This window comes from Lytechinus pictus, chromosome 16 (assembly GCF_037042905.1).
Source record: "Lytechinus pictus isolate F3 Inbred chromosome 16, Lp3.0, whole genome shotgun sequence".
NCBI classification, from domain to species: domain Eukaryota; kingdom Metazoa; phylum Echinodermata; class Echinoidea; order Temnopleuroida; family Toxopneustidae; genus Lytechinus; species Lytechinus pictus.
Window position 1 is genome coordinate 22,328,819 of NC_087260.1, and position 121,896 is coordinate 22,450,714.

Here is a 121,896-nt window from a genome sequence, read left to right on the forward strand (position 1 = left end):
CGTCGTCCTTTTACTCGGTCATAGTTACATCAGCCGTCTTAATCAGTACATCGCGCGCGATCCCAAGAGGGATAATCTCGGTCTAGAGAAATCTTCCGTTCTCACTTTCATGCACGATGTCGGCCACGATCAACCGGGCAGTGTATTTTCCGCGGCAGCGCAGCTCGATCTCGTCTGGAATCTCTCTCCAGATGCCGTGGTGCTCGATCTCGGGTCCAACGACCAGTGTGACGGGCGCGCGACTACCGATTCCACGGTGCTTTCAATTGTCGACCTGGCGCTTCGTATTTCGCGCATACCTGGCATTCGCCATGTACTCGTATGTGGTATTATCCCTCGTCTGTTCGTGCCGAATTGGAAGCCGAATTTCAACTCGAACGTGCAGGACACCAACCGGCTGCTTGCAAAGTTTCTCGAAAGTTTGCCCAATGTGCATTTTTGGCGCCATCGTTCTTTTGCACTCAATCACGGCAGACTTTTCTCGTCGGATGGGTTCCACTTTAACGACGCTGGTATGTTGAGGTATTACCGTAGCATTCGCGGCGCAGTCATGAAGGCTTATAAGATGGATTGAGGCTAAAGTGATCTTTTTTTAAATACTATTTTTAATCGCGATTAGCAATCATTTGACTCGATGCTAACGGCGGAGAGAAAAAGTTTGCGGGGTAGCTTGTTGCTGCTCGATCGTATTTAATCAGGCGCTGTGCGCTTAATCCTATTTCATTTCTTGCAACAAGTTTTTTTTTTAGAAAATCTTATATCTTTATGATGTTATGCTATCGAAGATGATAACAGAAAGCCTACACAATTATAAGCGTGTGCTTTGGTAGCCTGCCGGAATTATGCAGAGCAGAATTCATTCTTGCAGAGATTCACAATCTCAACGCATTACAAATTGTTATTCAAATCTAAATCAAAATCAGAAAGTTCAAATTTCTTGGCTAAAAGAAAATATTAAGATGCAATTTCGTTTTAATTGACACAAATCCTTTAGGTTATAATGAAAAATGTATATTCGTTGTTAACAGGTGACTCATGAAAAAAAATATTATTTTTGATAGGAGAAATCTATTTTGTCATTGGTGAAAACCGAATAATAATTTGAAAAGCAAAAACGGTAGATCAATTTTTGAAACGAGAAATGTCAAAGGCAAATATTAAACAAACAGACAGAAAAAAATGTTTATGATAAAATTGCAACATGACTTGAGTTTGGGGATTTGGAATTGCCTTCAAGTTGGAGATGGAGATTTCATTCAAACAAGAATTAGAAAGATGAATAAATGTATCGAAAATAAATGAGAGGTAATAAACAACAAGATGCCTGAATCGTAATTGATGAATTAATTAGTTTGGGGGTATTTCAACGAAGAAAATGCAAGCAATGGACAACTCATTTTTTAATGGTATGAATAGATTACGGGCCTTTCTGCAAACTTTTTCATTCAAATTAGTGCAAAAGCATAGTTTGGATGAATGGATTTACATAACATCGTGCTATTTTAACTTTCAATAAAAGTTCTACTCGTTTCAACAGAGATGAGTTGATTGTCGTTTGTAATTCAGTAACAACTTCTTGAAAAAAATGTGTTTGGTCCTTGCATTCGAATCACGTGCATGCAATACATTCATTCATCTTTATTTAAGAAAGACATTGTTGGTGCCAGGAATGTATCGAATTAAGCTACAGAATAATACTGATACATTAAAATTCTAATATAGCCGAGCAATGTGATTGGCCGAGACGTTTGACCAAATTATGAAAGATTTCCAATTAATTTTGAATAACAAGCCCAGAACTATGGGGGCGAAGGTGTGAGAGTTACGTAACATGAGGTCCACCTGCTATTGTCCTATTGTCTTTATGGGTGCAATTAGCTGGTCTTCGCGCCATTATGCCCCGGCGTTAAAGGATCGCTAATTGGTCAACTTCTATTGTACTGGCAGTGGAGCTTTCTCATTGGTCAAAAGTCTTGGCTAATCCCGTCGCAATGCAATTAAGGGGCAAACTCTGCAGCGTATTCAATGAGGATGGCATGGATAAATACTGCAATTTCCCTCTCCAAATTCAGTCTACTTCTAGACCTTCTTGAGCTTGCCAACACGCAGTGCCATTTTCGTTCTTGAATTACCCGTACTTGGTTTCTTGAGTTACTCGCTCGCTTCATATTTCGCTCGCACTTGTGGTCGCAGTTTTTCGAATTGATTATGTCTACCTCAAGCATGTCATGCAGCTCTCCTGAATTTTGCGATGATCGTGAATCGCCCGTCGTCCTTTTACTCGGTCATAGTTACATCAGCCGTCTTAATCAGTACATCGCGCGCGATCCCAAGAGGGATAATCTCGGTCTAGAGAAATCTTCCGTTCTCACTTTCATGCACGATGTCGGCCACGATCAACCGGGCAGTGTATTTTCCGCGGCAGCGCAGCTCGATCTCGTCTGGAATCTCTCTCCAGATGCCGTGGTGCTCGATCTCGGGTCCAACGACCTGTGTGACGGGCGCGCGACTACCGATTCCACGGTGCTTTCAATTGTCGACCTGGCGCTTCGTATTTCGCGCATACCTGGCATTCGCCATGTACTCGTATGTGGTATTATCCCTCGTTTGTTCGTGCCGAATTGGAAGCCGAATTTCAACTCGAACGTGCAGGACACCAACCGGCTGCTTGCAAAGTTTCTCGAAAGTTTGCCTAATGTGCATTTTTGGCGCCATCGTTCTTTTGCACTCAATCACGGCAGACTTTTCTCGTCGGATGGGTTCCACTTTAACGGCGCTGGTATGTTGAGGTATTACCGTAGCATTCGCGGCGCAGTCATGAAGGCTTATAAGATGGATTGAGGCTAAAGTGATCTTTTTTTAAATACTATTTTTAATCGCGATTAGCAATCATTTGACTCGATGCTAACGGCGGAGAGAAAATGTTTGCGGGGTAGCTTGTTGCTGCTCGATCGTATTTTATCAGGCGCTGTGCGCTTATTCCTATTTCATTTCTTGCAACAAGTTTTTTTTTTAGAAAATCTTATATTTTTATGATGTTATGCTATCGAAGATGATAACAGAAAGCCTACACAATTATAAGCGTGTGCTTTGGTAGCCTGCCGGAATTATGCAGAGCAGAATTCATTCTTGCAGAGATTCACAATCTCAACGCATTAGATATTGTTATTCAAATCTAAATCAAAATCAGAAAGTTCAAATTTCTTGGCTTAAAGAAAATATTAAGATGCAATTTCGTTTTAATTGACACAAATCCTTTAGGTTATAGTGAAAAATGTATATTCGTTGTTAACAGGTGACTCATGAAAAAAAAATATTATTTTTGATAGGAGAAATCTATTTTGTCATTGGTGAAAACCTAATAATAATTTGAAAAGCAAAAACGGTAGATCAATTTTTGAAACGAGAAATGTCAAAGGCAAATATTAAACAAACAGACAGAAAAAAATGTTTATGATAAAATTGCAACATGACTTGAGTTTGGGGATTTGGAATTGCCTTCAAGTTGTGAGTTCTTGTTCAGATAAAACGAACAAAAGAGAATTCATGGATATTTATCCCAATACCTTTTCATGAGTCCAGTCTCCGACATAAGAGATGATCAACAGAAGTTGAAGTAGCAGTCAGTTAACTTTCGGTAAACTTGAGATAAAAGAAATGATTATAGTCCCAAGGAATGCATATTTTAACCTTTACCAAAGCTTAATGATTTCTAATAAAATTAGCCCTCGCATGGAATGTTAAAATATCTGTACTTTCAATTCAATTCAATTCAAACGAACAATTATTTTCTTCCGTTTTATTGCATTTTTCGTAAACATTAATTCATGCAAAAATCAATTCATTATGAAGAATATAAATAGGTACATGTTGGGTTTAAAGAAGAAGGCGTATATCCTAAAAGCTGAGGCTTTTGGTGTGATACACCTATAGATAAAAATACAATACAATGGAAAAATATATCGAATTGTCAAGGATGTGTATTTTTTAGACATAACATTCTGCAGTATTAAGTTTCTTGAGAGCAAATAGCTTGGGGGAAGAATTGAAAAATGGAGATTTCATTCAAACAAGAATAAAAAGATGAATAAATGTATCGAAAATAAATGAGAGGTAATAAACAACAAGATGCCTGAATCGTAATTGATGAATTAATTAGTTTGGGGGTATTTCAACGAAGAAAATGCAAGCAATGGACAACTCATTTTTTAATGGTATGAATAGATTACGGGCCTTTCTGCAAACTTTTTCATTCAAATTAGTGCAAAAGCATAGTTTGGATGAATGGATTTACATAACATCTGGCTATTTTAACTTTCAATAAAAGTTCTACTCGTTTCAACAGAGATGAGTTGATTGTCGTTTGTAATTCAGTAACAACTTCTTGAAAAAAATGTGTTTGTTCCTTGCATTCGAATCACGTGCATGCAATACATTCATTCATCTTTATTTAAGAAAGACATTGTTGGTGCCAGGAATGTATCGAATTAAGCTACAGAATAATACTGATACATTAAAATTCTAATATAGCCGAGCAATGTGATTGGCCGAGACGTTTGACCAAATTATGAAAGATTTCCAATTAATTTTGAATAACAAGCCCAGCACTATGGGGGCGAAGGTGTGAGAGTTACGTAACATGAGGTCCACCTGCTATTGTCCTATTGTCTTTATGGGTGCAATTAGCTGGTCTTCGCGCCATTATGCCCCGGCGTTAAAGGATCGCTAATTGGTCAACTTCTATTGTACTGGCAGTGGAGCTTTCTCATTGGTCAAAAGTCTTGGCTAATCCCGTCGCAATGCAATTAAGGGGCAAACTCTGCAGCGTATTCAATGAGGATGGCATGGATAAATACTGCAATTTCCCTCTCCAAATTCAGTCTACTTCTAGACCTTCTTGAGCTTGCCAACACGCTGTGCCATTTTCGTTCTTGAATTACCCGTACTTGGTTTCTTGAGTTACTCGCTCGCTTCATATTTCGCTCGCACTTGTGGTCGCAGTTTTTCGAATTGATAATGTCTACCTCAAGCATGTCATGCAGCTCTCCTAAAATTTGCGATGATCGTGAATCGCCCGTCGTCCTTTTACTCGGTCATAGTTACATCAGCCGTCTTAATCAGTACATCGCGCGCGATCCCAAGAGGGATAATCTCGGTCTAGAGAAATCTTCCGTTCTCACTTTCATGCACGATGTCGGCCACGATCAACCGGGCAGTGTATTTTCCGCGGCAGCGCAGCTCGATCTCGTCTGGAATCTCTCTCCAGATGCCGTGGTGCTCGATCTCGGGTCCAACGACCAGTGTGACGGGCGCGCGACTACCGATTCCACGGTGCTTTCAATTGTCGACCTGGCGCTTCGTATTTCGCGCATACCTGGCATTCGCCATGTACTCGTATGTGGTATTATCCCTCGTCTGTTCGTGCCGAATTGGAAGCCGAATTTCAACTCGAACGTGCAGGACACCAACCGGCTGCTTGCAAAGTTTCTCGAAAGTTTGCCCAATGTGCATTTTTGGCGCCATCGTTCTTTTGCACTCAATCACGGCAGACTTTTCTCGTCGGATGGGTTCCACTTTAACGACGCTGGTATGTTGAGGTATTACCGTAGCATTCGCGGCGCAGTCATGAAGGCTTATAAGATGGATTGAGGCTAAAGTGATCTTTTTTTAAATACTATTTTTAATCGCGATTAGCAATCATTTGACTCGATGCTAACGGCGGAGAGAAAAAGTTTGCGGGGTAGCTTGTTGCTGCTCGATCGTATTTAATCAGGCGCTGTGCGCTTAATCCTATTTCATTTCTTGCAACAAGTTTTTTTTTTAGAAAATCTTATATCTTTATGATGTTATGCTATCGAAGATGATAACAGAAAGCCTACACAATTATAAGCGTGTGCTTTGGTAGCCTGCCGGAATTATGCAGAGCAGAATTCATTCTTGCAGAGATTCACAATCTCAACGCATTACAAATTGTTATTCAAATCTAAATCAAAATCAGAAAGTTCAAATTTCTTGGCTAAAAGAAAATATTAAGATGCAATTTCGTTTTAATTGACACAAATCCTTTAGGTTATAATGAAAAATGTATATTCGTTGTTAACAGGTGACTCATGAAAAAAAATATTATTTTTGATAGGAGAAATCTATTTTGTCATTGGTGAAAACCGAATAATAATTTGAAAAGCAAAAACGGTAGATCAATTTTTGAAACGAGAAATGTCAAAGGCAAATATTAAACAAACAGACAGAAAAAAATGTTTATGATAAAATTGCAACATGACTTGAGTTTGGGGATTTGGAATTGCCTTCAAGTTGGAGATGGAGATTTCATTCAAACAAGAATTAGAAAGATGAATAAATGTATCGAAAATAAATGAGAGGTAATAAACAACAAGATGCCTGAATCGTAATTGATGAATTAATTAGTTTGGGGGTATTTCAACGAAGAAAATGCAAGCAATGGACAACTCATTTTTTAATGGTATGAATAGATTACGGGCCTTTCTGCAAACTTTTTCATTCAAATTAGTGCAAAAGCATAGTTTGGATGAATGGATTTACATAACATCTGGCTATTTTAACTTTCAATAAAAGTTCTACTCGTTTCAACAGAGATGAGTTGATTGTCGTTTGTAATTCAGTAACAACTTCTTGAAAAAAATGTGTTTGGTCCTTGCATTCGAATCACGTGCATGCAATACATTCATTCATCTTTATTTAAGAAAGACATTGTTGGTGCCAGGAATGTATCGAATTAAGCTACAGAATAATACTGATACATTAAAATTCTAATATAGCCGAGCAATGTGATTGGCCGAGACGTTTGACCAAATTATGAAAGATTTCCAATTAATTTTGAATAACAAGCCCAGAACTATGGGGGCGAAGGTGTGAGAGTTACGTAACATGAGGTCCACCTGCTATTGTCCTATTGTCTTTATGGGTGCAATTAGCTGGTCTTCGCGCCATTATGCCCCGGCGTTAAAGGATCGCTAATTGGTCAACTTCTATTGTACTGGCAGTGGAGCTTTCTCATTGGTCAAAAGTCTTGGCTAATCCCGTCGCAATGCAATTAAGGGGCAAACTCTGCAGCGTATTCAATGAGGATGGCATGGATAAATACTGCAATTTCCCTCTCCAAATTCAGTCTACTTCTAGACCTTCTTGAGCTTGCCAACACGCAGTGCCATTTTCGTTCTTGAATTACCCGTACTTGGTTTCTTGAGTTACTCGCTCGCTTCATATTTCGCTCGCACTTGTGGTCGCAGTTTTTCGAATTGATTATGTCTACCTCAAGCATGTCATGCAGCTCTCCTGAAATTTGCGATGATCGTGAATCGCCCGTCGTCCTTGTACTCGGTCATAGTTACATCAGCCGTCTTAATCAGTACATCGCGCGCGATCCCAAGAGGGATAATCTCGGTCTAGAGAAATCTTCCGTTCTCACTTTCATGCACGATGTCGGCCACGATCAACCGGGCAGTGTATTTTCCGCGGCAGCGCAGCTCGATCTCGTCTGGAATCTCTCTCCAGATGCCGTGGTGCTCGATCTCGGGTCCAACGACCTGTGTGACGGGCGCGCGACTACCGATTCCACGGTGCTTTCAATTGTCGACCTGGCGCTTCGTATTTCGCGCATACCTGGCATTCGCCATGTACTCGTATGTGGTATTATCCCTCGTCTGTTCGTGCCGAATTGGAAGCCGAATTTCAACTCGAACGTGCAGGACACCAACCGGCTGCTTGCAAAGTTTCTCGAAAGTTTGCCTAATGTGCATTTTTGGCGCCATCGTTCTTTTGCACTCAATCACGGCAGACTTTTCTCGTCGGATGGGTTCCACTTTAACGACGCTGGTATGTTGAGGTATTACCGTAGCATTCGCGGCGCAGTCATGAAGGCTTATAAGATGGATTGAGGCTAAAGTGATCTTTTTTTAAATACTATTTTTAATCGCGATTAGCAATCATTTGACTCGATGCTAACGGCGGAGAGAAAATGTTTGCGGGGTAGCTTGTTGCTGCTCGATCGTATTTTATCAGGCGCTGTGCGCTTAATCCTATTTCATTTCTTGCAACAAGTTTTTTTTTTAGAAAATCTTATATTTTTATGATGTTATGCTATCGAAGATGATAACAGAAAGCCTACACAATTATAAGCGTGTGCTTTGGTAGCCTGCCGGAATTATGCAGAGCAGAATTCATTCTTGCAGAGATTCACAATCTCAACGCATTAGAAATTGTTATTCAAATCAAAATCAAAATCAGAAAGTTCAAATTTCTTGGCTAAAAGAAAATATTAAGATGCAATTTCGTTTTAATTGACACAAATCCTTTAGGTTATAGTGAAAAATGTATATTCGTTGTTAACAGGTGACTCATGAAAAAAAATATTATTTTTGATAGGAGAAATCTATTTTGTCATTGGTGAAAACCTAATAATAATTTGAAAAGCAAAAACGGTAGATCAATTTTTGAAACGAGAAATGTCAAAGGCAAATATTAAACAAACAGACAGAAAAAAATGTTTATGATAAAATTGCAACATGACTTGAGTTTGGGGATTTGGAATTGCCTTCAAGTTGTGAGTTCTTGTTCAGATAAAACGAACAAAAGAGAATTCATGGATATTTATCCCAATACCTTTTCATGAGTCCAGTCTCCGACATAAGAGATGATCAACAGAAGTTGAAGTAGCAGTCAGTTAACTTTCGGTAAACTTGAGATAAAAGAAATGATTATAGTCCCAAGGAATGCATATTTTAACCTTTACCAAAGCTTAATGATTTCTAATAAAATTAGCCCTCGCATGGAATGTTAAAATATCTGTACTTTCAATTCAATTCAATTCAAACGAACAATTATTTTCTTCCGTTTTATTGCATTTTTCGTAAACATTAATTCATGCAAAAATCAATTCATTATGAAGAATATAAATAGGTACATGTTGGGTTTAAAGAAGAAGGCGTATATCCTAAAAGCTGAGGCTTTTGGTGTGATACACCTATAGATAAAAATACAATACAATGGAAAAATATATCGAATTGTCAAGGATGTGTATTTTTTAGACATAACATTCTGCAGTATTAAGTTTCTTGAGAGCAAATAGCTTGGGGGAAGAATTGAAAAATGGAGATTTCATTCAAACAAGAATAAAAAGATGAATAAATGTATCGAAAATAAATGAGAGGTAATAAACAACAAGATGCCTGAATCGTAATTGATGAATTAATTAGTTTGGGGGTATTTCAACGAAGAAAATGCAAGCAATGGACAACTCATTTTTTAATGGTATGAATAGATTACGGGCCTTTCTGCAAACTTTTTCATTCAAATTAGTGCAAAAGCATAGTTTGGATGAATGGATTTACATAACATCTGGCTATTTTAACTTTCAATAAAAGTTCTACTCGTTTCAACAGAGATGAGTTGATTGTCGTTTGTAATTCAGTAACAACTTCTTGAAAAAAATGTGTTTGGTCCTTGCATTCGAATCACGTGCATGCAATACATTCATTCATCTTTATTTAAGAAAGACATTGTTGGTGCCAGGAATGTATCGAATTAAGCTACAGAATAATACTGATACATTAAAATTCTAATATAGCCGAGCAATGTGATTGGCCGAGACGTTTGACCAAATTATGAAAGATTTCCAATTAATTTTGAATAACAAGCCCAGCACTATGGGGGCGAAGGTGTGAGAGTTACGTAACATGAGGTCCACCTGCTATTGTCCTATTGTCTTTATGGGTGCAATTAGCTGGTCTTCGCGCCATTATGCCCCGGCGTTAAAGGATCGCTAATTGGTCAACTTCTATTGTACTGGCAGTGGAGCTTTCTCATTGGTCAAAAGTCTTGGCTAATCCCGTCGCAATGCAATTAAGGGGCAAACTCTGCAGCGTATTCAATGAGGATGGCATGGATAAATACTGCAATTTCCCTCTCCAAATTCAGTCTACTTCTAGACCTTCTTGAGCTTGCCAACACGCTGTGCCATTTTCGTTCTTGAATTACCCGTACTTGGTTTCTTGAGTTACTCGCTCGCTTCATATTTCGCTCGCACTTGTGGTCGCAGTTTTTCGAATTGATTATGTCTACCTCAAGCATGTCATGCAGCTCTCCTGAAATTTGCGATGATCGTGAATCGCCCGTCGTCCTTTTACTCGGTCATAGTTACATCAGCCGTCTTAATCAGTACATCGCGCGCGATCCCAAGAGGGATAATCTCGGTCTAGAGAAATCTTCCGTTCTCACTTTCATGCACGATGTCGGCCACGATCAACCGGGCAGTGTATTTTCCGCGGCAGCGCAGCTCGATCTCGTCTGGAATCTCTCTCCAGATGCCGTGGTGCTCGATCTCGGGTCCAACGACCTGTGTGACGGGCGCGCGACTACCGATTCCACGGTGCTTTCAATTGTCGACCTGGCGCTTCGTATTTCGCGCATACCTGGCATTCGCCATGTACTCGTATGTGGTATTATCCCTCGTCTGTTCGTGCCGAATTGGAAGCCGAATTTCAACTCGAACGTGCAGGACACCAACCGGCTGCTTGCAAAGTTTCTCGAAAGTTTGCCTAATGTGCATTTTTGGCGCCATCGTTCTTTTGCACTCAATCACGGCAGACTTTTCTCGTCGGATGGGTTCCACTTTAACGACGCTGGTATGTTGAGGTATTACCGTAGCATTCGCGGCGCAGTCATGAAGGCTTATAAGATGGATTGAGGCTAAAGTGATCTTTTTTTAAATACTATTTTTAATCGCGATTAGCAATCATTTGACTCGATGCTAACGGCGGAGAGAAAATGTTTGCGGGGTAGCTTGTTGCTGCTCGATCGTATTTTATCAGGCGCTGTGCGCTTAATCCTATTTCATTTCTTGCAACAAGTTTTTTTTATAGAAAATCTTATATTTTTATGATGTTATGCTATCGAAGATGATAAGAGAAAGCCTACACAATTATAAGCGTGTGCTTTGGTAGCCTGCCGGAATTATGCAGAGCAGAATTCATTCTTGCAGAGATTCACAATCTCAACGCATTAGAAATTGTTATTCAAATCTAAATCAAAATCAGAAAGTTCAAATTTCTTGGCTAAAAGAAAATATTAAGATGCAATTTCGTTTTAATTGACACAAATCCTTTAGGTTATAGTGAAAAATGTATATTCGTTGTTAACAGGTGACTCATGAAAAAAAATATTATTTTTGATAGGAGAAATCTATTTTGTCATTGGTGAAAACCTAATAATAATTTGAAAAGCAAAAACGGTAGATCAATTTTTGAAACGAGAAATGTCAAAGGCAAATATTAAACAAACAGACAGAAAAAAATGTTTATGATAAAATTGCAACATGACTTGAGTTTGGGGATTTGGAATTGCCTTCAAGTTGTGAGTTCTTGTTCAGATAAAACGAACAAAAGAGAATTCATGGATATTTATCCCAATACCTTTTCATGAGTCCAGTCTCCGACATAAGAGATGATCAACAGAAGTTGAAGTAGCAGTCAGTTAACTTTCGGTAAACTTGAGATAAAAGAAATGATTATAGTCCCAAGGAATGCATATTTTAACCTTTACCAAAGCTTAATGATTTCTAATAAAATTAGCCCTCGCATGGAATGTTAAAATATCTGTACTTTCAATTCAATTCAATTCAAACGAACAATTATTTTCTTCCGTTTTATTGCATTTTTCGTAAACATTAATTCATGCAAAAATCAATTCATTATGAAGAATATAAATAGGTACATGTTGGGTTTAAAGAAGAAGGCGTATATCCTAAAAGCTGAGGCTTTTGGTGTGATACACCTATAGATAAAAATACAATACAATGGAAAAATATATCGAATTGTCAAGGATGTGTATTTTTTAGACATAACATTCTGCAGTATTAAGTTTCTTGAGAGCAAATAGCTTGGGGGAAGAATTGAAAAATTGAGATTTCATTCAAACAAGAATAAAAAGATGAATAAATGTATCGAAAATAAATGAGAGGTAATAAACAACAAGATGCCTGAATCGTAATTGATGAATTAATTAGTTTGGGGGTATTTCAACGAAGAAAATGCAAGCAATGGACAACTCATTTTTTAATGGTATGAATAGATTACGGGCCTTTCTGCAAACTTTTTCATTCAAATTAGTGCAAAAGCATAGTTTGGATGAATGGATTTACATAACATCTGGCTATTTTAACTTTCAATAAAAGTTCTACTCGTTTCAACAGAGATGAGTTGATTGTCGTTTGTAATTCAGTAACAACTTCTTGAAAAAAATGTGTTTGGTCCTTGCATTCGAATCACGTGCATGCAATACATTCATTCATCTTTATTTAAGAAAGACATTGTTGGTGCCAGGAATGTATCGAATTAAGCTACAGAATAATACTGATACATTAAAATTCTAATATAGCCGAGCAATGTGATTGGCCGAGACGTTTGACCAAATTATGAAAGATTTCCAATTAATTTTGAATAACAAGCCCAGCACTATGGGGGCGAAGGTGTGAGAGTTACGTAACATGAGGTCCACCTGCTATTGTCCTATTGTCTTTATGGGTGCAATTAGCTGGTCTTCGCGCCATTATGCCCCGGCGTTAAAGGATCGCTAATTGGTCAACTTCTATTGTACTGGCAGTGGAGCTTTCTCATTGGTCAAAAGTCTTGGCTAATCCCGTCGCAATGCAATTAAGGGGCAAACTCTGCAGCGTATTCAATGAGGATGGCATGGATAAATACTGCAATTTCCCTCTCCAAATTCAGTCTACTTCTAGACCTTCTTGAGCTTGCCAACACGCTGTGCCATTTTCGTTCTTGAATTACCCGTACTTGGTTTCTTGAGTTACTCGCTCGCTTCATATTTCGCTCGCACTTGTGGTCGCAGTTTTTCGAATTGATTATGTCTACCTCAAGCATGTCATGCAGCTCTCCTGAAATTTGCGATGATCGTGAATCGCCCGTCGTCCTTTTACTCGGTCATAGTTACATCAGCCGTCTTAATCAGTACATCGCGCGCGATCCCAAGAGGGATAATCTCGGTCTAGAGAAATCTTCCGTTCTCACTTTCATGCACGATGTCGGCCACGATCAACCGGGCAGTGTATTTTCCGCGGCAGCGCAGCTCGATCTCGTCTGGAATCTCTCTCCAGATGCCGTGGTGCTCGATCTCGGGTCCAACGACCTGTGTGACGGGCGCGCGACTACCGATTCCACGGTGCTTTCAATTGTCGACCTGGCGCTTCGTATTTCGCGCATACCTGGCATTCGCCATGTACTCGTATGTGGTATTATCCCTCGTCTGTTCGTGCCGAATTGGAAGCCGAATTTCAACTCGAACGTGCAGGACACCAACCGGCTGCTTGCAAAGTTTCTCGAAAGTTTGCCTAATGTGCATTTTTGGCGCCATCGTTCTTTTGCACTCAATCACGGCAGACTTTTCTCGTCGGATGGGTTCCACTTTAACGACGCTGGTATGTTGAGGTATTACCGTAGCATTCGCGGCGCAGTCATGAAGGCTTATAAGATGGATTGAGGCTAAAGTGATCTTTTTTTAAATACTATTTTTAATCGCGATTAGCAATCATTTGACTCGATGCTAACGGCGGAGAGAAAATGTTTGCGGGGTAGCTTGTTGCTGCTCGATCGTATTTTATCAGGCGCTGTGCGCTTAATCCTATTTCATTTCTTGCAACAAGTTTTTTTTTTAGAAAATCTTATATTTTTATGATGTTATGCTATCGAAGATGATAACAGAAAGCCTACACAATTATAAGCGTGTGCTTTGGTAGCCTGCCGGAATTATGCAGAGCAGAATTCATTCTTGCAGAGATTCACAATCTCAACGCATTAGAAATTGTTATTCAAATCAAAATCAGAAAGTTCAAATTTCTTGGCTAAAAGAAAATATTAAGATGCAATTTCGTTTTAATTGACACAAATCCTTTAGGTTATTGTGAAAAATGTATATTCGTTGTTAACAGGTGACTCATGAAAAAAAATATTATTTTTGATAGGAGAAATCTATTTTGTCATTGGTGAAAACCTAATAATAATTTGAAAAGCAAAAACGGTAGATCAATTTTTGAAACGAGAAATGTCAAAGGCAAATATTAAACAAACAGACAGAAAAAAATGTTTATGATAAAATTGCAACATGACTTGAGTTTGGGGATTTGGAATTGCCTTCAAGTTGTGAGTTCTTGTTCAGATAAAACGAACAAAAGAGAATTCATGGATATTTATCCCAATACCTTTTCATGAGTCCAGTCTCCGACATAAGAGATGATCAACAGAAGTTGAAGTAGCAGTCAGTTAACTTTCGGTAAACTTGAGATAAAAGAAATGATTATAGTCCCAAGGAATGCATATTTTAACCTTTACCAAAGCTTAATGATTTCTAATAAAATTAGCCCTCGCATGGAATGTTAAAATATCTGTACTTTCAATTCAATTCAATTCAAACGAACAAATATTTTCTTCCGTTTTATTGCATTTTTCGTAAACATTAATTCATGCAAAAATCAATTCATTATGAAGAATATAAATAGGTACATGTTGGGTTTAAAGAAGAAGGCGTATATCCTAAAAGCTGAGGCTTTTGGTGTGATACACCTATAGATAAAAATACAATACAATGGAAAAATATATCGAATTGTCAAGGATGTGTATTTTTTTAGACATAACATTCTGCAGTATTAAGTTTCTTGAGAGCAAATAGCTTGGGGGAAGAATTGAAAAATGGAGATTTCATTCAAACAAGAATTAGAAAGATGAATAAATGTATCGAAAATAAATGAGAGGTAATAAACAACAAGATGCCTGAATCGTAATTGAGGAATTAATTAGTTTGGGGGTATTTCAACGAATAAAATGCAAGCAATGGACAACTCATTTTTTAATGGTATGAATAGATTACGGGCCTTTCTGCAAACTTTTTCATTCAAATTAGTGCAAAAGCATAGTTTGGATGAATGGATTTACATAACATCTGGCTATTTTAACTTTCAATAAAAGTTCTACTCGTTTCAACAGAGATGAGTTGATTGTCGTTTGTAATTCAGTAACAACTTCTTGAAAAAAAAATGTGTTTGGTCCTTGCATTCGAATCACGTGCATGCAATACATTCATTCATCTTTATTTAAGAAAGACATTGTTGGTGCCAGGAATGTATCGAATTAAGCTACAGAATAATACTGATACATTAAAATTCTAATATAGCCGAGCAATGTGATTGGCCGAGACGTTTGACCAAATTATGAAAGATTTCCAATTAATTTTGAATAACAAGCCCAGAACTATGGGGGCGAAGGTGTGAGAGTTACGTAACATGAGGTCCACCTGCTATTGTCCTTTTGTCTTTATGGGTGCAATTAGCTGGTCTTCGCGCCATTATGCCCCGGCGTTAAAGGATCGCTAATTGGTCAACTTCTATTGTACTGGCAGTGGAGCTTTCTCATTGGTCAAAAGTCTTGGCTAATCCCGTCGCAATGCAATTAAGGGGCAAACTCTGCAGCGTATTCAATGAGGATGGCATGGATAAATACTGCAATTTCCCTCTCCAAATTCAGTCTACTTCTAGACCTTCTTGAGCTTGCCAACACGCTGTGCCATTTTCGTTCTTGAATTACTCGTACTTGGTTTCTTGAGTTACTCGCTCGCTTCATATTTCGCTCGCACTTGTGGTCGCAGTTTTTCGAATTGATTATGTCTACCTCAAGCATGTCATGCAGCTCTCCTGAAATTTGCGATGATCGTGAATCGCCCGTCGTCCTTGTACTCGGTCATAGTTACATCAGCCGTCTTAATCAGTACATCGCGCGCGATCCCAAGAGGGATAATCTCGGTCTAGAGAAATCTTCCGTTCTCACTTTCATGCACGATGTCGGCCACGATCAACCGGGCAGTGTATTTTCCGCGGCAGCGCAGCTCGATCTCGTCTGGAATCTCTCTCCAGATGCCGTGGTGCTCGATCTCGGGTCCAACGACCTGTGTGACGGGCGCGCGACTACCGATTCCACGGTGCTTTCAATTGTCGACCTGGCGCTTCGTATTTCGCGCATACCTGGCATTCGCCATGTACTCGTATGTGGTATTATCCCTCGTCTGTTCGTGCCGAATTGGAAGCCGAATTTCAACTCGAACGTGCAGGACACCAACCGGCTGCTTGCAAAGTTTCTCGAAAGTTTGCCTAATGTGCATTTTTGGCGCCATCGTTCTTTTGCACTCAATCACGGCAGACTTTTCTCGTCGGATGGGTTCCACTTTAACGACGCTGGTATGTTGAGGTATTACCGTAGCATTCGCGGCGCAGTCATGAAGGCTTATAAGATGGATTGAGGCTAAAGTGATCTTTTTTTAAATACTATTTTTAATCGCGATTAGCAATCATTTGACTCGATGCTAACGACGGAGAGAAAATGTTTGCGGGGTAGCTTGTTGCTGCTCGATCGTATTTTATCAGGCGCTGTGCGCTTAATCCTATTTCATTTCTTGCAACAAGTTTTTTTTTTAGAAAATCTTATATTTTTATGATGTTATGCTATCGAAGATGATAACAGAAAGCCTACACAATTATAAGCGTGTGCTTTGGTAGCCTGCCGGAATTATGCAGAGCAGAATTCATTCTTGCAGAGATTCACAATCTCAACGCATTAGAAATTGTTATTCAAATCTAAATCAAAATCAGAAAGTTCAAATTTCTTGGCTAAAAGAAAATATTAAGATGCAATTTCGTTTTAATTGACACAAATCCTTTAGGTTATAGTGAAAAATGTATATTCGTTGTTAACAGGTGACTCATGAAAAAAAATATTATTTTTGATAGGAGAAATCTATTTTGTCATTGGTGAAAACCTAATAATAATTTGAAAAGCAAAAACGGTAGATCAATTTTTGAAACGAGAAATGTCAAAGGCAAATATTAAACAAACAGACAGAAAAAAATGTTTATGATAAAATTGCAACATGACTTGAGTTTGGGGATTTGGAATTGCCTTCAAGTTGTGAGTTCTTGTTCAGATAAAACGAACAAAAGAGAATTCATGGATATTTATCCCAATACCTTTTCATGAGTCCAGTCTCCGACATAAGAGATGATCAACAGAAGTTGAAGTAGCAGTCAGTTAACTTTCGGTAAACTTGAGATAAAAGAAATGATTATAGTCCCAAGGAATGCATATTTTAACCTTTACCAAAGCTTAATGATTTCTAATAAAATTAGCCCTCGCATGGAATGTTAAAATAACTGTACTTTCAATTCAATTCAATTCAAACGAACAATTATTTTCTTCCGTTTTATTGCATTTTTCGTAAACATTAATTCATGCAAAAATCAATTCATTATGAAGAATATAAATAGGTACATGTTGGGTTTAAAGAAGAAGGCGTATATCCAAAAAGCTGAGGCTTTTGGTGTGATACACCTATAGATAAAAATACAATACAATGGAAAAATATATCGAATTGTCAAGGATGTGTATTTTTTAGACATAACATTCTGCAGTATTAAGTTTCTTGAGAGCAAATAGCTTGGGGGAAGAATTGAAAAATGGAGATTTCATTCAAACAAGAATTAGAAAGATGAATAAATGTATCGAAAATAAATGAGAGGTAATAAACAACAAGATGCCTGAATCGTAATTGAGGAATTAATTAGTTTGGGGGTATTTCAACGAAGAAAATGCAAGCAATGGACAACTCATTTTTTAATGGTATGAATAGATTACGGGCCTTTCTGCAAACTTTTTCATTCAAATTAGTGCAAAAGCATAGTTTGGATGAATGGATTTACATAACATCTGGCTATTTTAACTTTCAATAAAAGTTCTACTCGTTTCAACAGAGATGAGTTGATTGTCGTTTGTAATTCAGTAACAACTTCTTGAAAAAAAAATGTGTTTGGTCCTTGCATTCGAATCACGTGCATGCAATACATTCATTCATCTTTATTTAAGAAAGACATTGTTGGTGCCAGGAATGTATCGAATTAAGCTACAGAATAATACTGATACATTAAAATTCTAATATAGCCGAGCAATGTGATTGGCCGAGACGTTTGATCAAATTATGAAAGATTTCCAATTAATTTTGAATAACAAGCCCAGAACTATGGGGGCGAAGGTGTGAGAGTTACGTAACATGAGGTCCACCTGCTATTGTCCTATTGTCTTTATGGGTGCAATTAGCTGGTCTTCGCGCCATTATGCCCCGGCGTTAAAGGATCGCTAATTGGTCAACTTCTATTGTACTGGCAGTGGAGCTTTCTCATTGGTCAAAAGTCTTGGCTAATCCCGTCGCAATGCAATTAAGGGGCAAACTCTGCAGCGTATTCAATGAGGATGGCATGGATAAATACTGCAATTTCCCTCTCCAAATTCAGTCTACTTCTAGACCTTCTTGAGCTTGCCAACACGCTGTGCCATTTTCGTTCTTGAATTACTCGTACTTGGTTTCTTGAGTTACTCGCTCGCTTCATATTTCGCTCGCACTTGTGGTCGCAGTTTTTCGAATTGATTATGTCTACCTCAAGCATGTCATGCAGCTCTCCTGAAATTTGCGATGATCGTGAATCGCCCGTCGTCCTTGTACTCGGTCATAGTTACATCAGCCGTCTTAATCAGTACATCGCGCGCGATCCCAAGAGGGATAATCTCGGTCTAGAGAAATCTTCCGTTCTCACTTTCATGCACGATGTCGGCCACGATCAACCGGGCAGTGTATTTTCCGCGGCAGCGCAGCTCGATCTCGTCTGGAATCTCTCTCCAGATGCCGTGGTGCTCGATCTCGGGTCCAACGACCTGTGTGACGGGCGCGCGACTACCGATTCCACGGTGCTTTCAATTGTCGACCTGGCGCTTCGTATTTCGCGCATACCTGGCATTCGCCATGTACTCGTATGTGGTATTATCCCTCGTCTGTTCGTGCCGAATTGGAAGCCGAATTTCAACTCGAACGTGCAGGACACCAACCGGCTGCTTGCAAAGTTTCTCGAAAGTTTGCCTAATGTGCATTTTTGGCGCCATCGTTCTTTTGCACTCAATCACGGCAGACTTTTCTCGTCGGATGGGTTCCACTTTAACGACGCTGGTATGTTGAGGTATTACCGTAGCATTCGCGGCGCAGTCATGAAGGCTTATAAGATGGATTGAGGCTAAAGTGATCTTTTTTTAAATACTATTTTTAATCGCGATTAGCAATCATTTGACTCGATGCTAACGGCGGAGAGAAAATGTTTGCGGGGTAGCTTGTTGCTGCTCGATCGTATTTTATCAGGCGCTGTGCGCTTAATCCTATTTCATTTCTTGCAACAAGTTTTTTTTTTAGAAAATCTTATATTTTTATGATGTTATGCTATCGAAGATGATAACAGAAAGCCTACACAATTATAAGCGTGTGCTTTGGTAGCCTGCCGGAATTATGCAGAGCAGAATTCATTCTTGCAGAGATTCACAATCTCAACGCATTAGAAATTGTTATTCAAATCTAAATCAAAATCAGAAAGTTCAAATTTCTTGGCTAAAAGAAAATATTAAGATGCAATTTCGTTTTAATTGACACAAATCCTTTAGGTTATAGTGAAAAATGTATATTCGTTGTTAACAGGTGACTCATGAAAAAAAATATTATTTTTGATAGGAGAAATCTATTTTGTCATTGGTGAAAACCTAATAATAATTTGAAAAGCAAAAACGGTAGATCAATTTTTGAAACGAGAAATGTCAAAGGCAAATATTAAACAAACAGACAGAAAAAAATGTTTATGATAAAATTGCAACATGACTTGAGTTTGGGGATTTGGAATTGCCTTCAAGTTGTGAGTTCTTGTTCAGATAAAACGAACAAAAGAGAATTCATGGATATTTATCCCAATACCTTTTCATGAGTCCAGTCTCCGACATAAGAGATGATCAACAGAAGTTGAAGTAGCAGTCAGTTAACTTTCGGTAAACTTGAGATAAAAGAAATGATTATAGTCCCAAGGAATGCATATTTTAACCTTTACCAAAGCTTAATGATTTCTAATAAAATTAGCCCTCGCATGGAATGTTAAAATAACTGTACTTTCAATTCAATTCAATTCAAACGAACAATTATTTTCTTCCGTTTTATTGCATTTTTCGTAAACATTAATTCATGCAAAAATCAATTCATTATGAAGAATATAAATAGGTACATGTTGGGTTTAAAGAAGAAGGCGTATATCCAAAAAGCTGAGGCTTTTGGTGTGATACACCTATAGATAAAAATACAATACAATGGAAAAATATATCGAATTGTCAAGGATGTGTATTTTTTAGACATAACATTCTGCAGTATTAAGTTTCTTGAGAGCAAATAGCTTGGGGGAAGAATTGAAAAATGGAGATTTCATTCAAACAAGAATTAGAAAGATGAATAAATGTATCGAAAATAAATGAGAGGTAATAAACAACAAGATGCCTGAATCGTAATTGAGGAATTAATTAGTTTGGGGGTATTTCAACGAAGAAAATGCAAGCAATGGACAACTCATTTTTTAATGGTATGAATAGATTACGGGCCTTTCTGCAAACTTTTTCATTCAAATTAGTGCAAAAGCATAGTTTGGATGAATGGATTTACATAACATCTGGCTATTTTAACTTTCAATAAAAGTTCTACTCGTTTCAATAGAGATGAGTTGATTGTCGTTTGTAATTCAGTAACAACTTCTTGAAAAAAATGTGTTTGGTCCTTGCATTCGAATCACGTGCGTGCAATACATTCATTCATCTTTATTTAAGAAAGACATTGTTGGTGCCAGGAATGTATCGAATTAAGCTACAGAATAATACTGATACATTAAAATTGTAATATATCCGAGCAATGTGATTGGCCGAGACGTTTGACCAAATTATGAAAGATTTCCAATTAATTTTGAATAACAAGCCCAGCACTATGGGGGCGAAGGTGTGAGAGTTACGTAACATGAGGTCCACCTGCTATTGTCCTATTGTCTTTATGGGTGCAATTAGCTGGTCTTCGCGCCATTATGCCCCGGCGTTAAAGGATCGCTAATTGGTCAACTTCTATTGTACTGGCAGTGGAGCTTTCTCATTGGTCAAAAGTCTTGGCTAATCCCGTCGCAATGCAATTAAGGGGCAAACTCTGCAGCGTATTCAATGAGGATGGCATGGATAAATACTGCAATTTCCCTCTCCAAATTCAGTCTACTTCTAGACCTTCTTGAGCTTGCCAACACGCTGTGCCATTTTCGTTCTTGAATTACTCGTACTTGGTTTCTTGAGTTACTCGCTCGCTTCATATTTCGCTCGCACTTGTGGTCGCAGTTTTTCGAATTGATTATGTCTACCTCAAGCATGTCATGCAGCTCTCCTGAAATTTGCGATGATCGTGAATCGCCCGTCGTCCTTGTACTCGGTCATAGTTACATCAGCCGTCTTAATCAGTACATCGCGCGCGATCCCAAGAGGGATAATCTCGGTCTAGAGAAATCTTCCGTTCTCACTTTCATGCACGATGTCGGCCACGATCAACCGGGCAGTGTATTTTCCGCGGCAGCGCAGCTCGATCTCGTCTGGAATCTCTCTCCAGATGCCGTGGTGCTCGATCTCGGGTCCAACGACCTGTGTGACGGGCGCGCGACTACCGATTCCACGGTGCTTTCAATTGTCGACCTGGCGCTTCGTATTTCGCGCATACCTGGCATTCGCCATGTACTCGTATGTGGTATTATCCCTCGTCTGTTCGTGCCGAATTGGAAGCCGAATTTCAACTCGAACGTGCAGGACACCAACCGGCTGCTTGCAAAGTTTCTCGAAAGTTTGCCTAATGTGCATTTTTGGCGCCATCGTTCTTTTGCACTCAATCACGGCAGACTTTTCTCGTCGGATGGGTTCCACTTTAACGACGCTGGTATGTTGAGGTATTACCGTAGCATTCGCGGCGCAGTCATGAAGGCTTATAAGATGGATTGAGGCTAAAGTGATCTTTTTTTAAATACTATTTTTAATCGCGATTAGCAATCATTTGACTCGATGCTAACGGCGGAGAGAAAATGTTTGCGGGGTAGCTTGTTGCTGCTCGATCGTATTTTATCAGGCGCTGTGCGCTTAATCCTATTTCATTTCTTGCAACAAGTTTTTTTTTTAGAAAATCTTATATTTTTATGATGTTATGCTATCGAAGATGATAACAGAAAGCCTACACAATTATAAGCGTGTGCTTTGGTAGCCTGCCGGAATTATGCAGAGCAGAATTCATTCTTGCAGAGATTCACAATCTCAACGCATTAGAAATTGTTATTCAAATCTAAATCAAAATCAGAAAGTTCAAATTTCTTGGCTAAAAGAAAATATTAAGATGCAATTTCGTTTTAATTGACACAAATCCTTTAGGTTATAGTGAAAAATGTATATTCGTTGTTAACAGGTGACTCATGAAAAAAAATATTATTTTTGATAGGAGAAATCTATTTTGTCATTGGTGAAAACCTAATAATAATTTGAAAAGCAAAAACGGTAGATCAATTTTTGAAACGAGAAATGTCAAAGGCAAATATTAAACAAACAGACAGAAAAAAATGTTTATGATAAAATTGCAACATGACTTGAGTTTGGGGATTTGGAATTGCCTTCAAGTTGTGAGTTCTTGTTCAGATAAAACGAACAAAAGAGAATTCATGGATATTTATCCCAATACCTTTTCATGAGTCCAGTCTCCGACATAAGAGATGATCAACAGAAGTTGAAGTAGCAGTCAGTTAACTTTCGGTAAACTTGAGATAAAAGAAATGATTATAGTCCCAAGGAATGCATATTTTAACCTTTACCAAAGCTTAATGATTTCTAATAAAATTAGCCCTCGCATGGAATGTTAAAATAACTGTACTTTCAATTCAATTCAATTCAAACGAACAATTATTTTCTTCCGTTTTATTGCATTTTTCGTAAACATTAATTCATGCAAAAATCAATTCAGTATGAAGAATATAAATAGGTACATGTTGGGTTTAAAGAAGAAGGCGTATATCCAAAAAGCTGAGGCTTTTGGTGTGATACACCTATAGATAAAAATACAATACAATGGAAAAATATATCGAATTGTCAAGGATGTGTATTTTTTAGACATAACATTCTGCAGTATTAAGTTTCTTGAGAGCAAATAGCTTGGGGGAAGAATTGAAAAATGGAGATTTCATTCAAACAAGAATTAGAAAGATGAATAAATGTATCGAAAATAAATGAGAGGTAATAAACAACAAGATGCCTGAATCGTAATTGAGGAATTAATTAGTTTGGGGGTATTTCAACGAAGAAAATGCAAGCAATGGACAACTCATTTTTTAATGGTATGAATAGATTACGGGCCTTTCTGCAAACTTTTTCATTCAAATTAGTGCAAAAGCATAGTTTGGATGAATGGATTTACATAACATCTGGCTATTTTAACTTTCAATAAAAGTTCTACTCGTTTCAATAGAGATGAGTTGATTGTCGTTTGTAATTCAGTAACAACTTCTTGAAAAAAATGTGTTTGGTCCTTGCATTCGAATCACGTGCGTGCAATACATTCATTCATCTTTATTTAAGAAAGACATTGTTGGTGCCAGGAATGTATCGAATTAAGCTACAGAATAATACTGATACATTAAAATTCTAATATATCCGAGCAATGTGATTGGCCGAGACGTTTGACCAAATTATGAAAGATTTCCAATTAATTTTGAATAACAAGCCCAGCACTATGGGGGCGAAGGTGTGAGAGTTACGTAACATGAGGTCTACCTGCTATTGTCCTATTGTCTTTATGGGTGCAATTAGCTGGTCTTCGCGCCATTATGCCCCGGCGTTAAAGGATCGCTAATTGGTCAACTTCTATTGTACTGGCAGTGGAGCTTTCTCATTGGTCAAAAGTCTTGGCTAATCCCGTCGCAATGCAATTAAGGGGCAAACTCTGCAGCGTATTCAATGAGGATGGCATGGATAAATACTGCAATTTCCCTCTCCAAATTCAGTCTACTTCTAGACCTTCTTGAGCTTGCCAACACGCTGTGCCATTTTCGTTCTTGAATTACCCGTACTTGGTTTCTTGAGTTACTCGCTCGCTTCATATTTCGCTCGCACTTGTGGTCGCAGTTTTTCGAATTGATTATGTCTACCTCAAGCATGTCATGCAGCTCTCCTGAAATTTGCGATGATCGTGAATCGCCCGTCGTCCTTGTACTCGGTCATAGTTACATCAGCCGTCTTAATCAGTACATCGCGCGCGATCCCAAGAGGGATAATCTCGGTCTAGAGAAATCTTCCGTTCTCACTTTCATGCACGATGTCGGCCACGATCAACCGGGCAGTGTATTTTCCGCGGCAGCGCAGCTCGATCTCGTCTGGAATCTCTCTCTAGATGCCGTGGTGCTCGATCTCGGGTCCAACGACCTGTGTGACGGGCGCGCGACTACCGACTCCACGGTGCTTTCAATTGTCGACCTGGCGCTTCGTATTTCGCGCATACCTGGCATTCGCCATGTACTCGTATGTGGTATTATCCCTCGTCTGTTCGTGCCGAATTGGAAGCCGAATTTCAACTCGAACGTGCAGGACACCAACCGGCTGCTCGCAAAGTTTCTCGAAAGTTTGCCTAATGTGCATTTTTGGCGCCATCGTTCTTTTGCACTCAATCACGGCAGACTTTTCTCGTCGGATGGGTTCCACTTTAACGACGCTGGTATGTTGAGGTATTACCGTAGCATTCGCGGCGCAGTCATGAAGGCTTATAAGATGGATTGAGGCTAAAGTGATCTTTTTTAAAATACTATTTTTAATCGCGATTAGCAATCATTTGACTCGATGCTAACGGCGGAGAAAAAATGTTTGCAGGGTAGCTTGTTGCTGCTCGATCGTATTTTATCAGGCGCTGTGCGCTTAATCCTATTTCATTTCTTGCAACAAGTTTTTTTTTTAGAAAATCTTATATTTTTATGATGTTATGCTATCGAAGATGATAACAGAAAGCCTACACAATTATAAGCGTGTGCTTTGGTAGCCTGCCGGAATTATGCAGAGCAGAATTCATTCTTGCAGAGATTCACAATCTCAACGCATTAGAAATTGTTATTCAAATCTAAATCAAAATCAGAAAGTTCAAATTTCTTGGCTAAAAGAAAATATTAAGATGCAATTTCGTTTTAATTGACACAAATCCTTTAGGTTATAGTGAAAAATGTATATTCGTTGTTAACAGGTGACTCATGAAAAAAAATATTATTTTTGATAGGAGAAATCTATTTTGTCATTGGTGAAAACCTAATAATAATTTGAAAAGCAAAAACGGTAGATCAATTTTTGAAACGAGAAATGTCAAAGGCAAATATTAAACAAACAGACAGAAAAAAATGTTTATGATAAAATTGCAACATGACTTGAGTTTGGGGATTTGGAATTGCCTTCAAGTTGTGAGTTCTTGTTCAGATAAAACGAACAAAAGAGAATTCATGGATATTTATCCCAATACCTTTTCATGAGTCCAGTCTCCGACATAAGAGATGATCAACAGAAGTTGAAGTAGCAGTCAGTTAACTTTCGGTAAACTTGAGATAAAAGAAATGATTATAGTCCCAAGGAATGCATATTTTAACCTTTACCAAAGCTTAATGATTTCTAATAAAATTAGCCCTCGCATGGAATGTTAAAATAACTGTACTTTCAATTCAATTCAATTCAAACGAACAATTATTTTCTTCCGTTTTATTGCATTTTTCGTAAACATTAATTCATGCAAAAATCAATTCAGTATGAAGAATATAAATAGGTACATGTTGGGTTTAAAGAAGAAGGCGTATATCCAAAAAGCTGAGGCTTTTGGTGTGATACACCTATAGATAAAAATACAATACAATGGAAAAATATATCGAATTGTCAAGGATGTGTATTTTTTAGACATAACATTCTGCAGTATTAAGTTTCTTGAGAGCAAATAGCTTGGGGGAAGAATTGAAAAATGGAGATTTCATTCAAACAAGAATTAGAAAGATGAATAAATGTATCGAAAATAAATGAGAGGTAATAAACAACAAGATGCCTGAATCGTAATTGAGGAATTAATTAGTTTGGGGGTATTTCAACGAAGAAAATGCAAGCAATGGACAACTCATTTTTTAATGGTATGAATAGATTACGGGCCTTTCTGCAAACTTTTTCATTCAAATTAGTGCAAAAGCATAGTTTGGATGAATGGATTTACATAACATCTGGCTATTTTAACTTTCAATAAAAGTTCTACTCGTTTCAATAGAGATGAGTTGATTGTCGTTTGTAATTCAGTAACAACTTCTTGAAAAAAATGTGTTTGGTCCTTGCATTCGAATCACGTGCGTGCAATACATTCATTCATCTTTATTTAAGAAAGACATTGTTGGTGCCAGGAATGTATCGAATTAAGCTACAGAATAATACTGATACATTAAAATTCTAATATATCCGAGCAATGTGATTGGCCGAGACGTTTGACCAAATTATGAAAGATTTCCAATTAATTTTGAATAACAAGCCCAGCACTATGGGGGCGAAGGTGTGAGAGTTACGTAACATGAGGTCTACCTGCTATTGTCCTATTGTCTTTATGGGTGCAATTAGCTGGTCTTCGCGCCATTATGCCCCGGCGTTAAAGGATCGCTAATTGGTCAACTTCTATTGTACTGGCAGTGGAGCTTTCTCATTGGTCAAAAGTCTTGGCTAATCCCGTCGCAATGCAATTAAGGGGCAAACTCTGCAGCGTATTCAATGAGGATGGCATGGATAAATACTGCAATTTCCCTCTCCAAATTCAGTCTACTTCTAGACCTTCTTGAGCTTGCCAACACGCTGTGCCATTTTCGTTCTTGAATTACCCGTACTTGGTTTCTTGAGTTACTCGCTCGCTTCATATTTCGCTCGCACTTGTGGTCGCAGTTTTTCGAATTGATTATGTCTACCTCAAGCATGTCATGCAGCTCTCCTGAAATTTGCGATGATCGTGAATCGCCCGTCGTCCTTGTACTCGGTCATAGTTACATCAGCCGTCTTAATCAGTACATCGCGCGCGATCCCAAGAGGGATAATCTCGGTCTAGAGAAATCTTCCGTTCTCACTTTCATGCACGATGTCGGCCACGATCAACCGGGCAGTGTATTTTCCGCGGCAGCGCAGCTCGATCTCGTCTGGAATCTCTCTCTAGATGCCGTGGTGCTCGATCTCGGGTCCAACGACCTGTGTGACGGGCGCGCGACTACCGACTCCACGGTGCTTTCAATTGTCGACCTGGCGCTTCGTATTTCGCGCATACCTGGCATTCGCCATGTACTCGTATGTGGTATTATCCCTCGTCTGTTCGTGCCGAATTGGAAGCCGAATTTCAACTCGAACGTGCAGGACACCAACCGGCTGCTCGCAAAGTTTCTCGAAAGTTTGCCTAATGTGCATTTTTGGCGCCATCGTTCTTTTGCACTCAATCACGGCAGACTTTTCTCGTCGGATGGGTTCCACTTTAACGACGCTGGTATGTTGAGGTATTACCGTAGCATTCGCGGCGCAGTCATGAAGGCTTATAAGATGGATTGAGGCTAAAGTGATCTTTTTTAAAATACTATTTTTAATCGCGATTAGCAATCATTTGACTCGATGCTAACGGCGGAGAAAAAATGTTTGCAGGGTAGCTTGTTGCTGCTCGATCGTATTTTATCAGGCGCTGTGCGCTTAATCCTATTTCATTTCTTGCAACAAGTTTTTTTTTTAGAAAATCTTATATTTTTATGATGTTATGCTATCGAAGATGATAACAGAAAGCCTACACAATTATAAGCGTGTGCTTTGGTAGCCTGCCGGAATTATGCAGAGCAGAATTCATTCTTGCAGAGATTCACAATCTCAACGCATTAGAAATTGTTATTCAAATCTAAATCAAAATCAGAAAGTTCAAATTTCTTGGCTAAAAGAAAATATTAAGATGCAATTTCGTTTTAATTGACACAAATCCTTTAGGTTATAGTGAAAAATGTATATTCGTTGTTAACAGGTGACTCATGAAAAAAAATATTATTTTTGATAGGAGAAATCTATTTTGTCATTGGTGAAAACCTAATAATAATTTGAAAAGCAAAAACGGTAGATCAATTTTTGAAACGAGAAATGTCAAAGGCAAATATTAAACAAACAGACAGAAAAAAATGTTTATGATAAAATTGCAACATGACTTGAGTTTGGGGATTTGGAATTGCCTTCAAGTTGTGAGTTCTTGTTCAGATAAAACGAACAAAAGAGAATTCATGGATATTTATCCCAATACCTTTTCATGAGTCCAGTCTCCGACATAAGAGATGATCAACAGAAGTTGAAGTAGCAGTCAGTTAACTTTCGGTAAACTTGAGATAAAAGAAATGATTATAGTCCCAAGGAATGCATATTTTAACCTTTACCAAAGCTTAATGATTTCTAATAAAATTAGCCCTCGCATGGAATGTTAAAATAACTGTAAATTCAATTCAATTCAAACGAACAATTATTTTCTTCCGTTTTATTGCATTTTTCGTAAACATTAATTCATGCAAAAATCAATTCATTATGAAGAATATAAATAGGTACATGTTGGGTTTAAAGAAGAAGGCGTATATCCAAAAAGCTGAGGCTTTTGGTGTGATACACCTATAGATAAAAATACAATACAATGGAAAAATATATCGAATTGTCAAGGATGTGTATTTTTTAGACATAACATTCTGCAGTATTAAGTTTCTTGAGAGCAAATAGCTTGGGGGAAGAATTGAAAAATGGAGATTTCATTCAAACAAGAATTAGAAAGATGAATAAATGTATCGAAAATAAATGAGAGGTAATAAACAACAAGATGCCTGAATCGTAATTGAGGAATTAATTAGTTTGGGGGTATTTCAACGAAGAAAATGCAAGCAATGGACAACTCATTTTTTAATGGTATGAATAGATTACGGGCCTTTCTGCAAACTTTTTCATTCAAATTAGTGCAAAAGCATAGTTTGGATGAATGGATTTACATAACATCTGGCTATTTTAACTTTCAATAAAAGTTCTACTCGTTTCAATAGAGATGAGTTGATTGTCGTTTGTAATTCAGTAACAACTTCTTGAAAAAAATGTGTTTGGTCCTTGCATTCGAATCACGTGCGTGCAATACATTCATTCATCTTTATTTAAGAAAGACATTGTTGGTGCCAGGAATGTATCGAATTAAGCTACAGAATAATACTGATACATTAAAATTCTAATATATCCGAGCAATGTGATTGGCCGAGACGTTTGACCAAATTATGAAAGATTTCCAATTAATTTTGAATAACAAGCCCAGCACTATGGGGGCGAAGGTGTGAGAGTTACGTAACATGAGGTCCACCTGCTATTGTCCTATTGTCTTTATGGGTGCAATTAGCTGGTCTTCGCGCCATTATGCCCCGGCGTTAAAGGATCGCTAATTGGTCAACTTCTATTGTACTGGCAGTGGAGCTTTCTCATTGGTCAAAAGTCTTGGCTAATCCCGTCGCAATGCAATTAAGGGGCAAACTCTGCAGCGTATTCAATGAGGATGGCATGGATAAATACTGCAATTTCCCTCTCCAAATTCAGTCTACTTCTAGACCTTCTTGAGCTTGCCAACACGCTGTGCCATTTTCGTTCTTGAATTACTCGTACTTGGTTTCTTGAGTTACTCGCTCGCTTCATATTTCGCTCGCACTTGTGGTCGCAGTTTTTCGAATTGATTATGTCTACCTCAAGCATGTCATGCAGCTCTCCTGAAATTTGCGATGATCGTGAATCGCCCGTCGTCCTTGTACTCGGTCATAGTTACATCAGCCGTCTTAATCAGTACATCGCGCGCGATCCCAAGAGGGATAATCTCGGTCTAGAGAAATCTTCCGTTCTCACTTTCATGCACGATGTCGGCCACGATCAACCGGGCAGTGTATTTTCCGCGGCAGCGCAGCTCGATCTCGTCTGGAATCTCTCTCTAGATGCCGTGGTGCTCGATCTCGGGTCCAACGACCTGTGTGACGGGCGCGCGACTACCGACTCCACGGTGCTTTCAATTGTCGACCTGGCGCTTCGTATTTCGCGCATACCTGGCATTCGCCATGTACTCGTATGTGGTATTATCCCTCGTCTGTTCGTGCCGAATTGGAAGCCGAATTTCAACTCGAACGTGCAGGACACCAACCGGCTGCTCGCAAAGTTTCTCGAAAGTTTGCCTAATGTGCATTTTTGGCGCCATCGTTCTTTTGCACTCAATCACGGCAGACTTTTCTCGTCGGATGGGTTCCACTTTAACGACGCTGGTATGTTGAGGTATTACCGTAGCATTCGCGGCGCAGTCATGAAGGCTTATAAGATGGATTGAGGCTAAAGTGATCTTTTTTAAAATACTATTTTTAATCGCGATTAGCAATCATTTGACTCGATGCTAACGGCGGAGAAAAAATGTTTGCAGGGTAGCTTGTTGCTGCTCGATCGTATTTTATCAGGCGCTATGCGCTTAATCCTATTTCATTTCTTGCAACAAGTTTTTTTTTATAGAAATCTTATATTTTTATGATGTTATGCTATCGAAGATGATAACAGAAAGCCTACACAATTATAAGCGTGTGCTTTGGTAGCCTGCCGGAATTATGCAGAGCAGAGTTCATTCTTGCAGAGATTCACAATCTCAACGCATTAGAAATTGTTATTCAAATCTATATCAAAATCAGAAAGTGCAAATTTCTTGGCTAAAATGAAATATTAAGATGCAATTTCGTTTTACTTGACACAAATCCTTTAGGTTATAGTGAAAAATGTATATTCGTTGTTAACAGGTGACTCGTGAAAAAATATATTATTTTTGATAGGAGAAATCTATTTTGTCATTGGTGAAAACCTAATAATAATTTGAAAAGCAAAAACGGTAGATCAATTTTTGAAACGAGAAATGTCAAAAGCAAATATTAAACAAACAGACAGAAAAAAATGTTTATGATAAAATTGCAACATGACTTGAGTTTGGGGATTTGGAATTGCCTTCAAGTTGTGAGTTCTTGTTCAGATAAAACGAACAAAAGAGAATTCATGGATATTTATCCCAATACCTTTTCATGAGTCCAGTCTCCGACATAATAGATTCCCCTCCCTGTTGGTATGAATTCAGTTCTCAAAGATCGGAATAGAGGAAGATAAACATTCGATCGCTTTTGGATACGGCTAAACCCACCATGCTATATCATAAGGTCTTGTTTTTATTATTGTAATTGCCAAGAGAGGGCTCAACTGGATCATAAGTACAATTATTTTCTTCTCGTCAAAGAGATGATCAACAGAAGTTGAAGTAGCAGTCAGTTAACTTTCGGTAAACTTGAGATAAAAGAATTGATTATTAGTCAAAAGGAATGAATATTTTAACCTTTACCAAAGCTTAATGATTTCTAATAAAATTAGCCCTCGCATGGAATGTTAAAATATCTGTACTTTCAATTCAATTCAATTCAAACGAACAATTATTTTCTTCCGTTTTATTGCATTTTTCGTAAACATTAATTCATGCAAAAATCAATTCATTATGAAGAATATAAATAGGTACATGTTGGGTTTAAAGAAGAAGGCGTATATCCAAAAAGCTGAGGCTTTTGGTGTGATACACCTATAGATAAAAATACAATACAATGGAAAAATATATCGAATTGTCAAGGATGTGTATTTTTTAGACATAACATTCTGCAGTATTAAGTTTCTTGAGAGCCAACATCTAACGACACCAACTACAGACTCACCGAGACTATATATGAAGATACAACACTAGCATCGAGCGTACTTGCGATACAAAACCCACTCTCCAAATATCATTGTGTTTATAAATGCACAGCTGTATCAAAATACGGCTCGAGAAGTGCAGAATTCAATTCCCTTTATTTGTGTAAGCTGACTATTAATAATAATAATAATAATACAGGTATATTTACCCAGGGAAGCCGCTTCAGTTCCGAAAACTGTTCTCCCAGCGGGCCCTGCTATTATTATTACCCCGGCTTTAGCTGGGCTGCCTAGGCGCTCTTATCATTTACTTTTGAAATAATAACAAATAAAGTGATGTGATCAAAATAATTCTAAATACTTTGTGTGGTTTTACATACATATATTTGATGTTTTTGGTCTTCTACCAAACAAAAAGAAAACATTGTTAGACATGTGGCTTTTAATGGACCCTCCATATCGTAAAATAGGTGAATTTGATATGTTGTATTTCAAATCGAATAAAGAAAAAGAATAAATAAATTAATACATTTTGTTTCAAAATCAAATAATCATTTAATCCTACCAATATCGTCTTAGCACAGAAATGTTGATGTATATTGATTTAATATTTCATCTTTGTTATTAACGTATCCCGTTATGTTTTTTTTAAACCATATTTCTTCTGTTTTACAGATTTTATCCCGAATCCACCATCTGGGTTCATCATGCACCGAAATCAGACGAGATCTTCATCTCTTTTCGTTGCCTGGCAACCAGGATCAACATTAGGGTATGAGAACATCGCTATATTCGCCATATGCACGTTGTCGTTAAAACAGATCCTCATACATGATTAAACTTCTGTAAATAGTTCCAAGAACCAAACAGAGATTGTTTAAAATTAGAACGAACTGAAACGATCACTTTGACAAGAATATAACTGCAAGAACCGGAGCAGTGTGAAAGATAGCTAGGAGTATCAATTTCCACACTTCAATCATGAAAATCGCTCTCCCCTACTTTTTTATCGCGTTTGAGCTTAGTTTTACTTAAAAAAAAACTACATTCGTTACAACATAAAATACTTTTATTTTGCTCGTTGTTTGAATGTGAGTTCAATGAAAAACTGGCTTGTTTATTTTGGTATTCAATTTCATATATACTGCATACTATTTTGATACCATTGCATAATGATATTCAAATTATACTCAGGCCCACTGACGAAAGAGCGCCCGCTTTCGATCTAACACTTTTGTTACATGTTATATTGGTGACTATTTAAGACAGTTTGCGAAACCGAATCCAAGTAAGAAGGAAGGAATGTAAGTAAGTGCCATTGTTAATTGTCTAAACATTTCATGTCTTTTTGTTAGAATCTTCTGTCGTTTGCACCCGAGCAATATCTATAGGGACAGCGGCATTGAGATCCCTGGTGAATGGTTACCGGCCATCTGACGGCATACTGCATCCACCGTTCACAGCGCGCGGCGCCCGCACCAGCGGGTGCCCGACACCAGCGCGGATGCTGATTGGCCGGCCGCATCGGCCAATCACAGCGCGCAGTGCACGCTCCAGCGGGCACCAAGCACCAGTGCGGACCCTGATTGGCCAGTGCACAGTGGGCCAGGAGAGAGCAAAAGTGCGCCAAAACTGGTTTTTGGTCATGAAACAAATTTTGTTTTTTTCATGTTCTAAGCAAAGATAAGAACCTGTAGAATGCCTCCATACAATATTTCTCCATTAAATTGATTATTAGTTGCCCATTTTTATTCAATATTACCGGAAAATGACTCTTTACGGCTACCGCATGTGTAAATGACACGTTTTAGATATTTCACTGTTTTAACAAAACGGATTGCTTAATTTATTTCTTATTCACGGTGCTCATTGATGAATGATTGTTTTAAGTGATCAGAGATTTTCAAGATAAAATAATAATCCCATCAGAGGCAATTTTGGACGAAACCATTTGACAATGGGGGGTTTTAGCAATTTTTTTTTTCATGAGCATTTCTTTTACAAATTCCTGCCGATTGCTGCGCTGTAAATACCATGACGGTCTTTGTTATAGTTCATGCTTTACACTGATACCAAATTTAGCTGCATATACGTGCATTTTCTGGAGATATAACCAATTTTCCAACCACATGTTCGCCGTATTTATCACAAAAATCGTTCCAAGTTAGCGTCCCATTATGCGCGTGCCGAACGTTGCGGGTGACATTAAACAAACTCCCCGTCGCGTGCGTGGAGAGAGAGAGAGAGAGAGGGGGGGGGGGGGATGTCTGGCTCAAGTGTTTGGCTCTTGTGACTGGTGTCTGCCTTTAAAATATTTTCGTTAAACATACGTAAAGGCAAGCTTTCATTTCCGATTCCACTAACCAGGGAAGTGTTATAACACTTCCCTGCACTAACTATATAATAATACATGTAACACAACTTCATTTTGATGCCAAACTGTTCCATCCCGTGTTCCATATCTGACATCCTGAGAAGATTAATTCTTAAAGGGGAATCCAGCCTTGGCCATAGAATGTTGTGTTGGGAAGGAGAAAAATAAATTAAACAGAATGGTGAAAGTTTGAAAGAAATCGGACAAGCAATAAGAAAGTTATAGCTGCTTTAAAATTGAGATCACTAATACTATGTAGATTTCAAATTGGCAACTGGGTAAGTAAATTATGACAAGGGGCAAGGACAACTTTCCCATAGGCCATGTACTTTATTATCAGGGATTTGTGGTTTTCTCCTAAGTACCCATTCCCCTGGGGCAGTAATCTAAATATAACCCAGGTAGTATATTGTTTTATGTCCTCATGAAAGAAAATTATAATTTGAAATAAAACTTTTGGGAAAATGACATTTTAGCCATAATATGTATTGGAGTACATGGAAGAGTAGTCCTTGCCTTACATCACTATGACATCATATATGCGGCCAATTTGAAGTGTCCATGGGTATAGTGATTACCAATATTTACAACTTTTGAAAATTCATAACTTTCTTGTTGTTTGTCCAATATTGTTCAAACTTTCACCTATCAACTTGTCTGATTTTTCTTTTCCTTATAAAAACACGTTTTCATTTGGGTTGGATTCCCCTTTAAGGTAAGATTCCCGGGTAAGATTATATATTAGTTTTGTTGTTCATAAACCAAGTTAGGGACTACTGTATATCACTATAACACACATGACTAGGGATGTGATAGGTCTCACGCAGTTTTCTGACAAAATATGAAAATGTGTATAGGACAGAGATGGGATATACGTGGGCTCTATTACATGTATAAGTTGCATTATCATTAATACTAAATAGGTTCATTATTGCGGAATGAAATAATCGCTAGAGGGTATTCATTTGTCTCGCAATCATTATTATTATTAGTATTTATCGCCCCCAAAAGGGTTTGTAACTTCACATACACGTATGAATTCGTTTGATTGATTGATTGATTGATTGATTTTATTCGTATTCGTCAAGAATATCACAGGAGATTACAATGAAATTGAGGAAATACCTTGACAGAATAGCCCATGAAAGCCGAAAGGCTTATTTCCAATGGGGTCCTATAGTTAGTATAAAACATTAACATATTGTAACAAAAAAATATAAACTACGACAAGTACTGGAATATTGGGGGAAAAAAATACATACAAACATATCCATCAGTCATATAATTTGCAAACATCTGAAGCAAACAATAATCTTCCTAATATGTGAAACAAGATTATATTTTAACATACCCTAATGTATACATTATCTACAATACTAGAAACCAACTGTACAAAATGTGTTATTTTACTGGTAATGCTGTTCTCGGGCAGCTTCCAGTTTTAGGTGATTTTTTAATGCACTCTTAAATTGACAAAAAAATTTAACGGCTTTTATTTTATCAGGAAGAGCATTCCACGATTGGATGCCATTAAAATAAAAAGTGTTTCCAATATGTCCTTCACGTTTTATCTATTGGCTCATTCTAAATTTGCTATAATTGTTACTATCGATCAAGAAGGAAGTGTATATTATCATTTCAAGGATTGTTTGGTTTATATGTATTCCACAGACTAATGGTAACAGGTGACATTGTGATTAGTAGCAAGTTTTTAAGAGTACAACAATCACAGCCTCTTCCCCCTGATGTTCAAAGTATGCTAAAAGATCCTCTCACCAAAGACATAATAGTTGGTGAGATAGAAGAGAGACTCTGATTCGGAATAACTTTGTATACGCCGTTCTTGGTGAAATAGATAGGCCTTGTAGGGCCTTGTACTGATTAACCTGCAGAGGACCCGGCCTCTATTATTTATCACTGGAATCATTATTTTAAAGATTTCACTGTCCACTTCTGGTATCAATCCATTTTAATTCATGTAGGTGTGGTTAATCATTGTACCCAGGGAATGAAAATACTTTTTTTTTACAATTTCACTTTGAATTTTACAATTCCGGATTCATGGTAGGGCGCCCTCTTTAAGCGATACTCAAGTCACCAATTGAATTATTGTACCCCGAGCACAGACTTTTCTTGTGTGTTTGCTGTTTGCTAATATGCTTAATTATTGCTGAAATTTCTCTAAAAATAGTTTCTGAAAATTTGAAACTTATTGTAGAATTAGAAACATGTAATTTCTTCTCAAATGTTAACAGCCAATCAGAAAACAGCATTTTAACGACGTCATCAATATTTGAAAATACTTTTATTGAATTCTACGGGTGAAATTACCCCTTTCTACCAAATTCAATCGTACAAATGTGTGAATAATGGGTTTTGGCGCACTTTGGGTTCATTCTGGCCCACTGTGCAGCGGCTTCGGCCAATCACAGCGCGGCTCACGCCCGAGTGGAGCCAGACAATAGCTCCCGACGCTATATAACCCGTGCGCAGCAGCGTTTTTGCTCACGTTTGCTACATCGTGAGACAACTGGTTATTTCTTCTACTCAATCTTCTGTCTGTCGGAATATACAGAACGTCTTCGCATTGCCTATGATCACTGAACATGCTGAATGATGACGTCCATTTCAATGCAAGTAGTTCTCAGTCTTTGCCTTGGAATTATCATCTCACAAAGCTGTAAGTATGATGTGTATTGTAATTTCCTTCATGAAAATAGTTTGTACGAAGCAAATAAGCACTGTTCATATGAGTATGCATGGGTTAGCATCGATGCGTGAATATGGCCCCTAAATTATTCGTAGGCCACATGAGGGATGATAGTTACTTTAACCAACCGCGTAGCCACAATTTCATTTTGGAGGGGGCGGTAAATGCACGCGAAGCGTGCCAACACTTACAGAGCGCGCGAAGCGCGCTCCCTAAGGGGTGGGTGCAGGGAGGGGGAGTTTCCCCCTCCCGCGCGAAGCGCGGAGCTTTTGGTGTTTCATAAATTAAAATGAAAAGGAGCCGTCTCTCTTGTCTCTAGTACCTATATCAGCTCCAATTCAGTTGACTATATTGTGATTTTTGAACCTTGTTTTCATGAACCTTGCTTTCAAAAGTGATTGTGAACGCACAAAAAAGGTAATGGAGGAAATAAAAATAATAATAACCCCGCGCAAAGCGCGGAAGCTAAAGCGTTTTATCAATTTTTTTGCCATGAAAAGGGTCCCGAGAAACGGGTATTCTCAAAAATATATTGAATACTTCCCTTGGAAAGATCAGATTTGATTACAAACAGTTTAGCGACAGTGCATATCTTTAACTCGCAAAACAGAGGAGAAGAAGTGTATATACCAGGTGGAAGATATTCCTCCCCGCGCAGAGCAATGAAACTCTGAAATTTCAAAGGGCGGACGTTTCATCAAATGCAGATAGGCCTATGTCTATTACCCCATCGGCTCTAATTCAATTGATTTTCTAAGATTATTGAACTTCATTACAAAGAAAATAATGCTCAAAAAGTTGAAACTTCTGTGATTTATTGAAATTATATAAAAAAGGATGCCTAATTTCTTTGACTAGTCCTGAAGCGCTTCATTTTGAATTATAAAGAAACTTAGGTGTCATTCAAAATTTCAAACTGAGGGCGCAAAACATGACAGGATATGAATGTGCAAGGAAATGACATGAAGTTTAATAGAATTTGATAAAAAATATTGTACTTTTTTATTTAGTATATACGACACGAATTTTATACCTTCCCCTTTTTAAATCAGGAAACCGTTTGCCCCAAAATTATGGTTGTTTAGTAATGAGCTGAAAAGCGGGAGAAGTTGACTTTATGGAGGTGACGGCAGAAATTGATATAAAGATTTTACCCGCCCGGAACCGACCCGGCCAGAAGTTGCGCGATCAATCAAAAAAAGATAACTTCATATAATTCGGTATAACTTTACTCTAATTCCATGCCCTAATGTATACATTTGAACTTTAACTGGCAAGAAACACATATAGCTGAGGTGGAAAAACAGGGTTAGAGAAAGGGTGGGGGAAACAAAGGAGAACGTCAATATTGTCATTTAACCGCGCGCAGCGCGGAAGCAAAACTCATATTTAGAGCAAGAGTGAAGGAGTTTAATTCTCTTTTGAGAAAAAAAAAAGAATAAAAAGAAAAAAAAAACACAAAGCTACCTTTCTTCCCTTTCCTCCCTTCCCTTTTCCTTTTCTCCTCTCTTTTTTCCCTTCTTTTTTTATTTTTGGGGACGTTTTGGGGGGGGGCGACCGCCCCCACCGCCCCCCCCCTGGCTACGCGCCTGACTTTAACGGAACTCCGAATATTCTACTAGGGCATCTAATTTCATAATTCTATATCTAAGAAATGTATGCTTTCACGTAAAATGATTTAGACAAATGAGGAATGATGCCTCTAATACTTGAATGTATTGTGTTTTTCATCGCAAGCTCCACCCACTTTGCTCTATGTCATTGATGGAGAGGGCAACATTTACTACTCAAGCAACATCTCTCTAACCGTAATAGCTGACCAACAACAAAAGATCATATGTGAAGCATATGGAGCAAGGTCCACTGCAGTATTGGAATGGCGTTTACCTGATGATATGGCAGTTGTTCATTATGATCAGTCTGATTATATTCAAGAGGGCTTTTACATCTCTCAGAAAGCCGTGACAATAACACCCTCAAGGGATAACCACGGAAAGATTCTTAGCTGCATCGCATCACATCAAGAACTATCAGAAAACCTTCAATGCACAGTAAATATGAATGTACATGGTAGGTATTTTGTATAAATATATCTGTCTCTAGGTTATGTATACCGATGGCTGCCTCATTTACCAGCTTGTCATCATCCATTTTACACAAACCTCTGTACATTGAGCAATATTACTCTTAGACCAATCGATTACTTTTTCTTGCAAATATATTTATTTATCACCCGATGATAATATTCTACGTATACCCAAAAATGTAAGCAAACGGCGTGTCTCTTTTAAAATTCATCAAATTCTTCATGCCATTTAGCATCTTTTAATGATATTCATTACAATTTTTAATGTCATTCCTTCCCTTTTCCCCTGTCTTTATCTCTCTTTATCCCTCGCTCTTTCCCTTTTCCTTTGAAGTTCTTCCTATGAGTGTGCTGCTCTTTTCAACTGGAGGTAGCCAGTCCCAGTCAAGACTCATATACGTTCAAGAAGATTCACCGACTTCAATCACTTGTAAAAGTATTGGGTCATTCCCAGCGACTGAACTATCCTTTCAGTTAGAAAGTGGCAATGGTCTCGGCGAAAGAATTCTTCCAAATATCTCAAGCGAAAGAAGCATTTTGGACGATGCTCTGTTTGACACCGAAGGGACTGTAATCTTACACTTAAATATTGTGCATCATGGACAGTACATTAAATGCTTCGCATCGCTTGAAGAATCTGTAGTGGGATTGGTGTATGCCGAAGTAATCGTTAACGGTGAGTTCTTCTTCACCCCTTTAGGTTTGCAATTTTTGAAACTGCATTCCTTATTCATACACAATGTTGATGAAATATTTTCCCCTTTTAGGTGTTATCCGATGTTAACCATGATCATTTGCATGCTGAAAAAATATTCTAAATAGTATTGTTTAGGATTTCATACAATTTTCATTGCTAAAAAGGGCCACGTCGTCATCGCTGGCATTGAGGATTTCACATAAAGAAAATGAACGTTTGCAAGATGTGTTTTCGACCCCTTCTATTACTTACAAAATACATTAAGTGGGTTCATATTGAACACGAACTTATTTAAAGGCATGTTTATCGTTGTTTACGTTTCGTTCAAAGGCCCGCCAGGAGGCATCAAAATGACTTTCCTTGGGGATCTGTACGACGACATAGAAATAAATATATCCTGCAATGCTGTTAATGGATACCCCGCACCGTTAATTCATTGGTACATTGGATCAACAAATCTTACAGAGGATTCATCTTTAAACACAAGTGAAAATACAGCTGGTCGATATGATGCTGAAAGCACGCTTACTCTAATACCGACGAGATTTGACAATGGGAAACAACTTCTCTGCCGGGCACTTCAACCTACAACACTCAAAGCTCGTTCGGTGAATCAAAGCTTGGTTCTGAACGTAACGTGTAAGTTCTGATTCTGGTAATCATATAGCTTCGATAAGACTGCTTGGCTGGTCGGATGGATAGGAAACTTTTTTTTTAATACAATCGACCTTAATCATATTTTCCTAGTTGACCCATTGGCTTTTAAAGTATTTTTTTCTCTGCTCTTCCTGCTCGCATGTTTAGTAGTTGTTTTAAAAATTGTAAATAAAACTATAAACGTCACCACGAGACAAAGTAATTAGACAACGTTTTGTTTTCCGTCTTGCCTCTTTCTAAGAAAAAAAAAATCTCTATCGATTTCTGTCCTTTTCGTTTGATCCGTATGCTTCTTTTATTTTATATTCATTACTAGCAAATTGCATTTTGTCTCTTTGATCTAGATGCTCCCGTTGTGTCAATTACTGTCCGACGTCGTACATCGAGCAAAGCAAGTGGGACTACTGAGCTCGTGTTGATATGTAAAGTGGACGCTAATCCTCTTGTCACTACCTTCGTTTGGCTTTGCAACGAAACTGTAGTGTCCAAGGACACCAATAACTACAGATTCATCGATACAATATCGGAAAACGCAACACTAACGTCCAGTGTACTTGTGATTCAAAACCCACTCTCCAAGTATTATTCTGTTTATAAATGCACCGCTGTATCAGAATATGGCTCGGGAAGTGCGGTATTCGATTCCCTTTATCTGTGTAAGCTTATTTCCCCCCATTTTCTAATAATCGAACAACAAATTAAAAATATTTAAATATTTCTAAATACTTTGTGTAATCTTTATTACATAATAGATGTCGGTTTGACTTGCATACTGGGAGAGTCATCATTTTTAAGGCCTGTGGCTTATAATGTCTCGCAAACATTGCAAACTAGTTGAATTTGATATGTTTCACTTTAAACTGAATAGATAATAAGGAATAAATGAATTAACAAAATTTGTTTAAATGAGAAATACACACAAATAACTGAGGTGCTAAATGTTCGGTGCTGAGTGAGATTCTACACTTGAAGTGCCAAAATCAGCACTTGAAGGGTTAACTTTTACAAGGAAACCGAAACGTGCTGAATATTTGAGTGCTGAAAACGAGTGCTAGACGAGAAAAAATGAATGACCTATTCTCCGCGATTTTGAAAAACAACGTGCATAACATCACAATTATTATGATGGTCATTTCAAAAGGTTCCTTGGTTGTATACCGGTATACAGATCGGCACGTGAGACTAGCGCAGAGGCGATGGATATGAATATTCATGAGGAGGTATTGACGTCATTTGGTCTCAAGATGGCGCTCTTTATTTTTGATGTCAATTCTAAATAATGCATCAAAAGAAAGCTCACATGGCAAAATTTCTCTTCTTTATATATTTTTTGAGTTCTTTCAGTTCTTTCTGACCAATGCAATACATTGTATGGACTCAGAACTTGTTTATGAGTATTGTGAAAAGCGAAGAGTGAAATCTAAAAGAAAGTTTTGAAAAAAACCAATGTCACAATTTACCTTTAAGTGCCCCCTTAACATCTGTAATGTGATGAAATTTAAAAATATTTTTGAGGAACAGATTTTCATAAAAAAACGTTTTTCCTTTCTTCAAAATACACTTATTATTAAAGAAAATTTCATTTCTTTTACCATTTGTATCTTTTTTGATAAAAATATTCATATCAGACCAAATACATAACATTTCTCGGTAATATTTTGGTAATCTAACATCGACCATATCAGGGGAAAAATTGCAGTAAAATATTAAAAGACCACCAAATGTTCTCAGGAGAAATTAAAAATATCTTTTCCACTTTGCTCTCTGGTCACCAATAACTAAATAGCTGTATCAGAGGCGCTTCTTCAATATATAACAAGATATGCAAATCAGCCGCAACCTCTTATCAACTACAATCTATAACTGACCTAGTTTCTTTTGTTATTTATCAACGAATGTAGTATTAGAATTACACAAATCTGTCTTTAATTGCTGATAAATACCATGCAGTTTGATATCAATGACTATTCGCTGCAATTAAAAAGAGCAATTAAGATTCCTCTTAAGTTGTATCATCTATTTTTCCTATGGCCTATAGAATTCATTCTTTTGAACTGGGTGTGTCCATATATACGCTTCATTTGAAACATGTAAATGTGATGAGGTCATTGATATCAAACTACATGGCATTAACCTACAAATAGGTTATTGCTGTATCAGAGGCGCTTCTTCAATAAATAACAAGATATGCAAATCACCCGCAACCTCTTATCAACTACAATCTATAAGTGACCTAGTTTCTTTTGTTATATCAACGAATGTAGTATTAGAATTACACTAATCTGTCTTTAATTGCTGATAATTTACATGCAGTTTGATTGCCAACATAAATAACATAAATCATATTCCATCAAACTAGATAATGTGTAACAGAATTAATATATTTCATATTTTACACGAAAGTGTCGTCTCTCGTCTCAGGTGTGACATGATGAGCGGAAAAGACCCCCACAAATTTTGGGAATGAGTTTTTCTTCATTTCCCTCCTTCATTTTCTACATGTACTTCCTATTACCTTTTTCTTTTTCTAAAAATCATGAGTCAATATTTCATAAAAGTATCAAAAATCGAAATAGTCATCAATGGCATTTTTTTCCCATTCCTCTCATCCTTTATTTCCATTATACACGTAGTATTATGATCAAATAAACTTTAGATGAAGGTTTTCTATTCATTATTTTTCAACATTAACCCAGTTTGAAAAAAAAACAACAACAACAAAATTCCAATCAGTTATAATCTGTCGTCTTAAAAAAACCGTTATGAATCAATAACCTTTCCTATGTAGTGTGTGTGTGTTTAAAATATAAGCTTAAGCTTCAGTTTGTTTGCAGGTTTAAATAAAGAAATGTGGGACTAAAGTAGCGATCGTTTGCAATCGATCAACACTCTTCGAACGTACCGGACCGCGGAATTTAAGTGAGTCCGACGACGACAAGGAGCCTACTACGAGTTAGGTCTAACGTTATGCCTTCTTCAGTTATTTGTGTAGATAGGAATAACCGTCATTTCTGAAATTTTGGGGATTTATTTAACAATTTCTGGATATGTAATGGAAATGCATCACGTCACATCCAGAAAAAACTAAGAAATGTACGTCCATGCTCAGTTCATCTTAATGTTCAGGGTATGTATTTCCAAAATAATAAAGCTCTTTGAATTGTATATGGGATATCAGTTAGTTAAGAGAGAGATTTATCCAAATAAAACACCTTTTCATTAATGAATTGGCATTCGTTAGCGCATGGATTGATAATTTACCCTTTTTCTCCCTCTTAATCTCTTTATTTATTTATTTTTCTTTTTTATTTTCCCAGCCGGTCCATCTTCGATGAATATATCATAGAGATGTATACACATAGAGATGTACATCTCTATGTGTATACATCTCTATGGAATATATTGACCAGCCATTCCATGAATATATTTTTCTACGTGTATGGCGCCCTCTTGTGGATTAGATGTTATCACTTACACGGAAATAACATAATGTGGGACTAAAGTAGCGATCGTTTGCAATTGATCAACACTCTTCGAACCGGACCGCGGAATTTAAGTGAGTCCGACGACGACAAGGTCAAGGAGCCTACTACGAGTTAGATCTAACGTTATGCCTTCTTCAGTCATTTGTGTAGATAGGAATAACCGTCATTTCTGAAATTTTGGGGATTTATTTAACAATTTCTGGATATGTAATGGTGAGTGGAGCCAAAGAATTAACAGTTTTCTATAGAGATTGAATGAGTGTGAAGCTTAGCTTGTAAAATTTTTAGTTTTGGATTTGGTCTAACGTCAAAGATTTGTGGTGATGTCTGCTTCTGGATGATAAAATTGAGTAAGTTGATCTAGATTTAGGCCTAGGCCAAGATCTATTTAGGTCTAACTTTTTAACGTATTAAATATAGATCTAGGCTAAAGTCTAAAAGTTAGAAAAATCTAGCGTAAAATCTTGCTACCGACAACGTAAGTCAGTGTTAGCAAAACATTAGTTAGATTTGGTCCTGGACCTGGTTCGACAACAAAAAGATCAGGACCACCTCCAACAGTAGTCTGACATAATTTAGTTCTAACGTTAGATCTAGCTTAGTCATGTTTATCTCATCTCCAATTAGATCAGAATCTGCACCTGATCATGGCTCAACATGCATTCTCGATCTGCCTTGCCCTTGCCCTTGGGCTTAGCCTTGGGTCCTGGACCTGGACTGGACTCTAAAATTAGATCTAACAAGTTAGGCCTAAACAAACTTGATTTTTATTAGAAAATGGGCATTGGATGTCCATTGGATTAATGTTTACATTTTCTCATTTCCAAAATGTATAAATACCAGTGACTGTATTTATGATATTAGACTAGAGAAGAAGTGTGAACCTTGAAACACCTACCGTTTATTAAAATGAAACATTATTTTCAATAATTTTGTCTTCAAGCTCTTAGTTGATATCGTGTTTTTCTGTTAGAAATAATGGACATGCACTGCAAAGATAGCCATAACCATTCATAGATAAATAAAAAGGTGTCTGCCTTTTAAGCTGGTTAAGTCGATATTCCTACCTAGAACTGTATTTTGATTGACTTCGGAGATGATGTGTTTTTCTTATTTTATTATTATTCATCATCAGATTTTGGGACAAAAGTTTGGAAGACATTCTGTGCGCAAAGTCTTTTTCCATCTTTATAAAATATTTGCTAATAAGTATTTTAGTTAATTTATTTTCATTTAGTTCGTTTGTTTCATTTTTTATCAGTTTACCTACTTACTCAGTAAAAAGTATAAGTCACCCAATTTTTAGAGGGGGTATTATCGTCCCCGCAGTCATGAAGTGTAAGTGTGTTTAATTGTGTGGGCCTGCGTGTATTCGTATTCGACCGGCGTGCTTGTAATGCCATAGAAATTGTTTTTTCTTATAGAAACTAAAACATGGAAGTGTCGAAACCTCTTGAAAAAATACGCAATTCTGCTCAAAGCGATTTTTTCCTAAATGATAAGTTTCTTGATTCTGAAAGTACTATCCACAATATACAGTATTCTTCATTGGGATAAGAGAAATGAACTCGGCAGTACCTTTGCATAATCAGATTTTGGATTGGATATTTGCCGTCATCACTTAAGAACCAGTTCGATTTATATTACAAACTTCAATTGGGGAATCATATTCTACTATGGCTCGCTTTTATCGTCTTTTGAGAAGGTAGAATTGTGGATAATGATAATGTAAAATTATAATTTCGTTTTAAATATAGTTTGAATGTAGTCCTAATTCGCACACATTTTGTCACCTGACAAAGATATTACAAACTGCAAGATTGATTGCAATACTTTGTCGTTGGTATTATGTGGAAATTGTAAAAAGGAAACAAATTGTGCAATGATGAAAGCTAAAGAAAACAAAAAAATAAGAGGAATATAAGAGAAGGAAAAAAGAAGAGACCGACAATTGGCAAAGAAGGAAAGGTATATGCAATGAATGGGAAAAAAAAATAGAAAATGAGATAGAAAACCAATACAACGGAAGAGAAAGAACGCTTTTGCCAATCAGTCAACAAACAGTTGATGTTAATATCATTCGACAAATCGGCCAGTCAATCGATCCGTTGAATACGTAGAAATCAAGCATGTTTTTATTCATTTTTTTCGACTATTCTTCAATCACATTTTACACACAAGGTCCCTAATGAAAGAAGAAAATTCAATATTTCAAGTTAAAAACTTTGTTTTTTGAATGGATCAAATTCCAATTTCCTCATGCGAATTGAAATTTGGTAGCACCAATCTCCTTTATTCTCTCTCAGTCATGAGTACATTATGAACATCGATGTGGGCTTTATAGATGAAAGCTGTGACGCATATCTGTTCATTGATGTACATCACATTAAGAAAATTTATGACTATGATAGCAAAAGCTTTCGCTGAATTACGGGTTCGTTTTTTTCTAACATAGCCTTTTGTGTTTTGATATACAGTACCAACAGATTAATCAAAAGGATGATTAAACACAATTAATCGATGCAATTATCCACTTTGTTTAGGCCTACTGGGTCAATATAAGCAGTATGTACGATCGCAATAATTTTCGCTTTGGCATGCTATCGAACAGAACCTGGTAGGCCATATAAGTATAAAAAGTCAAGTATGACTTAAAAAACAAGAGTGGGACGTGTTGGACTTATATAGGTTCAGTAGTGAGCGGTCTGTTGGCGTCCCTAGTAAAAGGGCCCTTGCAAAAGTCTCTATCGATTATTCAATGATCGTAAGAGCGTGAATGCCATCCTCACGTGTAGATCAGATAGTAGACCAACAGCCTCGATCTCCTGGCAATGGGATGGCACAGTACTCAACAACAGCACCCGTCATCAGATCCACCAAAGTCCATCACAAGAAAAGACCTTGACTACGAGTGTTCTGATCATTTCTAATATTTCGTCAGAAGACAATGGCAACTATACATGCTTTGCTGAGACGACGATTGGGAACGATAGCGAGACTATGGTCCTCTTATATTCTGGTAAATCTATTGATATCAGACCGATGCGCATTTTCATTAATGATTCTCTCTTCCCCCATATGCCCTAGAGGAATGTATCCTTTGTAGCCGAAATGTGATATGGTTGTACTTTCCAGGCGTAGTTAATGATTGCTTTACACTATTGTCTTATTGTCCCACAACCGTTAACATCAAGTCTTTGTAAATCCATACAGCCATCCCAGATCCACCTTCTCGGCTCATCGTCGACCAAAACCAGACGACATCTTCAACTCTCTTCATTGCCTGGCAACCAGGGTTCGATGGTGGGTTTCAACAGACGTTCAATCTGGAATACTGTACCAACGACACAAAGCCAAAGGAGGACGAGTGTGGTGTTGTCACCAACTTGACAAAGTCATCTTTCAGACTTAATGGACTGAATCCTTTCACCTGGTACCGGTTGACACTGTGGGCAGAGAACAGCGCAGGGAATAGCAGCACGGTGACAATAGTGGCTTCAACAGCTCGTAAGTTTGTATAAGCAATGAGAGTGAAATGAAATCATAACAAAACAAAATGTTAACATCTTCTCTACCAAAGCAAAGATTATAAACATTTTATCAATGAACACACACACACAAAAAAGATCTTCCTCTTCAATTCGAGATAACATATACATGTATATATTTGCTGTTACAGTGGAAAACATCGCAAGAATGTATTGATTTGTTTAATGACTTTCATTCTTTAAGGATGTTTCTTATCTTAAGATACTGTAATCAGAATGGTAACTTCTTCTTTACACAAGGCTTCCAGAATAAGTTAGAGTATCTAGTGTAGAATATAAGGTTTGAAATTAAACAATGCATGAACATAGTCCTGACATTTTTTTTCACCATGTGCAATTTATCATGTTAACTTGTATTCAAAGTTTAATTATCACCTGAAAGTAATGAAAATGAACATATGTGTAATTTTGGGCCCGATCAGTCTTTTTTTACCTCTGATGAATTCAACGAATACAGTATAAAGTTGAATAAAAATAGTAACTATATTTTTTCTGTCTTACATTGTAATTGCAGGAGCATGAGAAAGAATTTTGATAATTTTGTTTCTTTCATAGCTACTTTGGATGTGCAATTCTCATTGTTAGGTATAACAGAAACCTGGCTCAAAGAGGTAGATTCTTTTTATAATATTGATAACTATTCTTTTTTAGCAAATGGACGAGAGGAAAAAAGAGGTGGTGGAGTTGCATTTTACATTAGAAATGATCTAGATTTTAAATGTAGAAATGATTTAGATATAAATAATGAATACTTTGAGTCTATTTTTGTAGAGATTATAAATTTTAGGAGAAACATTGTAGTTGGAGTAATATACCGTCCGCCAAATCAATCAGTGCAATGCTTTATGAAATCTTTTGAGAAGATTTTAGATGTTGTAAATAGGGAGAATAAATAATTATATTTAATGGGAGATTTCAATCTAAATTTATTAGAAGTCACATCTTGCCAAAGAGTAAACGAATTTCTTGATGTATGCATGTCTCATAATATATATCCATTGATTTATACTCCAACTCGGGTAACCACTCATTCAGCATCCTTATTAGACAACATTTTTACAAATGACTTGCAAGAAATATTTTCTGGTGTTATCCTTTGTGATATCAGTGATCATTTTCCAGTGTTTTCCATATCAAATTAAGAACTGCTTCTTAAAAATGAGAATAGTTCCAATAAACGTATTATTAATTCAGAAAATACACAACTTTTTGAGCAGAAAATTAGCAGTGTCTCCTGGCATGTTAGAAGTCAAGATCCAAATATAGCTTATAATATTTTTTTGCAGAAGTTCTTAGATATATACAACTCATGCTTTCCTGTTAGACATATAGTAAAAAGAAAATTAAAAAACAAGCCTTGGTTTAACAAGTCATTACGCAAACTCTGTAATAAAAAATGTCATTCATATAGAAAATATTTAAAATGTAATACTTCAGAGAACTATGGAAAAATACAAGCATTTTAGAAATAAAGTGTCAAATGAAATTAGGAAGGCAAAGAAAGAATATTTTAAATGCAAATTTGAAAATGCTGCTGGTGACATGAAAAACACATGGAAAATTATCAACACGTTGCTGGGTAGGGGTGTAAAAAATAAGGTACTACCAAACTCTGTTGTTTGCAATGATGTTACAGTTAAAGGGAAAGGTGCAATATGCGATACTTTTAATTCATTTTTTGTAAATATAGGCCAAACATTGTCTTCCTCGTTTAAAAACAGTGGTGATTTTATGCAATATGTAAATGTGCAATATGTAAATGTAATGAAAAATAATTCAATTTTACTCCATGTACATCTAAAGAAGTTGATATTGTTTCAAAGTTTAAAAGTGGCAAGAGCCCTGGTTTTGATGGTGTTTGCAGTACATTGGTGAAGACTGTTATTCATATATTATGTTATCCATTATGTGATATAATTAATTTGTCTTTGAGTACTGGCACGGTTCCAGATAAACTTAAAATTGCGAAAGTCATTCCAATTTATTAAAATGGATCAAAAGATGAATTGTCAAACTATATGCCTATATCTGTCCTCCCTTTTAAAATTCTTTTTTTTATAGAAAAATGTGTGTACACGCGTGTATATAATTTTCTGGATAAATGCAATATTATTACTCCCAAACAATTTGGTTTTCGAGCAGGACACTCCAATCTTCTGCCATTTCTGAATTTATTCATAAAGTATCAAATGCCTTTGATAATAAAGAAATCATGATTGGATTATTTTTAGACCTTAGTAAGGCATTTGATTCTCTTGATCACATAATTTTGTTGAAAAAAATGGAAAAATATGGTTTTCGAGGTGTTGTAATGGATTGGTTTAAGAGTTATTTAGATAATCGAAAGCAATACGTAGTATTAGATGAACATGAATCTCAGAAAGAGATTGTAAGATGTGGAGTGCCCCAAGGTTCAATTTTAGGGCCATTATTATTTATTTTATATCTAAATGATATCTGTAACATTTCGAAAACATTAGAATTGATATTATTTGCAGATGACACTAGTGTGTTTATGTCTCACCAAGACATTACAGTTCTTCAATATACATTTCATTCTGAATTCAATAAAATTGTCAAATGGCTAGAAGATAATAAACTTTCACTTAATATAAAGAAAACAAATTTTATGGTATTTACAAAGAATCAAATTGATACTACTCAAATAAGAATTAAAGTAAAAGACTCATTTATTGATCAGGTCACACAAACAAGTTTTCTAGGTGTCTTAATTGACAATAAACTTACATGGAAGGAACACACTGGTGTCATCTGCAACAAAATATCTAAACGTGTTGGTGTATTTTATAGTTTGAAATTTCTTTCTAAAGAAACCCTAATGACTCTATATAACACTTTAATTTTACCACATTTATATTATTGTGTTATCATATGGGCATGTTCCAGTTTGCAGAATACAAATAGACTTCTATTGTTGCAGAAGAAAATAGTAAGAATTGTTACACATAGCCAATATCTTGCCCATACCATGCCTCTCTTTCATAGCCTGAAAACTCTGAGAATGCCTGATTTATATATTTATCATAGTGCAATTTTTATGTATTTATGTTACAAACAAATCTTACCAAGTTCTCTTTTACAATATTTTCAGTTGAATAAAGATATTCATGAATATCTAACCAGGTATGCAGAAAATTTTCACATTCCCTTAGTAAGAACATCAGTTTCTCAAAATAATATTTTTTTCAGAGGTCCCAAAATCTGGAATAGCATACCATTAGATATAAAATTAAGCCCATCATTAAATAGTTTCAAAAGGAAAATGAAATTTTATTTACTTCAAAACTATTCACAGGTGCTATGATTTTACTCAATAAGATGTGTGTGTGGTGTATATGTGCGTGTGTGTGTGTGGGTGTGTTTGTGCGTGTCTGTCCATTTTTTTTTTTTTGTAAATAGGTGTTGATGATTGCATGTATGCACGTACCTTTAAATTTTATCTTTTGTTTAAATCGGTTATGTAAACTTTGGTTTATAATCATGTTTGGAGCTTGGCTTTTATATAAGGCTCAGCCTTTCTGCCACTCCTTATACTTTCATTTCTATCCGAGTAAAGTAATTTTTCATTCTTGTTTTTCTTTGTATCGTTTTGCTTACTATTAATGTCATAATTATTTCTATTATAAATTGTCTATGTTATTATGTCTTTATATATGTTTGTTTTTAATGAAAGTATTAAATAAATGAATTGAAATGAATTGAATTGAATTGAATTAATGATCGTGATCAAGACATAGTTTCAGTTTATGAAAATGCTTATCCACTTGATATTTTCATATTTGCTTGCATTGAAATCGAAACATCACAAACCACACTTTCTTGCTCGAGATAAAGGACCACTTATGAAATGTCAATGAATCATATTTCTGTTTCTTTTTCTCGAATGTGCTTCCGTGTTGGGCATACAGCACTTCAACCAGAGAACTATGGTAAGAAAGAGGCCTTATATTAATTACATATTTTCGCTCTACTTTTTCCTTCTCCCATTAAAACATTCACTTTCTATGCGTACATGTATTGGCAAAGATGGCCATTATTACCACATGGTACGTGGATCTTGCAAATCCATCCAGAATAAATAACTTGGAAGATATTGCTAGTCTGTATGAAGAAACTAATTACCAAATGAGTGTATTTTAATATTTGAAACATTTGGATAATAATAATGGTACATTAAAGTAGATGATAAAACAATGCCTTTGGCAGTTGTAATAATTTGGGCATTTCTATAATAATTGATGATTCTCTTACTTCTTAATAAAAATAAATGTTCATGATTTCACAAGGAGAGAAAAAACGGTAACGAAAAGACAAGATATTAAACAAAGTCATGAATCGTAATACATTCATTGCAGTGAAAAGTGTGACTTTAGATTTTCGGTGAATATTTCTTTCTTACCGTTTGGGAGAAATAGACAAAAACGTTTGTTCCCTCTTTTAGTAAAAACCCATTAACATTACAACTCAGTGATATTTGTATCAAGAGTTGGATCTTATTCATTTATTCTTGGTAAATGTTGCTAACATTTCTGCTTGTTTTATTCGGTTTTCTGAATAAAGCGCAATTATAAATCAATATTTTATCTCTCAAAGTCATGTTTACATTTATGCAGTAATTTGATAGTGTTCGGGTGTTTTTGCGAGGTACAATATTACTATTATACCTTTTCATTCATTTTAATTTTACAGGCGTAAGCGTTACTCGAGTCAAGGAGGGAAAAGTACTTAAAATATCGAAAGAAAATAAGTCGGAGGAAGTCTGCTTTGTTTTGAAGACCTCACAAGAGAGTTGTCCTCTTGTGAATGAATCAAAGTGCATTGGCAACGAGACAGAGATCATCATTGACCCGGAAGATGACGTAGTTGTGGTGACCTATGGGAGAGGGTTGTGTAGTGAACCAGCCGATATAAAAGGTAACCGTTTGTAGTTTGAATTTTTATGGCGACACTATGCGTGGGATAAATTGTGTTCGGCTCATAAGTAGGACTTGATACATAAACGCTACAATTAATTTGCTCTCTTAAACAATTAAGCAATAACTGTTCCTATCATTTTAATAAATTTCAAGCTTATGAAATATGGGGCCATCATGCACAGTGATATTACATTGATTCTTGAAATGGTTATAACGTGATGATGTATTCACAATTAATATCTCATTGGTCGGGGTTTTACCCTCTCATCCTAGATCAACCTGGTCAGAAAGTTCCATCAAATAACCGAGGAACTCCTTACATGATAATTGCTATTGGTGTGATTGCTTCAATCGGTGTCATCATATTAATCTCACTTGGTCTGATGTACTTTTATGGATTGATGTGCTGTACCAAACGGAAAAACGGTATGTTTCAGAGTAAATGATTTAACCCTACCAATATTCAACACGAAAGTATTAACAAATAAATATGTCCATATCCAATATTCCAGTACTTATTATCCCCAATCTCCATTTATAGTAACAATATTTTTTTCAAAACTTGTCATTCATTTCACTATTTGATTTAACACTCAATATCAGTTTGTTTGTATGTTGTTGTATTTTTTCTTTTTTGTGATTCCAACATCTGTCGGGATGTTGATGTCCACAAATCCATGACGTAACGAAACTTTCATGTAATTAAATAAGTAAGAACAACCACCTTTCAATACATAGATAATAAAGACAACAGCCATTCTTAATTAATAACCGACATGAACGACGTGTTTGATAATAAATTGAAAGGGGTGTTTTTCTTTTTTTTTCTCTCAAAACGATAATAATGCGTGCATGGATATGTTTTAATGTATTGGATGTATGTGCTCTCTGAATACATAGCCCCCCCCCCTTGTTCCGGGAGTTGTACATTATATTTAGACAATTTAGGACACTATTTTTCTTCTAAATTTCTATATTTTAAGTTTTTACCCTCGAACACAAATTTCTTCATATACATGTATATCATCCTTATTTTTTTTTTTTTTTGAAAGGAACAGGTAAAAGTCTTAACATCAATGAAATATGTTAGTTGTGTGGTAATTTTGGATTACAAACTGTTCGTCAGAGTTATAAATGCAGTCGAGATTCAAGATTCAGGTGAATAAAAGATGTATCTGACAAGTAATAAGTATTTGTTTAAATTGTTTGATTATTTGGTTATTGCACTGACGATTTCATGTCCTGGATTTTTATGCATTCCATTACAGCCAACCGAAATGCAACTCAACATCAAGACAGTATGGTATGTTCATTATTATCTCCTTGATTATTTTGTTTTTACATAACACTGAATAATGTATTTATAATTAGGTATTTTTTCTAGGTAAAAGAAAAATATAGAGAATGGAAATTATTCAAAAATTAATATGATAATGGTTCAACTATTAGTTAAGTATAATACTATTATTTGTTTTAAACGTAATAGTGAATAATGCCTTCATTATAAGGTATTTTTTTTCTACTTAAAAAAATATATCGAAAATGGAAATTAAAAATTAATATGAAAATGGTTCAACGTTTAGTTAAGTATAATAATATTAATGTACTTGTATACCTATGTGTAAACTGTGTATTGATATTAGTATTTTCCCCCTTGTTTCATATTATGTTTTTAAAACTGATTTAGTATCTTTAAAAATCCATTCTGATAGTTTAGAAAGGCAAAATATGACAAAATAGTTATCGGCACAATGGATATCTTAGCAATTTATCGCTTTTTCGATTAGGTCCTTTACATCTTTATACAAACATTCCAAATAAGATGTCTGTTAAGTATTAAGAATCTTTTTTACGTTCCCGATATAACATGGTTTGCACATTTCTAATGCCCATACATTGAATAGAATACATATAAATGAGAATGCAAAGAGAGCATAGTCTGTAATAGAATATTACTCGGGAGTGATGAAATTGTTACCATCATCTGTGTATTCCCATTGGTTTGTTTTTTTAAAATACCCTTTTTAGAGCATGCGGATACTTACGTCAAGTGCTCATACTTTTTTTTTGCCTTTTTTTTTATTTTGTGGTAATTTATTATTGTGTTCACAATTCATTAGCCTTTTTCAAGATGCTGCAATGCTCCTGACAAACTTGATTTACCAAACTATTTTATTTTATCAATAGAAGTGCATAATCATATAATCTCATTATCGTCATTTCACAACATACAGTACATAAAATAATACAGACATGGACGCTAGACGTAGCTTTCAAAGGTATCTCATTTAATGCTAGCTTTCGGCCAGTAGGGCCTTTATCAGGCCTTTATGTATTGAAACAAACAAAACCATACTAATAAAATCATAATAACAACAATGTAAATAAAGAGTAACAACAAGTACAGAACAGAAGGATAACAATAAATTACAAAAAATAACAAAAGAGGAGGTAATGGATTATACGAGATGGTTGAGTACAATAGAAAAAGATTTGATAACTTAAACTGTGAAGAAAGACATATTAAGGCAAAAAGGCAAGACATGGTATAGCGTTCATGCCTGGATTCTTTTAAGCCATGACGCGCTGCAACACACTTCGTGCACAGGACCCTCTTCATAATATATGTATTGTTTTTGTGGGGAGGGGGTGAAAATGCCTCTATATTAGAGTCGTAGTAAATGAGATGACAACTACCACCCCATAAAATATGCATGGTCTAAGTGAACATTGGGGTAACTAAACAATTGCTTTGAGATAATCTCGATCTGTTAAAAAAAAAACAACCCATCCATTTTGTTATCAAAGGAGGGACAAGAAATCTATACTGAACTCGCAAAGGGCCGGCCATCGCACTCCTCAGGGCAAGGTACAAGCTACTACATGGACCTAAAGCCCACCAATCCTACATCAACCGCCGAAGCGACCTCCGAAGGCAGGGGAGACCATGACTATGAAACTCCCAATGTTTCTAATACCGCATATATGGATGCAGACAGTAAAGACGGACACAGGCCAAACCATGACTACGTAAGCCCTAGTTCTTCTCCATAGGGTTCTGAAAGTCAATAGTGGGTTTTCGCCCAGCGTCGTACGACGTAGAACGTACGTGTGCAAAAATCGCCAACTTTCATGGAAACAGAGGCCCGAGCGTTCTTGAGCTCAAATCACGGACGGTTCTTCCGCAAATTAGCGGGCGTCCGCATTAGAACGTAGGATTTGTCAACAGCCGTCAACAGCCAATCAGATCGCTTGTAGAGCGAGCAAGCTGAGCCGATCGATGTAAACACATTCGCCCATCGCGTGCATGCACATGTTGTACTCTACTCTGACTACACTGATAGCTGAAAGCTTCAAAACATGGACTCGAATGCGAGTTTTTCGGTGAGTACCATTTCAATTATACTAAAATCAAGCTAAGTATAATTTCAAAATGTTACAGTAGAAGTTTAAACGAGTATGATTATTGAAATATGATTGAAAAGCCGTTGCATGGCTCGGTCGACGACGCGACTGCAAGACACATGGCACTGCCAGTTGTGTGCACATAGTAGGAACATATACAATGCACATGTTGGCGTGTCAACATTACATGCCAACCATGCCAGCCGGTCGATCCGGCCGCGTTCAGCGATTTGCGAAACTGCTTACAAGCGAGAGTTGAGCGCGACGGACGCACGAACAAAGAGATCGTTCTACGTCGTAGATAGCGTCGTACGACGCTGGGCGAAAACCCACTATTATATGAATACCGACGGTATGGTACTTGAGAGTGAGCCTGATGACCGACAGTCCATCAACCATCTTCACTCGGGAGAAGGAGATGGAGATGAGACTACGACTCACATTTATATGGATATGAAACCTATGCAGATGCCGTCAACTTCTCTTGGTGTGTCTTCCATGGAAGATGACCTACCGGATACAGAAGAAGTTGTGTATGCCAATACATGATAAATGATAGGAATTTGCGACTCATGAGACTGGGGACATTTTGTTCTTTCGCACGAAATAAGGAGAAATTGTCAATCACCTAAGATTTCCTCTAAATGAAAGTAGGAACTCGAGTTAAGGTTGAAAATAAACTTTGCCTAAAACAATAGAAATGAGATGATTTTGTTTTGTAATAGGGCTAGATATACATTTAATATGTTTAATGCTCCAAAAGAGACATATAAAAAACCTTAAAGTTCAATTTGTATTGGTGGCAAAGTTTTATCATATTCAAATAAGCAATTCAGTATTTTCCATCATTTTGTTTGATTCGATTCCTTCATCTAGTACACAATATGCAAATTTGATTAATAAACCCATCCCCAATTTTGATGCTACATATTTTAAATTTAAGAACTACATGTAGTATATGTCTGATTAAAAACATGACAACACTTTTACACACCTTTTACACGTAAGAATCACATGAATGCCATGTAAGTTTATTAAAATTAATGATGAAGAACAATCTGTATTAATCGTATATTTTCAAGTGACAAATATGTTTTCTACGCTTTTCCTGATAAGAAGAAAACAAATATTATGGCATTGCTGTCATTTATTTAACACATGCTTTCTGTACGTAAATCCATCGATTGATCGTCTTCAATTGAGCGTAAGGTGAATCATGCAGAGTATAAATATGTATTTTGTTGTTGCACATGTTTAAACATGTACATATTAAACACCAAAAATATATTGTCTTATTAACAGACGAATTTCAAACTTGTTTCTACTCTGCTACTGATTTTTTTTAAATATATCATCGATGTTTTTATTTAATAATATATATATATATAATAATTTTGATATCAAATTTTGAATTAAAACATAATATGCAATGTAAATTAATAACGGATTATGTTACCCTTACTACGGCGTTTCTAAATTAAGACTTAGAGTCATGTTGTATGATGACTTTGGTGTTTCTTCTACCAAAACAAAACGATATCTTTTACCATACGTTTCTTAATGAACAAAATTGCTTCAAAACGAAATCAAGTTGTGAAATATAAATGTTGATATAATTATAAATAAATATGTTTATTAGTGTAATTGTTGCTTTCGAATGAAACTGATAACCTAGAAGATTTACCGTTGTGAACTGTATCGATGAAATCAAGATGATATTATGGTGATACTGTGAATATATCAACCCCATTACAAATATTGATACTGCATTGCTATGATACTACACGGATGAGCGTTACTTGTCATATCTTTTATTGCAATTTAGAAATAAGTAAGTAATCTATGATGAATTGCATTAGTTTAATCCTGTATTAACTTTTTTTGTATATATTCTACAAAAAAGATGAAGTCATCAGTTTCTATATTAACCTTCACAATTTCCAATTGTTGAAATTAACTATGAACATTATATCGTAGTATAGTGCCATATATTTTAGCATTTCACATTAAACTCTTGTAGATAAATTTCAGTTGCAGAGATAATTTCTCTTTTAATTAACGTAGTCATTATTCATTCACTATTATACCAATTAATTTAGGCATACTAATATACGGGATAAGTATATTTTTAAATGAAAATAACTCAATCTTAATAAACAGTTTTGATTATTAATAAGCATCATCATTCAAATATACTCTACTTTTGTGCAGACATGGTAGAAGCTTAATAAACGCACTGTAGATTTATCATTTACATTATTCATTACTATTCTATATTACGTGCGACATTCCCTTGGTAGACAGAGATGTATTTGATGAAAAAGTTGGATTATCGATAAACTCCATCATGATAAATGCACTCTATAATGCGTACACATTGAGATTCTTTTATTATTATTTATTGTTCATGCGACATTCCATTGGTAGACAAAAATGTTTCTAGTACACTAGTAATGCTATTTTTGTTAAGTCTTGAATATTAATTCATATAATGAAAATGGTATGTTGTAGATATCGTGGTTTTTTTTCCAAGCATGCCCAGTGCCATATCCATTCTTTTGCTCCCATTGGATGCAAAACACATGACTCTTCTACTATTGTTATGTCATGTCTACGAAGATGTTATTTGTCTTCGCATTAAACTTTTTTGTTTTAAACCGGTAAAAATTCTGAACATCGTGACGCAAATCAAATTGCAAAAAAGAAAGGAAACAAATAGAAATATTGATTAACCGTTGCCAGCATTGGGGTTCACAGCTGCCTGCGTGATGCTCTGCCCTGTGCAGCATTTCATAAAACAAAATAAAAAATGATATGAGCCAATCAGTTGTAAAGATTTCAGTGGCTTATCACAAATTATAGTCGGTAATATCAATGGATACGTGGAGCAGTTTCATGAAATGTTCCCCCTTTCCACATCAGGCATGTCTGAGATACCCGTGTCCTACCAGTTACATGTCTTTTGAACGTGGGTAATGTCAAGGAGGTATCGATATAGTGATTCATCCTTGGTAAAAACATCTACTAGTAGGTCCATGGTAAAATCAATTGTTTGAAAGTATCGCCTGTACGTCATTAAAGATAACATTACCATGCGTCAACATGAAAAATTCTTGCAGTGCACTAATAAATTGTTCTGTTTCATTATAAAACTCCGTTAAGAATATTTCTTTGTGTGGACTCATTCAATTGATCAGTTTCCTTTGTACCCATGTCAATAAAAAAATGTGTAATAATGATAAACATACTTTGTTCACTTTGTGAAGAGATTCCTAATTTGGATAGGGACAGAAATAAACAGGGTGGGATGGAAACTGGGAGTATTATAATATGTAATACCCCTTATCAAAAAGTTGGGGGTGAGCGACCACTGGGAAATATGGAAGTAAATGAGAAAATTACTCGGAAAATGAATAAAAGAGCAGGGTGGATGAGTAAGTGGGTGAGTTATCTAAAAGAGATGCATGGGAACATGCAGAGCAAAAGAGAGGGGATGGGATTCCGTAACGCAAGCTATTAAATCAGGACTGAAGATTTGATTATTAAAGATGAAGATAGTTTGACCAATTAAATCAAGTTAGATCTGTTCAGGCAAGCACTTTCAAAATGTGATAATGCCAGGCTAGTATAGTCCCGTAAACGTGAAAACAAAATCATCCACAACAAGCTAGAAGTAGTTTTATGAGTGATTAGAGAACGATTCTGGTGTTTCTGTACGATGATGCGATCCTATTACGTAAAGTAAGATCATAATCACTTTTGTAATTAACATGTACTGATAGATTAAACTTCAAATTTTTAAGGGAATTTCTTGAAAACCAATTCATAATGGAATAAATGAAACTAAACCATATGTTAATATTGATAAGATTTATGATCTTCACTGGTAGAGAAAACAGGGTACCTCCAAATGTAAACGAAATTGAGGATAAATTAATTGAAAATAGAAAATAAGAGAAAATGCTTGCATTGGAAAGGGGAACTTTGTTATTTCACCTTTATAGGAAATGGCAACACTTTGAAGAATCATCCTTATAGTCCTCTACCCCAGGAGCAGTCCTTCCGAGGTGAGGTTTTTATTATTTTTGTTTTATTTCATTTGGGTTTTTTGTTCCTGTTTTTATGTGTTTGTTTTATGTGTATGTTTGTGTTTCATAATTATATAGATTTTTTGTTATATGAAGAATATTTAATTATGCTTTCTTATTCCCTTTGTGATTATAAATTGTTAAATAAATACTTTTTACGGACGAAATATGTCTTAAGTGCTAGTTTATTCGATCAGGCTAGAATATATATCAAAACCTTCTGCTATAGTGACTGTTGGGATTACTCCTTCAAAGAAACAAACCAAAATCAATTTTGAGCTGCTGATGGGGTAACATTATTGGCGGAAGCTGGATCCGCCCCTGATGTGGAGTGTAGGCCTATTATAAAAAATGATGTTGATCATTTGTATGTGTTGAAAATGAGAAGGGAAAATTGAACTAGACTTTTGTCAAGACCCTCGGTGTTGCTTTAAGTGTCAACCAGGGTCTGTTTTTGCAGACTATAGCATGATGAGTTGGTGAGGCGTGGTTTGCATATTGGCCACCCGGTACAACACTAAGGCCATACCCCTCATTGCGTGATGTCACTCATAGCGACCGAAAACGCTGTGTTGCCAAGTCTCTTGGACACACAATAACAACCGGTGATTTGCGTGCAAAGTGAATGGAGTGTGTATAACACATGCGAAAAATAAGTGAAGAAAAGAAAAATCAGTCACTCAGATCAGCCGCAGCTAGTGGAACAAGGCGAAAGGAGAGAATAACACAGCGCTGGACAAGTTTTAATAGCTAATTTAAGTGACATTAAGTCATAAAATGTCGTTACCATTTTTACCAGGAAATTCCTTCAACCCCAGGGTAAGTTTCATAGACAGAGGAAAACGAAGTGCTGACTGAATTTTGTGGCAGTGCAGCTCCAGCTAGACTCCCTACCGTAGAGTCCAGTGGGGCAGCGCCAATGGCCCAATTTGATTTTGAGAATGAGATGAGTGCCGATGATGGCGATGGTGATGTTGAATGTGTTTTGATTAATCATGCCCGGCATCATGGAGATTGAATTTTGGCGAACTGAAATGAAACTTAATATATGGGACTGGGTACACTCACAAGTCACAGTATCACAGCTAAACTGAGATTAATAAATGGGAAAAAATCCAGTGCCCAGTAAGGAAAGAGTTCTAAACAGTAAACTATTATTATTTGGCCGGCAAGACTTCCAAATGTCCCCTCCGATCGGATTACGGTCCCCTCCAGGCTCCACTAAAAAAGTAAACTAAAATTGAAAAAAAAATATGGAGAAGCCAGAAGGTTTATCAAGATTAAGAATTATCTGACAGAGATTTAGGAAGGAAAAGTTAGATACAAATTACCGGTAGGCCTACCTCAAGCAATGTTCGTGCAGGCTCCACTCCTCTTCACTACAGTCAGTACAGGCAGCTACACTAGTCACTACGCTCCACCTACCCGAACATCAAGATCCAAAACTCGCTCTGAATCTGATACTCCCGAGCACTCAGTCACATGTATTGCGAGGTTTACTATTACCTCGCACCATGAGCCGCGTTTGGCAGTGAATTTCTAACTAGTGGGTTGCACGTGCTGAGATCCCACTTCTGCCTCTGGTGTACAACACACGACTTCTAGTTCTATGGCTTGATTTTTCTGTGCGCGGCGGCATGTAATGAACCCTGGCCTTGGGTGACTCCCGAGTGGCAAAGTTGGGGAAAAATTGCACATTTTTTGTAAAAATCCTACACCGAAACTTGCTTAAAAAGAATAAGAAGCTTAATTTCTTACTTCTCATCCTAATTCAACTCCAATTAGTCCAAATCCATTCCCCGGTTAGCCTCAAAATTTGTGATTTAGAGCCAACATCGAGTTCCTCACGGCTCACAGGTATAAATAATTCGCTGCCGATTTCAAAACATTGCATGCGCGAGGGTCTAGCTCAGAACATCTATGTATTTCAGGTGTAAATTTTGTTGTCGTTGAGTATCTTCTTTTATTAGAATCGCACAGATATTCGTGTACGCAGACGAGGGCTTTGCCTTTGGGGCACCTTACCATAATAATTAATAGATCCACCTCAAAACAGGCCCAAATAAATAAAAAATGGACATCATGCACCCACCTCAATTTTATCGATGTTTTTTCACAGGATCCCTATCATCAAAAAGTAGTATTCAGGAGCTTGACCCTGAAAAAAAAAAAATAGTGCGGCATCCATTCTCTCCCATTCAAAATTGCACACAAAATGGTAAACTTGTACTTGAACGAATTCCAAGTTAGAACTGAAGTTAATGATCAGAAGATCTGCCCACGGCAGCTCACCAGTTTGCATGTTTTTGGTTGCTAACTTCAGTCCAAGAGGTGGGTGCATGGTTTCCATTTTTTTTCAGTATTTTGGGCGGGTGTTTTGAGGTACATTTCCGGTACTCTGCGTCACAAAAATCAATTTGTGTGACTGCTGGCGTTGAGCCTACCTGGGTTAACATTAGGTTAGCTGAAATCTGTCTGTTTGGAGGAATTTCTAAACAAGACGTACATGTAATTAACACAGACAATTTTTAAATACTAAGAGTAGATACTAGGAGTAAATCTACAGGGACAGGGACGGATTTGATTTTAGTCATTTTAGAACAATATCACTGAAGTTCAATCATTTAACATTTATGGGGACAATCTCACACATTTGTTGAATGAGTCAACAATTGACATTCTCTAAAAATACGGTATAGAATCTAGATATATAAGTCTTGAGCCAACAAAAACAAAGTGTCCAATCATGGTATTTAATTTTTGTATCTCATTTTCCTCTCCCATATTTTGTCAGTTGGGGAAAGATAAATTCCACAAGTCGCAGCACTTCGACTACAGTAATGAAGTACCCATGATGGTCGGAGAACACAAGCCAGGCATCGGAGGTGACAAACGACTTGGACAGAAGCTCAAGCCTGAGACAAGCAGCATACCCCAGGGCCAAGGCAACTCATCTCCGTCCTGGGTGGCCTTTGACAAGCAGGTTCTGCACTTTGACGCCTTCTTCCAGGAGGCTGTTCATGAGATGAGGCAACAGTATCGCATCAGGAAGTGCAAGATCTATTTCTATCTTGAGGACGATTCCATTCAGGTCATCGAACCTCTGGTTGAAAACAGCGGTATCCCACAAGGTATGTGATTAATGATAATAATAAGGTGCTTATAATGTAATACTGGTATTTCTATGTGCAGAATTTCCAGTACTTGGTACTTGGTATGATGTTCCACCGAAATACTCCAAGAAGAGTTTTAACTGGAGGTGTACACATCTACTAGTTAATTACTGGAATCAACAATAAAAATGTAATCAATTAACCTCTTATTCATAGGAATCAAATCGATAATGAAATATCCAGATATACAGAAAAGAGAATTATTGCGAATACCTACTTCTCCATTTAGGCCAACAAGAGCTTACATACAAAGTGGCAAAATCTAATTATAAAGAAGGATAGGTTTTAAGGAAGGGTTGTAATAAAAAACGTTTTTTATTAAAAAAAACAAATAAAACGTTTTTTATTGTTTTAAAACGTTTTAAATCGTTTTAAAACGTTTTTTTTTCAACGAATGATGCAATTTTCTATAAATCAATTAAACTATACACTAAATACAGTATGATTTAAGCTCTTGATGTTTTAAATAAGAGATGACCACAATTTTGTTAATGAATTTCCAACAGAAAAGTTCTTATTTTTCCCAAAATTACTAAATCATGGAAATTGAATGCCTACAAAAAAAAATTTGTTGATATTTTATTCCTAATACATGTACATATACATGTAGTCCTGAGGTATATTAAGTCTTGTCAATGGGGGGGGGGGGGCAAGAAGAATTTGCACAATGGAAGAAATTGACGTACATGGGGTTCAAAGCTTAATTTCATTACAGTTGCTTTATTTCATTTGAATCAATTATACCAATTTTAGTGCATGAAATACAAATTCTATTAAAATCCATAAATAAAGCCCTTAAACTACTTATTTTTTAATTCAGGAATTCTGATCAAGTGTATATTTAAAAAAAATCAGTATAGAATGTTTTTTAACCCTAAAAAGACTGGGGGGGGGGGCTGATTCAGCACCCCTCGTCATTTTTTCGCGATAAGTTTGGACAATACATGGGGTTTCAAAGCTTAATTTCATAACTGGTAAATCAATATGCTTTATTTCATTTTTCGCGATAAATCCGCTGTGCATTTTTCTCCGCGTCACTCAAATTGTTCTTTTCCGAGTCTCACGCAACTTTTGGGACCCCCTGGTATGGGGTTCCGAAATTACGCAACATTTTGTAAGTGCATGCAGACCCAAAATTGCTCAAAAACGTGAATTCGTGTACGAATCCAATGCAAATAATGTTTTTAGCCAAAATTCATAAATGTGTCATTAGTTTTCCTTTTACCAATGAAAATCAATTAATTTCACCTTGTTTATGGTCAAAATATAGCCCCTTACTATTTCCATTGAAAAAATAAAATACATAAAAAATAAATGTGATGTTGGATTTTTTTTAAGAACATTTGATCACATTCATATAAAGAGTTTGTGAACCAAAAATGAGCATTTCACTTTTTCAGGGGCATTATTTAGATAATTAGAGCAAACTTCTGATCTTACACATAAATTAGCAATGAGATTTATGCACAATTTGATTTATAGTTTTTTTTAGATTATGCCATGGGTAATGCATGTGCCAATTTTCGTTGTGATCCCGCGATCGACGACCCAGGTCATAAGCCCCCCCCCCCCCAGTCTTCTAGGAAACGAAATAGCCCAGTCTATTTAAGTTACTGGTAATGTTTTGTTTTAACTTTTTACTTTTCTAATGTGCAGATTTTTAAACCTTTTTTTATTAGTAATAGAAATTTTTGGCAATAATTTTAAAATCATAAACAATAAGTAAAATAATGATACAGATACAAATTTTGGCAAGAACTCACATTGGGTTTATACATGAAATCCCGTTTTTGAGCAATTCGGGATCTGATAATATGCAATTGTGGTGTATATCATAACTGCATACCCATGCATGCATCCCCAAAAGGCATGGCCCTGTCGTGATTATGGATTTATAATAGAAATTTTTAGGGGCCATTAATGTCTCCTGGAATTGTTAGGGTTAAGGTTTGCTAGCTGATTATCTAATACTGTTTAAAGTACCTTTCTTCATCTTTACGAAGCACAAAGTTTTACCTGCTTTTGTGTGTATGGTGTATCTCAAGAGTATGATGTCAGGCTTACAGTCATCTGTAAAATATTATTGTGCTTGTGCAACACTTCCATTTCATTCAAGTACTTCTATTACATGTACATGTATTTAAGCTCATTTTAAAGTGTTTCTTTCCCTGTCCAAAAAGTGAGCACAACACTCAGATATGTTTGTTAAAATGAGAATAATCTTAATATGGATTGATGTGCACAATTGAACAGGGAGAAGAGGAACATGACAAAGCAATGGAGAAAGAAAGAATGAAGGGGGAAAGAGAAAGAGGAGAAAAGGAGTGGTGTTGAAAAAGAGTTTTAGTTAGTTAGAAGAAAATAATACTAATAACAGTATAAAAAAACAGCATTCATCTAAAATTACATCCAGGCAAATTGTTTTAAAACACGTTTTTTTTGTAAAAAAAACGGGTGTTTTAAAACGCGTTTTAAAACATGTTTTAAAACACACCGTTTAAAACGCGCCAACCCTGGGAAGGTTGTTAGATGTTATTTGGCATTATTAATGTTTCAGACAATTTGAATCATGATTAATTTAATGCAACTTACGGTCATATTGGATATGGTGCATTCCAGAGATAAATTTCTTGTATAGAAATGTCTAAGTTTGATTAATTGAATATTTAGACAAAGGATGTGATGTCATGTTTTCCAAGAAGTCACTAGCACTTGCTCAGTTCATGGCATGTGATTGTCTAAGCTCTATTGTTTATTCCAGGAACCTTAATCAGACGGCATCGTATCCCCCTTCCACCTCCAAATGATGACCAGTTCTACACAGTCAATAATTTCAATGTCGATCAGGAAATAACACTTTACGGGCGAACATTCAAGATCACAGGATGCGATCAGTTCACTTACAACTTCCTCAAGAAACTTGGAGTTCGCATCAAGGCTCCTGTGGAAACACCAGCTGATCCGTATACCAATGTTAGGAAAGGCGTAAGTAGCAGAATTCTTAAAGGTCAAGTCCACTCCAGAAAAATGTTGATTTGAATAAATAGAGAAAAACCAACTCAATGCTGAAAATTTAATCAAAATCGGATGTAAAAGAAGAGAGTTATGAAATTTTAAAGTTTCGCTCAATTTTCACAAATCATTGATATGCACAACTTAGTGACATGCAAATGAGACATTCAACGTTCCTCATTAGTTCTTTTGTTTCTTATAATTTGAATTACGGAATACGATATTTAATTTTTACAGATTTGACAATGAGGACCAACTTTACTGAACCATAGTATTAAACAATGCTAATTCCGCATGTTCAGGGAGGAAATAATCGTTTCACTTGACATGTCTTACAAACAAATCTTGTGAAAAATAGGAATTGGATGGGTACTCTAAGATCCGTTTTACTTTTGCTAATTTGAGGGACTTGATTTGTCATTTTTCTGTTTCAAACATCTGGCCTTTTTAAAAATTATCCATTATGTATTGTGTTTTGTAAGTTCATTGGGGATAGAGATTTGGCATTATTATTACTCATTATCTAGAGGTTGCTATATCTGCTTTATCCATGGATTAACTTTACCAAATTGTGATTATCATATGGGATGCATAGCACCATATACAACAACTTGTGTATGGGATTTTGCCAATTTTGTCAAAGTACCAGATGAGAATTTTCATAATTTCACATCCTAATTGAGGGATTTAATGACCGACCCCTTCTACAACATCATTTTTTAGCAATAATAGTTCCAATAAAGACCATGTTAGCTGTAGTTGTTATTTTTATTCAAAATTGAAAGCCAATATGTATACTTGTATAATGTTGTGTGGCTGCATTGATTTTTTGTATGTTACAGATGGATGAATCTCAACAGCCACTGCGACCATACGAAAAGGTTGACACACTCAAGCAGTTCCTTGATCACGACCGTCACGTACTGCGCTTCTTGTGCGTCTGGGACGATCGTGACAACATGTTTGGTGACCTCAGGGAGTTCTACCTGCACTACTTCCTGGCAGATGACACTATCGAGATCAAGGAGATCATCCAGCCCAACTCTGGCCGCGACAAGACTCCCATGTTCTTGAGGAGAGGGCGCCTGTCGAAGGTATCCCCAGAAGGCCTGAGACAACCTGGTGAGATCACTGGCAGGACCGTACTCAATGTCTTCGGACCTACCGGCCATGGAGGAAGATATATACTTGACAGTCTGAAGGTTAGTTTCACAGCTAGTCGTGCCGTAACATTTCCCCTGGCTACAATTGTTCTCTCCACTCCTATGATGTCTCAATACTATGATAAATATTGCTTGGCTTGGTCGATCAATCGTGCCTAAACAAGGTTTTATTGTGAGAATGGATCACCCATGTTAGCCATTTCCATTGCATATTTTACTTAATGACCTGTTTCTTTTGATTGTACTAGTCAAGCAATTTTTTAAAAAACTCTGCCCTTATTTTTCACAACCTTCAGACTGGGGCTGTCCACTCTGAATTCTACATGGACCATGATCTGACAATAGGGAGTACCATCAACGCCAACGGGCGTTGGTTGACCCTGGCGGACTGTGATGATTTCACCAAGGAGTACTACACAAGGAAATATGGAGTCAGTAAGTACATGTACCATTTGATAGGAAATTTGGAGGGCATAAGGCAAGTACTCCTTTGCAGTGGGCCTTCATTTTTACATAATAATCAACATAAATATCATTGAAAAGATTGTGACAGCTCACAGCATATTTTTTTTCGCTGTACACATTGCTTGATATTCCCTTCAATTCTTTATAGGCTTTACGCATATGACGTCATAATCTTGTAGTGCCCTCCAAGGCTCCATCAGAGGGTATAGGAATACACGTAAACGGAGTTTTCAGAGATGTGGCAGGTGCAGATCACCAACGCATGCAAGGCATTGAATTCAGCCTTTTAGATGGCGGCTCAGTGACATCAATGCTTAACCCTAACTAGGCCGGGCTTTTTTGGCTGTTTTGTGGCCGGGGGGGGGGGTTGATTCAACCCCCCCCCCCTGAGATCTCGGCCGCCGATCGTGTGAGCGCCGCAAAAATTTGCACGCTGGTAGTGTGCAATGTAATCTACAAGGCTGTATGGTAAAATTTTCCAAAATAATGAGATTTTATTTTATATGAATTAATTATGCTAATTTATGCATAAATCATACTTTGCTCTAATTCACTAAATAAAGCTCCTAGAATGCTAATTTTTGGTAAAAATATTCTTTGTAGCATTCTTAACAATGGCAATTCAAAAAAACTTCGGTTTGGAAATCAATTTCTTATGTATTTTATTGTTTTATGAATTTCTTATGTATTTGTTTTGTTTTTCAACCTTTTGTTTTTCTTTGTTTTTTTCACCAGATTTATTGCACAACCTTTTTGAAGCATAATTATGCTAAAATCAATTGCTTTCAGCTGTTTAAAGTAAAAATAATAATATCTTTATGAATAAGATGAGAAAACTCAATTTGCATTGACTTTGTACACAAAATCACGTTTTGGAACAATTTTTGGTCTGACATGCACTTACAAAATGTTGCGTAATTTCGGAACCGCGTACCCGGGCATCGTAAGTTTGGTCTCAAAAGATGCGCGAGACTTAAAAGTATAAACTCTGTGAGTGGCGCGGTCAAAAAATTTCGCGCGGGGGAATGATCGCAGAAAATGTTGAGGGGGGTTGATTCAACCCCCCCCCCCCCCCCGGCCATTATTTAAGGCTTAAGGTCTATTCTCAATCACAGCGGACTGTAGTCTGTAAATTATAGGAATGCTCCTCACAGTAATTGTTTTTTTGCCTGACCCTTAATTCAACATTATATTTAAATCTCCATCTCAATTGCAGCAAGTCTAATGATGCAATATATAAATCATATATTATTATTATTTTTATTATTATAACCTATATGAATGCTCCTCACTGTAATTGTTTCGCCTTGCCCATAACTTAAAATGCCCTTTGAATCACTATTCTCAATCACAGATGACTACAGTGCAGTGAACTATAGGAATGCTCCTGCAGGGGGGAGCAAGCGGGAGTGGCCACCATACACCGGCTTCGGCTCCGAAGAAGATTCCCTCTGCTCCTGCATGGGACTCCTGCCAAAGCCTCCACGTCGGGACTTCATCAAGTTCATGGAGAAAGACAGGTATAAACATGTGATATACGCTTTGCTCAGTCAGCACTTACGCCAACCGCACACACTTTGTGATAAGATTGCACTAAGACCCAATCGTAAAAGTTGCCGATCGTATCTCAGTGCAATCGCATCCCAGGCCAGCGCACACATTACGACAGCTCTGCAACGCGCTGCATCTCCATGCCACCTCCTCTTTTTCTTGTATGTCGTCTGTACTGCATCAGCTCAGTAAACTGGTGGTGATGTCAACGGATAGGACAAATCTGAGGCTGAAATTATAAAAAATGCAGGAGAATTGTAGGAAGATATGATATATTAAAGGACTTAAATTTGCATCTATTTTTATTGAGTCGATTGCTGAATTTAGGGGGCTATTCAAATCATTTGACAGGCTATTTGTTTCTCTCGCAAGAAGCGATTATATGGTATAAATGCTGATATTATTTATTTTGTTAAATGTGGAATATTGATTTTTGAAATATTCTTTTATAGTTTTTTAGGTAAATCTTAGGGGTGACTGTAGAAAAGATGGTTGCCCCAAAGTGTGCCATTTGGCAAATTTTAGGGGTGATTTGGATTGTAAGGAGGCTGAAATTGCCGTTTCCCTCATGTATTTTCCTATGCCGTTAAAAACACAACCAAACTAATGAATTGATTGCTATTGTTACAGACATGGATTGGATAGCAACGTTCTTCGATTTGTTGCCCGTCTCGACACGACCAAACCAATCGATGTCGACCGTCGTTTCATCATCTCATACTTCCTGTCTGATGACACCATCGCAGTCTTTGAGCCACCTGAAAGGAATTCTGGTAAGCAAGGGAAAAATTATCATGAAATAATCTTTCAAGTGGTCAAAAAGGGCTTCTGAGAGAAAAATCATCAAACTCTCCTTAGATGTATGAATTTTGTTTATATTATTAAGTATTTACTGAAAATTTAAACACGTCAACAAATATAATAACAAAGAAAGAAAAGTACAACCATGCACACCAATTTAAAAATCTAGGCATTATAGAAGAAAAATAAAAAGTCAAACCTTCATTCATGAAAATGTGCAGAAAGTTTACCTGTGTTTTTTTAAAGATTCTGTATTATAATTTTTTTCATAATGGGCTAATGTACATGACTAACCAATATTTCAATATTTGATAAATTTGTGGAGGAACAAGATTTTGAACCAATTAAAGAAATATTGAAAATGTATTGATTTTACTGATAACTAAAATATTTGATGCTCTAAGACTAAAATATTTATTTCTTGTATTGATTATGAATGTGGTAAGATCTATCTACTTAATCAAATTCCTTTTATTGAAGTTTAATCCATCCACATGTGACATCTTTTCCCAAATCATTGTTTCGATCAATCCTAGTATTACCTCTTTGTTACATATTTATTTAAAATAAACTTACTAACAACCTCTTCCCAAAAAAACTACTGGAGAAAACATTTATCTTGTTGCAAATTATGTACACATTTATCATTTATATAAATGTGAAAGTAATAACTTACAGTGGCAACCTAATCCCCAGGAATCATTGGGAGTAAACATATTCTGTTCGACTCATTTTATGTATGTGGACATGAAAATAAAAACGGGCAATCTCATCCCCATGCAGGAATCATCGGAGGCAAGTTCCTCGAGCGTGGCCGCGTCAAGAAGCCTAACCAGCCGCGGTTTGCAACAAAGCACTCTGAGTATTTCATGGCCAGCGACCTCTATGTTGGTAGTCGCCTCAATTTCAATAGCTACTACTTCATCCTCATCGATGCCGACGAGTACGCATTCAGATACATGGAGAAAAACGCAGATGTGGTAAGGAACGTTTACCATCTGACAAACATGGTAGATTAAATCCCATTTGGGACATAAAGTACACCAAATTTTTTATTTGTTTGAATAACTTTTGATGTAAAGCCCCATTAAATATTCAACAATTCTTAAGAAGCATACAAAAATCTACATACATTTTATCAATTTCCTTTGTTTCCCTATTTCATATTCAATGTTATGCTGTAAATTTTAAAGGAAATAATCAAACTCTTCAGATTTCCATTGCAAAGTTAATATTAAAATGTATTTTTTTCCTGTACAAATATACAAGACTGTTTTTTCCTTTATCAATCTTTATTTCAGATGAATAAACTATAGAGCAAAAGAACAGGAATATCAGAATTCTTATGTTGCACACACAAATTTTGCAACATCTGACTTCAAAAGATATTCTTCATCAATCTTTATTTCCGATCAATGAACGAAAACTCTCAATAAAGCAAAAATGCATTTCTTTAACAGAATTCCACTGAACATTTTAAGAAAAGAAATATAAGCTGATAACGGGTTCTAACGATCCAGTGAGCATGTAACTTGAATTGATGTTGACCATTTATTGTTTTTTGTTGTGATTTGCAGTTTGCGATGGCAAACATTGCTTTCATCACTGATAAGATTGGTAAAATTGCCTCTCAGCACAAGGAGCAAATCAAAGAATTCCTGAGACGCAACGATCCCAGTAATTCAGGACATCTCGAGTTTGACCTGTTCAGGTGAGTTACAATTTAACAGTGGCCATTCCCCCACACATTAAACCTATGTAGTAAACAAATTTTAGCAAAGTTAAAGCCATTTTTTTGTAGTCTTGATTGTACGGATCAGATAAAAAAATTCTTTGGGGGGCGTACCTTCTTACAACCTAGTGAACCTTACTGTCTAAATCTTCCAACATTGGATAAGCTTTAATATTGCTGTGAATGGGGATTTTCGGCGCTCTTTATTACTTTTTGGGACACTTGTTAATTTTAAAATCACCCTGAGCCTCTGTGTAATTTTTTCCCTGATGCAGATAAGTTATATTACTTGTGATTTTAGTGTTTTTGTGTGTTTTTGGCATATTATTGACATGTAAGCCAACTTATTCACATCACTCAGTTAGTTTATACAATTTTTATGAATGTTTACAGAATATTGACGTTATTTGAAGATTAATTTTTGATGATTCAGTGTTTGTGGGCATGGTGACCATATTCACAATTCCAACCATTGATTTCTTGACATCTTTAAACAGGAACCTGCTAGTCCAGCTCGGAGGGAGCCATCTATCGGAGCACGAGATCGTTGTCCTCGGCCGCTACTACAGCGACACCCAGGATGTCAAACTCAGCATGGAGACTCTAGTGTCCATCGTGCAGGAGCAGCTCAAGAAGAACAGCTTTGAGAACTTTGCCAAGCTCCTGGAAGGCTTCCTGCAGCATGACACAGACAAGTCTGGCTACCTGGACGCGGCCTTGGTCCGCAGTACCTGCAACGCATTCCACCTGCCTCTCCCTGATGATCTCCTGAGGGCACTCCTATCAAGGTAAGATCAGTGCCATATATTAGACAACCTGGGCCCCATTGCATAAACATTACCATAATGATAAATTTGCCATCCACTGGTAACTACCATGGCAACAATTATAAATACCCAATGAAAATCTAGGATTCCATGCAAGTTACCATTGCATAGCAAACCATTATGGTAACTTCTCATGCAATGGGGCCCTGGGACCTGTTGTAGGAAGGGTAGCGTTTATATGCAACTAAACAAATCAAGCATAAGTCCCTAATACGCACATTTCATTGGTTAAAAGTCGAGTTGCGTTTGATTCTGGAGTTGTGTGGATCACCACTCTTTATTCAGTTTTAGACTACTCTCAGACTATTTTACAGCAAATTTCTAAATATTTTATTTCAGTACTGTCACAACTCTTTATTGAATTTAAAAAATAGAACACCCTTTTTCTAATTTTTTCTTTTTTTTTCTCCCACACCAGACTTCAAAAGAACGAAGATGGTCTCGTCAACTACAATGCCCTTGTCACTCACTTGAACTGGTGTGACCACGCTGTGACGACTGCCCAGTACATTCAACCGCCCGCCAAGTTTGACGAATCATGGACAGGCAAGGAGGACGACCGTGTCAAGAGGGTCAACTACATGGCTCTCCTCCAGTCGGTGTTCCCAGATATGTAAATGAAAGAACTTTTTGAAAGCTTGATATCTATGAACATGGCAAAAAGAGTATCAAAGACTTTCATTCTACTGACGATCCTCTGTATTGCATGGACAAGCAACATTGGTAGATGGATTGCTGAAGACTGCTGTTATTTATGTTAAGTTTAGAATGAGAACACGATGGTCATTTCTTTGGATGGAGAAAGGATGGAATGAAATAATGTAAATTATAAAAATATAATCTGATTGCGTGGGATATTGCAACCCTATAGATTGAGGTATTCATGTCAATAAGAAAACACGTTATCAACAGCCCAACTTATACTTGTTAACTGCTCCATGTTTTAAAGGTCAAACTTGTTACTTAGTTTGATTTAAACATTTTTTCACTTTGGAAGTTTTTCTCCTTTGTCAATTTTCAACTCCTCTTGTCAAACAAGTTCAGAGTTTTACATACATGTACACTCATTGAGTTCCATGAATTTAGTTTTTCTTATCCGTCCGTCTGCAAGCCTTCATGCCTTTTTTTCTACATAGAAATTTACACCGTCCATCTATCTATGCACTTTTGATGACACGAGTTATGAAAACTTGAAATAAATTCTGATTGCATATTCTGCCTTACTACCATGCAATATATTTTGCGTCCACTATTTGCATGCTATTTCATAAGCCAGATGATAGGCCTTTGAAAGTGATATACTATTTGCCAGAGGCCTGTTGCAGAAAAGGTTCATTTGAACGCAATTGAAGATTTAGAAAAATCAAACAGATTCCCAATACGTGCCTCTGAAAATCTAGTTGCGTTTGATTTTGGAGTTGTGTTTGATCATAACTCTTTTTGCAACTGGCCCTAAATCTCAGATTATCATATTGTGTATTGAATTCTAGAGTTAAATTAATATTTTGTCTTGATATGGTACCTGTACTACATGTACCGTTGCCTATTCCAAATTTAGGTAGACTCTTCTATGGAAGATGTAAATATGTCTATATGAAGATTTTTTTCTGTGTGTATTATATGCAATTAATGGAATCTGCATCCATGATCATGTGTTAATGTATTTATTATCAGATATTGAACCAACTATTGGCTCAGCAAAACTTCAGTGTCATGTTGTATAACTTAAATCAAATCAAAATATTTCCCAAGACTATAATTCCATTCCATTGGTTGGTTGAAGTCTTTATAAAGAACCATTTATTATGAATGAACGATATCTACATGTACATGTTTTAACTATATATTATGTATATATGCAACAAATAAAGAGCATTTCAAAGACTTTAAGATATGTGTACTTTACATTATTTAATATTGTCTTGCATGAAATTCAGGCATCAATAACAATATATCAATGGCATAGTAACATCTACTTCATACATTTACATACATGTAGCTCCATCAAATCAAATCTACATAACGTTTACCACTTAAACATAAATCCAAATGTAGTGGCTAGTTATTCTAACATAAATTATAAGAAAAAATAAAAGGAAGAACACTTTTTTTGCCTGTTATGCGGTATTTTTTTAATACAAGACACTTGTAGAATTTGATACTGAATGCTGGTAATTACATGCGACCTGCATGGATGTGGTTGAAGCAGGCCTCAAGGCCATATTTTGATGGCCTTGGCCCGAGTCGCATACAAAGTCTATGGGATAAGCTTTCTCCAGCGGCCTTGCGACTCAGAAATACTAAACCCAACAACATCCCTGAAGAACTGGGGGTCGTTTCATAAAGCTGTGGTTAAGTTAAGAGCAACTTAAAGAACGAATGGTGATCCTTTCTTACGCGCAAAACCATCGCTAATGAATATACCATTCGCCATAAGAAAGGATCACCAGTCGTTCTTAAAGTCACTCTTAAATTCCAAACAGCTTTATGAAACACCCACCAGAATCCTATTACATAAAGCTTAGCGATTGATTAAACAGATCATAGGGATGATTTTATGATTGATCTTTTCCCAAAATCAATCCAACCAATCGTATAAATCAGCCCCTTTGATCAATCACGAAACCTCATGTTATAGGGCTCCGAGAACGAAAACAATGTACAGAAAAAAATCAATTCCCTTTGCAATACTGTGTGCTGCATGGTTCTTTCATAACAGTTGTTTAACTTGGACTATCATTACACCTTCTAAATTCGAAATCAACCAACGTTACAAAAATCATTAATTTGAAACTGAAAATAGTAACTTTCTAAATCAAATTGCCAATTCATTTTGAGCTATATTATCTATTTTCTACTTTTTCGAACTATGAAAGAGGGTAGAACAATATAATTTGATAAGTGAAAGGTGATTGAATTAGACTTTAGGAATTTTTTTTTATATGTTCCTCTGTACGGGTTGTAAAATATTGTGATAAACACCATATCTGAAATGTGAAAGGGGGATATATTCCTCAAGTTGTGTGTTGTGATTTAATAACAATTGAACAGCTTTGAATTGGGAAATCATCAATATAATTGGGCAAAAAGGAGGCTATGAAAATAAAATTGTAAATACTAATACACTATCCATGTAGCCTGTGTATTTCAAATATTCTAGAAACCCCATAAAGTGCTCTACATTTTACATCTTTTAAAGGTAAAGTCCTAACCCTAACCCTATGGTTAGATATTTTTATAGTCCAGGATAAGTGAATCAATATAATTACATTTTTGCAGACATACAAAATATTCATATTCTATTCATCCCTAGAGTGAGTTTGTTAAATGATACATCCTTGCCCCAAAAAGTGTTAATGTTAAAAGGATAAACGTGGGTCAGCTGCTCGACTGCAGATAACAATGGATGTATTAATGTGCAACCGCTGTTTCTAATGATCGTAGGACTTATGAAGTGATTTTACCAACTGACTGCTGAAGTTTGAAATTACCATAGGCTTTCAACCTGGAAGACTTGATTTAAGTAGGTGAGGAGTTAAGCAGCTCCAAGTTCACATCTCTGAATTGATGACTGCAGCTGTCAGTGATATCGAACCATGAAATAAAAACAGAAAATTCTTCAGACAAGCTTAAACGTTATGAGTGTTTGGGCGATGGACTCATGGTCGTCCTTTCAGCATACTAAGGATATGATTTTTGGTGATTCTTTATTTTACAGGGCAGGATTTTCAGAGATATAACTTTGAATAGTCCCTTTAATTGTGATTGACGATGACATTCCTCATTCCTCTTGAGTGACTTCATGGGGTGGTTTCCACTGCCTAAGCTTCTCCAGAACGCTATCAACCTCCTCCTTTCTCTCCAACAGGCCTAGTCTGAAGTTTTCAATTCTCTCATTCTCAGCAGTCAGCATTGACCTGCATGGAGAAAGAAAAATGGCATTCAGTTGCCTGGGTGGGATAAGAAACAATTTCATTTCTTGGCTCTTGCTTTATTCCTCTCTCTAAAGCTTAAACCACCTCCCCCATCTCTCCTCTATTTTTATTATTATTTTTGAAATCCCCCCATCCCTCTTTCTTTATGTCTATAAATCTTATTCGAACCCATCATCTCCCCCCTCCCTCTATTCTTCCATCTCTCCTGGGGGGGGGGGGGGCATATGCCGCATTGCCATCAGGTGGACACAAAAGCACTTCAAAAAGATTTTCACAAACATCAGGAAAAACGGATATACATTTCAACCCAGCCTATGTGAGTATACATTATATCACCCTATCATTAAACTCAGGTAGGGGGAACCGAAAAGTATACGTTGAGGTCGAATGATGATTACTTGTATAAGGGTTCATTTTGAAAGTCCATGTGCAAGTATTAATTGTATTCACCTTCTAATGACAGAACCCCCCCCCCCTTTTCCCCGGGCTTCTCTCCCTAGATCCCTTTCTTATCATGTTATTTTTATATATTTTTTAAAAATATATACCAACACTTACATAACTTCTCTCTGCACACTTGCTGACAATCCTTGCTCTTCCTGTCTTGCTTTGGTTTGTTTGAGTGACTCTTGCAGCTCTGAAATGTGCTGTTTCTTCTTTTCACTTTCCGTCTTTACAGCTACCACTTAAAGACAAAATTCAAGACAAAATAACTTTCAACATGCAATCCCTAAAGCAAATGAAATAGTGCCACTCTTCATCAAAATCAAATCAGAGCTGGCAGCCTAATTGGAACAAAAGTCCCACCATTCTCTCTGAAAAATCCTATTTTGGCCCAATTAACGTAGGGGCAAGTGACATGTAAGTTTTTAAGAACATGTAAATGAAGGAAAGAAACAACCAAACTGAACATGAGTCTATTAAAACATGACAATTGAAGGAACTTGTGCAAATATTAGGTTGATTTCTGTAAAACATTGCAATCGAAACAGTTATGAAAGTGATAAAATGAAATAACTGGCATTCACATGCAAGAAATTTGTGTTCCTGAGCCCACAACTTCATGAAAATTAGAGATAATTGTTTTTTCAACACTTATGAAGACAAAGCGGTAAACATGTACATGTAGATAAAGTGGCATTTTATCCTAATATCTTATATTTACCTTCTTTATCAAGTTCTTGTGCCTTCTGTTTCATTAGCTCAATTTCATTCAAGAGAGACTCATCTGTCTGGAAAATCAAAAATAGATTTTAATTAAAACAAGTGGAATGCCTCTGGCCGTCTCACCTGCATCACGCGATTCAATATAGCAGCAGTGCTGATTTTGAAAACTACTATAACTCGCACAAGATGTTCAGTGATACTTGGTTACTCTTATTTCCACGTTTTATGAACTAGACCAATACACTTATAGAGATATGATGGCAATTCAACAAATTCCCCCAACGTGGCCAAAGTTCTTTGACCTTACATGACCTTTGACCTTGATCATGTGACCTGAAACTCGCACAGGATGTTCAGTGATACTTGATTACTATTATGTCCAAGTTTTATGAACTAGACCAACACACTTTCAAATTTATGGCTGTAATTCAACAAATACCCCAATTTGGCCAAAGTTCATTGACCCTAAATGACCTTTGACCTTGATCATGTGACCTGAAACTTGCACAGGATGTTCAGTAATACTTGATTACTATTATGTCCAAGTTTCATGAATCAGATCCATAAACTTTCAAAGTTATGATGGTAATTCAACAGATACCCCCCAATTCGGCCAAAGTTCATTGACCCTAAATGACCTTTGACCTTGGTCATGTGATGTGAAACTCATGCAGGATGTTCAGTGATACTTGATTAACCTTATGTATAAGTTTCATGAACTAGGTCCATATATTTTCTAAGTTATGATGACATTTCAAAAACTTAACCTTAGGTTAAGATTTTGATGTTGATTCCCCCAACATGGTCTAAGTTCATTGACCCTAAATGACCTTTGACCTTGGTCATGTGACATGAAACTCAGGCAGGATGTTCAGTAATACTTGATTAACCTTATGGCCAAGTTTCATGAACTAGGTCCATATACTTTCTAAGTTATGCTGTCATTTCAAAAACTTAACCTCAGGTTAAGATTTGGTGTTGACGCCGCCGCCGCCGTCGCCGTCGGAAAAGCGGCGCCTATAGTCTCACTCTGCTATGCAGGTGAGACAAAAATAGAGTAAAATTATAAATCAGATTTTTGAAAGGATTAATTGCAATATGCAGAAGTCTAAAATAGGATGAAGTTTTCTATAATCGGTTATTAATCACAAAATGCAAAGTTAATTTCATTCAGGCGACCCCCCCATGATGATTAATAGTCTTGTCATGAAATTGATGAAGTTAACCCAAGACCTCTTCTTTATGGAGCGTCAGTTACAACTCATTCAAAAAGTATAAATTATTTCAACTCTACAGTGAAATACGCACAAAATGATTATTTGGAATGAGAATAGACGGATGATTCATTAGTAAATGATGTCAATCAATTCTTTGGCATGGATATTGAATCCATTAAACATGAATCATCCTTATCATGAATTCATTATACTGAATAAGGTAACTAAACTGTAGCAGTCCATACTAAAATTTATTAATTCAGTAGAGTTAAATCTTGATTTACTTTAAGATTAACAATCGTTTTCTTATGACAGTCCATGTTACTTTGGTTATTATTACAACTTTTATGAAACAGGATTAAGGAGTTATGCAGGTTACTTTTTTCGTTGTTTGCTATTATGATATCTTTAACAATTCACCTTTGAAAATTTAAACAAGAGTGGGTGGAAAACTTAGAGATGAGGAATAACTTCCAAAATGAGATTTTATTTGTGCAAACATCATGTTTAAAGAAAAGAAAGCAAGGCGAACTATCTTACATAGAAATGTCTTGAGCGATGAAACTTGTCAGCCATTTGTGAAAGATGTTCTTCAAAGTCCTCTCTATGAGATAAGAAAAAAAAAAGCCATGATGCATATAATCGCTAGGTGAACGTTTTGATTAGTTATCCGATTTAAGAAATCAATTTATGTATTAGGGAGAAAATCTGCTTTTTTTTTTAAAAGCCAAATTGCAACTTTTCAAATTCACCAATATGGCAAAAGCAAGTGGCACATGCGTCTACAAGGTAAACTGGCCATTGGTCTACAACTACTTTGTCTACTGTCCAGATGATCTAATAACAATTTGTCTACAACCAGTTTGCTTAATAAACTTTTGGTCTAAGGCCACTAATTCTATATTGTTAGATGTACTGTTTATGAATAATATATTAATTTGACAAAGTACAAAATAGTAAGCAAAGTGGAAATTAGAACATTGTGGTATTAGACTAAGTTGGTACTAGGTCGAGTGTAGTGTAGACAAAACAGCAATTTACTAAATGGGTTTGTGTACGTGACACTAGACTGTCTGAGACACTGGCGGATTCAGGGGGGGGGGCAAAGCCAGCCCATGCACCCCCCCCCCCTTTGAGAGGCACAATCAAAATTTGTAATGTCAAAATTCCATTAAAAAAGAAGTGTGCCCCCTTTTGAAAGTAAAGACCTTTTTTTGGTCAAACGTTTTCGTGGATGAAATCCTCTCAATTTTTGGTTAAAGGGGAATCCAACCCAAATAAAAAATTGTTTTTATAAGGAAAAGAAAAATCAGACAAGTTGATAGGTGAAAGTTTGAACAATATTGGAAAAACAACAAGAAAGTTATGAATTTTTAAAAGTTGTAAATATTGGTAATCACTCTACCCATGGAGACTTCAAATTGGCCGCATATAGGATGTCATAGTGATGTAAGGCAAGGACTACTCTTCCATGTACTCCAATACATATTGTGACTAAAATGTCATTTTTCCCAAAAGTTTTATTTCAAATTATATTTTTCTTTCATGAGGACATAAAACAATATACTACCTGTGTTATATTTAGATTACTGCCCCAGGGGGATGGGTATTTAGGAGAAAACCACAAATCCCTGATAATAAAGTACATGGCCTATGGGAAAGTTGTCCTTGCCCCTTGTCATAATTTACTTACCCAGTTGCCAATTTGAAATCTACATAGTATTAGTGATCTCAATTTTAAAGCAGCTTTAACTTTCTTGTTGCTTGTCCGATTTCTTTCAAACTTTCACCATTCTGTTTAATTTATTTTTCTCCTTCCCAACACAACATTTTATGGCCAAGGCTGGATTCCCCTTTAAAGCCCCCCCCCCTTTTTTTTGCTTTGTCAATTTTTTCCTCAGGAAAATGCCCCCCCCTTTAAAGCGATCCTAGATCTGCCCCTGGTCTTCGCTTGTAGACCAAGTAAATATAAACCTTCTAAATTCACCAATATGAGATATCAAGCTATCTACCCCTGATGTGAAACTACTACTATGACCTCTGGCATAAATGAATGATGAATGCTCCTTAAAATTATAGTTGCTCTTTAAAAATTCTCCCTAGAATAAGATAAGGAGGAAGGTTTGAGGGAATGGAAGGTGGAGTGGGGGGGGGGGGGAGGGGTAGGGGATAGCAAGGAGGAGAGGGGAAATGGGATGGTAGAGTATTGAGGGGAATGTATAATTGGTAAACAGATCTCCAATAAAAAGTTTTCTACACCTTTTCATCTACACCCGATTTTGAAATACTACTACAAACCCTGACAAGATCTAAAGAATGATTTTATGGGGAAGCTGTCATTGGTAGGCACTTGTCCAATTCTTGATTTTATGAATGGAATGCTTTATATCAACAAATAAGATGAACGGAGAAAATTGCTTGATATCAACAAATAGGATGAAAGGAGAAAATGGCCAGCCAAACGTACAGTATGTCAGCATATATGCTGGCTAAAATGTCTGGTTGCAACAGCCCCCTTATTAAGTTGGTTAAAGTTAGAGTAATTACATGTCTTTGGTGTGTTGTTCCTTGGTATCCTTTATTGCCTCTTCTATGTGCTGTACTTGAGCTTGAACCATAGTGTTTGAATTCAGCTGACTGTGCGTAAATTAATAGCATTTGATTAAAAATATACAAAATTTATGAAAAATATGCAAAGAAATCATATCAATGGCTGACAAGTAAATCCACTTTCCTATAGAATGATACATGAGGGTTTCATATCTGTAGACATTAAACAAAAATTAACTTATAGAGTAATAGAAATTCACTTAACAGCAGATAATTATATAGTAATTGTAAAAATTATGAAAATTATGATAGTGATTTTGAATTGATATTAAATCTTTTTCCACATTCATGGCAAAGTTATACAAACAGTAGTACAAAGTAAAATGTGCACAAAAAATATATTATATCAATAATATTATTGAAATATTTATGAATATAACAGTAAATACAGTGGTAAAGATTTATGGTAATAATTATGACAGTGATTTTGAACTGAATTGAATAAAATTATTCCCACATTTATGAAAATAAACAAATATTTAGCAAAATGATTTAAAAAAAATGGTGCAGCATGTAGAGCAACATACATTTTAAACTACATATTCCACAATATTGCACTGAATGAACAGATCACGTTAAATTCATTAGTCTTTTTTAACAAGTCTTGAACAATATTGATAGCAGTCCAGAATGCATTCATTAATCTTCTCTACTTACCCATCTAATTCAGTCTGAGATTGGAAAACTTTATGTTGTGCTATCTTCAAGGTCTCGCTTAACTTTGAGATTTTCTCTTCCAACTGGTTATGCTTTGCAGCAGCTTTATTAGTCATAAAGGAGAACAAGAAAAAATTAGATACTTCCAAAATAAATAAGATATCATTCTTTTCCCATTATACAAATATGAACTGTACAATATTGAATTAAAAAAAACTTGAACCTTGTGAGAATTTTTTTATTTTGTTTCTCATGATTACTTAATTTTATACACTTCATTTATTTCCCCATGGGTATTATGACTTTATGATCAATACTTCAAGATATACTTAAAATTTTATACACCAAATGACAGGCATGATCAAACAATTCCAATTAAGTGTCCTATGTTTGAAACTATATGATACATTCAATTAAACCCCTCACTTGTTTATGCATTATCATTTTAATCTATGTGTTGCTCCAGGAATGTTTTTGTGTATTAACTTAATTCACTACACAAACGATCATAGATCTAGTGGTATTTTTTTTCTTCAAATAAATAGTGACCTAAAGATATCCTTGATTTTGGCAGTGCTGATTTCCAGGCTTTAATATAAATTGAAATTATGAAGTAACACAAAAAATACTCACAGCTCTCAAATTTTTTAGTCAAGGCTTTCCGTTTGCTCCTCACCTCCCGCAGTTTCTGTTCATTCCTTGCTTTCTCTGATCCAGAAAGAGAAAAAGAGCATTAATATCCATACAATCTAGTCACTCATGAAATTGATTACAATTTCATCATGGTGTGACCAATATCCCAGGCCATATGATAGTATAAATACTGTGCAAACAGTATTTCAGGTGTAGGTATCTGCATGAATGATTCTATCAAAGAAGACTTGCAACCATAAAATTTCCATCCGCAGTATAGAAGACAGATATTCATTAAAAACTCAGAGTCAACCGGGGAAAAGTGTTTAATCTCGGGCATTTCTTGCAAAACCAAAGGGCACAATGCACCCCCTTTCATGGAAATCCATGAAGTGTGTGTATGAATGACTTCAAAGTTAGGACACTTTTTTCAGACTCTTATTTGACAGGCTGTAATTTTTTCTAAGGTGCATATTTGTTTGCTTTTATTTTAATTTTGAAACACTTATTCCTTTAGAATATAAGAACCAATAACAAATGCACTTGTGGAATATTAAAGAATTCATCTTTAATCTTCAGTTCATTAGTCAAGTTAGAATTCTAGATCCATAACCATGAAAGACTGGCCCACATCCATCCCCTTCATTTACAGGTAGAGCCTAGAAGATCTAGTACAAACTCAAACTAAAACATTCACTTCAGTCTCTGTTTTGTAATTTCTAAATCTAACGTGAAAATGTTAACCAAAACTTAGGAATCAGCCTCAGTCATCTGATGTTACTAACTAGGGACTTTTTAGGGTTGTAACGTTTAATAGTACAAGAGTCAAAGTAACTTAGATCTAAATTCTAACTGTATTGAACGAGCAAACAGTTTAATTTCAGCCAATTTTAAATCAGGGCAAGGCCAAGGCCAGGGCCTCACTCTGTAAGTTACAGCTCACTCATCACTGCCCTCTGCCTGGCCTCAGGCTCAGCCTCTCAGGCTCAGTGCCCGGGGGGGGGGGGGTCACTCTCCACATGACCTGCTACGCACCCGCGTCCAGAAAAAATGTCGAAAAGGGTCCCGTTTCAGGCACTCGGGCGGCGTCAACGTCTTTGGCAAAAAGGGTTGCATTTCAGCACCATTCGCTTGTAAATTGCCAATAAGGGTAGCCTTTTCTTTCTCTCTTCACGCCGTTTAGGGTTGCTAATTTGGTTATGAAAATTACGTCATTTAGGGGTGCAAATTTGAGGAGACCCGGGAGCAGACATAAGCCATAAACACCATGAAAGGTGATTTTAAGGGATACAAAATAGACCTCCCACATGCCGGCGCGGCCTGCGCAGCACTTATGTTATGAGAGCATGGACCTTATAGCTAGTCTCTTACACCTGGCTCTATCCTACTAGGCAGCAAGCGTTACCCACAACATTAATCAATAATTGATTTTTAGTTTACGCCACTTACATGTAGGGTATCAAATTATGGGATTTCCCTGTTCACGCCACTTAGGGTGGCTTTTCTCATGGGTTACGCCGTTTAGGGTTGCAAATTTAGTTAATGTACTGTAGTTACGCCGTTTAGGGTGCATTTCTGAGGTTGTCGGACACGGGGGTGGGTAGCAGTCCAGGCATTGTGGAGAGTGACCCCCCGGGGCTCAGTGTCACTGTCAAGTATCAGTGATTCAGTCAGCTCAATTAGGAATAGGAGTCGAGTCAAGCCTCATTTTTTCCATTCAATTCAGCTTCAACACATGTTTCCATCAAAGGTCTTTTTTCCTTATAATTTAACGTTACATATAGATCTAGATCTAATTATCCACACGTTCAGCTCAAAATCAAATGCATGCAGTCACACTCACACGCACAGGTCATCAACACGAAGCTCAACCGATGGAAAAGCCGCCCGGCCCGCCGCCCGGAATGGGACAGGGAGACGAGTACGGTACCGTACCGCCTCGCTTCAGTAGTTCACAATCTAACGAAGATATCAAATTTAAACAATTAACCCACGAGATACAGGATACTGGTATATATTTCTTAAAATAATATACATTCATTACCTTGTTGAAGTTCATTGATGCTTTTAGTAAGAACCTCCATATGAAATGCATTTCCAGCCATTTCTTCCTCACTCTCTCGCTCACAGTTCTTCCACCGACCATTAGATATACCGTTGATATCGATCATAAATATCGTCCATATTTTTTATTCAATACCGGTATTTATTTCTCTGTTTATTTATTCATTTATTTATGTATGTATTTACTTATTTATTTATTTATTTATTTATTTAATTCTTTATTTATTTATTTATCTTTTTTTTATTTTATTTATACATTTATTTCCTGGCAAAGGAATACGAGACATTACAATGCAAGAAAATCAAAATACCCATCGACCGATGGCCAAGGTCAAGGATAGGCAAAACGACACTATGAAAATTGCTAAGTGCATTATAACCATAGAGATGTATACTAATTATTAGTATATATCTCTATGATTATAACTAACAATGTGTTGAGGGGGCGGTGGCAGGGGACAACCGCCCCCAATGATTTTTTAAGTAGTCTAGTTAAATGAGGGTTGAGACAAAAGAGGAAAGATAAATGACATAAGAAAAAAAAAGAAAATTGAGTGGTCTGGGCATGTAACTCTTTAATATATCCGTATTGTATTAATATGACGTGCACATTAAGACGACCCTGCACTGGCGTCCCCCTATCAAAACATCCTAGTGGCGCCAGCACAGACCTACACTTCATGTAAATGTTGCAATCTAAATAATGTGTTGATTCCCATGACTATTCGAGAAAAGGGACACTTAATTCCCGAAAGGTCGGGTCCAGTTTACCCGATGTTTTACGAAAATTATAGCAAAATTATCGACTGGGTAAACTGGACACAGGCACTGGCGTTTCGGGGATTTAGGTAATATTATACAAATAATGCATGCAGCCGAGTGCGTTAGTGGAAATGCAGAGCACGCGAGGTTTCTTTAGATAGGAGTCGCACTGTGCACGAGCCGCTTGCGGCGAGTGCCCATGTGCTCCATCTGAAGAAACCGAGCTTTCTCTGCATTTACTTTTACGCACGACAGAGCAAGTGCATTATTTGTTTTATAAAATAGCAACACAGAAACAATTTTTTAAAAAGTTACAGTACAGATTTGTTGGACTTAACCGCACTGGTTTGCTCGAGCGTGCAATGTCAATTTTCGTTGCACACCTTTTGCACTACCGTGCAGTGCACAAAAAAAGTTGGATGTCATGTGACGCGTATTGACCAATCGCGATGCTTGAAATAATACAGCTATTTTATAAAACCCTTTTCTCGAATGGTCGGGTGTATACGCGATTGCCGGACCCGAGGCGATAATCGGATGTAATGGCACAAGCCCTTTAGTAAGGGGTTGAGGACATTTTCGGCAGTATAAAAAACACAGTTGGACCTTCTGAGAATCATTCCAACTGTACACTCTTAAAATGTTGGGCAACAATAGGCCTACCGTCCACTGTGTTGGGTAATGTATGTTGGTAAAAAAATATATATATTCTGGGCAATTATTATCCAATTGAGCAAATTTATTACCCAATTATTATTTTTTGATACCCAATTTGGGCAGATTTTAACCAACAGCTGTCGGTGTGGACAGTATGTTACCCAGGGTTGGTTAAAATTTGGGCATTTTTTGCCCAACTATTTTAGAGTGTATATGAAAAGAAGTGAACAGCCACTCACTCACGAAACTCGAACACACCCTCGATCTCTCTCCTCCCCCTCTCTCCCCCTCCTGCGATCTTATGATCTAGCTCTCTGAGATCTCTTCTCCTTTCTCTCACTATGACTCCCCTGACTGTCCTCTTTCTATTATCTATCGTCAACCACACTGGCGGATCCAGGGTAGGGGGGCAAAGCCGGCCCGTACCCCCCCCCCCTTTGAGAGGCACAATGGAAATTATTAATGTAAAAATGCCTTTAAAATAGAAGTGTGCCCCCTTTTGAAAGTGAAGACCTTTTTTTTGCTTGTCAAACTTTTACGTGGACGAAATGTCCTTAAATTTTGGTTACTCCCCCTTTTTTTGTTGGGGGGGGGGGGGGGGGGGGGACTTGTAAAAATTTCTCCTCGGAAAATGTGCCCCTCCCCATTTAGAAAATCCTGGATCCGCCCCAGGTAAACCATCTCACCATATTCAATCAACTTTCTCGGTCCCTCTGGGTTCCATGCTTTCGAAATTCAGCATTAATTAAGAAAATGTATTTACACTGTCTTGTTTAAACAAAATATGCAACTAGAAACAATGTATACATTTTTTGTCAATAGTTTAATGATTCTTTGTTAGGTGGTTTTATAATTCTGTGTTTATTTAATGATCATTATACCTCTGTAGAAGTTTCAAGGTTCACATTTTATATGACCATTAATTCTGTAATTGTGTAAATGGATGACTTGAACATGGAACTTACACAGTTGTTTTATTTCCGTTGACCAAACAAGAGCCATGTGTCCTTAGAACCGACAACCACGATTTACATGGTTTCTGTAATAACTGTGAATTTGGCGTAGAAGGGTATTCATAACAACTAGCATTGCACAATATTCTCCAATGCCATTGATCATCTGAGTTTCCATTCCATGCTTTCGGAGTCAGCATTAATTTAGAAAATATAAAATAGGCTCCCATTCATTTGTCATACATCTGTAGCCTACTCAGTGGAGACAAAACCAACATAATTACGTCTGGATGTCACTTGTTTTATTTTCTGCTATGATTCATCTTTGGTTATGATCAACAATTAAAAAAAGGCATGCCACCTCTCCTTCAAAAAGGGGGGGAGAAAAAAAGGAAGGGGCAATAGGGTGAAATAAATATAATTTTCTTTTTCAAATATTCTGCACATATTTTGTTGAGTAAAATACTGCTCTTTTATCGAGAAATATTTTTACACAACCTGTGTTGTGTCACGTTTTACCCAACAACAACTATGTTCTCTTTTTACCCAACATAAATACAACAAATTTTACATTCCCATTGTGTCAAATATTCTGCACATTGGTTGAGTAAAATACTGCACGTTTATTGGTCAATATTTTACACAATCTGCCCTGAGTAAAGTTTTACTCCAATGGCAACCATGTTCCCTTTTACGTAGGTAGGGTGAAATTTTACTCAATATTGAGTAATTATTTTGTAGAGTGTACTATTCGTGCCAAATGTATTCAATTATTGTTTATTATATTTTCAAACATCGTTTCACAGAAATATATAACTGTCAAATCTACGATTTATATCATATTTTCTATCATGATATATCACAACTGAACAAAAAAGTGTAATCTGAAATGTTTATGTTTAGAAGTAGCAAGCACAAGAAATGTTTTTTCAATTTTTTATTTTTAATTCGTCTAAAATATGAAATTTAGGGGGGACAAAAGGTCACCTAAATATTTTTCAGCTCCTGATGACAAAGCAATATGATGAAGGGGCGTGACATACTCATTTGTTTGATATAAAATTTGTCATGATAGCAAAAATATTTTATAATATACAGTAAATTTTATGATGTTTGACAAGTGTCAACTTTTTTTTAATTTCCTGGGTGTATGTTAACTTCTAGCCTGAACTGTATATCACAATCGGTAATAGTAAAGTACCGTAGCAATAAAATCATAGATTTTGAAGGAACGTTGCCAAGGAGCAAGCAGTTCCAGCTTTTATAAATGGGGGGGGGGGGCGAAAATATTTTCATCCGCATTTCCATGTCACGGCCGCCGAAATCTGTTTTTTTTAAGGGTTAGTCCTAACTAAATTTTCATTCTAAGAAACAAGATAAGGTATTTTGTGTGACGTGGATATAAGTTACCATGCGAGTGCAAAGCGTGAGCAAAATTTTTTGGATATTTTATATATTTAGACCTTAAAATTGAACATTGTGACCACTTTTGTTATCATAAACTAGAGGGGTATCTAACTAAACAATCCATGCATGTGAGCACAAATTGCGAGCTGAAATTTTTAATATACTGGTCAGCAAAAGATTAGTTGAAGACTGTTCGCAGTGAGCCGTGAAATAATAAAATTTTCACCTATCCAAAAATGAGAGCGCGAAGCGCTAGCTGAAAAATGTCATATTTTTACCTGAAAGCTCGATGAAGAGGATAGATACATTAACCAAACAATCGTTGCGAGCGCGAAGCGAGAGCTGAAAATTGTGATTCCGACCAGAAAACTGGACATTCTTAGCACTTTTTGTAAGACTAATATGTATATAATTAGACAATCCATGCTAGCGCGAGCTAAAACTTTTAAATAAGTGTTCTGAAAAAGGACATGTTGATTAACTGTTTGCAGTGACTCATTGATAGAATACATTTCCTACTAATCAAATAGAGCAAGCGCAAAGCGCGAGCTGAAAAAAATATATATTTCGACGAGAAAATTTGACTGTAATCATGAAGAGGATGGATAACATAACCAAATAATTGATGCGAGCGCGAAGCGCGAGCTGAAAATTTTGATTTCCGACCAGAAAACTTGACATTCTAAGCACTTTTTGCATGAATGGTATGCGTGTATTACAATTCATGACTGTGATCGTTAACCGATACCCTTATATATCTGTTCTGGAAAAGGACATATTAATTAACCGTTTGCAGTGACTCATTAATAGAATACATATCTCACTAATCAAATAGAGCGAGGAAAAACTATCAATTTTGGATATTGTAAATTGAAAACTAAACATTTTACACGTTTTTACATTAATACAAACTTAGTTTCTGCATCTGTAATTGAACAAGCTGTGTATCTAAAAAAAAACATATAATGCAAGCGCGAAGCTCGAGCGGAAATTTTCAATATTCTGAGGGAGAATTTAAGCACTGTCCAACATGAAGGAAAAATGTGGAGAGGATACATGGATCTAACTATGCGAGCGCGAAGCTTAGCTTTTAATGTAGATTTAGACCTAAATAACAAAACATTTGAAGCGATATAACCGTGATCAGGATGGATATTTTAACCAAAAATATATTACTATATGATGCTAGCGCGAACCGTGAGCTGATTTTTCTTTTCGATAAAAAAAATTATGAAAATGGATTACTAAGCCAAATAAAAGACATTAGATATCCAATGTAACAATGCGAGCTGATTTTTTTTGTATTAAGACCTGACAGACTTTAAAAAGGCAACACTCTTTTTGCACTTCTTGTAATAATGAAAACGAAGGGTATCATGCTCAACAAATTTTGATATTGTGAAACATTTTTCAATAGGTCCAAAGAACAAACTTTGTATCTCAATAGATAATGTGAGCGCATAGCGCGAGCTGATATTCATACTGACCCTCTAGGGAACCTTTTAAGCGCTGTCCAAGACGTAAGAATATTGTGAAGATGATATGGATCTCACTAAATGAATGATGCGAAGTGCTAGCCGAAGTTTTTTGCGATTTAGAACTACTAAATTTTTTTTGCGATTTAGAACCGGGTCATTCTAATCACTGTCGGTAAAAGCGCGTGTGATTTTTTAGTCGATGTATATCATAAAATCGAGACATCTAATCACTGTCTGTAGATGAAGAAGCCCTTGGGAACAGCCATGGATGACCAAACATTTACATTCTAATCACTGTCGGTACATGACGCAGTTAGAAAATTCCAGCGTGAACCGACAGTTTATCATTTTCTGACAGGCGTCGATCTCACTAAAATAATGAATAATGCGAGCGCGAAGCGCGAGCTGAAAATTTTGGGTGATAGACCTAAAATCGGGACATTCTAATCACTGTCGGTAGATGAAGCCCTTGGAACAGCCCTTGGTGACCCGACATTTACATTCTAATCACTGTCGGTAAATGAGGCAGTTGGAAAATTCCAGCGTGACCCGACAGTTTATAATTTTTCTGACAGGTGTCGACCTCACTAAATGAATAATGCGAGCGCGAAGCGCGAGCTGAAATTTTTTGGCAATTTAGGCCTACAACCGGGCCATTTTAATCACTGTCGGTACAAAGCGTGTGTTCACTTTTTAGGCGATTAAGACCGAAAATCGGTAAATTCTAATCCCTGTCGGTAGATGAAGCCGTTGGAAGAGCCATAGGTGACCCGACAGTTTATCGTTTTCCGACAGGCTTCGATCCAACAGCCCCTGCTTTTCTTTTTCTTTGTCTTTTTCTCTTTCCTTCTTTCTCTTTCTTTTTTCTGTCTTTTTTCTCTCCTTTCTTTTTTCTTCCTTCTTTTTCCCTTCCTTCTTTTTTCCCTCTCTCCTTTTTTCATTTTTTTCCCGACGGGCGCGCAGATTTACCGACGATATCCAGAGTAGTGGGGGGGGGGGGGTGTTGCACCCCACAACCCCCCCCCCCCTTTAGCGACGGTCCTGATTATATCTCTGTCGAAGTTTCAAGGTTCACATTTTATATGACCATTATTTAACTGTGTAAATGGATGACTTGAACTTGGAACTTTTTTTTTACACAGTTATTTTATTTCCATTAACTAAACAAGAGCCATATGTCCTTAGAACCGATAACCATGATTTACATGGTTTCTGTAATAACTGTGAATTTGGCGTAGAAGGGTATTCACAACAACTAGCATTGCACAATATTCTCCAATGCCATTGATCATCTGAGTTTCCATTCCATGCTTTCGGAGTCAGCATTAATTTAGAAAATATAAAATAGGCTCCCATTCATTTGTCATACATCTGTAGCCTACTCAGTGGAGACAAAACCAACATAATTACGTCTGGACGTCCCTCCCTGCCAACACAAGTAGTACATCTGTGCAAAACAAAAGGAGAGCACCAATAGACATCTCTACTTTGATCGATGAACAGGCTTAGTCCTACATCATCGCTGGAGTAAAGTAAAGTATTAATTCTCATAAAGACCGTAAAACTAAGCTCTTAATCAAGGCAGGATAATGTTTTTTTTTTCATTTAATCATAAAAACTTTCCAACCTATAACTCGATACATATAGTAATAGCATGTATCAAAGAAACGGATATAGCCTAAATCACTGTGAATGCATGAATATTCTTTGTTAGTTTCATAGAAAGCATGTAGGAATTGAAAAAGGCCTAAAACATGTTCTACAAAAAGAATGTTGCTTCAGTAATTATTTGATGTGACTCACACAATACATTTTGGGTTGCACCACCATTATTCTGATGGTATTTGAGTTTCAGTGAATCCCGTGTTCATTCCAGTTATAGTCGCTTCAATCATTAGAGTCACAATGTGTATTATCAATAGTAATTTCATTTCAGATGTGAATTAAAAGGTAAATCATTTGTCAGTCAACATTTTCTGATTTCATGCAGGCGTACTTTATTTGAAATTAAGAAACAAGGTCTGAATATATAAGCAGTACATTCAGATCTCCTCAAAAGCATTCACCATATTCAACAGTAATCATTTGGTCAGAATTAAACTTTATGAAGAATTTATCTTAATGCACACTTAAAAAACACTTTCATTCAATTATTATCTAGAACATGCCGCACGGACATATTGGAATCTTCTGACATTGAACTGAATTGAAGTATTCAATAAACCAGGACGAATATCCAGCTGATGGAACTGCACAAGGAGTAAATCAAGTCAACCATCAGTACATCTGCAGACATCGATACACATGTCTGTAGGAAAGAAAGACTTCAATTTCATAGGCTACTGAGAAATAACTTATGAAGTGAATCCACTACCTGAACACATGATTAAGAAACAGTTTGGATCAAGTGACGTTTTTATCTTCATTTTGGAGTTTATCATTAGAACCCCAAACTGATAAACTCTTTTGTGTGTAATCTATTGTAATCCAATTTTTTACACGTTATTTCAATCTATTTTAGGTAATCTATTTTCTAAAATATATTGGGTGATTTTTAATCAATACAATTTTTATCTTTAATCTGAACTGCTATACATTTACAAATGACACCATGGCAAAACTCGTCATTTTGATAAGTTTACTCGTCATTATTCATGTGTATGAAGCCAAAGGAATATCCTTAATGCAAGGTCAAGAAGCCAACTTGATTTTCCAATATCCTTGTGATAGTTCAGAAGTTACATTACAACAATCTAACAGACGACCATTTTATAGTTCAATAGATGGGTCGTCTCTGTCTTTGCCTGCAAATCAGGCTCAGAGATTTGAGGTTAAGAAACTGATTATCAATGCGAGCTGCTCTCTCGATCTTACCATAAAGGATCTAATGAGAGATGATCAAGGAACATACATTTTGTTTGTTTACAAGGATAGGGAAATACTCGGTGATCATACACATAGAATTTACCTGAAAGTACATTATCCTCCTGAGAAAGCACTTTGTGTTGTGGGGGAAGATTATGGTAGAGGATGGGTAGAGGTAGACTGTACAGCCGATGCTGGAAGTCTATCAGGGAAGATTGAATGCTATCAAAATGGTTTATGGATGCCTCACTTAACAGACCCTGTTGTGAGAGGTTCTTTATTGAAACAGACTATTCTCATCAGGAAATCACAGCCAGCGCTTTGTTGCTCTTCTGCTTTTAATGTATATAAATCAAGATGTGAATGTAATGATACTGTCTTGTTTCAAAATGAATATCATGGAAAAGATCCCTGTTCGAACATACCAATCACAACACAAATATCAACAGATCATACAGACATGGTAACGTTTATAACATCTATGAACTTTACAGACTACCACTTATCAACATCCACTTATCCAAAAAAAATGTTCAAAGTTAAAACAGTAATCATAGTTTGTGCTCTTACAACAGCTGTGGTGTTCATATCATTAATATTCACAATTATCCGTGGTACCTACATGGAACAGAAGAACCGGAATAGTAATGTTGCATCAGAGCATCCATCTGCGTTAACAGATGTTTATACTGACGCTGAAGAATGTATTGAACTGAATCCGAAACAGGATATACCCCGTTGCAGCAAGGACCTCAAGAAATTTGCAGACATCCATGATAAAACATTTTATAAACAAAAAGTTGAATATATTGTCAGGACGATATGAGGAAATATGAAATATATTCTCCTGGTTAATTCATACATAATGAAATTACCAAGTCATCTTCAAGTGATCTGATCAAGTATATGCACCTCAAAGAAAGATTAGTATGTAAATATCAGTTCACTTTAGTATTATTACTTATATTTCCACATTCAATTAGTTGTTCTTATTATTTACAAATGAAGAGTTTAGTTGCAAAAGGGGTTCGGTCCACTTTAGACCTTTCCGAGAAAACCATGTTTTTATTTTCACTGATTGCAACATTCTTATGAGAAACTAAATTGTCATGATGTACTACCCTATCATGTGGACATAAAATTGGGTATAGAAGAAATCTACCGGTCTTCAATTTTTTTTTCTATATATTAAAAAAAAATTATAATTGTGGACCTAACCCCTTTTGCAAGTAAACTGAAACGAATCCAATCTCTTTTGATAAAAAAGTGATTTTTCTTTGCAACTTTCATTCACATTTTGCTTTTGAATTTCAAACTGTCTTTGGCATCATCAGAGTGATTAAAAATTTAGAGGTTTAGAGAGAGAGAGAACAATAAAGTTTATGAAAAAATTGACCTAGCCCCTTTTGACAAATGAGATCTTCAGAAGAGTTTGGTTGCAAAAGGGGTTAGGTCCGCTCCAAGGAAATCATTATTTTAATTCTCCCATGCATATTTCGATATTCTTATGCGGAACGAAATTTTCATGATACCCTACCATGAGAACATAAAATTGGGTATAAGAGAAATCTACCTGTCTTCATATTTTTAAAGATATTCTTTTCCAAAAAAAATCTGTGTGGACCTAATCCCTTTTGCAACTGAAATGGACCTAACCCTTTTGAAAAAAAGTGATTTTTCTTTGCCACTTTAATTCACTTTTTAATAGGAATTTCAATTTTTCTTTGGTATCATCTTATAGAGCTTCTAAACATCTATACATTAAGACCGTGACATAAAAATCAAATTTGATGAAAAATGGACCTAACCCCTTTTACAAGTGAGCTCTTCAAATACTGCTTTCGAACACATTAAACATCACAGCTGCAACATTCTTTGTAACATTTTGTATAGAATTTATGCTGAGTATGGTAATGATTTAGATGTGCAATCAAAAACAAGCATTACATAGTATAATAATTACCAATCAAAACTTATCATTTCTATTGAGGTAAGAAATAATACTGTACATGGGATAATCAACAGTATTTGATTATTATTATTAATCTAACAGAGGAAAAATGTTTTTTTGAATAATTGTATACCAATTGTTCTGACTTCAGAACAAATAGCAATATTTAACTTGAACAATGGACCCATTCTTAGTAGGGTGCATGCTTGAACAGTGCAATCCAGCTGGCAGGGAGTAACCCATGCCCCGTATAAGCAACGATCACAATGACAATGTGCTGTTGGAGTGTCTGGCAAATAATGCATCATATCTCATACACGAAAAGCCTATGTGTAATTTCAGGACCTCTCATTATACTAAAATTAAGGCATCAGATGCAGACAACTGAAAACGTATATAAGCAAATATTTCTTTATAAGCAGGTTGACACAGTACAAAATTTGAAGTCTATTAAAAATAATTTCTAGCATTTTATTTTTATCATATATCAGCTCAAAACCACCACCACCGCCATCACACCTGATGTTTTTCTTTCTTTTACCTTTTTTGTACTCTTGTCATTTTCGTCATTGAAAAGAAATTAATATATCACAGATCATGATAGAGAGTCACTTTGATAGAAAGAGGCACTTTCAACTTACTAAAACATGTCAAAATTCATTGTTTTGGTACATGACTTGTATGATACTGTATGTCACACACATTTTTTTTTAGATTTCATTGATATAGAGAAAATTTCACTTGAAAAACAAAGACATTTCCGTCACAATGACTGAATTGTTTAAACACATCATGAGTTTTATCGCAAATGTTATGTATGACAGACTTGCGGTGATCTAGCTATAGATAAAAAATTTGTATGTTCCATATGTTTTAATTTTGCAGAGGAAATACTATGAGCTTCTATATCTGTTATCTGTTACATTCATTCAGTGGATTTGTTTACACTATGTATTCTATGACAATATTTGTATTTGTGAAATGTTTTAATATTCATTGGGAATTAATATTCATTGGGAATATCATTATGAGCTTCCTTATGTGTTGCTGACTTGCAGTAGATATGTTCACACTAAAACAATATTTGTATTTGTGAAATGTTTTAATATTCATTGGGAATTAATATTCATTGGGAATATCATTATGAGCTTCCTTATGTGTTGCTGACTTGCAGTAGATATGTTCACACTAAAACAATATTTGTATTTGTGAAATGTTTTAATATTCATTGGGAATATCATTATGAGCTTACTTATGTGTTGCTGACTTGCAGTAGATATGTATACACTAAAACAATATTTGTAATTGTGAAATGTTTTAATATTCATTGGCAATCAATATTCATTGGGAATATTATTATGAGCTTCCTTATGTGTTGCTGACTTGCAGTAGATATGTTAGTAGTTAGGGGTTAGACCTCATCCTAATTGACCTTTGACCTTTGACCTTTGACCGCATGACCTTTGACCCCAACTTCCGGTCACTGTTGACCCCGTGACCCCACCTTCCGGTCAATCATGACCTTTGACCTTTGGGTACGCGGTAAACAGGAAATTGGATAATGACTCCGCGTGGGGACGCCATCTTAATTGGATAATGAAGCGCGGGGACACGATTTTAATTGGATAATGACTCCGCGTGGGGACGCCATCTTAATTGGATAATGAAACGCGGGACGCGATTTTAATTGGATAATGAGGGTCGGCGTGGGGACGCCACGCTTCAACCCGGAAATGATGGGGGTGACGACGTCACCGGCTACGCAAGCACCGTGATGTCATCCCAGGGAATTACCCTTTACCCGGTATTGCACCACCGTGGCGCAATCGTCATCGCCACGTATAGGATACGATGCGCAAAATAGACGTATGATTTCTATACAGTTAAAAAGTGAAAAGTTATCTTTCTCCGCCTACCAGCAGATATGTCGAGTGCCTCGCGTGACCTTTGGGTACGCGGTAAACAGGAAATTGGATAATGACTCCGCGTGGGGACGCCATCTTAATTGGATAATGAAGCGCGGGGACACGATTTTAATTGGATAATGACTCCGCGTGGGGACGCCATCTTAATTGGATAATGAAACGCGGGACGCGATTTTAATTGGATAATGAGGGTCGGCGTGGGGACGCCACGCTTCAACCCGGAAATGATGGGGGTGACGACGTCACCGGCTACGCAAGCACCGTGATGTCATCCCAGGGAATTACCCTTTACCCGGTATTGCACCACCGTGGCGCAATCGTCATCGCCACGTATAGGATACGATGCGCAAAATAGACGTATGATTTCTATACAGTTAAAAAGTGAAAAGTTATCTTTCTCCGCCTACCAGCAGATATGTCGAGTGCCTCGCGGTTCACGAATCGATCGCCCCATGCACGGCCAACGCGCGTCATTGAACTTGGGATATCCTATTCAAGGTGAAAGCCGGCTCTCTCTGCCTCTTATTACAACAATTATTGGTAATCCAACGTGTGATTATTATAGTGACATCTCAAGCTCTACTAATTCCAGACTTTTACACATCAAAACTCTCTGACTTTTTCATACTGTTTTGTTCATACTTTTCATTTAACTCACATGACCTGCCCGGCTCTCTGACTCGCAAAAAGTATACTATATTGAAACCGGTAGATGCCTCCTTTAAATCAACTTCATTCATCCGCATTACAGATGGTGATAACATGAAACACTATACAGTAAAGGATGATTCTTTATTATTCACATCATTTATTCTATTCCATTTCAATGTAGATAGGTTCAGATAGTGTATAAACTGCAGATTTTGATACAAAGGTAAAATAATGTAAGTTATGTTCTCAAATTATGTTGTAATAACAAACTAATTGTTAACTGTTAATTGTTAATATGAAAGTGAAGTTCTCGTTTTTCTATTTCTTCGCTTAACTTAATGGATTGTAACACATGTCTATGGATGGCATTCAGAAAATATGAACACAATGAACTTCAAACTGTCATTTATGTTGACGGCGTTTTCTTGGATTATTAATATTTGACAAGCTGATGTTTGTGCCTTTAGTTGTAGACTCCATCTTCACCCTCCGTTTCTTCTCCACCATCATCATTATCGTCATCGTCACCTTGATACTGGAATAAGCCATCGAATCGTGAACCATGCCTGGCTAACACTCATGAAAGTGAAGTTCTCGTTTTTCTATTTCTTCGCTTAACTTAATGGATTGTAACACATGTCTATGGATGGCATTCAGAAAATATGAACACAATGAACTTCAAACTGTCATTTATGTTGACGGCGTTTTCTTGGATTATTAATATTTGACAAGCTGATGTTTGTGCCTTTAGTTGTAGACTCCATCTTCACCCTCCGTTTCTTCTCCACCATCATCATTATCGTCATCGTCACCTTGATACTGGAATAAGCCATCGAATCGTGAACCATGCCTGGCTAACACTCTCTGTACGGCTTTCCGGAATTCCATGCCATTCTCTAATCTTTCCGTGAGATCGGACACGATTTCACGATTGATGTCAGCGTCTTCGAGGTACACGTTCTGCTGCAAGAACTGAGAGTAAAGATCGAAAAAGATGCGTTTGACTGCCCAGAGTAGTTTCACGTGAGCCTTTGCTTTAGCGTCTTCTTCTTCCATTCCTTCTGAGATGTATTTCTGATATTTTTCGTCTCTCAAGTCCTCGGTGGTTGTCATGGCTTGCTCTAACCATCCTCGATAAGCGAGGTTGTCTTCAGTTTCTTCCATGTTTGCTGTCATTGACGATTCGTGTCCATCGCTTTCTGATACGCTCGTTTCGGAATCATCGTTGGATTCTTCAACTCTTTGCATTTGAGAGGATGGGTCGGAGTCTTCATCTTCACTCGTTTCTTCTCCAGTATCATGCTCGTTTTGTTCATGCCTCTGCATATCATACTTCCTACTAAAGGTTTTATCGCATCGTGAACAAGCGTAACGGTTGGACATATCCAACGTATTCATGTTGACTCGATGATTATTTGCTGGGAAATGAAGAAAATTAGCGTTCAACCTTGTAATAATACGTAATCATGAAACGCGCGCGAAGGTACTTCGATTCTTACGGATTATTACTGATTTTTACGGATTTTTACGGATTTTTACGGATTCTTACGGATTTTTGCGGATTCTTACGGATTCTTACGGATTTTTACGGATTCTTACGGATTTTTACGGATTCTTACGGATTTTTGCGGATTCTTACGGATTATAGCTTACGGATGTTTACGGATTCTTACGGATTCTTACGGATTTTTTACGGATTCTTACGGATCCTTACGGATTCTTACGGATTCTTGCGGATTCCCATGCTGCATGGGTCATTCCAACGTGGATGAACATATTTTCCTTGAGATTATATGAAAGCATTAATTAATCCGCAAGAATCCGTAAGAATCCGTAAAAATCCGTAAGAATCCGTAAAAAATCCGTAAGAATCCGTAAGAATCCGTAAAAATCCGTAAGAATCCGTAAACATCCGTAAGCTATAATCCGTAAGAATCCGCAAAAATCCGTAAGAATCCGTAAAAATCCGTAAGAATCCGTAAAAATCCGTAAGAATCCGTAAGAATCCGCAAAAATCCGTAAGAATCCGTAAAAATCCGTAAAAATCCGTAAAAATCAGTAATAATCCGTAAGAATCGAAGTACCTTCGCGCGCGTTTCATGATTACGTATTATTACAAGGTTGAACGTTAATTTTCTTCATTTCCCAGCAAATAATCATCGAGTCAACATGAATACGTTGGATATGTCCAACCGTTACGCTTGTTCACGATGCGATAAAACCTTTAGTAGGAAGTATGATATGCAGAGGCATGAACAAAACGAGCATGATACTGGAGAAGAAACGAGTGAAGATGAAGACTCCGACCCATCCTCTCAAATGCAAAGAGTTGAAGAATCCAACGATGATTCCGAAACGAGCGTATCAGAAAGCGATGGACACGAATCGTCAATGACAGCAAACATGGAAGAAACTGAAGACAACCTCGCTTATCGAGGATGGTTAGAGCAAGCCATGACAACCACCGAGGACTTGAGAGACGAAAAATATCAGAAATACATCTCAGAAGGAATGGAAGAAGAAGACGCTAAAGCAAAGGCTCACGTGAAACTACTCTGGGCAGTCAAACGCATCTTTTTCGATCTTTACTCTCAGTTCTTGCAGCAGAACGTGTACCTCGAAGACGCTGACATCAATCGTGAAATCGTGTCCGATCTCACGGAAAGATTAGAGAATGGCATGGAATTCCGGAAAGCCGTACAGAGAGTGTTAGCCAGGCATGGTTCACGATTCGATGGCTTATTCCAGTATCAAGGTGACGATGACGATAATGATGATGGTGGAGAAGAAACGGAGGGTGAAGATGGAGTCTACAACTAAAGGCACAAACATCAGCTTGTCAAATATTAATAATCCAAGAAAACGCCGTCAACATAAATGACAGTTTGAAGTTCATTGTGTTCATATTTTCTGAATGCCATCCATAGACATGTGTTACAATCCATTAAGTTAAGCGAAGAAATAGAAAAACGAGAACTTCACTTTCATGAGTGTTAGCCAGGCATGGTTCACGATTCGATGGCTTATTCCAGTATCAAGGTGACGATGACGATAATGATGATGGTGGAGAAGAAACGGAGGGTGAAGATGGAGTCTACAACTAAAGGCACAAACATCAGCTTGTCAAATATTAATAATCCAAGAAAACGCCGTCAACATAAATGACAGTTTGAAGTTCATTGTGTTCATATTTTCTGAATGCCATCCATAGACATGTGTTACAATCCATTAAGTTAAGCGAAGAAATAGAAAAACGAGAACTTCACTTTCATATTAACAATTAACAGTTAACAATTAGTTTGTTATTACAACATAATTTGAGAACATAACTTACATTATTTTACCTTTGTATCAAAATCTGCAGTTTATACACTATCTGAACCTATCTACATTGAAATGGAATAGAATAAATGATGTGAATAATAAAGAATCATCCTTTACTGTATAGTGTTTCATGTTATCACCATCTGTAATGCGGATGAATGAAGTTGATTTAAAGGAGGCATCTACCGGTTTCAATATAGTATACTTTTTGCGAGTCAGAGAGCCGGGCAGGTCATGTGAGTTAAATGAAAAGTATGAACAAAACAGTATGAAAAAGTCAGAGAGTTTTGATGTGTAAAAGTCTGGAATTAGTAGAGCTTGAGATGTCACTATAATAATCACACGTTGGATTACCAATAATTGTTGTAATAAGAGGCAGAGAGAGCCGGCTTTCACCTTGAATAGGATATCCCAAGTTCAATGACGCGCGTTGGCCGTGCATGGGGCGATCGATTCGTGAACCGCGAGGCACTCGACATATCTGCTGGTAGGCGGAGAAAGATAACTTTTCACTTTTTAACTGTATAGAAATCATACGTCTATTTTGCGCATCGTATCCTATACGTGGCGATGACGATTGCGCCACGGTGGTGCAATACCGGGTAAAGGGTAATTCCCTGGGATGACATCACGGTGCTTGCGTAGCCGGTGACGTCGTCACCCCCATCATTTCCGGGTTGAAGCGTGGCGTCCCCACGCCGACCCTCATTATCCAATTAAAATCGCGTCCCGCGTTTCATTATCCAATTAAGATGGCGTCCCCACGCGGAGTCATTATCCAATTAAAATCGTGTCCCCGCGCTTCATTATCCAATTAAGATGGCGTCCCCACGCGGAGTCATTATCCAATTTCCTGTTTACCGCGTACCCAAAGGTCACGCGAGGCACTCGACATATCTGCTGGTAGGCGGAGAAAGATAACTTTTCACTTTTTAACTGTATAGAAATCATACGTCTATTTTGCGCATCGTATCCTATACGTGGCGATGACGATTGCGCCACGGTGGTGCAATACCGGGTAAAGGGTAATTCCCTGGGATGACATCACGGTGCTTGCGTAGCCGGTGACGTCGTCACCCCCATCATTTCCGGGTTGAAGCGTGGCGTCCCCACGCCGACCCTCATTATCCAATTAAAATCGCGTCCCGCGTTTCATTATCCAATTAAGATGGCGTCCCCACGCGGAGTCATTATCCAATTAAAATCGTGTCCCCGCGCTTCATTATCCAATTAAGATGGCGTCCCCACGCGGAGTCATTATCCAATTTCCTGTTTACCGCGTACCCAAAGGTCAAAGGTCATGATTGACCGGAAGGTGGGGTCACGGGGTCAACAGTGACCGGAAGTTGGGGTCAAAGGTCATGCGGTCAAAGGTCAAAGGTCAATTAGGATGAGGTCTAACCCCTAACTAAAACTTGAAGAGCCCCGACGGGGGGATTTTGCATTGTAAGTCCCCTAATGGTGGCTGCACGATAGCGAGCCGTCTGTGTATGAGGAGAAATTTAAAAAATAAAAAAATGTTAAAAAACTCCTCGAAACAGACGGCTGCCAGCTGTCTAGCCCAGGCCATGCCTCACAGCTCACTACTCAGCCTCAGTCTCAGAGTCTGACGCCCAATATGTTTTCCATTCATTTCAACTTCAACAACATGTTTCCATCAAAGGTCTTTTTTCCCCTTCTAAACTTAACGCTACATAGTCTAACGTTAGGTCTAATTATCCACACGTTCATCTAAAAATCAAATGCAGTCACAGCCACACAGGTCATCATCAACACGAACCAAAACCGATGGACAAGCCGCCCCGCCGGCCGGGCTGGGACAGGAGACGAGGTCGAGGAAGAGTCAAAACGTACGGTACCATCTCGTCAGTAGTTTACAATCTAACGAAGATATCAAATTTAAACAATAAAGCCATGAGATACAGGCTACATATTTCTTAAAATCATATACATGAATTACCTTGTTGAAGTTCATTGATGCTTTTAGTAAGAACCTCCATATGAAATGCATTTCCAGCCATTTCTTCATCACTCTCTCAACTCCCAGGAGTCCCGCTTTCTTTTCACCAATACCGGTATGTCTATCGATCATAAACATCGTCCATCGATCGTAATATAATACATGCGCGATATCAAAATTAATCAATCAAACCTCAGGACAGGGGCGGCGGCGCCACAGGGATGGGGGCAGGGGGCAACCGCCCCAATGATTTTCCAAGTAGTCTAGTTAAATGGGGGGGGGGGGGGCAAAAGAGGAAAGATGAATAAAGTAAGAGAAGGAATAATAATTTAAAAATTGAAAGGTCTGAACATGCAGTGCAACTCTTTAAATATCTCCACAATTCATATGAAATCACATAAGAGTTGTCTTGCCCCCTCCCCATATCAAAATATCCCAGCTCCGCCCTAGCATGTAACATGAATGTTACAAGCCAAATGATGTGTTAATTAGACAGTATTAATTTTCTTTATTCCTTAGAAAATATAAAGATACCATTCCATTTTAATATTTGCCCGTGAGACAAAACTATATATTTTATGCTACGTACAGAAGGGGGGGGGGGGGAAGGGGGGCTTGGAGGTGCTTGTTCCCCTAAAAAAAATAACGACCAAGAAAAAAAGAAGAGAAGAAACCGAAAGAGAAAAGGGTAAAATACTAGGCCCCCATATTATTTTCTGAAATAGGAACAGGTCTGGTGAAGGGCCTGAGCATTAAACAAGTCAAAAACTTGTTAAATGTTTAGAACTTTGAGTAGGCCTAAATTCAGGGGCTGAACCAGCTTTCGCCAATAAGGGGGGGGGGCGAGCGAAAAAAATTCACCCATATTTTCCCCTCAAATATGATTTGTGTTTGTTTCTTCGTAACAGTCACTTCTTTGCTTTATTCTTATAAAACATAGTAATCTCATAAACCACAATTAAATAGTGCGAGCACGAAGCGCGGGCTATTTTTTTGTGTAGTTTCATGAATCTTGTCCGCATGCTTGCAAAGTTGATGATTCTATTTGTCATTTTTTTACTGATTGACACTGATAGATTAACGATTAGACCAACTGAATCATGCACACGCTCTGTTTGCTAGTCAGTCACGTGTATACTCTGCTTTCGTTTGCATTATTTGGAATTGTATTCAAAATGAGACTGTGTCAACATAATGGATGGGGGAAGGCGACGCCACGGGCGGAAGGGGGGTGGTCAGAGGGCGACCGTCGCGAGTTCCAATTAAAATCGTGTCCCCGCGCTTCATTATCCAATTAAGATGGCGTCCCCACGCGGAGTCATTATCCAATTTCCTGTTTACCGCGTACCCAAAGGTCACGCGAGGCACTCGACATATCTGCTGGTAGGCGGAGAAAGATAACTTTTCACTTTTTAACTGTATAGAAATCATACGTCTATTTTGCGCATCGTATCCTATACGTGGCGATGACGATTGCGCCACGGTGGTGCAATACCGGGTAAAGGGTAATTCCCTGGGATGACATCACGGTGCTTGCGTAGCCGGTGACGTCGTCACCCCCATCATTTCCGGGTTGAAGCGTGGCGTCCCCACGCCGACCCTCATTATCCAATTAAAATCGCGTCCCGCGTTTCATTATCCAATTAAGATGGCGTCCCCACGCGGAGTCATTATCCAATTAAAATCGTGTCCCCGCGCTTCATTATCCAATTAAGATGGCGTCCCCACGCGGAGTCATTATCCAATTTCCTGTTTACCGCGTACCCAAAGGTCAAAGGTCATGATTGACCGGAAGGTGGGGTCACGGGGTCAACAGTGACCGGAAGTTGTGGTCAAAGGTCATGCGGTCAAAGGTCAAAGGTCAAAGGTCAATTAGGATGAGGTCTAACAATGATCATTATACCTCTGTAGAAGTTTCAAGGTTCACATTTTATATGACCATTAATTCTGTAATTGTGTAAATGGATGACTTGAACATGGAACTTACACAGTTGTTTTATTTCCGTTGACCAAACAAGAGCCATGTGTCCTTAGAACCGACAACCACGATTTACATGGTTTCTGTAATAACTGTGAATTTGGCGTAGAAGGGTATTCATAACAACTAGCATTGCACAATATTCTCCAATGCCATTGATCATCTGAGTTTCCATTCCATGCTTTCGGAGTCAGCATTAATTTAGAAAATATAAAATAGGCTCCCATTCATTTGTCATACATCTGTAGCCTACTCAGTGGAGACAAAACCAACATAATTACGTCTGGATGTCACTTGTTTTATTTTCTGCTATGATTCATCTTTGGTTATGATCAACAATTAAAAAAAGGCATGCCACCTCTCCTTCAAAAAGGGGGGGAGAAAAAAAGGAAGGGGCAATAGGGTGAAATAAATATAATTTTCTTTTTCAAATATTCTGCACATATTTTGTTGAGTAAAATACTGCTCTTTTATCGAGAAATATTTTTACACAACCTGTGTTGTGTCACGTTTTACCCAACAACAACTATGTTCTCTTTTTACCCAACATAAATACAACAAATTTTACATTCCCATTGTGTCAAATATTCTGCACATTGGTTGAGTAAAATACTGCACGTTTATTGGTCAATATTTTACACAATCTGCCCTGAGTAAAGTTTTACTCCAATGGCAACCATGTTCCCTTTTACGTAGGTAGGGTGAAATTTTACTCAATATTGAGTAATTATTTTGTAGAGTGTACTATTCGTGCCAAATGTATTCAATTATTGTTTATTATATTTTCAAACATCGTTTCACAGAAATATATAACTGTCAAATCTACGATTTATATCATATTTTCTATCATGATATATCACAACTGAACAAAAAAGTGTAATCTGAAATGTTTATGTTTAGAAGTAGCAAGCACAAGAAATGTTTTTTCAATTTTTTATTTTTAATTCGTCTAAAATATGAAATTTAGGGGGGACAAAAGGTCACCTAAATATTTTTCAGCTCCTGATGACAAAGAAATATGATGAAGGGGCGTGACATACTCATTTGTTTGATATAAAATTTGTCATGATAGCAAAAATATTTTATAATATACAGTAAATTTTATGATGTTTGACAAGTGTCAACTTTTTTTTAATTTCCTGGGTGTATGTTAACTTCTAGCCTGAACTGTATATCACAATCGGTAATAGTAAAGTACCGTAGCAATAAAATCATAGATTTTGAAGGAACGTTGCCAAGGAGCAAGCAGTTCCAGCTTTTATAAATGGGGGGGGGGCGAAAATATTTTCATCCGCATTTCCATGTCACGGCCGCCGAAATCTGTTTTTTTTAAGGGTTAGTCCTAACTAAATTTTCATTCTAAGAAACAAGATAAGGTATTTTGTGTGACGTGGATATAAGTTACCATGCGAGTGCAAAGCGTGAGCAAAATTTTTTGGATATTTTATATATTTAGACCTTAAAATTGAACATTGTGACCACTTTTGTTATCATAAACTAGAGGGGTATCTAACTAAACAATCCATGCATGTGAGCACAAATTGCGAGCTGAAATTTTTAATATACTGGTCAGCAAAAGATTAGTTGAAGACTGTTCGCAGTGAGCCGTGAAATAATAAAATTTTCACCTATCCAAAAATGAGAGCGCGAAGCGCTAGCTGAAAAATGTCATATTTTTACCTGAAAGCTCGATGAAGAGGATAGATACATTAACCAAACAATCGTTGCGAGCGCGAAGCGAGAGCTGAAAATTGTGATTCCGACCAGAAAACTGGACATTCTTAGCACTTTTTGTAAGACTAATATGTATATAATTAGACAATCCATGCTAGCGCGAGCTAAAACTTTTAAATAAGTGTTCTGAAAAAGGACATGTTGATTAACTGTTTGCAGTGACTCATTGATAGAATACATTTCCTACTAATCAAATAGAGCAAGCGCAAAGCGCGAGCTGAAAAAAATATATATTTCGACGAGAAAATTTGACTGTAATCATGAAGAGGATGGATAACATAACCAAATAATTGATGCGAGCGCGAAGCGCGAGCTGAAAATTTTGATTTCCGACCAGAAAACTTGACATTCTAAGCACTTTTTGCATGAATGGTATGCGTGTATTACAATTCATGACTGTGATCGTTAACCGATACCCTTATATATCTGTTCTGGAAAAGGACATATTAATTAACCGTTTGCAGTGACTCATTAATAGAATACATATCTCACTAATCAAATAGAGCGAGGAAAAACTATCAATTTTGGATATTGTAAATTGAAAACTAAACATTTTACACGTTTTTACATTAATACAAACTTAGTTTCTGCATCTGTAATTGAACAAGCTGTGTATCTAAAAAAAAACATATAATGCAAGCGCGAAGCTCGAGCGGAAATTTTCAATATTCTGAGGGAGAATTTAAGCACTGTCCAACATGAAGGAAAAATGTGGAGAGGATACATGGATCTAACTATGCGAGCGCGAAGCTTAGCTTTTAATGTAGATTTAGACCTAAATAACAAAACATTTGAAGCGATATAACCGTGATCAGGATGGATATTTTAACCAAAAATATATTACTATATGATGCTAGCGCGAACCGTGAGCTGATTTTTCTTTTCGATAAAAAAAATTATGAAAATGGATTACTAAGCCAAATAAAAGACATTAGATATCCAATGTAACAATGCGAGCTGATTTTTTTTGTATTAAGACCTGACAGACTTTAAAAAGGCAACACTCTTTTTGCACTTCTTGTAATAATGAAAACGAAGGGTATCATGCTCAACAAATTTTGATATTGTGAAACATTTTTCAATAGGTCCAAAGAACAAACTTTGTATCTCAATAGATAATGTGAGCGCATAGCGCGAGCTGATATTCATACTGACCCTCTAGGGAACCTTTTAAGCGCTGTCCAAGACGTAAGAATATTGTGAAGATGATATGGATCTCACTAAATGAATGATGCGAAGTGCTAGCCGAAGTTTTTTGCGATTTAGAACTACTAAATTTTTTTTGCGATTTAGAACCGGGTCATTCTAATCACTGTCGGTAAAAGCGCGTGTGATTTTTTAGTCGATGTATATCATAAAATCGAGACATCTAATCACTGTCTGTAGATGAAGAAGCCCTTGGGAACAGCCATGGATGACCAAACATTTACATTCTAATCACTGTCGGTACATGACGCAGTTAGAAAATTCCAGCGTGAACCGACAGTTTATCATTTTCTGACAGGCGTCGATCTCACTAAAATAATGAATAATGCGAGCGCGAAGCGCGAGCTGAAAATTTTGGGTGATAGACCTAAAATCGGGACATTCTAATCACTGTCGGTAGATGAAGCCCTTGGAACAGCCCTTGGTGACCCGACATTTACATTCTAATCACTGTCGGTAAATGAGGCAGTTGGAAAATTCCAGCGTGACCCGACAGTTTATAATTTTTCTGACAGGTGTCGACCTCACTAAATGAATAATGCGAGCGCGAAGCGCGAGCTGAAATTTTTTGGCAATTTAGGCCTACAACCGGGCCATTTTAATCACTGTCGGTACAAAGCGTGTGTTCACTTTTTAGGCGATTAAGACCGAAAATCGGTAAATTCTAATCCCTGTCGGTAGATGAAGCCGTTGGAAGAGCCATAGGTGACCCGACAGTTTATCGTTTTCCGACAGGCTTCGATCCAACAGCCCCTGCTTTTCTTTTTCTTTGTCTTTTTCTCTTTCCTTCTTTCTCTTTCTTTTTTCTGTCTTTTTTCTCTCCTTTCTTTTTTCTTCCTTCCTTTTCCCTTCCTTCTTTTTTCCCTCTCTCCTTTTTTCATTTTTTTCCCGACGGGCGCGCAGATTTACCGACGATATCCAGAGTAGTGGGGGGGGGGGGGTGTTGCACCCCACAACCCCCCCCCCTTTAGCGACGGTCCTGATTATATCTCTGTCGAAGTTTCAAGGTTCACATTTTATATGACCATTATTTAACTGTGTAAATGGATGACTTGAACTTGGAACTTTTTTTTTACACAGTTATTTTATTTCCATTAACTAAACAAGAGCCATATGTCCTTAGAACCGATAACCATGATTTACATGGTTTCTGTAATAACTGTGAATTTGGCGTAGAAGGGTATTCACAACAACTAGCATTGCACAATATTCTCCAATGCCATTGATCATCTGAGTTTCCATTCCATGCTTTCGGAGTCAGCATTAATTTAGAAAATATAAAATAGGCTCCCATTCATTTGTCATACATCTGTAGCCTACTCAGTGGAGACAAAACCAACATAATTACGTCTGGACGTCCCTCCCTGCCAACACAAGTAGTACATCTGTGCAAAACAAAAGGAGAGCACCAATAGACATCTCTACTTTGATCGATGAACAGGCTTAGTCCTACATCATCGCTGGAGTAAAGTAAAGTATTAATTCTCATAAAGACCGTAAAACTAATCTCTTAATCAAGGCAGGATAATGTTTTTTTTTTCATTTAATCATAAAAACTTTCCAACCTATAACTCGATACATATAGTAATAGCATGTATCAAAGAAACGGATATAGCCTAAATCACTGTGAATGCATGAATATTCTTTGTTAGTTTCATAGAAAGCATGTAGGAATTGAAAAAGGCCTAAAACATGTTCTACAAAAAGAATGTTGCTTCAGTAATTATTTGATGTGACTCACACAATACATTTTGGGTTGCACCACCATTATTCTGATGGTATTTGAGTTTCAGTGAATCCCGTGTTCATTCCAGTTATAGTCGCTTCAATCATTAGAGTCACAATGTGTATTATCAATAGTAATTTCATTTCAGATGTGAATTAAAAGGTAAATCATTTGTCAGTCAACATTTTCTGATTTCATGCAGGCGTACTTTATTTGAAATTAAGAAACAAGGTCTGAATATATAAGCAGTACATTCAGATCTCCTCAAAAGCATTCACCATATTCAACAGTAATCATTTGGTCAGAATTAAACTTTATGAAGAATTTATCTTAATGCACACTTAAAAAACACTTTCATTCAATTATTATCTAGAACATGCCGCACGGACATATTGGAATCTTCTGACATTGAACTGAATTGAAGTATTCAATAAACCAGGACGAATATCCAGCTGATGGAACTGCACAAGGAGTAAATCAAGTCAACCATCAGTACATCTGCAGACATCGATACACATGTCTGTAGGAAAGAAAGACTTCAATTTCATAGGCTACTGAGAAATAACTTATGAAGTGAATCCACTACCTGAACACATGATTAAGAAACAGTTTGGATCAAGTGACGTTTTTATCTTCATTTTGGAGTTTATCATTAGAACCCCAAACTGATAAACTCTTTTGTGTGTAATCTATTGTAATCCAATTTTTTACACGTTATTTCAATCTATTTTAGGTAATCTATTTTCTAAAATATATTGGGTGATTTTTAATCAATACAATTTTTATCTTTAATCTGAACTGCTATACATTTACAAATGACACCATGGCAAAACTCGTCATTTTGATAAGTTTACTCGTCATTATTCATGTGTATGAAGCCAAAGGAATATCCTTAATGCAAGGTCAAGAAGCCAACTTGATTTTCCAATATCCTTGTGATAGTTCAGAAGTTACATTACAACAATCTAACAGACGACCATTTTATAGTTCAATAGATGGGTCGTCTCTGTCTTTGCCTGCAAATCAGGCTCAGAGATTTGAGGTTAAGAAACTGATTATCAATGCGAGCTGCTCTCTCGATCTTACCATAAAGGATCTAATGAGAGATGATCAAGGAACATACATTTTGTTTGTTTACAAGGATAGGGAAATACTCGGTGATCATACACATAGAATTTACCTGAAAGTACATTATCCTCCTGAGAAAGCACTTTGTGTTGTGGGGGAAGATTATGGTAGAGGATGGGTAGAGGTAGACTGTACAGCCGATGCTGGAAGTCTATCAGGGAAGATTGAATGCTATCAAAATGGTTTATGGATGCCTCACTTAACAGACCCTGTTGTGAGAGGTTCTTTATTGAAACAGACTATTCTCATCAGGAAATCACAGCCAGCGCTTTGTTGCTCTTCTGCTTTTAATGTATATAAATCAAGATGTGAATGTAATGATACTGTCTTGTTTCAAAATGAATATCATGGAAAAGATCCCTGTTCGAACATACCAATCACAACACAAATATCAACAGATCATACAGACATGGTAACGTTTATAACATCTATGAACTTTACAGACTACCACTTATCAACATCCACTTATCAAAAAAAAATGTTCAAAGTTAAAACAGTAATCATAGTTTGTGCTCTTACAACAGCTGTGGTGGTCATATCATTAATATTCACAATTATCCGTGGTACCTACATGGAACAGAAGAACCGGAATAGTAATGTTGCATCAGAGCATCCATCTGCGTTAACAGATGTTTATACTGACGCTGAAGAATGTATTGAACTGAATCCGAAACAGGATATACCCCGTTGCAGCAAGGACCTCAAGAAATTTGCAGACATCCATGATAAAAAATTTTATAAACAAAAAGTTGAATATATTGTCAGGACGATATGAGGAAATATGATATAATTTTATATTCTCCTGGTTAATTCATACATAATTATATTATCAAGTCATTTTCAAGTGATCTGATCAAGTAAATGCATCTCAAAGAAAGATTAGTATGTAAATATCAGTATACTTTACTATTATTGCTTATATTTACACATTCAATTAGTTGTTCTTATTATCTACAAATATTGCTTTCGAACACATTAAACATCACAGCTGCAAAATTCTTTACAACATTTTGTATAGAATTTATGCTGAGTAATTAAGAAAATATGGTAATGATTTAGATAGGAAATCATAACAATCATTACATAGTAGACTAATTACCAATTAAAACTTATCATTTCTAATGAGGTAAACAAAAATAATACTGTATATTGGATAATCAACAGTATTTGAAAATCAAACAAAGGGCATATTCTATTTGAATAATTTTATACCCATTCTTTTGACTTAAAAAATGGAACCATTCATTGTTCTGACTTCAGAAAAAGCAATGTTTGCCTTGAACCATGGACCCTACCACAATGCTTGAGAAGTGCAATCCAGCTGCGTGATATACGGCAGGGAGTAACCCATGCCCCGTTTGATCAAAATGACAATGTGCAGTTGGAATGTCTGGCAAATAATACATCATATCATATTATATTGGTTGGTTGGTTTCGTCATTTTCATCCCGGGTTTTCACCATTGTAAATAAATTAATATATCAGTAATCATGATAGAGGGTCACTTTGATAGAAAGAGGCAATTTCGAATTACTAAAACATGTCAAAATTCATTGTTTTGGTACATGACCTGTATGATTATGTATGTCACACACATTTTTTGATAGATTTAATTGATTTAGAGAAAATGTATCTTGAAGAACAGAGACATTCCCGTCACAATGAGTGATTTTTAAACACATTTTCTGAATATGACGAGTTGTATCGCATAATGTATTACAGACTTGCTGTGACCTATATACGATACGATGACAGATTTGTATGTTACATGTTTTATTTTTGTACTGGAAATATCATGATGAGCTTCTATATCTGTTATTTGTTACATACATTCAGTGTATTTGTTTACACCATGTATTCAATGAAAATATTTGTATTATTTTGTGAAATGTTTTAATATTCATTGGGAATATTATTATGAGCTTCCTTATGTGTTGCTGACTTGCAGTAGATATGTTTACACTAGAACAGTATCTATATTTGTGAAATGTTTTAATGTTATATCGGTAATATAATAATGAGCTATGCGTTACAGAATAGTGGACTTTTACATTATGGCAATATTTGTGTTAGTGAAATGTTTCAATGTAATAATAATGGGAATATCATATTATGTTTCTCTAATATCTCATAATGTTTTACACTTATTGCCCTTTTTTTAGAATATGATAATATTCTTCCTAAGTAAAATATGAAAAGAATTTCAAATCCCTCAGATTTTCTTCATTTTTCCAGTAAACCTGATATCCCATTTAATTTTATTCTCTGAGCGTTCAGGTCGATTAGTTGGTCTCACATTTATACGTAAGAGTACACCATGTACACTATACTCAAAGGATACCATGCATGAGTACAAAGATGAATTTGTTGTCCTATTGTTTTTTTTTTCATTGTTTAATAGTTGCATGTCAGCTAAATTTTTTTTAGTAAAATTGCAGATGTGATAAGAAGGGAAATATGTATAGAATCACAAACAGGAGGGGAAAAAATTATTTTGAGATTTCCGAGCATTATACCGGATTTTTCTTCAGTTTTTCAATGGTAGAACAAGAACAGTCTATTTAAGGTTAAGATGCTAGAATCAAAAGTGATTGTCAAACCTGTGTTTCGTCAAATGTGTAGGCTTAGATGACAGATGCATTATAATGTTATGTTGTCGTCGGATCGATATTGCACTTTTATTTTCGACCAGACTTAAATGAAACGAATCAATGCAAGATGTAGAGTTCATACTGTATATATTTATTAAAGATGATAACTTGATGATGTTGATGATGATGATGACAAATAGATGAGTAAGTCTAATGGTGACTGTACTCTGAAGTATAAAATAGACTCTGCAAACTAAATGTGATATAAAATGTAAACTCTTCTGTAGCTCTATCTCTAAACCATTCTCGAATCTAACTCCAATCTCTATAATAATGTACACGTATACACGGCTTTTGCAAATGTTAAAAACAACAAGAAATAAAGGTACATGTAACTTGCAATACATGACTTCAATGTGATTACTTTGGGAATATCCTGGCGAGTTCATCTCTATCTCTGGTATAGGATCAGATTGATGAAGGAGACCTAGGAAGGCTTCTCCTGCACAGAGCCTGGTCCTACAAATCTGGCTTGCTGGATCAGGCACTGTACTATCTTACAGATTCTGGTCCATGAGAGATGGGCAGAGAGGGAGAGAGAGGGGGGGGGGGGGTGGGAGAGAGCACGGGGGGATAGAAATAGACACAGAGACAAGTAGGGTAAAGAGAGGTAGAGAGGATGGGGGAGAGGGACATACATATATACAGAGAAATAGATTAGGATTGTTGTTCAAAACATAGAAAAGGAGGAGAAAACAACAAAAGAGAAAGAGAAAAAGAAGAAATATGTACAAAACGAGAACATGAAGCAGACATGCAGTGCAAAATTGTCAAATGGAAGGAAATTATATTAAGAAAAATATAGAAAGAAGCAGACAGAGAATGAGAGGACGAGAGAGGAAAGAAGGACAAGAGAAAAGGTAAAAAAAATCAAGAGATAAATCAAAGAGGGATAAAAAATACAAAGATCGTGAGAGACAATTGAGAGAATAAGCAAGAGAGTAAAAAGGATGAAAATGGCAAGAAATAAACGGGCAATAAAAGAGACATCCCCCGTAGCGTACGTCCATGTTCATTTATCCTAAATGACCTTTATTCTTGTCAGAAAATACATCCGACAAGTCATTTCATTAAAAGCTCTTTAGAATCTTGGATTATTGTTTGCTGGTGTAATTTTTGACTGATTTTGATTCAAAAGCTTTCTGTCACACCCCCTGCCACACACACAATCACCCCCTCCCCCATGTAAGTGTGTTGCCTCTGACCGTGTCATCTTCTCCGTTTGGTCTCGTCAACGGCACTGTCTAATCTAATAGACCGTCTACAACCAGTTCGTCTACTAACCATTTGGTCTATTCCCAGTAAGGTTACCCCCTTTCTGGTCAATATCCACTTGAACATTTATCAATGGCGCAGTCACATTTCCCTCTACGGTAGCCGTACGGTGAGTCGATAACAGCCTTTTAAACCCTTTTTTGGCTCCAGCTACACTGTAAAAAAAACACCTGATTTTACAGGGGAAAAAAGAAGATTTTGCAGAAAGCAGTAACAGAATCATTCTGTAAATTCATAAAACAGGAATTTTTCTGCAATTTATCAGAACAGGTCTGTTTAAAAAGGGGAAAAGGGTGTTTTTTAAAGGAAATTTGTAAGGTTCCGTACACCAATTACCAATTTCCTGCAATTTTACATGATGTAAAATTACGCAATCTGGTAAGATTACAGGTGTTCTTGAGACTCTGCTGCAGGAATTTTTTTTTAAAGGATATATTTTCTAACAGTGTACATTATAGGCGGTTTGAATAAAAATTAATAAATCAACTGTTTTTTACTCGCCGTGGGAAAAATGTGACCGCAGCATAAGTCTCATGATTAGAGAACTGTTTATGGATCAAATTTTCATTTGGCAATGTAGAAACACAATTAACTAGACGAAAGTTGAAATTATATCATCTGGGCATTACACTTAAAGATATGGTAACAGACAAAGTTTAGTGCTTTACTTAGACCAAGGAGATATAGAGGTGATATCTCCTTGATTAGGCCATCTGAGACATAGACTAAGGTCACATGGCCTGATTAAAACTGGCAGGCAAAAAATATTCATTCGACCCAACCCATTCGAAATTTTTAAATTTGATATTGCTGATTGACAAAAATGAATGAATATGATTGACAATCTAACACTGATTCTAGGGAGGGTACCTACTGAACTTCTTTTTCCAAATTGGAAAAATATATCACCACTATGGAACTAAATTTTTACTGGCGGAAGAATAAGGGCCATTTGACTCTCTCAAGTGATGAATTTGATCCCGTCAAGTGTAGTCTTCATAAATGCTGATTCATTTTTTAAATGAGCCGGTCGAGATACCCTTTTCTGGTCAGATATGGAATGTCAGACATTTATCCTATCCATAGTAAAGGAAAAGGTCCCAGACTATAAGGGCAGAAAAATGACGTACAGATGGGGGCGGGGTAGGTCATGGACCCTCAAATTTCACAACCAAACAAAAAAATAATAAAAAGGTTCCCCCCATTTATATCTTAACTAAAATTTGATTTTTTATTTACTAACCGAATTACTATTTCCTTGAAGCTGTGATTTCTGACAAGATATTGCGTAAAGTAATCGTACGTATCATTCTCTGCCACCCATGTCATGAATGCCTCACAGTTGTACGAAATAAGAATTGAGTAGAGCATAAAGAATTCATGATTTGAATAATTATTTGAATTATTGAAACACAATCACAACGTAAATTGAATTGGAGTATATTATCATACTGCTGATTTGAGTAATGAAAATTTGATTTGTTCGATCTAAGTTCTTCTTCTATACAACCATTTCGTCTACTAACAATTCCATTTCGAAGTGCTATTAGCACATCACCATTTAGCCTGATATCTATTTAGGCTATCATCATTTCGTCTAATGCCCACTTGGTCTAATATCAATTAGTATAGGCCCTATTTTGATTGATTTTTTTTAAGTGTAGAACATCTAAAGGGGTGATTATAGGCTAACAACGGTGTACGCAGTCGTAATAAGACCAAGTTTGATATAGACCTAACGGCAGTCTTTGGTAGTAGGTTAAATGGACTTGTGGTAGTAGACTTTATGAGAAGTACCACGCTGTATGAAACAAAACTGCCAGGGCACTGGGAACGATTCTTTTGACTGTGGGGGTGCTGATAAGAAGAAGAAAAAAGTTTTCATTATAAAATGTAGGCAAATTGTTTCACAGAAATTTGAAAACAAAAAATAAATAAATAAATAAGATTTTAGAAATCGCTACAAAATGAAGGTCATTATGCATACATTTTTAAAATTGTACAAATCTTCCAGAATGCCTGGGGTTGCTGCCTAATACACGCAGCACCCCAATGATTTTTTTGGGGTGCTTTCCAGGGCCATGAAAACTTCAACTCACCCTCCATCTCTCCCCTCCTCCCCCTCCCTCTCTCACCACCCTGACTATATATCTTACACCTGTTCATAAATATGCTATATCAATATAAAGTCAACATTACTGATTATATCTATTTTACACCTGTTTGCAACTAGTAATTCAAGGTTCACATTAATGATTAATGATTCTGTGTCAAATGATTATAATGATTCTGTGTTAAATTATTAACGATTCTGTGTTAATAATTGTAGGGAGAATGCTCACATTTTCTTCATCTGTAACTATGCAATCGGATGACTTGAATTTAAAACATTCTGCTACACTTATTTTCAAATCCACTAACTGAACAAGACGACATATAAAATTAGACCCAACAACTATGATTTACATGGTGTCTGTAATAACTGTGAATTTGGCGTGGAAGAGCTTTCACAATAATCAGCATTGCACATTATTCTTTTTTCACCGTTATTGATCTCGACAGAGTAAGTACAGCTCAATTCTTATATGACCCTCATCTCTTGATGAACGAAGGATAACTTCCTTGTCTTCATTTAACCATAAAAACTTTCCTAACCTATTACTCGATATATACACAACAAAAAAGTAAGTCCCCCTTGAACAAACATCAATAATTTCCGAACCAATGCGAGTTTTTGATATATTTTTACATGAGCTTGTAGGTAATTTTATAAGCTACCATCTGAGTAAATGTTATGGGCTTTCTTTACGTCATGCTTCAGTGAGCACCGTCAGAAGAAAAAAAGTCACTTTTCAAAAATCACAAGCCAAATATCATGACTTTGAATCCATTTTATTGGAACTGATTCCACATTCTCATCATGAAAAATAGTCAGAAGGCTTGTAAAAGGTACTTTCTAAAAGACGATACAACTTTTTTGGCTAAATTTCACGGTTGAATAAACACAATTCCCAATTTGCTATAATTGGAATTTTTACACATTTTTATCAATAAAAATGATAGAATATTATGACAATTATTTTTGGGAAGAGTATCTTCAACAATATTCATCGTTTCACGGTTCAATGAACATTTATTGAAAACAAAAAATACGATTTTCAAATATCATAGGCAAGTATTGTTTCATTTTGGTAACTGAAACTGATCTTTTATCAACTTTTTCGTTATGTTCATGACCAATTAACATGCTTCAATGATTCAAAGGCGTTTAATTAAACATTCACGCTTGAATGAACATGTGGAATGTGATTAGCTCTTTTTTACGTGATTGGAAAAAATGCAATTTGTAACTATGGATATCTGTCACAAACCTCCTTGCATGGTTCATTTGATTTGATTTTTATGAAAATCCCGATGTTTAATGCATCAGTGAGCACACAATATTAGAAAATTATGCAAATGAGAAGAAAGTTCAAGACCTTGGCCCCACTCTGTGCCGTATCGAATTGTTATTTTGGTGTGCGTGCCTTTTGGATAGTGTTACTCTGAAGCCATGTGCGAAGTTTCATGAAATAACTCTTGGCAGAAGTAACAAAAACCGTCCATGAAACAAACCCTTATTTCATATTTGTTCAAATTTTGACTTACTCTCTCATAGACTTGTGTACATTATGGGTGCATATGTTTAAGAATAAGTAACCCTTATTCAATATGGTGGAACTTTTTTCAAGGCTGTTTTTAGCAATATCATTTGGCAGTAATGTTTATCAACCTATGGGCAGAAATCTGTGCAAACTCTGAAGCCATGTGCGAAGTTTCATGAAATAACTCTTGGCAGAAGTAACAAAAACCGTCCATGAAACAAACCCTTATTTCATATTTGTTCAAATTTTGACTTACTCTCTCATAGACTTGTGTACATTATGGGTGCATATGTTTAAGAATAAGTAACCCTTATTCAATATGGTGGGACTTTTTTCAAGGCTGTTTTTAGCAATATCATTTGGCAGTAATGTTTATCAACCTATGGGCAGAAATCTGTGCAAAAATGAAATCGATTTGTTTATTTATGGATGAGTGAGCACGCATCAAAGTGGGAAAATTGGTATTTTCAATGTCACAGACTCATTTTAAAGGGCATTAAGGTGAATATTGGGGGCAAATTCGGTTTCAAATGTGACTTTAATTGCTGTTGTTTTTATCATCCATCATTTCTATCTCCACACACTTTCCGAACTTTTAACATTTTCATGGTTGAGCGAGCACATTCGAAAACTTAGGAATGAATACTCTTTATACTGCATAAATGTATTCTTTTCCTAACAATTTCTCATGATCAGTTTAACTTATGGACAAATCTGGGGTGGATCCAGAATTTAAAAATGAGGGAGGGGCCTAAAATCGGGGGAGCCACCAACATTTTCAAATGTTAATTTGACCTAACAAGTTGTAGAGGATACTACCAAAGACACCTATGATGATACGTGACAATACAGAGGCCGCGGAACGGTTTTCAAAGTGTGGGGAGGGGCTTAGCCAAACGTGAGGGGGGGGGGGGACCATGCAAAAAATCACAATCGTATGGTCTTTTTTACATTTTTGTACATGCTTTTGGAAAAAAGTGGGGGGGGGGGGGCTCCAGCCCCCATCCCGCTTCTTTGGCCCCTGCAATATTGTGCTCACTCAACCATGAACATACGAATTCAAAATTGTGTGTGGAGTGGCTAAATGATGGATAGTAAAACAGCATTAACATAATAAAATTCACCTAACAACAACTTTTGCCCAACTTTGTATTTGCACAATCTGAAAAACGACTCTTGTGACTTTTAAAAATTGTCATTTTTAATTCAATCTTTAATTACTCATGCATGACTCAACCGATCAATCTCATTTTCCCCTAGAAGTTGCCTAATGAGTGTAGAAAACCACCTACGAAATATCATATCTCAAAATAATTCCGTTCAAAAGTTACAGCAATTTGATTTAGGGGGGACTTACTTTTTTTGTTGTGTATATATTAATACTTAGCCTGTATCAAAGAAATAGATATACCCTAAATCACTGTGAAAGAATGAAAATTCTTTTTTATTATTATTTTCAAAGCAAGCATGTATGAGAATATGCTCTACAAATAAGAACTATGCTTCAGTAGTTGTGAATCAAACAATACACTTTGGCTGACATCACCATTGTTCAGATGGGATTTGAGAGTCGGCTTGATCGCTTTGCATTAATCATATATTTTTTTATCTGTAATTTATATTTTTTACAGACTAAGTTTTTACTTTGCTCTAGATGATTTGAATGCTATATTCTGTATTTTTTGTACAATTTGTTGCATTATAAAAAATTATATGACTTTGTGAACAGCTGAGTGTTTTGTTGATATACTATTACTTGTATGATTTTGAACTGAATGATTTTAATTAAATACTATTTAAAAAATAAGAGTCACAGGCCTAATTTCATTTATGTTATGAGGTAAATCGTTTGTCAGTCTAAATCTTTTGATTTCATGCAAGTGTATACTTCATTAGAAATTGAGAAACTACATGGGACTGAATAAGCAGTACATTCAGATCTCCTCAAGAGGAGATTTATTCTTTTTCACCACAATGCAATAATAATCATTTGCTCAAAATTATACTTTATTATGTAATGAGTTAATCTTTGAATTCATCTTAATGCGCATTATTAAAAACACACTTTTATTCAAGGATTATCTGCAACGTTCTGCACGGACATAGTCCTGACATTGATGTCTTGAACTGAATCGAAGGACTAAATAAACTAGGACTCTGATGGAACTGCACAAGAAGTAAACCAAGTCAACCCTCATGAAATATATACAGATATCGATACACGTATCTTTATGAAAGAAAGACTTCAATCTCATTGGCTACTCTGCAAAAAGTGACTCCACTACGTGAATACCTGTGATTAGTTGAAACAGGTTGGATCAAGTGACGTTTTGATCTTCATATTTTGGATATTATCATGAGAACTTAAAAACTGCTACACTACCATATAACTTATTTTGTGTGTAAACCACTGTAATCCAATTTGTCACATGTTATTTCAATCATACATTTCGGTAATCTAATATACATGAATATTGTAATACAATCTTTATCTTTAAGTCTGAATTGTTACATTTACAAAAGCAAAATGACAAAACTCATTATTTTGATGACTTTTCTTATTGCCCATGTGTATGAAGCTAAAGGAATATCCTTAATGCAGGGTCAAGAAGCCAACTTGATCTTCCAATATCCTTGTGATAGTTCAAAAGTAACATTACAACAATCTAACAGACTGCCATTTTATAAATCAACAGAAGGGTCATCACTGTCTTTGCCTGCAAATCAGGCTCATAGATTTGAGGTTAATAATATGATTATCAATGGGAGCTGCTATCTGTATCTTACGATAAAGGATCTAATGAGAGATGATCAAGGAACATTCATTTTGTTTGTTTACAAGGATAGGGATATACTAGGTGATAATACACATAGAATTTACCTGAAGGTAAACTGTCCCCCTGAGAAAGCACGTTGTGTTCTGGGGGAAGATTATGGTAGAGGATGGGTAGAGGTAGACTGCACAGCCAATGCTGGAAGTCTACCAGGGAAGATTGAATGCTATCAAAATGGTTTATGGATGCCTCACTTAACAGACCCTGTTCTGACAGGCCCTTTATTGAAACAGACTATTCTCATCAGGAAATCACAGCCAGCGTTTTGTTGCTCTTCTGCTTTGAATGCAAATAAATCAAGCTGTGAATGTGATGATACTTTGTTGTATCAAGATGTATATCAGAGGAAAGACCCTTGTCCTACCATACCAATCACAACACAAAAATCAACAGATCATACAGACACGGTAACGTTTATAACCACTATGACCTCTACAGACTACCACTTATCAACATCCGCTTATGCAATAAAAATGTCAAGAAATGAACGAAAAACAATAGGCCTAATCATAGTTTGTGCCATTACAATAGTTTTGGTCATATCATTAATATTTGTAATTATCCGTTGTGCCTACATAGAACAAAAGCTCAAGAATAGGAATGTTGCATCAGAACATCCATTAAAAAATGTTGATAGTGATGCTGAAGAATATATTGAACTGAATCCAAAACAGGATATGCCCCGTTGCAGCAAGGACCTCAAGAAATTTGCAGACATCCATGATAAACTGAAAACATTTGATAAATTAAAAAAAAATGAATATATTGTCAGGACACTATGAGGAAGTATGAAATATACATATTCAGATAAATTCATCCAAAATAAAACTACCAAGTCATTCTTTTCCATATTATGTTTTGTATATGTATTACACAATAGTATTCTGGAACTGGGATAACTCCCTTCAAGCTCCTTGTAGCTTTTTGGTTTTCCCATATTTCTCTTACAACATAAGTTTTATAATTTCAAATTCATATACCTATTCACTATATTATTGATTCAATTATAATGTTTTTATTGTTTGAATGTATATATTTT

General features: G+C 36.6%; 6 protein-coding genes across 7 annotated transcripts; 5 read left to right on the plus strand and 1 right to left on the minus strand.

Annotated features, from left to right (window-relative positions):
• The first annotated feature begins 36,641 nt into the window (after window positions 1-36,641).
• On the plus strand, window positions 36,642-58,799 carry LOC129279590 (nephrin-like). The gene is made up of 11 exons (XM_064111528.1): window positions 36,642-36,808; window positions 38,576-38,908; window positions 39,259-39,600; window positions 39,952-40,260; window positions 40,623-40,934; window positions 46,977-47,270; window positions 51,241-51,261; window positions 52,022-52,246; window positions 52,522-52,674; window positions 53,517-53,551; window positions 55,057-58,799. Exons 1-11 carry the CDS (start codon window positions 36,742-36,744, stop codon window positions 55,300-55,302), a joined length of 2,337 nt encoding a protein of 778 aa, XP_063967598.1. The 5' UTR covers window positions 36,642-36,741; the 3' UTR covers window positions 55,303-58,799.
• Window positions 58,800-60,331: 1,532 nt separating this feature from the next.
• Window positions 60,332-74,355, plus strand: LOC129279588 (EF-hand domain-containing family member C2-like). Its single transcript, XM_064111530.1, has 11 exons — window positions 60,332-60,560; window positions 62,536-62,872; window positions 65,676-65,899; window positions 66,769-67,128; window positions 67,386-67,524; window positions 68,909-69,074; window positions 69,736-69,878; window positions 70,690-70,886; window positions 71,484-71,617; window positions 72,136-72,426; window positions 72,884-74,355. The coding sequence occupies exons 1-11, from the start codon at window positions 60,519-60,521 to the stop codon at window positions 73,080-73,082; spliced, it is 2,232 nt and encodes a 743-aa protein (XP_063967600.1). The 5' UTR covers window positions 60,332-60,518; the 3' UTR covers window positions 73,083-74,355.
• LOC129279617 (uncharacterized) lies at window positions 74,243-102,804 on the minus strand. 2 transcript variants are annotated; one of them, XM_064111531.1, is made up of 8 exons: window positions 102,682-102,804; window positions 82,685-82,759; window positions 82,052-82,154; window positions 81,332-81,421; window positions 79,325-79,388; window positions 77,566-77,632; window positions 76,959-77,085; window positions 74,243-76,382 (listed from the first exon to the last, which is right to left on the minus strand). In XM_064111531.1, the coding sequence occupies exons 1-8, from the start codon at window positions 102,740-102,742 to the stop codon at window positions 76,247-76,249; spliced, it is 723 nt and encodes a 240-aa protein (XP_063967601.1). In that variant the 5' UTR covers window positions 102,743-102,804; the 3' UTR covers window positions 74,243-76,246. The 2 variants fall into 2 exon arrangements, with proteins under 2 accessions (XP_063967601.1, XP_063967602.1); XM_064111532.1 differs by lacking the exon at window positions 102,682-102,804 and adding an exon at window positions 84,729-84,800.
• Window positions 91,144-93,696, plus strand: LOC135157068 (uncharacterized). The gene is made up of 2 exons (XM_064111551.1): window positions 91,144-91,537; window positions 92,167-93,696. The coding sequence occupies exon 2, from the start codon at window positions 92,617-92,619 to the stop codon at window positions 93,694-93,696; it is 1,080 nt and encodes a 359-aa protein (XP_063967621.1). The 5' UTR covers window positions 91,144-91,537; window positions 92,167-92,616.
• A 5,871-nt stretch (window positions 102,805-108,675) lies between the features above and the next one.
• Window positions 108,676-113,438, plus strand: LOC129279587 (uncharacterized). Its single transcript, XM_064111629.1, has 2 exons — window positions 108,676-109,069; window positions 109,699-113,438. The coding sequence occupies exon 2, from the start codon at window positions 110,149-110,151 to the stop codon at window positions 111,226-111,228; it is 1,080 nt and encodes a 359-aa protein (XP_063967699.1). The 5' UTR covers window positions 108,676-109,069; window positions 109,699-110,148; the 3' UTR covers window positions 111,229-113,438.
• A 7,181-nt stretch (window positions 113,439-120,619) lies between these two features.
• Window positions 120,620-121,639, plus strand: LOC135156943 (uncharacterized). The gene has a single exon (XM_064110954.1). It carries the CDS (start codon window positions 120,620-120,622, stop codon window positions 121,637-121,639), a length of 1,020 nt encoding a protein of 339 aa, XP_063967024.1.
• Window positions 121,640-121,896: the final 257 nt, after the last annotated feature.

Coding starts and splice junctions, on each gene's coding strand:
- LOC135156943 (XM_064110954.1), top strand. CDS start 120,620: ATGCAGGGTCAAGAAGCCAACTTGATCTTCCAATATCCTTGTGATAGT.
- LOC129279588 (XM_064111530.1), top strand. CDS start 60,519: ATGTCGTTACCATTTTTACCAGGAAATTCCTTCAACCCCAGG. Junction 67,129..67,385: donor ATATACTTGACAGTCTGAAG/GTTAGTTTCACA, acceptor CACAACCTTCAG/ACTGGGGCTGTCCACTCTGA. Junction 69,879..70,689: donor GCCACCTGAAAGGAATTCTG/GTAAGCAAGGGA, acceptor ATCCCCATGCAG/GAATCATCGGAGGCAAGTTC.
- LOC129279617 (XM_064111531.1), bottom strand. CDS start 102,742: ATGGCTGGAAATGCATTTCATATGGAGGTTCTTACTAAAAGCATCAAT. Junction 81,422..82,051: donor TCTCAGACTGAATTAGATGG/GTAAGTAGAGAA, acceptor ATTTACGCACAG/TCAGCTGAATTCAAACACTA. Junction 79,389..81,331: donor GAACAACACACCAAAGACAT/GTAATTACTCTA, acceptor CTTATCTCATAG/AGAGGACTTTGAAGAACATC.
- LOC135157068 (XM_064111551.1), top strand. CDS start 92,617: ATGGCAAAACTCGTCATTTTGATAAGTTTACTCGTCATTATTCATGTG.
- LOC129279587 (XM_064111629.1), top strand. CDS start 110,149: ATGGCAAAACTCGTCATTTTGATAAGTTTACTCGTCATTATTCATGTG.
- LOC129279590 (XM_064111528.1), top strand. CDS start 36,742: ATGATGACGTCCATTTCAATGCAAGTAGTTCTCAGTCTTTGCCTTGGA. Junction 36,809..38,575: donor AATTATCATCTCACAAAGCT/GTAAGTATGATG, acceptor TTTCATCGCAAG/CTCCACCCACTTTGCTCTAT. Junction 51,262..52,021: donor ACTTCAACCAGAGAACTATG/GTAAGAAAGAGG, acceptor TTAATTTTACAG/GCGTAAGCGTTACTCGAGTC.